We start from the raw sequence: 106,681 nt of genomic DNA, 5'->3' as shown, positions 1-106,681 counted from the left end.
TCAGGTGTCACGAACCACTCAGGTCAAACTCTCACATTGTGAACGGACTTACTTGACGAGTTCCGGTTTGGCGTAGTTCTGTCTCATGGGGGGTTTGCTGTCAAATCGGGCGGGGGCTGCAACAGTGGTGGGAACGTTGTCTGTGCCCGGGGCTTCACGTGTGTCTTTGGAGCACATCTGAAAACAGAAACATGACAGAAATATTCAAATGTTTGAAAATTGCAGTATTGTTTGGACAATTTTTCCAAAATATCAAGCATTTCAGTTTCTAAATCAGACAGCTCTGCAGCTTTTTTGTTGTTTTTTTAAAGACAAATGTTCTAAACTAAAGAAGCAATTTAAAAACGCTGCCTTGGGCTCCCTAGAGTTCTGGAGAACTTTTGTACAACTTTCTTGTATTTCAAAATCTTACAAATTCATCCATAAACCATAAAAATTATCAAATCAATTAAGGACCCAACTTTTCAAGCAAAGCCTTTGAAGCCTTTTAAGAGCACTGGCATGAAGAAGGAGTTTTATGTTACTCACAAATGCAGGCAACATGTCATGATAGACAGCAGTGGAGGTGTGGTGAAGCTGGTACTGCAAGGCAGTGGGGACGGTTGTTCTGCGGACAGGCTGGGCGGGTCGCAGGGAGGGCTCCTTAGGGTCGAGGACCGGAGACTGAGCCGTCACTACGCTGGAGGGGGTTGTGCCGGTGGCAGAGGGCGGGTGAGATGGGACCGGAGGGGTGCCGGTCTCACCCAGGGCAGTGATCTTACCCTCAGGATCTGCTGGCAGGCCGAGGGTCAGGGACGAGGGCTGAAGGTTCCTGCCACCACCTTCCCTCCAGCTCGTCACATCTTGTGGAAGAAGAGAAGAAAGGATAAATGAACTACAGAGCAGATGCTGCTTTGAATTTAAGTTAATCAGTTCTTTGTACCACTGAAACAGTTTCAAATATCCTAAAACTTAAAAATGACAGCTTTTCTCCCCTCTGCCACTGAGGTCAAACCCAGAGGTGGCAGCTGTGAGTCACTGAAAAAGATGACAGCATGTCAGCTGAGTTCTACTTGCCCTAAAAACAAAGTACACAAAAACAAGCACATAGCACTGGGTCATAAAATCTGAATTTACTGCTCTCTTCCTCTGATGTTGTAATTTCTTACTTTTATCGAAGAGTTATAAATATGATGACAGGTACTTAATCAAAGGAGCAACACATTTCATTTTGTTAGTGGCTGTTTCTAACATACGTGTGGCTCAAATGCAGCTTATAATCAAGTAGACTGCATGCCTTTACTAACCGTCATCTAGCAGTAATGTTCAATAGAAAAATCACAAACCCAAGCAGAGAAGACAAGAAGTCAACTTCGAAAACATTTTGTACCGTACACAGTATGTGCCTAGTTATTTTCCGCCACTCCCGAAGTATGCAATATCACTCAGCTTCCAGACAGACAAAACTCTAGCCGCCAATTAAATGATTTATTTCCGGCAGACTTTAACTTGTATTTGTGAGCCTGCCAAGTCTCTTGAACAGGGCTTACTCTGGGGGCGGAGGCTTGGTCCGGGCCCATACGACGGATCGAAGCCGCTTCTTTCCTTGCCAGCCCTGTCCTGTTCTCCAGCTGCCTTCAGCGTGGGAAATTCCTCGTGAGAGAAGGGCTGAAGTCGGTTTGAGACCCTTGAACCTGAAGAGATGCGATGAGGACAGTGGTGTCAGTCTGACTTGTGCATACAAGGACGGGGACGGTGTTGTACAAATTGGCAAAGACAGGTAGGGGTCACAGTTCGGTTAGAGAATTGTTCACCGGGAGCGTGTCATTTGATTTTAAACACATCTCACGCTTAATTATAGAGATAAGATGACTCACCATCTTGCTCTACTGCCTTTCCATTTAGCTGGGCCCATTGCTTTGGTCCACCTGTGTTTGTGTTCTGTGGAAATTAAGAAAACCAAGGTCACAGTCTGATAGCTGGATTAGATCCCTGATCTGCATACTGACTATATTCCTCACCTTATTTCTAATATATAAAAGTATAAGCGATGTATAAGCTTCACATCATAAAGATGCTGCAGTACTCTAAAGCAGACGATGCATTTTCTGCTCAATGATTCTGAATGACATCTACAGCTGTCTATCGAGGGGCTTGTCTAATATGAGACAGAAGTTCAAGCACACTCCTCTTGGCATTTAGAAATACTGCCTGGATGAAAAAATCCAGGGCAACCTCTTCTGCGCATACACACCTCCTGGTTGGCTACCGGTAAGGGCTTCTGAAGATTGGAGACAGATTTCTGTAAAGCCAGCTGCGGCTGCAACTGCGGCAGCTGTGGTATTGATGCAATAGAACTGCAAAAAAGAAGTAAAATCAAAATATGGGTTAAAGTGATTGTGTGCACGGAAGCTTCATACATTTGAGCAGGTGTGAATACGACAACTCTCTGTGATCGTGGTGCAGCAGCTTTACAACAACAGCTGAGTACTACAAAGCTCAGAGCCACGTTTCACTCTCCTGATGCTGCCTTCCAAACAAGAGGAAGAGTGATTGAAACTCTTAAAACTACAAAGGTTGTCTAAGTTCCACTGAAACAGAAAACTGTATCATGTAACAAGCATGCAAGCATCCCTGTAGCACAAAGAATTTACATCAAATCTACAGTAATGATGAGACAACGGGGTATTTTTCTCCCCTCACCTCTTTTGCTCGGGTTGTTCCTGCTTGTTCGCCCATCCTGTACCGTCTTTAGGCACAATAATCACGTTGGGATCGTTTCCTTTGTTTTCAGACTTCAAGCTCGGCAGGTGAGCAGGTGGGGGCATGCGCCGGGCTGTGGCCACTTTTCCAAGACTCTGTAAGCCATGTCGCGGGACTACTGTGTGGGAAAAAACGGAGACAAAGCAAGGGGAGTCTGGTTAGGAACTGGATCCAAAGAGTCATAAACAGTGACATAAACCAAGATGATAAATATGGTAGAGAAACTGAATAAATTCAAACTTACCTGCGTTTTTCTGATTTTCTATTGATTTTCCCTTGTACTTGTCAAATAGGCTGAGTGAGGAATACTTGCTTTTCCCATCCTTGGACTTGGTTATTTGCCCCAAACGATCGGACATTGCGATGTAATGTCATCGAGTATGGAAATTTTTCTTTGCGCCTCTTCCCAGTGCCTTCAGATTCTGGAAAGAGAAGAAAAAATTGAGTTTGAGCTCAGACCTTTAACTGTGGTAACAGAGGGCATTCATCTACTTTGTTTGGTTGAGTGCATAGACTTTATAAAATATGGACGTAGTATCCGTGACGTCGCCCATATGTTTCTGAAGAGCTGTTTTGAGGCCAATCGTCGGTAGGAGCCATATTGCTGCTGTCGAGCGATTGTGATGTAAAGAGGCAGACCTTGAGCCTCCTAGCCAACAGCTACAGTGTTCCCGCCTGTCAATCAAGTCAGCTGTGCCTCTCATTGGAAGACTCGTAATCTAAATATCTTTGAAAATGCAGTTAGAAAAAAAAAATCACCCCCCCCTACAGCGTGTGCCGATAGAGAAATTAGCTATCCAGACTACACTCGTCTTTTGTACCAGGCTGTAACGTTTATTTCTGCTGTAAAGATCGCATTTTTGAATTGGTGTGTATGTGGTTTCTGGTACTTCCAGAGCCAGCCTCAAGCGGATCCTCGATGAACTGCAGATTTTAGCACTTACGCATTGGACTCATATTTTTAGACCGGAGGTTGCCACTTGGCTGATTGTTATACAGAACGAGCCAATGTTGAATTGTTTCATCAGGACTCAAGTGTGATTTTAATATACTATTGGAATACTTGTATTCGTCATTTACTTGAACGGTATTAATAACAGACTTTTATAAGTCATGCAAAAAAAACTTGGGGGAGGGGGGGGGGGGGCTTTAACACCTTTATATTATAGAGGAGAGGACAATGGATAGTAGGGGTGTGGGCACTTCAGTGGCCCTTATGAGCAAATCACAAGGGCGATCAGAAAACATTATGGCAAATCAGAAAACACTACGGCATTAACCAAACCGGAAGAAGTAGGTACCCTTGTAGGACATGACTCGTCGCTGATTGGACTGGTCTATCCTTTGACATGTAGTGTTTTCTGATTTGTCGTTGTGATTGCACTTCAGGGCCACCGTAGAGCACACACAGAGGCTGCAGACTGGATTCGAGCCTCGGCCACCCCTCTACACAGGGGCACAACTTAACCATTAAGCTAAGTCCGCGCCCTTATATATACTTTTTTGATATTGACCCTATAATCTTTCAAAATTAACTCCTGTTCCATAACTGTATAAAGCTGTTTAGAGCTGATGTACAGCTGTAGAGAGGTAAACGTGTGGTAAGGCTTAATACACAAATAGTTTTTGTTTTGTTTCTTTTGTATGACATTTTGGGAACATTTGTGTTTTGTTGTAGTGAAAAGAATGCCGTAAGTAATACATTGTGTATAAAGTGAACATGTAATAAACATGCATAGCCGTTTCCCTTAAGCACACCTTGTGTTTTAGCCACTACTCCCTACCATTGAAATATTACAAGAAAGCTGTCCAGCCAGGAAATTCTTCTAAAGTTGCACACTGCTGATTGATTTTGTCAAAAACGTAATATCCAACTTTTTTGGCAGGACCAACAACAATCTACCTGCCAAAACTGAACTGAGACGGTAGCATCACATTCAGAGGAGATCAAATTAATCTGGCATTATTTGAGCAGCTTGTCACAACAATGAGATTCATTTTGACTTTGGTTTAACAGACAGATTAACATTAGATAGCTACTGCTGGTAAAATATGCCCATGAAGGTTGGTCATGTAATGAGAGAAATTAAAGCTTTATAAAAAAAAATAACCAGTGTTTTACATACATGACAATCCATCAGTTTGTGCTCAGGGTGGAGCACTGATGGAGGAAACATAGTAAGCAGTGAAGAGCAAAGAGCATGCAACAATGAGGAGTACATAATGCTCTCTGTTCATCTTTCCAGCCTTGTTCTAGTTAAGTATTTTCTTCTTTTCATGACAAGGCAAACCACCATCTTTAAGTGTCAATACAATGCCAGCATTGTGCACATATGAAGAGACCATTCAGTAAAATGTACAGTAAGGTAAATATAGAGTTGATGACATTGAGTCAATGATGTTTGTTTAATCAGAAACACAAACTAGAGAGGTATTTTCTCAACCGCGGTTATATGGGTGTAGCATTTAATTCAGTCAATATGTACATAAGCATCCTTATCAAAAGCTGCAAGACAGAGATCAGGTTCTTCTATTTGGGCTGCTCTTTCATTGTGATCCCAATAAGAAAAAATATATATATATATATATATATATATATATATATATAGATATATATATATATATAGATATATATATATATATATATATAGATATATATATATATAGATATATATATATATAGATATATATATATATATATATATATATAGATATATATATATATATATATATATATATATATATATATATATATATATATATATATAGAGAGAGAGAGAGAGAGAGAGAGAGAGAGAGAGAGAGAGAGAGAGAGAGAGAGAGAGAGAGAGAGAGAGAGAGAGGAGAGAGAGAGAGAGAGAGAGAGAGAATAATAATAATAACTGTGATGGAGGGTGGAGCAGAGAGACACACGGCAGGCAAGATGAAGTGCACGTTTGTGTGGAGGTATGGACTTGTTCATAAGTTCCTGAAGTCAGTTTTACATTGACTACATAGTTATGCGTTGGAGTGTCTGCGTCGCTCTGCAATACTCCGCCCAAACACTAGTTAGCAGTGCGACTTCTATGCTAGTCATATCGACGGTTTCCAGCCTTGATATATTCTCTGCTTATTTGTGCACAAGAAACTATAGTGACTGAGCGTATCATCCAAGTGTATTATGTTGGAGTTGTGGAAGAGGTGTAATGTACAGTCGTAATGTATGACAATTCACAGGGCTTGTGGACGATGTCATAATGATGGGTAGTTACATTTTTGAGGAGGTGCACATCAGGTTAAGGGCGTAGGCTTCTGCATAGGTACAGGGCTATGTGAACCTACGGCATAGGCCATGGCCTAGCGTCGATACAGAAGCCAGTTGAAGTGAGTTCCTGCTGTGAAGTGAGTTCCTGCTGTGAAACAAGCAACTTCTAATTTTTCAGTCGTGCCATATCTCTGTACTTTATCTTTATGTCGACCGACAGCTGGTGCTTGAGTGCTCTGTTGTTCGTGTGTGGTTGAAAATATGAGAGTTGATTCTTTATTTTTCATAGACTTTGGAGCTTTTCAACACTACTGAACATAAAAATAACAGACATCGTATTAATTTAAAGCAGGTTGTATCGAGCAGTATCCAAGCATTGAACATTTTGAAAACCTAAGATGAAAAAAGTACAGAAATGCTAAGATAATTGTAGTTGTTACCAGCACGATTCAAAATGAAGAACAAATAGTAATAAAAAGAAACAATGTGTCCCTAATTTTTTACATCTGTAGTGGAATTTTATAGTTTTTGTTTGTTACACATCCTGACCTGAGGGCAGACACACCAACACGTCCAACTTGGGAAAGACTTTTAGACTTTTAAGAGGCAGTTTCTTGATTACGATGTGTTCTGTGAGCAGCTGTGATTCAAACCAAAGCTGCAGATGTGCTACCTTCAAATCTGCACAGAAAACCTTGGTTAATTTGGTCATGATGCTGTGTTCACTGTTGATCTAAAACCAGCACAACCAGACACAGATTTTCCCATTAATGTACAGTATAGTTTGGTGTAAAGTATAAATGGGTATAAAGATTTTACGGGCAACCACAAAACATCTCCCCTGGAGTTATAAAATGTGTTTATTTGATTTTTGAACACCTTAAATTCAATTTCTCACCTCACTGCTGGGCGTCAGCTACAGATATCTCAAAACTTGGACAGAAACTTGTTTTGTTGAATAGCTAGATACCACCACATATTTTCTTGTAATTTTTGACAATGGTGCCAAACAAATTGGTGTATTCAGGACCACTCACACATTCACCAAAACAAAATGATATGTGACAGATAAAGTTCTGATATGCAGGAAGAAAATGCCATGCCAGGAATCCCTTCTCTTTCCAGGTAGACGCTCAATTTCCATTATTCTTCCCTTACTACTTCACTACATTGAGAACCGAGCAGTTAAAGGAAATAATTTTGACTTGATGTGCACACGTTCTACTGAGAACCATAACCAGTTATGTTTGCTGTGTCTGTTCATCACTTATATGTGGACAAAACCCTGAAATGACATACTTTGATAAGATAAACATTTTAGCTCCAACGCTCACCACAAAAAAGGATTTGCTGCACTCAGTGTGGCCCATAGACTGTATCAATAATGGACGTAGTATCCGTGATGTCACCCATCTGTTTCTGAAGCGCTGATTTGAAGCCAATTGTCAGTGGAAACCATATTGGAGATGCTCAACTCAACCTGACTTCTGTCGAGCTACTGTGAGGTAAAGAGGCGGGCTTTGAGCCTCCTCGCCAACAGCTACAGTGTTCCTGCCTGTCGATCAAGTCAGCTGCGCCTCTCATAACGGGAAACTCGTTATCTTAGTATCTCTGAAATTTTCGTGTTACAGAAAAATTCCTCCCTGTGCAGTGTGTGCCGATCAAAAAATGAGCTATCCACACTACACTCCTCTTTTTTACCAGGCTGATAACATGTTTATTTCTGCTGTAAAGATCTGCTTTTTTTAATTGGTGGGTATGTGGTTTCCGGTACTTCCGGAGCCCGCCTCAAGCGGATCCTCGATGAAGTGCAGTTTTTAACACTTCCGCATTGGACTCAACTTTTAGACCGAAGGTTGCCGCTTGGTTGGAACCCTTACATAATGATCAAGACCCTGACACTGATCATAGGGGTCCCGTCTTACCCCAACGAGGTTCTTTACCTGGAACAACCTGCTCCCTTTAAATTACCATGCATTGGTGATGAAGGTAATTGGTACACCAAACAATGATATGGAAATTAATTCAATGTCTTACGATGGTTATATTTAGAATTTTGAAAATACTCGGCCAAATCTACAATTTGAGCCATGTCCCTTCATAGTAACGGTTAACTCCTAGCTTTTTTCTAAAATGACCTCACTTCTGAAATGAGCCGGCTGTTATTACTCACATTAAACTGAACAATTGCACAGATGGTGAAGTACAACAAGGTAAACAGGACAGCATGCACCTGGTTGAGTGTTTTTGCCTCATTACTGCCTGGGCTTGCAACACTTGCTTTTGTATCTATCAGTGTTAAACCACTGCTGGATCCCGCGCCTTATTCTGTTGTGTTTACTTCATACAGAGTCTTCTATTGTTGTAACATACATCTTTATGTCTTAAACCTCTCCCACCTTTCCTCCTGTGACTTTTCAGATGGTCTTTTCATCATTAGTATACTGACCTCAAGTGTATATGACTTCTTTAAGCTTGCTATGTATTGCTATGTAATGACAATTCAGAATCAAGTACTCAACAAAGCAATGTCATGCATATCATCATGTGGACACTGTCTTCTGCCCGTAGTCCACAGCTGGTGTTTTAAATACTATAAGGACTATATAAGGACTATATGGATTACAACAGTAGTCAAATAGGGCCATCTATTGTGTACAAACCCTACCTCTAAACAACACAACTGATGGTCTCAAATACATAAAGAAGGCAAGTCATTCTACAAATTAACTCATGACAAGGCTCATGTTAATTAGAAACCATTCTACTTCATGAAGCAGATTGAGAGTGCAAAGAGTGTGCAAAGCTGTCGTGAAAAAGAGGGCTACTTTTCAGAATCTAAAATATAAAACATATTCTGGTTTGTTTAACACCATTTTGTTAATTAAATAATTCCATATATGTTATTTCACAGTTCATAGTTCTTTCAGCTTGCTGATACAATAACAATCAATCGTCCAAAGACTGTGATTGGAGCAGCATCCCTAGCAATGGTGTGGTCGTTATAACAGATCCAGATATTACAGGCAGTTAAATCATTGCTATGTAATGACAAATCAGAGTCAAGTACTCAACACAGCAATGTAATGAATATCATCATGTGTACACTGTCTTCTGCCCGAGCTGGTGTTTTAAATACTATAAGGACCGACCTTTGCAGATAAATATCGTCCAAAGAGCCTGATACCAGACCATCTACTGCGTATCGGAGGCCGCTCGGTTTCAGATCTGCATAGGCGTTTCACTTGGATTGATGGAGAAGAAACATCCGCCAATAAAGATCAATCAGATCCGAATTAGAGAAGACAATGCCCCGCTTTGTTCTGCTACCTTACATTTTCAACCCTTCCATTGGGACTGCATAACTATTAAGTAGAATATAAAGCCTGGTTAACGCAGATGTGGATGCTAATGCTATGACAGCTAACTATACTTGATTTTCAGCAAGTCAGACATTATGTCCACCCGAAGAAAATAACACAGGCACAAATTATGAGCATACAAGCTCAGTTTTAATTACAAGTATATGTCAAAGAGTAGTATATGGCACCTCTAATGTCAGTTTCAGATGAAACCGCTACCTTCTTTGAGAGCTAATGCTAGCTTCAGCACATGAAACTGACACCGGCCAGCTTACTGTACGAGCACAAAAACAAAGTCTAACCAACCAAAGATTTGAAATAAGGAGTCTTGTTAATTATATCAGTTTGAATACTGCTGAATTATTCTTGAAATGTCACGTTAATACACATTAATCGAGGAGGACCCTCTGTATAGTTGCTGGAACATCAGAAGTGAAATATGCTAGCTTGGTGGCTAAAGGAAAAATTGCTATGTAAACATCAAGTGCAAAGGGGCCAAGGCCTCGTAGGGCTGTGTTTCACCCATTTTGATCACATCTCAGACCGTTAGGATATCTGCAAACTGATGCTTTGTTCCCTCCGTATCCACGCAGAAATAACAAAACATCCATTTGCTGTTACTTAGCATTAGCTAGCTTCAACTGTCGAAAACTAGCGTAACTGCAATCCCGTTCAACTTCCAGTCTGGTGTTCAAAAACAACCTTGACAGGCCCGGAGGTTTCAGTGCTGGGGTGTTTGACAGTATTAAACACTGTGACTTAGAGGGAATCTTATGCATAAGCTCAGGCAAAAGGCCGACATTTTCAACCTTTCTTTGCTTTCAGAGCAGTCAGACGACAGGGATGGGAATGTAGGACAAGGCGATTAAAAATGGCTGCTGCACAGAACAAAGCAACAATAAAACTAGGCAGCGGAGAAGACGAGCAAAAAGTAGAGATTTCAAAGAAACATTCATATCCATAACTCACCGATTCAACGGCTTGGTGTGTCTTCTGATCAGTGGCAGGGATATATTTCCACAAAATGCTGTCTAATCAAAGGATGGATGGCGATTGTAAAGCCCAATCTTCATAGGTTGAACCGATAGCAGTGTTGTTGCTGGGGTCCTACCCGGCCTGAAAATGCACAGGGCTGTGTGTAGGCTGGATCCGCTCGCCAGAGAGCGTCATACGTCACCAAACCACGTCCGCACAGAAAGCGCCCCCTGCCGGCTGTTTTCAGCACTCCAAAGGATTTTTGACTTCTATGAATAGAATTTAATAAACGAGAATAAATGTCATAGTAATTATATATACATACAGTACGGAAGAGGATTAGGGCCACTGGAAAAAAAAATAATAATAGGGTCAATTATTAATATTATTCTGAGAAAAAAGTCAGAATTCTCAGATTAAATTTAATCTCAGAATTCTGACTTTTTCCTCAGAATTCTGACTTTAATCTCGGAATTCTGACTTCTTTCTCAGAATTCTGACTTTAATCTCAGAATTCTAATCTCAGAATTCTGACTTTAATCTTAGAATTCTAATCTCAGAATTCTGACTTTAATCTCAGATTTCTAACCTTTTTCTCAGGATTCTGACTTTAATCTCAGAATTTTGACTTTAATCTTAGAATTCTAATCTCAGAATTCTAATCTCAGAATTCTAATCTCAGAATTCTGACTTTTTTCTCAGAATACTGACTTTGATCTCAGAATTCTGACTTCAATCTCAGATTTCTAACTTTTTTCCCAGGATTCTGACTTTAATCTCAGAATTCTGACTTTAATCTCAGAATTCTGACTTTAATCTCAGAATTCTAACTTTTTTCTCAGGATTCTGACTTTGATCCCAGAATTCTGACTTTAATCTTAGAATTGTAATCTCAGAATTCCGACTTTTTTCTCAGAATACTGATTTTAATCTCAGAATTCTGACCTTTTTCTCAGAATTCTGACTCTAATCTCAGAATTCTGACTTTTCAGAATTCGGAGGGTAAGTTAATTTATTCAATGTTTATAAAAAATAATAAATGTGCAGATAATATTGAAATATGATATTCAACGAGTTGACTACTATCAGATATATCTGTTTTTTGCACTGACAAAGTATACTGTATGTTTGATATATAAAAAAAAAAAGCCTATAGAACAGAATATGCTACCAGTTTAGAGACTTTCCTTTCCCAACATTCTGTAGTCTGGATGAGGATCTTGGAAAATGGACTCCATTCATGTGGCAATTTTTTGTCCAAAGGGCTATTCAAATAATACATCCACAACAATGGCTGCTGAACAGTTGCCATCAGGAGTTTGGATTGGAATTGAGTGTCAAATGATGGCCAGCAAACCACTGTACCCGCAATTTTTGACTAAGCTGTTCTGCCCTCAGAGCAAAAACCTGAGTCGATGTCTGAGTACAGCTAACATATTCCCCAAGTGTTTCTCAAAATCTGAATAATTACCTGACTATAAATCCCATCTGCAATAAAAGCAATGTGTTGACGTCTTTTTACAATCATACATAGTTGTTATTGTATCGTGTAACATATACTGCGTGAATGTTAACAGAACGTGAGTCAACTAAAGAAGACATGTGTCTTGCGTATATAAAACCAGAATATTATTGAAAAATTTGTTTCAGTAACTTTCTCATAAATGTGTTCTGTACACATTGTATATGCTTTGCTTTATGTATTATATTGAAACATTCACCAACCAAAGCAAGGAATGAAGAATGTCAGAATCATAACATAACATTTTTTCATGATGGCACCTTTTTCTTGGTAAATCATGCTTTTTGTTAGTTGTAACCATGTTCCCAACTAATGTGCTCATTGTTTCATGTTCTTGAAAACACAAAGTTTTGTGAATGACACACAAGGCTGTTACCATTAATGTACTGTACATATTCTGCACTTGTCTTTTGAAAACCTTTACATAAGAATTGGGGCATTAAGATTTTGTTGGTTGTGAAACTGACTTGGCCTTTCTTTAGTTTGTTGTGTTTTACACAGTATGTCTGACTCAGCAGTGATCTCTAGTGACAAAATAACTACACCACAATACAGACAAGGGTTTTGAATGCACCCTCATGTAAATGAAACAACATCTCCTGAATACAAATCTTCAAATTTCTTCACTTCCAGTAAACATGAACGCTGTATACATTTTCCCCCTCTTCAACTTGTCATGCTAGTGAGGGTTACATAAAGTTTAATAATGAGTTGATTTGGTGGATTAAATATAAATTCAGGAATGACTCATCAGTTTCTGAAATATATATTTTTTTGCCATTTAAGATGATTTGAGCAATGAGTATTCAATATATCAAATTGATAAGATCCTGCTGTTTTATTCTAACACAGAGTTGAAACTGAAATGAGAAATGTAGAAATACTGTAACTATTATAACAAAAACATGATATAGCATTGGTTTGGGTAGCACTTAAAGCTACAGTAAGCAACATTACTTAATCAGACTTAGTATTGTTGCATGTCACCAATAATATCAAATTGAAATGGTCCTTTCAATAAATATGTGTTTGAGCTGTGTCTGTCAGTGCCTTTGTATTTATTAAAAAAAAGTGGTTCAGTCTGAATCAAACAACCAGTCAGGATTGGTTTGCACGAAGCCAGCCAATCACAGTGACTTTGTACAAACTTGCATCATCCAGCCTGTATCTCCCTGTCCCTTACTCACTCTCTCTCCTCTCTTTGCTGGTGCAGAGAGCACAGCAGCTGTGCAGCAAATATCAGTTGCTGCCTATTAACATTTTCAGATGTATATTGATCTGCTGTCAGGGTTGTCAGGGCTGTTTCCTCTGAGTTTGACATAAAAAGCTGAGTGGAACAGACAGTTCAGATGACATACATGAATGGGGCATCATTTGGTAGGGAGGGTCTTTTTCACTAGACTGAACATGCTGCTTACTGTTACTTTAATGAGTAATGAGAATTCTTAGCTTTTCTCTAAAAAACAATATGACCACAGCATGAGGATACGTTTTTCAGTTAAATGAAAATGTAAAAACGAGCTTTTCTTTCTTCTGGACTTCCATTTCTCAATCGAGCCACCCTGTTCTACCAGTTGTAATGTTGAAACCACACAAAAAAGGGCCACTAAAATGTATTAAGAGCATAAAGATACATCTGCTTTATCTTAATATGGTAAGGGAAAAACAGGGATGCAGAATATTTTTAAAAAATGACATTGAAGCCATGACCACATTTGATTTAAAAGCGAATTATTTTTCCTTCTGCAGCTTCTTTATTCTTCAATGAAATGCTGATTTTCACAGGTTAACGTCTTTCAACTGGAGTAATGCTGCATCATTTTAATTCCTTTTCTTAAAAAAAGCAGTCCAGTAATGATGACTAAGACTATCACCTTACCCGAACTACGCCAGTAAGCTTCCTAATAACACAAGATAGGTCCCAGGAGTAATGACATACAAAGTCCTCTAGAGGGAGCACTTGTTCTTCAACCATTCCATTCAACTAGGTGCAAAATCTCCCCCCCAGGGACCACAAATTTTGTTGCTATTTTTATGTATAGTCTTTGGAGAAAATACTGTCTTGCATGTTGTGTTGTAAAAGGTCATTTTTTAGGTCTGACAATAGAGTACTTCTTGAGATATCTAAGAAGATAACAAAATCCAAATGTAGTTTGAAGTTGTGTTGTCTAAGGTTCCCTCTATCTGTTGTGCATGACACAAACAGAGCATAAAGACTAAACGACAAGCAGTGTGGTGTCTGTTGAGTCAGTGCATGAGGACGCTGCAGAAACAGGCCTGCAGACACTATTAGCTCTTACTCACAGGGATATTTTGGGAACATACTTTGCAGAGTTGTGGTGGCCTTGATTTCAGAGAAACATGCATGGGAAAAAAGCAGCAATTTGGTGAAGTTTCTCACGTTTTAATTGTAAGAAAATTACCCTTATATGACCTCACAGTCATGACATGTAAGCTGCATGGTTTCAACTTTATATCATCTTAAAGGAACCTCAAAATGTGGCAAGATGTCAAATTCTGTAAATGTCTACATATGTTTGCATGCATATTTAAAGTGATTGATGTGCACATTTAGTCCTTAATGGGGCATTGGTATGCATGAAAAAAAATCATAGTCTGAAAAAATGACAAGATATAGTTTGTCTATGTTTGCAGCAGTAGTACTTTAAGACAAAAAATAATAAATAGAAACAGTTTTTAACATTACATCCTATGGAGGACATATACCCCTTCATCGCCACAATTTTTTCAAACTGAGCCATTAAAGATTTGATTCAGTGTAAGTAAAAGAGACTTAAACTCTTAGCTTCACACTCTCCCTGCCACAGAGTATTTTTAAAGGCAGTTTCAGTTCCTGTTATTTGAAAGTTTCAGAGTTGCATAGCTGTCGCTTCCTGTCAGACTTTTCTGCGGTAAGAGGATTGTGACAGGAAACTGGTGTCAAAATGTGTAGACAGTCATCAGAAATATAATAGTTAATGAAAATGAGACTACAATGAACATTTCAAGTGGCTTGTGTAGACTTTTTTTTTTTTAACTTGTGTGGCCCAGCTGCAGGCTCACACAAAGGTGGTATTAAGTATGTGTTCACACATGAGTGAATATCTTTTTTTACCTGTCACAAAAAAACTCTAAGCTAAATTCTTTAAGAGCTTTAAAAGAAGATGTCCGTCCAAAGTCATAATTTTAAGTACTTAAGAAAATTACAAGCGCATTTTGGTGACAAAGTTTGGTACTGAAATGTCGATACTGGATTTTAGGTAGGCAGAGGTTTGATGGGCTGATTCCTCTCCTACACACCTGTTTATGAAACAGACAGGTGTTATATAGTTTTCCACAACTTTAAGTTTGCACAAAATAATATGTGCTTTGTTTAAATGCATGTAAAGCTTCTCACAGCCCAAGTGACTGATTCTAACAAAAGTCCTGCTTCAGACAAGAACAATTACCAATTAAAGTTTAGAATCTTCAGGTGGCTAATCAAATCAAATTTTGAGGTGGGGCCGTGTCACCCCTGACCACCCCTTCTAGACATACCCCTGGAAATAGCACCTGTCAGTAACACACCTGCCAAGCTCAAGCAAAACAAAAACTGTCAAGCCAGAGTTAGCTATAAACTAATTTTCATCTGTGGTCCCTGGGCAGGAAGATGTTAACAAATGTACAATACAAACGAAAAAAAAAACCCAAAAAAACATACTAGCATTTAAAACAATACATAGACTACTCAACACAGTCCATCACTAATAACAACACATTTAAAATTACATTTCATTGTCTCTAATTTGATGCATTCAGATGATCACATGATTGTTTTTCCTTGAACCATAATTTCAGTTTACTTTTAAAAACACTAAAACGTACTAAAACACAAAAGGGCATCTTCACATGTCTTATGTTGTTTGATTTCAGGATATGAATTAGATCAAAGTACAAGAAAAATGTATTCAAATTATTTAAACTTAAATTGGCTAAAAATTCCAAGTAAAGAAATGTCAAAGTGAGAAAAAAAGTTGAATTTTACACAAAAAGCATATCACAAACAGCATTTATTCTCTACAGTGAAAGATTCTAATGACTGTATCTTGGTTGTCTCATAAATTTAGGTTTCCTCACATCACCCCTCTTTATTATTTTGCTGACCCAGTTTTGCACCATGTGATGTCTCCCTGCAAAACCTATCCATGTGATGTTTGATGCAATCAGAAAGAGTTGTGTGGAGCCACAATGTAAATAGGCAGATAAGCTTCCTATGGGTTTCAGCTGATATATTAACACCATTCACAGAGTAATACGTGACTGGGAATTTTCATTTTGGTCTCATTGTCCTTCTAGCCTCAGTTTCTCTTCCCTCTTGAAAATAGGGGATTGTGGGGAAGTAGAGTGTACAGGCTTGTCACCCTTGCTCTGCCTTCACTGTTCTCCTTCTAACATCTCTATTTGTCTTTTCTTTTCCCTTTTTTACACATGGGTGTGATAGGTGAGAGCAGGCATGGCATGCCGAAGTAAACTGTTGAGCCTCTCTGAAGTGTTGTGGGCTTAACTTGATGAAACACTGGTGAAGGGAGGTGCCCACTGGATAACCCTGGGGATGTACTGGCTCCTGCGTCTCATCTATCCCCATCTATCCTCATGTTTGGGTTGTTGGGGACACTAGGTGCCATGTGGCAGGTTATATAACTTATTTTGGGATGAGGTTGCAAATTCGAGCACAGGCACCTTGTGTTTATTTCAAGCCAGTGAGCCAGCAGAGTCATTCCGATTAAAATCAACAGAATCTGCTAAAACCATGTACTGTAGCACTGCACAGATGTATAGCAACATGCAAAAAAACACTATTAATCTAGAAAAGAAATAGAAAACTGAACTTTTGACTAAAATTTGTATTTCAGTTAAAAAAAAGATAATAAAACACAAAGGCTTCCAAGTTTTACTGACAGCCCATCTCAATTTATTAACGAGACAGTAAAAACAAAGTAAAAACATGACATACTGTATAAATAATACAGTCAATTAATGTACACAAACTGTATTTACACACCAAACCAATGCACTGAAATAAACAATAAGAAAGGCAGGTTTCATTCAAAGGTCCTTAGAAACATGGATTAATCAAAACGTTTTGTTCAGATGTTTCATACAAATATTTCACTTTGTGTGCCACACTCACACACACACACACACACACACACTCACAAACACTTCAGTTTAATGGTGTATGGAGTTAATAAAACCATAGGTATCTATGCAGCTAATTCACAGTCCAAAGCAACCCAGAATGGAAAGTATCTGCTCAAAATAAAAAACAAAAATGAAACGTAATAAAATAATGAATGGAACTTTGAAAAAATGACGTTTGACTCCCATAAGAAAAATACCAACCTCTGTGCAAGTGAGACATTTGTTTACACAAGCAGCAAACAGTTCAGCAGCATCAAGAAATAAGTCCATATTTCACAAACAAAATGTAAAAAGAACAAAATCCTGTCTTTAACATACAAGTCATGCCAAATAGAAACAGTATGGACTATCCAAACAACAATCCCTTTAATACGTTAGTGTTACATCCATAATTAAAGTTGTAGGCACCAAACTCTATTCAGTGTTCCATATGGTTTAAGTGTTTTAAATAAAAAAAAAAACACAAAAATTAAAAAGATAAAACACATAAAAGGAAGAAAGAGGAAGAATTAGCAGAGAAGGAAGTGGGTTGGTAAAGAGGAAGAGGCACACACTCAAGAGAGAACTTGGTGCATAGGCAGAGGTTCAGTGAAGGATGAAATAAAATCAAATATCAAAAAATATCTGAGTGTACATTTCATTATATTATTGTCAGTTTTCAGTTAGTTTACCCTTTATTGTCACTATCTACTAAAATTAAGGAGGAGTAGAGGTGTGTGTTAGTAGATTTAGGCAAAGGATTCATGAAGCATTATTTAGGTCTTGTATGGTCATGTGACCAAACTTTCTGCCTTGGGCGTAACATGCAGCATCCTATTCAAAATATCAAGGCTTCTCTGTTCAAACCCTGCAATGACAGATTTCCCCTCTTGCGTAAAAAATGACAAGACCCTAACATAGCATCTTCAGTGTCTCAAATTAGCCTTGTTTGCTAGCATAATAATATCAAAAGCTCAGAAAAAGGGACTCCAGCTAAACGTGCTAATTGAAATAAGAGTCTGACAAGTGCTAGATGAGAGCCACACTGACTCCATCAAGCTAAAGTGGAGCATGCCGAGTGCAAAGCCACACACCATGTCAGTTAGGTGGTGTTTTCCCAGCAGCACCCGGGACATGCCCACAAGGAAGGCCCACAACACCAGCAGGATGCGGAGTGGCACAGCCAGGACCAGGTGGGACAGCAGGAACTTGGACACCATGGCGGCCCGGCTGGCGTGAGCAGCAGGGAAGGAGTAGGTGTCCATGGCCACACAGTCCAAGAAGCCCGCGGTCATCTCCCAGGGTCCTCTGCGCTTAATCAGTCTTTGGACGCCAGCCACGGTCATGACATCAAGAAATAGGGCTGACAGGGAAATAAAAATAACATGGATTAATTGTTACTCAATGCACAGTGAATGGCAAGTGAGAGTTATATATTATCATATGTCACTACATGGATGTTGTACATCAAGGCAGAAACACTTGAGTTTCACGGCTGTAGCTGCAGGTAATTGGTCTTGATCTAACTTGATTTGTATTTGTATCTTCAGATGTATCAAAAAAGTTTCATGTATATGGAAGATGGTTAATAGACAAATACCTTAGCAGCTATGTGTGTTGTGGTTTTATTACCACATGTCAGCATGCTAACATACTAAATTAAGATAGCAGACATGGTTAACCCTCTCAACAAACTAACTTAATATGATGAAGGTGGTTAACGTAATTTCCTTTAAACATTGGCATGTTAGCATGAGGCGAGGACAGCCCAACAGAGCTGCTAGCTTAACTCCAACATCTTTGTTTCACAACACTAGAAAGAATAACTGTGATATGAGTAACATAATTCATATTCACGAGCAACAACCTGCTTCATTGAAAACGTCACCATTGCTATTCACGTAAAGTAAAAGACAACTGTTGTTCCCATGTAAACTGAGATCGAGGTGACCAAGAATAACCAATATGCCACACTGGTAGCTATTGCTTTGAGCCCACATACCAGACATTTGCAGATGCCTTTTATAGCTCCTTGGCTTTCCCAAAAATATCCCCATCAACACCATCTGTAACTTCTGTTATAGTCTGATACCTTTTGCACAAATAAATTAATGTGGCAAAATTAGTCAGTTTTTTGGCACATGAGTTACCGCCGTATTTCTCATTCTAGTCACCTACTGGCTGTCCTAAATGGCGACCAATTTAAATTTGGATTCCAGTTTCTTACTGACAGGCTAGTCAAACAGTGACATTTTCATTTTCACAGGGAGGAAACAATCTAAATGCTTCAGGAAGAAATGACTCAACAAAAAAAGAGGTGGGCAGGAAACTGGTTAGATTTTTGTGGAGACTGTTGTGGTCTCTGGGGCTCTACAGTGACCTTCAGTAGTGTTAGAAGTATTGAAGGGAGGCAGAAGGTGAGCCAAGCGATGACACATCAAATAACCAGCCGTAATGAAGAGCCTGTTTTCTGGTGTCCTTGCAAGATGGGGATACTTCAGCAAAATTCAGATTTTGGGTTTTGGCTCCAAGTTTTGTTCTTTGAAAAAAAAAAGAGGGCTTTTCAGTGTTCTTGGCTGTAAAACACAACCAGGGTAGTCAGCACAGTGTAGTAGCATGCTTAAAGTCAGGTCCTAGTGAGTCAGCACACAGTTATCGATCTCACAAAAAACTGTTCAGAGCAGCAAAACACTCTCCACTAGAGTCACAACCTGAGCACAGAGGTACTGCTCAAGAGTGAACTGTTAAATTGAGAATGGACAGTCCATCTCTGAGATGTGCAACAGGTGTAGGCAGATAAGTGGTGCAGTTGGTTGCCACAGATGAACTTGCATTGTGAAGAAATCCCACAACACCCCTTGTTTCTGATACTACCAGGCTGAGGACGTATTGCTTCTACTCCTAAGCTTCTCCTTTTCAACCCCAGAGTGAGTCACTGATTTTATTAACTGAGTCCAAGAAATTACCATCAAACCTGCCTTTTGATCTTGGATCTTTTACAGAGGGTACTACTGCTAGGCTTCTTATCAACTCTTAATAGTGTTGAGCTCTAAATATATAAAGGAAAGAAAATTGAAATCCCCCTGTTGATACCAAAGAGAGACTTGTTTCCCCAGCTATTATATTGCTAACATGTTATTTCTATGGCAATGCAATTGTTGTTTGTTAAATGTGAAAATACCTTCTGCACCTATTAGTAGTTATTGAAACCCGATATAACCAGCTTGTTTGAATACTTGAGGATATGTGGTGATTTAGGTTGTGTATTCAGCATTCTTTAAGTTTTTTTTTGGTCCCCTGAGAAGAACATGTATCTCTTTAGCTGTCAAATGCTTCCTTATGATGCTAACTTAACTTATTTTGCAGTTTAGTGCTTACCAAGCATAGACTGTATAATACAAGGACGAGGCCTCTGTGACGTCCCCCACTGGTTTCTGAAGAGGTGTTATGAAGCCAAACAATGCCGAGCCACATATTGGAATTGCTGACTCAGCCTAACTTTTGGTCAACATAGACACAGGCAAAGAGGTGGAGCTGAGGCGGGCCTTTCGCTTCATGGTAAACGGCTACTCAGCCACGCCCCTAATTAAACTAATCTATGCATAACTCCAAGCTGTAATATCTGCAAAACAGATAAGTTAAAAATAATTCCCCCCTCTCACACTCACACTGTTTTTTGTAAAAGGGCTGTAAATATTCTTAACTTTGCTGTAAAAATAGAGAGCTAATAGGGATTAATTGGCTTTTTGGAGCCAGTCTCAAGTGGACACTCAAGGTTCTGCAGTTTTTGTTTTGATGAATTGTTGATAAAACATATTGATTAATGTAACTTTAATGATTGTTGTACTGTTGAATTCTTTTATTAATAGAAAATGTTAAGAGCGACAAACAGGTAAGCCCCTTGAAATGTTACACTGAATGCCAAGAGTTCTCTGTATACTCCACCAAGCATCATGAAAAAATAATCAAAGACAACAGCTGTGTGAGCATGGCCCCAAACCATGGAGTTGGGCATTTCACATTCTGCCTCATTTATCATTGTATGTACTATTAATCTAAATACAATACTTTTTCTTTTTTTTTTTTTACTAAAAACACTTTAAAAATAAGATCCACTTATTACACATGCATTCAAAATGCAAACATTATTAACATATTTAAGCTAGGGTTTCACCTATATTGTCCTGTACACATTTAAGTCAAGTTTTCTAACAAAAATCTAATCCTGCTTTCTTTCAATTGTCAAATGTATCACTCATCATGAATATTTGCTGTGTAAAATAAAAAAAACCCTGGTTTAACTCCTACTCTGAATTATGGTCAGACAGGGCATCACTATTCCTTTCAGCCTATTTCATAACCAGTTAAAAATCCTCGAAGGATCTCTGAAATTCAGTGTATAGAGTAGAGTTTCTGAAGTGACCTCTCAAATAGTCTGTGTTTCACCACACACAGAGCTTAAATAGTTGAGTTACTTCAGTTCCAAATCAAAAAGCATTGAAACAGAGAATATATTCATTCTTTGTTTAAACTGCTCTGAAAGGACCTCCTTTATGCAAAGGTTGATTAAAGTGCAAACAGGACCATGTCATTTTAGTACTGTCTGTGCCTTAAGCATCCACCAGTGCTCTATAATTTCATTTCTGAATGAATAAATTGTGCATGATTTGGTATAAACATGAATTCTTTGAGAAGCGCAAAGTTTTGCAGAAAAAGAAACCAGCTAGAACACTGCAATTGATAAGGATGGGAACATTCCCTGCACAGTCAAGGTCTGCTTTTGAGTCTCGGACGTGCTCAGTAGTTGTTTGGACAGCACAAGTCATCGTGGGACTAAAGTGTGTTTTCAAAACATTGTATGGGAAATTTTCTCTTCACTGCCTCACTCAGAAGTTCATCATCTTAGATTGAATTAAACCAGCCCTGACAGGCCATTCTTGGCTGATTACTTTCCTGTTACGTGAAAACAAAACAGAATTTCAGTTCATATTAACTATAAATTCCCTAACCATAGTTCAGTGCTTCCGTAGATTGTTCTCACAGACCTAAATAGACTAGAAATTATCCTGAACTGACAAACAATGAAAAGCTATTAAGGCCTGAACAATGTTACTGAAGCAATGCAGAAGTGTCCCAATGACAGAGATTCAACAAATTCCAATCACAACTAGATTTTTAGCTGCATCTTTGGTCAATAACTATGTTTGGGTCCAGACTGTGTATGTTTGTTTTTTCAGTTGCACCTGCATGTACAGGTACCCCAGTCATTGTAAAAAATGTTGTCTTGTGGCCCTCTTTCTGACTCTCTATCCCACATGTTTAGCCCAATCTGGTTCTGCTTAAGGTCTCTGCCTGTTAGGTCCTGTGTCCACTAACAGTGTTGTTGTGCTGTAAGCGCCCATGACCTCGATTTCAGATAGCTTCTCACTGGCACTTTAAAAAGTTGTTACAAAAATTGTCCTATAGCACTTCTGATTCCCTTTGCAGTGACAATTAGGTCTGTTTAAAAAGACACTCTGTACATAATATTTTAACTTTATCTGATTGGAATTTTACAAATAAACTGTACAAACATTCTATTGAAATCCTGCTGTAGCATTAGAAGTAGCTCTAGAGCTATAAAAAGACCAAATGAGGTTAGATTCTGCCCAATAAAAACTTCTGCCATTGCTGTTGATAAAGTTCACATCAAAAGTCCCACCCTTTCTTGAATTTGATTGGTTGGTGATTGAGATGTGACATGGCAAGTGTGGTAGTGTTCCAAAATTTGAATTATCTTCAGCTTAGAGTGCAGCAACAAAAAACAGCTCACATAAAGGGTATGTTTAGGCTCAGGACACTGAGTGGTGACAAGGCTTAACTGCATTGGTTTTGTTTAGAAAATAGGTGCTGCCAGCATACACAAAAAAAATGCTGCTAGTGGACACAGGCCCTGAAGTTCTTCCTTTCCTCTCCTGCCAAGTAGTTGCTCATTGATGGATTAAGTTGGGTCCCTGTGGTTGATATAGCTAAAGTAACATCTAGACCTTTTCTATTCATTAAGTTGGATTGGATAACTTTGTTATTTAGCAATGTATAAGACACATGTTACACCAGGCCACAATCTGAAAAGGCAGCAACCTCTCATTCAAATACAAAGGCTGTGCAGTTCCTTAGAGGGGCTACGTTTGCTTTGTTTCCTCACTTGGTGTCTTACAGGGTTCCCATACATTTAACTTATATAACTGGGTAGAGAGACACTTTTTATATGATAGTTACAACCATAGCCTTGGTTCTCCAAGTAGTGAGACGATCTCTTCTCGTCATAGTAGATAGTATTAATCAGTGAGTCCTTGCGCATTGGAGCATTAAATACCTGCACATGAGCCTTTGGTGGCTGATTTTGAAGAAATATCCACATCAACTGCCCTGTGGGAGTTAGTCCCTGTGCATATGGAATATGTAACTAGGTGGAGAGACAGTCTCTTCACTCAGAGAACCATGATTACAATTGCAACCACTTAAACATGAGACAGCAATTAAGAATCATAAAGATATTATGGGGTTTTATATGTTTACAGTATTGAATGATGTGTCAGTCAAAACTATGATCAACAAGTAACATTTTGTATCATTACCCATAGGAGTTTGAAAACACAATATGGTTTCTATTTGATGACTCATACCTGATAAAGAATGTAAATGTTTTAGCTGAGGGCTCTATTACAGTAAATGAAGTATTCATCAATGTTTTTTAGATGAGACACCACATTATTTTTAGGTTGTTGTGATGTTGCAAGATGCAGTTTCCCCACATTACAAAGTACTTACCTAAGATGTTTATGATTTCAATAATAATAAATAAAATGTGACCAGTCACTTTAGAATGTATTTTGGGGATGTGACTGCATGGCTAGAGGATCATTCAAAAACATGATGATGTGCTAGTAAAGACATATGTTACATAGAGGAACATCTAGTGTGGTGCATTGTGGGTACTCAATGTGAGGTGTTTTGAGTGACTGATGGGTGTAGTGTGACATTTACCAAGCAGCAGGTTGACCAAGACCTCTTGCCCTGCCAAAGTGTTACTCCTCGTGAGACACACAATGGTGCCAATGATCCACGTGATGCCGTGTCCTGTTAGAGACAGCAGGGCCACCATGGAACGGCAGCCTCCCCACGAGGACGACGTGGAGGCGCACACTCCCAAGCGCTTGGACAGGCAGATGTCAATGGCGAGGAGGGAGTTTATCGCTATCCCCTTGAAAGAAGGGTTCAGCTGCATGCAGTCCTCCTCCGGCATTTTGCTGGACTCTCTTCGGTCCTTGCTGCCGTTGTCGGTTGGTTCTTCCGTTGACTGGCTCGTTTGGTGCTTCATTTGACCCGGTCTCTTACCGCTTCCTCGGCTCTCAGAGGGTCCGGGTCCGCCGCTGTTGCTGGCCCCGCTTGTGCCTGCGCGGGGGGGCTGCTGGTTCAGGGACATGAACTCGGGTCTGCTCAGGACGCTGTTCCTCTCCCGAGCCCTGGATCTCACATTATAACCAGAGGGCATGTTTGGATATGGACAGTTTCTCCTCTGTGGCTCTTCAGCAGGTGATTCAAGTGGTGCTGGATCACCACGACAGTGAATGTCCCAGGATACACTCCCCCCTACTCCAGTCCCCCCCCCTCCTCTGGCCTTAATAGATATATTTAGACCAGCTGGAATGTGCGATGGCCATGCTGTTTATACCCACAGCCGATGTATTGAATGGCAGCAGCCACAGCCAATCCAGTGAAACACGATCTACAGCATGGAGATAAGATTAACAACATCTTGTTATGCAAAGCATGGCATAAGTACACAGCTGGAAGGTGCTTTACTGCGCGTGCTGCTTTGAAAAAAACAAGCTAGTGTATACAAGATTATATAAAACACGGTGCTGTCATCTTACCAAATAAAGGAAGAATATAGGGGCACTCAGTCAATCCAGATCTTCCATAGCACCAGTGATGTCCTGACTGCGAGGAAATAGGGTGTTGGAATACAGCGATGCAGGCAACAGTCGAAACAGTTAACAGTCAGCTATTATCGTCAACAAAGGGTGAAGACAGCGCAGCCTCACCAGTGCTGCATTTGCTTCTTCCGGATTTGACGTAATTTACGCACGATCCTGATTCAAGTTCTGCGGAGCGCTCTGCTGTGGAGCGGAGTTCTCCAAGGTGCTTAAACACACAGAGGCATGACAGGGGAGGGAGAAGTTGTGTGGCAGAGACACATGGTAGATTTTAAATAATGCATGAATAATGAGTTATGGTTGTTCTGTGAAAAATTACCCAGGATAAATTAGTGATCAGTACAAATAAAGGAGTTCCCCGTGACATGGCAACTTGGGACCATAGACGGGACAAGTAACACCAAATATTAGCGTCAGTTCATATTTCATTTTTGCAAACTTCTCATCAGTGTCTAAGGCAAGCCAGCCAGACATGTAATCTCTTCAAAATACTGAAACCCAAAAACCTTTATCAGCATGACACAGATGGACGGATGGATGAAATTTAAAATAAATAAATAAAATTGGGCATTGGATATACCACGAATGCTGATAAATCAATCAATCAATCAATCAATCAAGCTTTATTTATATAGCACCTTTCATACAAATCAAATGCAACCCAAAGTGCTTTACAGCGATTGAAAAACAAGAAAGAAGCAGAAATAAAACAAAGGCAAGACATATTAGGAGGCAATAATAATAATAAGAAAAATAGTAATAATACAAATTAAAAATAGGAACAACATAAAATAAAATAAAATAAAATAAAATAGAGACCAATGCACACCAAAAAAAAAAATATGTGTAATTAAAATAAGTTAAAGTGTTGGATAAAGAGAACATCAGCACTGGGACTTTTCACCATCTGTATCCTTTTGCCTAAACCAGATGTTCTGAAAGTAATTTAACATTACAACAGAAAGTAGGCCTGTCTGTCGACAGACTTTATTGATTAATCAAGATCTTGATTATTAATGTATCCTCAAATGAAGAATATGGAAATGAAACTTTTACCATACCCTAATGGTAGAGCATATCATCAGCATATCATCAATTGTTATAATTATTATTGCCATTATAATAATTTCATAATTATTATTATTTATTATTGTTATTATTATTATTATTATTATTATTATTATTATTATTATTATTATTATTATTATTATAACAAGTGGCTGTGGTAGTGGTAGTGGTAGTAGCAGGCTACTACTATTAGTATACTCTTGAATTCGAAGAGACAGAAAAGTAAGGCTATCATTTCAGCTTTTTGTATACCCTCAAAACAAACACACACACAAACAAACATGGAAACAAACAAGGAAACTAAGCAATCAGGATATCCTCCTTGACGTTTAGGTTATCCTTGTTTGCTCCATATTTAGGCCTACAAATGTTCAACAGAAACAACCATGCCTTCATTTCCCAGCATGCGTGCAGCTCGGAGCGGAAGTGTCGTCTCAATGATACTTATAAAGCTGCTTCCCAGGCAGCTGAGAGAGACCAATGCGTAGCGGGGGTGAACCTGCCGTGGCAGCGATGGGACGAGCACGGAGAAATGACAGCTCGTGCGGCAGGAATTTAAGCTAAAACGCGTCCCAGCGCCAGGCAGGAGGAGCGCGGCTGTCTGTCGAACTATGTGACAGCAGACACTCGTCCCCCTGGAGACGTTACCATGTTTTCATTTATTTTTAAAATCAAAGAATGGATCTGGTGAAATGGGTTCTGAAGTTGACCCGGCGGTGTCCTCTGGATGTTGCAGGGCTGCTCTGTCTGAAACTCGACTAGATTTCAGCGCTCGTGGGCATGCTACCTCTCTCTGTGGGACTGTGAAATACAGTTGCAGCTGTAGTGGAGAAATAACGGGAACCGGTGTGCAGGAGCTAACGGAATTACCTCTCTGACCGAAGAAACTGTGTGAGCCACTGCTCAGTCTGAAATTTCTCCAGGATCTCGCCCTGCTGAGGAGACTTTCCTGTGAATTGTTTTATAGGTAGACTTCATTTTTTTGCATGTTGTTTTTTTGTCGGCTAAAAATAGACCACAATTCATGCACTTGCACTGCATGAGCCTTTAATCCGCACGCTCAGTGTAACGCTCTTAAATCGTCAAATTACACTTTTTATTGTGAGGAATTGGGGCCACGGCGGATTAAACGAACATTAGGCTGCAGCGCACTGTGTGAGCGTCACATCTGAAAGGCCACTTGGCGTTTTGAACTGTCCGCATGCACTGTCCAGCGCTGTTTACTAGGATTTCTGTCACCAGCTGGCTATGGATTTTTAGCCACTGGATAGTGCCGGGGTGTTTTTTCAGTGTCACAAAAGAGAACATAACGCCAGGATGTAACTTTAGCTGTTTGTGTTAATTATTTAGCTCATTACCCTGAAACTTTTACGCGCATCTTTCCAATGGATACATGTTGCCAAAGAGTCAAATATTTTTGTGATGAAGCGCATTTAGGAGACAGTGACTTGTGACCTGACAGCATGGAAACATCATGGCAAGGATAAGGAAAGTTACTGTACCTGCGCTTGTTTAATGAACTTGCTTTTACGCACCGGAAAGCATGCGCTCGAAGCTTCTCTAGGCTTGTCTTCTTCTTCTTCATCTTGAGTCTCATTTTTGATCAAAGGTGCATGATTTTTTTACGAGACTGTCTGCTATAAATAAACACCTTTTAATCTTGTAAGATTTTTCTTTCTTTTTTTTTTGGACACTATGATGTGGTTTCAACTGAGGTAATCTTCTTGCTGTTTCCATGCGTCTTTCTTCTCCCCCAGACCTCTGGACGTTGTTGTGGATTGTGTTGCTATTTAATGCAATGGGCTGTATCCAGAGTATCAGGTGTAAGCCCAAGAGTTTCCGAGACAGTATCATCGTCCTGGAGGTGAACAGTTCCATCGACCCCAACCCCACCAGCATCGACGAGTCATCCAGCGTGGTGCTGCGCTACCGGACACCGCACTTCAGAGCGTGTGCCCGGGTTCTGGTGCCGCCAGTAGCCGTTAAAGAGACATGGACCATCGGCTGGATTCAAGCGTGTAACCACATGGAGTTCTACAATACTTATGGAAACAAAGGGATGTGAGTATCATGGGCATCTTTTCATTGTGATATCAGGCTTTGACAGGTGTTGAGTAACCTCTAAGTTTCTTAAAGGATTTCCTGAGACTATTTCCTCTCTGCATCACATTTACGAAAAAGAAAGCTCACTCTGTCACTGTTGGCTAATTTGAGCACATTTTTTTTTCACACTGGCGTACAAAAACAGAGAAAAAAAATGCCACTCACGACTTCTCAGAACTCGAGGTGACATCTTGACTTGTGTCTTTTAGAGTTTGCAAGGTCCAAAACCAAAAGTTTACCGTCATTGATGACAAACATCAGCAGTGATTCAGGCCTTTTGATGAGGCTGGAACTTTTTTTGCAGATTTAAAGCAATATATTTTTGTTTACAAAAATGACAGAATAGAAGAATTGATGCCCAAAAGAGTTCATAACAATTTCCTAATGATCCAATGATCAATCTATGGATGATGGTTAACACTCTGGTTTGGTTATTTGGTATATTGGGACACTGCTTATGTTGCCTTATCGTACTCTGATTGCCATACACAATCACTTAGGTAACATTTGAAGAAGTGCTTCAACCCACATTCAAAGTTTGAATACCTTATATCAACAAATGTCACAATCAACAGATTTTTATGTGTAAGGTTAATCTAGAAACATCAGAACCAGAGAAACTCTTACATTTAAAAATGAGGAGGGTATTTCAGTGTCTTTTCAAGGGCTGAGTTATGAAACTGTTTGCCTTCCTGTTTTTGTCATGCAAAAAAGCTCATATTATGCTTCAGTTGAAATGTGAAGTGATGAATCTTTATGTCTGGCAGCAGCTGGGTTGCCCAGTTGTGCCGGTATAGCTGTGGAATCATAATATTCACGTCTGTATTGAGCAGAAGTAAAAGATTTCTAGCTAACTAATAAATTGACTTGTCTGTGTGAGTACTTTAAATTTCAATCAGTAGCTCAGTTATCTGCAGCATGTGGGCTCCTGGCTGTGTGCCTGCAAGCTACAAGGTACTTCAGACCCTGACAGATATGAGAAGAGGACATTGTGATGGAAAATAATTGCTCTGACCTTTCTGAACATGCACTTGTCAATATATAGCTGTTTTGAAACTGTTGTTATTAAATACACAAGCATAAGAGAGATCTTCATTAAGTAATTATTGTAACAACAGAGTGATAAGAGCTCTTTGTCTTTTCCCTCAGTGTTAGGGATTGTGTGTGCTTACGTGAGAGAGATACAGGTTGGACGAGCAGCATTTGTACTATATCCTGTAGTGAAAAACCACAAGTTAACAAGAATATTCTTTATCTGTAGACACTGCAGCTGAGGATGTGTGAGTGCTGCATGCCTAAGATTAGAGGTCCCCTCCCGAACACCCCCACCCCAGTATGGTCATACATGTGTGTGTTAGTATGTCAGAGAGACAGTGAGAGAACTCTTAGATCAATGCCCTCACTAAACTGCATTTATAGTAATTGTTGTTATCAACAAGCTACACCTTTATTCTGTGTTATGAAGTATGAAATGATTATCGAGCTGAAGCTTTAGTGCTACGTTTTTTTGCCAAGTGTCTTTTAATAACTGGTGTTTGTTCTATACAGGAAAACAAAAACAATCAGATACGCTACATTTTTGAAACATAAATCAGGCTGTCTACCCATTTTGAAGATTATAAAAAGAAAATGAAATTGTAGAAAGATTCATTTAAAGATTGATCTTGAAATTAAAAATTTGTCTGTGAGGTTAAATGTTACTCAGCAGCGTTTTCGGCTATTTAAAGCTCCCGTGAGGAACTAACAGTTTGTGTCGATTTTTGGTGCACCCTGTGGACAAAGTGGTATCTTTTATCTCTTTGCTTGTCTTGTCCTGTACATGTGGTGTCATCCATAATCTAAAAGTACATCTCATCCTGCTTCTTTAACAGTCAAATGTATAAGTCTGTGTGAACTACTGTTGAGGAAACTGCTAAAAACAAAAGAAGGCTGTTTCTGTAGCATCTCGTGTGACACCTACCCTGTGGCAGTGGTTTCAGGCTTTACAAACAGCTATAAATAAATAATCCATCTGGTTCCTGATGGTCTGGTTTGGTTTTATGGGCCATAAAGAGGCATCAGTGTTAGTTTTAGTCTGTCTCATGATCAGTTTAAGAACTCCTCACAGTAGCTTTAAAATCCCTCACAAGATAAGTGCTTTAAGGCAAATGTGAAAAGGAATAAAGTTCTAAAGAAGGGAACCGATATGTTACCAAATTTGCAGCCAACAAACACAAAATTAAAAAAATTCATTGCCAAAAACTAAATATATATAACAATACTCCCCCCTAACAAAGAACAGCACTAATAGCAAGCTTGATCTAACCAACATGGATGTAACTGATACCTGCACACACATATAGCACTATATATAGGGGTTTCGGAATGCACCCACCCACCTAGCAGCGGTGTTTGCAGAGGCAAATCCCCCTGTTCATGCAGTGTTATCATTAAAATTTCAACCTCTGTAGCTCATGCACTCAAAAAACATACTCTTATACATTCATATATTTAAGTCATAAAACTTGACGATCGCCGCCAAGGCCACAATTCTCATTTTTAAATCCCTCTTAGGATGCGAGAGATGAGTCTGCTCTCACTGCTGAGATTCTCATACTAAGTAGTTTCTTTGATGGCAATAAAGCTTCAGAATGCTGTAATTGGACAGAACAGCTGAGGACAGTAATGAGGATGATTTCTCCGTTGGCTTTAGATGATGTATTTGGGATTCTGGACACATTCAGTGAACTCTCCTCTCGTCTGCTGTCCTTGCCTTTCAGAAGATACAGTGTTTTAGGTTTGGACTGTGTATATATTTATGAACAGACAGGCACAGAAACAAGGATTCATGGGATGCTCAAAAATGTATGAAAAATGGTGAAAAGTTAAGCTAAATATCTTTATTATTCATCCATTGAAAGTTTAAAACCACTTAATACTCACTCAACAGTAGTGTTCCTCTGATGGTAACTCAAGTTGTGAACTCAAATACTATTACATTGGTTAGCAACCAAAAAGACCACAGACCATGAGAATCTGGAGAGACAATGCACAATAATCTAAGCTACAGTCGACATTCAACTACCTCCTAGCTAATAGTCCACTGGCAAAGTCTGATTAAAAACAACTTTATCAACCTTATTTGATTTTTATTTCAATGCAACATCAAATAGGGCACTATTTCCAAATTGAGCATATTCATTCATAAAATAGATTATTTGGAAATCTGCTTGGACCACACGGCCTCCATCTGTTGACGTCAATTGTTCAGCGAGCGATCCCGTACATTTGCATGCAAATAAAAGTGCGTCCAGGAGGATAACAATGGACAGGTGGTTAAAATGCTTCTTGTTTGACAGAAATAAATCGGTGTGCTGCATGGGTCATCAAAGGTACTAGCTGCCTCAATCTTTAATTATTTCTGAAAAATATTGCACTACAAATGCATAGAATTTGTGTCATCTTTCATTTCAATGTTATTATGACACTGTAAAACCACATGCATACATTTATTCATGTTATTTTCCCATATTATTTCCTGAAAAATGTTCTCGGCCATACAAAGGGGTACTTGGCTGAAATTGTTTTGGAAAGGGGGTACACAAGCCAAAAATGTTTGACAACCCCTGCTCTAAATGATCCGGCCTTCGTAGCCTGCTTTGACCCCTCAGGCTGAAACAAAATGAGACGGTCTGGTCTTTAAAGGACATTTGTTCTCACCCTTACGTTATATGTGTCAAATAGTACCATTGCTGTCGCCTAGCAAAAGGTGGCTGACTAGCTATCACAGCTATGTCATGTCACTTAGCTAGCATCACCATAATTTAAAAATAATGTCAAGTTTCTTTTTTATCATTTGCATCGCTCACAATTCAAATGAGTTCAAAGCAAAACCTTATATTAGACATTGTATTACTTGGCAGCATGAGGAGTTTGAATTAGCGTGCAAAGAATTATGGGATATGTTGACCCTGAAAGAAACATGGGATGTTTCCTTTGTGGCCTGGAGAAGTAGGCTGCGTTTGTCAGCCACATTTGAAGGAGCCGTTGGAATGGGATGGTCTTTGGCGTGCCGCTGTGATGCAATCAGTCCTCAAATGCATCCTTTGAAGGATGCAGCCTCTGACTTGGGGCACAGCTGTAGAGTAGGCATACATTTGTTGCTTGCAGTAATGTAAGCTACAGCCATTGGTGAAGTTGGCTAGTGTTTGTTGAATGCTAACAGTAGCTCTATGTATGGTTGACATGAGATTTTAATGATTGAATTTCTTTAGAGTAAGTTCTCAGTTATAAAGTGAAGTCATTGTTTGATTTGTTGGATTGCCTACACTTGGGTAATTTTCCTTGAATACAGCAGTACACTTTTTGAAGCCTTTGAGCTTCCCACACTGAGTGCGATGTCAGAGGTAAATGTCTGCCTTGTGAACACTGTGAATCATGTACCCTAAAATAAAAGTCCAATTGTTGATAGTGTGTTAGTCTATACAAACTCATACATGCACACTTACACCTTTGGGTGAAGACACTTAAGCATGCTGTAATTGCTTGAATAACTACCTTGGCAGCCAATTTCTATCACTTCCACCCCTACAAAGTCGATCTAATCTTCACCATCTGTGAAATTAGGGGTCTTGTGACTGCTTTTATAACGTCTCATCAACAGATGCAAACACATGCAAATGAATGTGGCAGCAAAGTAACACAAACAGGAAATGAGCTGTCTCCACACCACTAAAATATCATCAGTGACGCGGTTTGCAAACTACTGCTGTCAGCTTTCAACTCTTTTATTAGATCACCCATCTAGTGTGGTCAGTTTCAGCCCTTGAAATCAACTTCCATTCAGGGTTTTGTCAAAAACACATTTCTTCACTGCTTCTGCAAAGTTGATGCAATCTTCACAATGTGATGCAAGAAAGCAGATACCTTTTGGAAGGTTTTAGAGCTGCTATGCAAAAGGTTTCCTTTACTCCCAGACATGTGATGGCAGCGTGGTGAATATGACCCAAGAGGTATGGGTTCTATCAAACCTTTGCTAGAGAGTTTTCAGTGTTGCTACTCAAAGCACTGAGCCAATTAAAACTTGAGGTTTAAAGCCAAAGGTGAACAGGAAATGGCAACTATGCAGTACAGTAAAGGTTTTAAACTTTTAAAAGCCCTTTAAATGAACTCATGTATCATTAACACCACCTGTCATGTTCGAAATCTGCCTGTTTGCCTCCTTTTAAACTGCTTGGTATTTAACAGTATCAAATATATTAAAAAGAAAAACACCTTTCTTATAACAGAACTGTCTTATTAAGTTAAATTGTTCCAGTTTGCATTAGTACTGCTTGCTGCAAAGGCTAGGCTTTTGACAATAAGGGCCTGTGTCTTCTCATGGCATTTATTAACCTGGCAGCACCCACGGCCCCAGTTTCAGAGTGCTTCTCACCAGCACTATTGCTAGGTTTTGAAAGTTGTCCTATGGCACTTCAGCTTCCCTGAGTAGTGCATGGGTAGGTTTTTCTCTTTACAGACCTTTGCCAATATTGTTAATGAAGTTGATACCAGAAGTTCTGTCCCTCTATGAGTCTGATTGGTCGACGATGAAGATGTGACACTGATAACCGCGAAGGTGTACCAAAAGCAAACTATCTTCAATGGATAGGGCTTGACAGCCGAAGTCTGGCCCTTCTTGATTTTGATTGGATGGAGATGTGATATCCACAGATGCAGCAGAAAAAAATCTTTTGACACTGAGGGCTTTTCACACTTATGACACTGAGTACTGCAGATACTGAACTGCATTGGTTTTGTTTACAAACTAGGTGCTGCCAGCACAAAAAAACGTTTTAGTGGACACAGGCCCTTACTTTGCCTAACTTAGCTATTTACTTTTACCATTAATGCATTGCACCTTTAACTAACTGTGTATCACTCACTTTTGGTACACTACTTGAACCATTAATCTATTACTTTTAGCCGATACCATATCGATAACCACTAGCTATTTACTTTAACCATGTGTGAGGCTAATTTTCATCATTCAGCACCCACTTCTAAAACACTGTTAGCTAGCTATTGCTGATTAGCTAACTTTCTAAATGTTTTCTATTTACTTCAGCTTTTTTTAACTGTTGTTCCATTGAGTTAGCCATATCCACAGTTTTTCCATTACATTTCCCTTATGTTTTACACTACAGCCAATACTTGAACATAGCTATTTAAAACCCTTTTTAAATATTGGAAACAATTACATGTTTGAGATGAATTAATACCTGTCAATGTTAGCTACTAATTCAAAAATATCTTGCTAACCAGCTCTCATACCAAACGGCAAAAATATGAGTCCAATGCGGAATTGCTAAAAACTGCAGTTCGTCGAGGATCTGCTTGAGGCTGGCTCCAGAAGTACCAGAAACCACATACACACCAATTCAAAAAAGCCGATCTTTACAGCAGAAATAAACATGTTTACAGCCTGGTACAAAAAACGAGTGTAGTCTGGATAGCTCATCTCTCGATCGGCACACACTGTAGGGGGGGTAAATTTTTTTCTAACGCTGCAATTTTGAAGATATTGAGATTACGAGTCTACTAATGAGAGGCACAGGTGACTTGACTGACAGGCGGGAACACTGTAGCTGTTGGCTAGGAGGCTCAAAGCCCGCCTCTTTACGTCATAATCACTCGACAGCAGCACTATGGCTGCCGCCGCCGATTGGCCTCAAAACAGCGCTTTGGAAACAGATGGGTGACGTCACAGATACTAAGTCCATATTTTATACAGTCTATGTCTCATACCCTTTTATTTGTGACCTCTGTTGATCGAGTGTCACATCCTACTGCATAGAAATAAACCTTTTTGTTAATTTGTAATTTCAATAGACATCACTGCATTAGAGCGCATGCAGCGTTTACATACTGACACGCTCAGCACTCACAATGCAAAGTAGTTGAGTTTTTTAAGTGAATCATTTTCGACATTTCTGCAGTTTTGTCACTAACACTCACACCACTTTCAGAGAGCATTTGGCTGTGACAAAGCTGGCATTGATGACACAAACAGAAATTGAGCCACATCTCTGCAATGCTTTCCCGACTCGTCATCAAAGTTCCTCAGTTGCTAGATGACGCCTCATTGTATCTGTGTGCCGTCTAATATGATCGATGTGCTTTCGCTTTTTCCCTACGCTGCTGTAACCTGCTACATTATGCTCTTGCTGACTGTTCATTCATGTGGAGGACGAGGTCTCAGTTTGCCCGTCAAACAAACAAGCACTGAGGCTATTCAGTGTGCTCATAAATAATAAAAAGGAGAAGTTTTCCTGAGAATCTGATGCATATATTCACTTTTGCAATGTTTTGGTATTGGAGCTGTCTGAGGTCATGACAAAATGGAAAATTGCTGCAAATTGTTTTGGACCAGCTGAAAGGATTAAGTGATTTTTTCTTTTTCAAACAGAAATGGACATACACACACACACACACACACACACACACACACAAGAGCCAAGTCGCACACCCAAACACACACAATCTCACACGCACATGGGCTAGCTATTATCATGCCCGACATGCTAATCTCCCCCCCTGGGTGAATACATAAATCACAATGCGAGGCCAGGCCAAGCAGGCAGGAAGTCATGTGGCTGGTGATCACACTGTTATCTCCTCAGTCCTGCTGATCCTCAGTAACGGGGAATGAAAGGTGATCTTGTTCCTGCTGCGGGCGGAAAATCAATAACTTGACACGGCAGAGGTAGCAGGTCACTTAAGTTTTAGTGTTGCCTGCTGTGCATGTCACAATATTTTACCGTTACATTGTGTTTCTGGCCAACAGTTTGAAAATTGGTGGAAAGATCCAACTGTGATCCATCTGTGAAAGGAGGCCTTGCTTCACCATTGAGATGCAAATTCTCTATACAGACAGGATTAGACAGGAAAGCTTTTGAAATGGTGTAGTGTACCAGACATGAACTGAAAGGAAAGTTATGGTTTTTCACAACTTTTGACTGTTTTTATGGTTTTCAGCCAGATTTTTATAAGTAGCCTATTAGAGATTGTTGAAAAATTAAAGGCTTGTGAGTGAAAAGAACATAACAAAGGCAACGGTAGCACCATGATCCATCCTGTTAGTTAGAAACCTTCATCTTAGTTTGCAGAAAGCTTTCTGTTCAACTTAGGTCAACTTGTTCTTGTGCATGCCAGAGTCACATAATGGCACTATCTTTTCCATATGAAACTTTGAGTTGGAAAAAAAGTCAATGGATTGTTTTTTGTTGACTTGTTTTCACTCAAGATATGACAAAGCAAAAGTCTAATTTGTTTTGTAGCTTAATGTCGATGAGCTCCACTGATAGGCGAATCCTCATATGTAACTTCTTTCAATTTCCAGGTCAAGTTGGGAGCTCCCCGACCTTCGTGATGGGAAAATCCAAGCCATCAGCGACTCAGACGGGGTCAACTATCCTTGGTACGGCAACACCACAGAGACCTGCACTGTCGTAGGCCCCACCAAGAAGGACAACAAGTTTACCGTTAGCATGAATGACAATTTCTACCCCAGCGTGACCTGGGGCGTGCCCGTCAGCGACAGCAATGTGCCTCAGCTTAGCAGCATCCGCCGCGACCAGAGCTTTACCACCTGGCTTGTGGCGATCAACCAGGCCACGTCAGAGACGCTCGTCCTACAGACAATCCGCTGGAGGATGCGGCTCCACATCAGAGTGGACCCAGAGAAGCCTCTGGGCAACCGGGCTGTCCTGAACGAGCCCGTGGCCCAGGACCAGCCTCAGATCCTGGGCAAGAACGAGCCCATCCCCACTAACGCCATGGTCAAGCCTAACGCCAACGATGCCCAGGTGCTGATGTGGCGGCCAAAGAATGGTGACCCTGTGGTGGTCATCCCACCCAAATATTGACCTGCTTCACTGACCAGACTGGCCTTGGATACCTTAACAGTATCATCTCTTATTATTTTCTTTTTTTATGTTCCTGCTCATCACCAGCTCTCACTGCTTTAACCTTTTCTCTCCTTTTTGCCTCAAAATTCTCCTCTTTTATGTTTCAAACGGCTGAAAAAAGGAAAAATGGGCCGAGACTAAGACACCAGCTTTGAGAATAGGTAAAGCTGGAGAAAGCTTCGAGCCGAGGGCTTGAACTTAAAACTGGAGTGAACAAACTGCAACCATTCTACCTTCAGACTGGGTCGGGTCGCACTGTGCTAAATGAAATCATTACAAAAATGAAAAACTAGACAATTTCTTTGTTTTTTATCTCAGTTTTATATATTTTGGCCACATGGGTCAATTGTTTTGAGTTTGTGATTGTGGGTGAATTTAAGTATTTACATGTCCATGACCATGTCTGAGCACATGCTACATACGTGGACATGTGCAAACCTTGTGTATGAATACCAGTTGTGTTTTAATTTATAGGCTGGGAGAGAGTGCATTGAATTCTATGTGTTGATTTTGTCCTTTACTACAAGAGACATATTGTATTGGGTGACATACTAGATTTTAGTACTTTTTTTAAAAACATGCAAGACATTCAATCCATGCTGCCTTAAGTTTACATCGCTTTCCACTGCAAACGTATTCGCCTTAAACAAAGTGCAATGCAGTATTTTGTTCATTTGTCCCGGCTCTTCCAGACCATTGGTGCTGGCATGTGTGGGTTTAGGACAGGAACGACACCACAGAGGAAGACCCGGGAGTGGGTACAGTCTAGGCTTTAAGGTTCAGGTGCAGATGTGTCGTCTCAAGAGTACATTTAGCCCCATGTGTTGACACAATTGTGTTTCAAGTGCATTGCTGAATAGAAGAAAACATCAGCAGAGCTAAACCTTTTCAACAGCAACCAACAAGGTAACATGCAATAACAACTAAAGCAAATACGACTTACAAGCACTCCCTCTTTAACCTTGTTTATTTCTTTATACTTGGCCTATAGGCACTTGTAGCATTCAGAATCTGACATAGGTCTTCCTTTGGGTGTAACATTTCATCTCAGGGCCCTATTTTCACTTCCCTCTCTCTCTTTTTTCACTATCCTGTCTGGCCTCCTCTTTTGTGCCATTGTGAATAACTGAGTGTTTGCATTGCTCATCTAACAATCAGTACTTTGATTAATATGCATCTACAGGGTGAATATCTTGTAATAACTGGAGAATAGAAACAGCAGGATATCTGCTGAGCTGTCGGTTACTTTTTTCTCAGTTTGTCTGACAATCTTACACAGATTGTACTTATTTTTGTTGCCTTCCTTAGAATGAATACCACCACCTTATTTTCATAAATACTGAGATCAAGACACGTTTGTAGCTCCTGTTAACAGTCTTTGACTCATATCCTCAAGCATAAGCGTCATTTACACCAGAGTTCTTCCGCTCCCTCCTGCCTCACTCTTTTCTGTCTTTCGTGTTATTTGTATCTGTTGTCGAGGCTGAAAAGCAGAGCAGAGGAAGCATGCAAGTTTGATCCTGACTGCTCGGTTGGCATATAGATGACCCACTTCCCCTGCCTTGCCAGTTGCAGCTCTCGCTGCAGAAATGTAGGGCTTGTCTCCCTTTATTACACCGCCAGCAAATGTAAGACACAAACATGCATAAATAAACAGCTCTGCTCAGCTAAATAACAATGATAAATGAGATGGTGACTAATAAACTGCTAATCTGCGAGAAGGGCTGCAAACTCGAACTTTTAAAAGCAGAAAAAAACACGAAATACACACCAGAGCTTTTTATCTCCTCGTCATGGGAAGAAAATTAGAGTAATAAGTAATTCATGTACACAGGCTTTACTGAGATCGTCTTTTGAGCTCCCTGTGATTATTTTAAGATGTAGAAAGCATCTTGCAAGTTTGGCAAACCGTGTTGTGGATCCAAACAAAGACAAAATCCTCAAGTTTAACCTAAGCTAGTATTTTCAAAGATCATATAGCTGCAGCTGTTTCAGTATATTAGCATCTTTTATACCAACAAAAGCATTTATCCATCTAACTTGTTTCAGGCTACATTGCTTTTCACATTAAAAAACAGAATGATATTGTAATTTAACTCAGCAGTCTTTTGATTTGGCTGTATGCTAAATTTTAGCTTGCACTTGCCAAACCAGAAGAAGGGGTTAAAAGATAGCTTTGCTTAATTGCAACTAAATGCACAAAATTCTAATAATAAACATCTTACATCTTATTTATTGCTTCCATACAAAAACCAAATGGTAGAAATGACTACGATAATCTATATGTCTAACAGGATGTGCCCCCTGTCTTGAAGCTAGGCTAATCTAGCTTAACCATTTTCTGGCTCTAGAGTTTTATAACTTCTAATCTAGTTCTCAGCAAGAAAGCAAATATTTCCAAAACATCCTACTATTTTTAACATGATTGAAACAGCGGTAAAATGACAACAATAAATCAAACTGTGGAGCATTAGCAAGTTTACAGCTCTGCTGTGAAATTGTTGACTTATGGCCTATGTCCATACACACATTTTGTTTTGTGACTGCACCATGACGTCAATTTCAGAGCTCTTCTAATCTGTGTTAACTGTTATAAGTTTATGAAACCTTCCTTCTTTTAGTTGGCTGCTATTAAGTTTTCAGAAAAATTGCTATTTACACCTCATATTTGCTTTTGTTTGATTGAATTTACATTGAAAATGTGAAAACAATTAACTGAAACAGTACCATAGCATTAGCAGCAGCTCTAGACTTGGAAACTTTACCCAAAATAGTTTCTGCTCTGTACAGACATCTGCCATTGCAGTTGACAAAGTTGATATTTGAAATCCTGCACCTACTTGATTTTGATTGGATGATGATTAAAATGAGACATTGAAGGGTGCAGTGGTATTCCAAAAATGTGACTAAACAGCTAATGCTGAGTGCTGAAATGCTTCACTGCATTGATTGTGTTCAGAAACCAAGTAGCACAAAATATGCTATGAGTGGACACAGGTCCTAATATACCAAACTTTGACCAGCTCAAATATCAATTTGTGATGTATATTTGATGCCAGCAGCTAAACAGTTATTTCCCCAAATTATAACTACATTGTACATTACACACATGACTGCATTCGACCCATCCATTTGGCTGTGTAACCGCAATAGCCTGTGCTTGGTTTCAATGTGGCTTTGTGGTGAAGGGAGAGGAAGATGTTGAAAAGCTATTGGGGGACTGCTGTCATAATTAGACCTGCAGTGACACACTTACATGCCCTAGATGGACTCAACTGTTCTGAGGCATGCTATGTAACCTAAGGGCTAGCTGACCCAGACCTTTGCTGTTTAACTTCACTTAAACATCACCCCGAACTCCAAGGTCCTTAACGCACTCAAAGACAGTCCAGTGGCTTGTGGGCGAATGAATATGAAGGTGGCAACAACTTTAATCTATTTAGACGTTAGAGCCAGCTTGAAATAACGTTGATATTTTGCCAAGCACAACTTGGATGTCAACCGCAAAGAAAGCTGTAGTTCATATTTTTGGACTCCATGACCCTTCACCCAACGTAGTGGGGCTATTTTGGCATGGCCAACTGCCTAGTAGTGTCTTGCCATGACCTATGGACACTGATAGTACTCAAGCTGGACTAAAAGTAATGTAATTAAACCTTGACATGCAGAGAGAGCTGCTCACACGATGTGTGTGCATGTGAAATCCCATTTGCAGGGATTTAGGCAGGTCAGGGAGTTTCTCTGATGCATCGCGACTGTTGATTAGTCATGATTCTTCCTCTTTCTGTCTTTCCCTCTCATATACACATGGACAGTGTAGGGAAGGTAGCGTCCTTGTCAGTGAATAGGGACAGACATTGTCCTCCTCAACACACACACACACACACACACACACACACACACACACACAGAAACACACACTCACACATACACACACAAACACCTCCAGGGGAAAGGAGCAGGCCTGGTGTGGTATCTGATTGTCACAGCAGTGTCACATTGGCAGTGTGAACTCGTTTGTCGGCCCTGCACGTGGCCCATCTGATGAACACATGCACATGCTACAAAGCCATATGCACAAACACACACTTGTTTAGTTGTATGTAAACAGGGAGTGATAAATGTACCTGTCTGTGTTGTTAAACGAGAGTATTAATATGAAAGTGAAATGAAAGTATTGGGGCTATTAATTAGGTGCCTGTCATTAATCATCAGCATTTCATGTTACATTTTAGAAAAAGGGCACTAAATTGTTTATTCTCTATGTGTGTGTGTGTGACACAGTTGAAATGTGTCAGTGATGTGTATTTATGTTCACACACAAGAAAAACTTTCAAATAATGTTTGTGCTTCCTGAATTAAGCCACAGAAAAACAAAAATTGCACATTGTTGGTTTGCTGTATGGAAGGCCAAAAGTGCCAAAAATTGGATAGAGCCAAAACCGCTGCAGTAGGCCGATGAGGGCATTGTTATTAGTACAACAAAAAACTCTTGTCACATGATAACAAGCTTGTCTTGGGTTGTTTTGGATAATTTGAGGCTTTTATAAAACATGCATTCACATGAAAAAACATCCAAACATTTAATTGTAGCCATTTGGAAGGGTGTTAGTCGCAGTGTTTTCTGCTTGTCATGCAGTGCCAAGTGAAGGAAAGCCTCCTGTCCTAAACCTACACCTTTACAGTTCTTATGAGGGCTGCTATCGTTTCTCCACACCTTTATGTTGTTATTTAACCCCCCAATGAAACATCCTCCTTTTATTTAAACCAGTAATACATCCCAAAGTTCACACTCAGGACCGCCTGCCTTCATTTCCCGGCTTTTCCTGTTTAGTTTTATCCCGATGCAAAAGAGAAGTTACTTTCACTTTCTCTGTTCTATTTCTTTTAGAAGTAAAATCAACACAATCACATGGTTCAAGAACAACCCTAAATGTAGCACAAAAGATGATATGGGCAGCCATGTGTGTTTCTCATGTTGTTTGGTTTGTTTTCTTAAAATACAGCACTGAAATAGTCAATTTCTGTTCTTTTGTTTAGCTTTGACTTTTCCACCAATACTTGAAAATGGGTCAGTTCTGGCAATTATTTAAAACTGTGAAAATGCACAACACTGGGGAAAAAATAAAATATATAAAAATGTCTTTTTCATGAATGAATAAAATGTGCAAAATATGGTACTATACTTTTTGTTGACTGCTTTTCTTTGTAGCTTGAAAATGTACTTCTGTCTGTCCGTCTCTTATTTGCAGTCTGTTAGTTTCATATTAAAAAAAAAAACCTACCGAGAGTTCCCTACTGCTGTCGGTTAGATTAACACACTGCGCATCGTTTTCCCCAACAACTCTGTTATACTGCATGAATCTTCTAGTTTACAGATAAACATATCTCTTTGTGGTTTCTCCTTTCTACCATGCTGAACATTGTGCTCATTCAGTCCGTACAAATTAAAGAACCAGATACCCACTGAGCCAGGACAAAGATACACAGTCCTAAGTGCCATTTTGAAAAGCCTGCACTCATATGAACAAACCCTGAGGCTGCACATACATGGCTGAGCACATGATGCTCTGTAGGTCTCTGTCAATCAAGAGATTTCCATAGCAGGATGCTGCTTCTCTAAATGCCTCTCTATGCTGATGACAGTGATTAAAATCAGTGAACAGTAAAGCAAAAGAAAGGACAGATGCTGGAAGGAATAACAGAATGAAAGCAGAACAGGGTAGAAACAATGCAGAGTAGGTTGTGTAGAGTAGCACAATCTGGGATTATACTGGATTGACCGTGAGGTGACAAACAAAACAATGTAACAGTCTGAATCTGAAACTTCAAACATGCAGATATGTAGAGTTTGAATCTATAACATTTGGAGAACTTTTTTTTTTTAAAGTTTAATTTTTGTGGCTGTTGCACCTTTATTTGGAGAGAATGGGACAGTGGATAGAGCAGGAAATAAGTAGAGGGAGTGGGGAATTATATGCAGGAAAGGGGCCACAGGCTGGAATCGAAACCTGGGTCGTGACTTAACCACTCTGCTAAATCCACGCCCAAGCTTAAAACATATAGAGATAGAGAGGACCATTCTAACTTGGAGAAAGGAAGGGACAGAAACTTTTAACTTAGTGAGGAGGTGTGTTGACCCTGGTGCTAGGTATGACCATAGACTGTATAAATAATGGACGTAATATCCGTGACGTCACCCATCTTTTCCGGAGCGCTGTTTTGAAGCCAATCGTTGGCAGCAGCCATATTGGAAATGCTGAACTCAACCAGACATCATGTGACGTAAAGAGGCGGGGTTTGAGCCTCCTAGCCAACAGCTATGTGTTCCCGTCTGGGAGTCAAGTCAGTCATGTCCTTATTTGGGCAAAAACTCGTAATCTTAATATCTTCTGAACCGTTGCGTTAGAAAAAAATTCACCCCCTGTACAGTGTGTGCCAACAGAGAAAGTAGCGACGTAGGGCCAAGCTGTTTTTTGAACCAGGCTGTAAACATGTTTATTAATGCTGCTTTTAATGTTGCCTTTTTTTAATTGGTGTCTATGGTACAGTTTCTGGTGTTTCTGCAGCCAGCCTCAAGCGGATTCTCAATGAATTGCAGTTTATAACACTTCTGCATGGGCTTCCTAGTTTGAGACCGGAGGTTGCCACTTGGGTATGACTCATTCTGTCAATAGCTGATTGGTTGATTAGAAAAACTGGAAAAACCCACCCCCCAAAAAGGCTCTCTTAGTGATTGTTGGACATAGGAGGATAGTGAAATTGATTAGTCTCATCACAGAAGCAGGTCAGATATTGTGTAATTATAATCAGTATTGTGTGTAATTCATCTTTAGCCATGTTTTAAATGTTTAAAGCCAACAAAGTGTTTGTAAACACATGCCAATTCATGCTGTAGCCTCTTCACATGCTAAAAGTATAAGCAGTGTTTCCAACATGCTTGGGCAGGCCTCCCAAAAATATTTGCCCACTGTTTTGTGCAGATTTTTCTTCTTCGTTAGCTGTTGCGTCTCTCCTGAAATGCATCGATTACATTTCAGGGCTCCAAAGGCCGTGGTTCTTATCATTTTGTGCAGCTTGTTGCTGCTGATGTTATTCTGCACTCTCCTAGTCTTGCCACATCATTAATAACAAGCCCCCCTACATGGCGATCACCTGTTGTGAGAAAGGAATTGCGATTCCTTTTTATTTCTCCTCTGCTCAAGAAACTCCCAAACCTCCTAAAAAAGACCTCCTCACTACTCCTCACAGTTTTTCACTTTCCGAGCTCTCTCAAAGGGCTGGGATGCTTTGTGAATAACTTTCATCTTTACCAGTATTTAGTCTGAGCTTTAAGGGTAAAGTCTTAGAAAACGCCATGATTCTAAGAATCTTCGAGTTTCATCACTTGGAGCAACTCTTTGTACTAGAAAACTTTATGAATATAACCACAGGAGATTTGAGACCAGCTATAACATCAGTGAAGTGAGAAATGAGGCAGTATCTTCTAAAGATGGTAGTCAGGCCTCCAGTGGAGTCTCAGTGAATTTGATATTCCATGCCAAGGAGCATTGCAGACTTTTCTGGAGGCTTGTGGAGGCAGAACCTCCTAATGTTTTTCAAAAGATAGGAGGATTGTAGAAGTTCTGCAGATGATCCCAGCCTGTGAAAACGTCTTGGTGGAACTCTTGAATTCGCTGGAATAAGTCTGGAAACGGTTTGAAAGACATACCACTACTGTATTTACACAAGTGCCTTTATAGCCAGGATAATCCAATCTAATCCAGCTTTATTTGTATAGCATGTTTCATTTATACAAGCACAATGCCTAAAATATCAATGAAAATACTCATAGTGACTCTATCTACTCTTTTTAACAGCACTGAGTCCTTCTCTGTTTGCTTCTCATTTATACTGTTTTATCTGAATTTCCACAAGCACTTAGCTTTCATATACATTTTCAGCAACATTACTATCTTTGGGCTGTCTTGAAAAAGATATTATTATTTCTTAAAAACAGCTAGGCAATGTTGTTTTCAGCAGACATTGCACAAACAGGAATAAAATGGGGCCTTTGTTTGGGATCAGCAACAGATTAATACACGTTTGGTGTTCTACCGAGTATTTAGAGTGTGTGGAGCTGACCTCAAATCAACTACAGTGTCCCAATTTTTAATAATGAAACGCGTCACCCGGTGCTGTGTCAATGCTGTTTTTACCAGAAGCCATTTGGAAGAGACGGGGGTCCAAATAATAATTCAATTCAACCAAAAACAAGAAAAAAACATACTTCAAGGTACTTTTACTTTGATATAAGCTAAAAAATCTGCCAATAGAACAAGTGAAAATTAGCTTGGTAAGATTTCTTAAAATAAGACGAAATATTTAGAAAACTGTAATCTTAAAATTAGCAGGGAAAACTTAATTTGAGTAATATTTCACCAGTATCTTAAAGCTTGGTGTCTCAGAATAAGCCAGGAATGCTGACAATTAGTATTTTTTCACTCAAAAAAAGATTTTTGCACTTATAAATTTCATGTCAACTTCTTCATTTGAGATATGTTCACCTTCACTTGAGTTGTATTTTAGCAGCACTTCTCTAGATTTAAGACCATCTAGTACTTTAAATAAGATTACAAAGTTTAATTTGAGCATTTTGAGATATGTCTTCTCAAAGTGAGCTTGATATACTAATACTGAGTCATGTTGTTTTTTAAGATAAGCCAGCTATGCTCAAAAGTAGGTGTTTCATTGTGTGCATGTAGTTTGAGGATGTGGATTTTTATCCGATTTAGAAGAAACAGATCCTGAAAACTGTAACCCACCCTTAAAAAAAAAACACTTTTCTTTCTTTCTTTCTTTTATCAATGGAGCTGTTTTCTGACAGATTCTCCAATAAAATGCATTTACTTAAATCAAGTAAAGGGTTTGTCCTAAATCAAGTCCCTCTATCTTGCTCAAATGTTACTTGTTAAGTAAATGTATCAAGTGGGATAAGACATTTTGACTAAAAATTAGACAATTTCACTTTTTGAGTTTTTACAGTGTGCTTTCTGTTTTGTCCTGGGATTTGATGACAGTTGGAAAAATATGAAATACCTCTGGCTTTATCCTTGACTTTATTTCACTGTTGAAGGAACATTTATGTGAACAACCCCTCCCCCCATTCATCACTTCTGTTCATTCACACATGTATTGCAATGCATCTTCACAGAGGATTCAAAGAACATCAAAATAAATATTTGATAAAAACTTCTGAGCTACAAAGCTCTCGGTAGCTCTTTTTATCCCACCAACACAAAACATGTGGTCAAATTACTCCAGTATATGAATCTGAACTGAGTAATTAAAATGCAAGAGGGCCTACGCCCGCTCTGGAAGAGAAATAAAAGCTAATGAGTTTTCTCCATTTCTTCTGCAGTGCACCATCACGATAACTCTTAATGGAGTTCTCAAAGGATTGCAAAGTTCTCCGTTGGGTTCTTTTATTTTCAGTTCATCACTGAGTATACTGTATAATATTACCACATTAAGCAAAGAGGTAACAGCTTGGAATTAATCTCAGGTCCACAGTAGAGGCAGGGAGCTTTTCCCTTTCTATACAGGCACAGATATGGACGACTCTGACTCAGACATTTTAAGACAGTTTGGGGATTTGGCTGCTGGTAGATTCAAGAAAACTGTCTAGAGCAGCTCTCAAGGTAATTTTACTACCCAGCTTTATTACCAGTCAGTGTTGAATAACTGACTCTGATTGGTCAAAACCTCATAACAACAGTGATTAACTCCCAACAAAAGTGAAGCATGAGACAACCTGATCATATATCAAATCAATAATTTTAAAGAAGTCCGGCACATTTGACCTGTTGACACTGTGGCAAAAAATGTTAGTTTCCATCTGAGGCTGGTCTTGAGCCAGGAAGTGATGACAGTTATTGGGTACAGATGTGAGAGCAGGGGGCACTGGTGTAGCTCAGTTGGTAGAGCAGGCGCCTCATGTACAGAGGCTACAGTTCTCATCGCACTGGTTGTAGGATCAATTCCCGGTCCTGGCATGATTTGGTACTGTCTCTCTCAAGATGTCCTGTAAAAACAAAGATCCCAAAAATTAATCAAAAGAAAAAAATATATTTCAAGTGGCCATCTAATTACATACCTTTTTGTTTTTCCATTAAAATTTGATGTTATTAGCTTGTCCTACTCTTTTCCTTGCTTACATTTGTTGAGCACTTGTTTATTACGTTTGAAAATTGAAAATTGTTAGATAAGTAAAACAGAAAATCTGTATTTGTCTAGGACTTCACACAAAAAGCATTCACCCCAGACCTGGAGAAGAGCTCCCACTGTGTCAGATTGAGCTTTATGTCAAGTGAAGAGTTAGTGTGTAAAAAATAGTAGTCCAGCAGCAGTTTGTTTTGCTTGTAGACCTGCAGCCTCCACTGTCTCTGCTATCCTGGTCACATTCCTGAGCTGCACATTCACAGCTATATTTACTTGGCTCAGAGTCTGTGAGTATGCTGCAGTGTCTCCCTGTATACATCCACCTGTCCCTATGTGTAATACCAAATAATCACTGTGCCACTGTATCTCTGGCACCAGACATAACTATTAATATACTCCCAGTGTGCCAATGTTAGAGTCGCTTCCTATCATTCAGTGTGATCTCGCAGACAATACTGGGGCTTATGACAAACTGATCCTCAGAAAACGACCAGCTATTTTGGTTTGAATCTCTCTTCTTCAGCCAGATGGTGTATAAACGTATTATTAAAGAAAATTTGGACTTTGTTATGACTTGTTTTTATACCTTGTTCAAAGTAATGAGAATAATGCTTATGAGAAACCAAGATAAGGGAGTTGGTTGGTAGAGATTTGCGGTAATAAACTATATTTGGGGTAGAGTTGTACAGCTCTGATTGAGGACCCTGAAGTCAGGCCCCTTGTAATATCTTAAAAAAATTATGTAACCCATGAAAAACTCATGCAAGGTATTATACAGGCAGATTACTGCATTTTCTGTTATGTTTCTGGTATTATTTTCTGCATCTTTCTACCTGTGGAGGTCTTAGGCACCTAAAATATAGGCTTACAGATTGAACATTTAAATGACTGATAATGCAAATATGAATTTCATTAGTACACACCCTCTTTCCAGGTTGAAAATCAACTCCAACTTAAAGCTCCTGTGAGGACTTTTTTTGTGTGCTTGTGATGAAACAGACTGCAATAGATACAGATGTCTCTTATGGTGGACAAAACCAATCAACATAAAGATATCTAGTTATTTTTATTGCCCGAAACTGCCGTGGTGTGGTAGATGTCAAAAGAGGAAATTAACAGCAAAAGTCTTGGAATTAATCTCAGGTCCACAGCAAAGGCAGGGAGCTTTTCCTTTTCTATACAGGCACAGATATGGACAACTTTGACTCAGACATTTTAAGACAAGATGGGGATTCTGCTGCTGGTAGATTCAAGAAAACTGTCTGGAGCAGCTCTCAGGGTAATTTTACTACCCGGCTTTCTTACTTATTACCAGCCAGTGTTGAATAACTGACTCTGATTGGTCAAAACCTCATAACAACAGTGGTTAACTCCCAACAAGGTATTAGGCACCTAAAATATAGGCTTACAGATTGAACATGTAAATGACTGATAATGCAAATATGAATTTCATTAGTACACACCCTCTTTCCAGGTTGAAAATCAACTCCAACTTAAAGCTCCTGTGAGGACTTTTTTTGTGTGCTTGTGATGAAACAGACTGCAATAGATATAGAAGTCTTTTATGGTGGACAAAACCAATCAACATAAAGATATCTAGTTATTTTTATTGCTGGAAAACTGCCGTGGTGGGGTCGGTGTCAGAAGAGGAAATGAACAGAAACAGTCTTCCTTTCATTTTTCCACAGCAAAGAATTCAGTGCAAGATTTCTTGACAAACAAGACTACATACACATGCACAGAACAAAAGGAGCAACAAGGTAGAATGGAGATAATTCTTTGTAAACAAGGCGGCGCCAAAACCAACACTGACTTAAAAGGTACTCACTGGAGCTTTAAAGTTAGAGGTTAAATTATACGCAAGTGAAACCACAGTGAGCCATGAGCCAACAGAGTTCTGAAAGCAACTTCGGTCTAGAGAGTCTCCTGCGTCCACAAAGGTCTATAAAGCACTGCTGACAGGTCGTAAATGATTCCAGGCTGTAACATCCTGTTTGGCTTGTTGGGTTCTTGGTCAACACAAATCCATTTTGGTAGTATCAGTCACATGTATCTGTTCCTGGGTGGGTCACTAAGTTATAAACAAGACTTGTTTGGATTATTTTGGCGTAATTTAATACATATTTTATAATCTAACCATAGAATGAAAGTATATAGAAATCAGACGGACCATATGATCAGAACACAATTTAAGTTTAGTATGAATTGATGTAACACAGACAGAATGAGATTTTGAGAATAAAATCCTATATTTCAAGAATTAAGTCGTAATATTACAGAAATAAAGTCATAAGAGAAAAAGTTGCAGATTTACACGTATAAATTCAGCAAAGTTGTAGATATTCAAGGACAAAGTTGTAAATTTCCTTGTAAATTTACAAGATTAGAAATCACAAGATGAGAATTGTAATTTCATGAGAAGGAAGTCGACGCTGCAGGCTTTGGTTAAATATCGAGGCTAAAGAGCAGCCAGCTGCCTGCAGGAAAGTGAGTAATGTGGATCATCTTGTGAAGTTAAACTCAACAGCTGAGGACAAACAGTAGTTTTAGAAGCATGCACAGGCTGCCTGTTAGCCTTAATTCCCTCTTAGACTCAGTTTCTTGCATCAATTCTAAATCCTTATACTTAAGACAATTGTGTGCTCAATTCTGAAACAGAAACTTGCCCATATTGCACAATGAGCTTCCTGCTAATTTAGCTAGCAGTGTTTGCTGTGGGTCTGATGGCGCTGATTGGAACACAATTCAGTTGCAACCACCCAACTTTTAGTTAAAAGGTGTATAACATCTTTATGAAGTCTGCAATCAAACCAAAGAATGTGTATTCTAAGATTAGTGCCAACAGAAGGCAACAGAAAATGTTTAAGAGTTATGTGACTTAAATACAGGAATTTTAAATAACTTCTGAGGCCTTTTCAAAATACTGTTGAAGACCTGCAAAGTGACAGCAGACACATTTATGATACTTTACAATTAAATGTACCACTAAAGAAGTGTTAATATTTGTATTATTATTTTAAGCATTATTATTTGAATGATTGCTTTAACATATATTTATCTTATTTAATTATTTATTTATCTATTTATTTCTTGTATTCATCTGATCTTGTTAACGCTACCTTATTTTTAACTTTTCTTTCAACTATTACTTATTTTATTAATTTTACTGTATTGGTTTCATTTTATTTTTAAGTATTTTATTTGATCATGCCTTTTATAATTTTACCATTGCTGTTAGAATAGAACAGTATAGCCTTTGTTATTGTCAGGTGTACAATGAAATTAGAAGCGCTGCTCCTGAAGGTGCATGCGATAGATAAAACTAAAATTAAAACATATGTATAAAAGACAATATAAATACAGTAATAATTTAAAAACAAATGTAAAATATATACAGTCAGGTGGGGAGAAGAGGTATTTAGGTTTAGGGCTGTTGTTTTCTGCCTCTCTGTTATTCTGTGAAGCACTTTGGGCTGCATGTTTTTATGTATGAAAGGTGCTATATAAATAAAGTTGAGTTGAGTTGAGAAATAGTTGTTACATTTAAGCCAGGCACTCATGTTGTAACCTCTTTGGTTCTGTATGAGATTGGTATTAAAACAACATGCACATCAGTACTTTACCTAGCAGTGAGTCTAAGCCTTCAATGCGGTCAATAGCTGCTTACTGTACAGTGTAATGTGATTTTCCATTAAAATTAATGATAGCCGTTAAACAGTGAACACCCCACAAGCTGCTGCAGGGCTTCTTATAGACAAACTTTTAATTGCCATCAGTGTAATTACAGCATGTGATGTAGCTGCAGCACACTGCTCCCACACTGTGCCAAGGCTTTAGTAATAAAATCAGACATCAGGAGCAGCTCCTGAGGGAGAGTGTCTACATCCTTTACACAGTTATAAACGAAACACCTTGTGTGACCTCGGCCTGCCTTGTCCATAATTAATTTTCACCAACATTAATACCTTAACTGGCATTAATAAATCAGAAGAGTGAGCCCCCTCTTTAATTTCTCTCTTCTGACTGGTGCTGCTTAAAGGGGCTTACAAAAGGTTGGTTAATTCCAGTGGGGTAAGAGCATGTCTAAAATAGCTGAGAGAAAAGCAGCTTTAAAGAATAATTAAAAATCAAGATTCATATTTACTAATGCTATTCTAATTCTTGACACCTCATGTGTAGGCGTGCTATCATAGTGTTGTCCCGGTCAGGTGCGGATTTATTTCCAGACGGTATTCATGTTCAGGTGTCTTGGCTGATTAACCCTCCCTCCCTTCTTGTTGTCCCTTGACCTTCTGAGTTCTGAGAATTGTTAGAAACATCAAATATGTCTGTATGATTGATAGGAGCAGTGACAAAGAGTGAAACATCCTTCACCGCAAGTTTGCTCCAACAAATTGTGTTGTGTCATGTCTCGTAATTCCTCACTGCTGTGCCATGTGTAGCACCTCCATTTATCAAGAACAAGACATGCTGGCCTCTAAAACATGTCGAACACTTTATGACACCTTTAAAGCTCCTGTGAGGAGTCTTCAGCTGGATATGAAACAGCCTGAAATGATCCCTGATGTCTCTTAATGACCTAAAAAAAGCAATCTAGACCATCAGCATGAAGGATTACCATTTCTATATGGTTATTTTTAATGCCTGAAACCACTGGTGGGGGGTAGGTGTCAATCAAAGTGATTGACAGCATGATACAGTTTTAGATTATATTTTCCATGGCAAGTAGGGGACTTTTTATTTCAGATTTTTTGTTACAAAACACAAACCTACACATACATGTTCCGGACAAAATCAGTAGAAAAAAAGAGAGGTATCACTTTGTACATAGGGGGCGCCAAAATCAAGATAAACTGAAAGTTTCTCACAGGAGCTTTAATAAAGTTTAACCAAAGGCTATATTAATTGAATCGAACCATTTGGCCTTCAGAGAAAACACATTGGCCACTGTTACATGATGTTTTTTAATTCGGAATTAATTATTCAGAATTAAATAATTCAGAATTAAAGTATTCTTCTTTGCGTTTACATGGAAATAGTAATTCCGAATTGAGGTTTACATGGAAAACACGTTTAATCGTCTTTATTCATTTCCGCTTAAGGTCTGGGGGTTGGGAAGGGTTCTGATTAGACAGGGGCGGGCGTGACATATTTACGTCTAAAGGAAGAAAACAGACTCCAGTTCCTGCTTCTTTTATTTTTGGTTACTAAATGGAAGACCACACAAGTGACAAGTCCCTCGATTAACTTGGACGCTACAGCTTTAAAAAGTTCCACATTTGTATGCTTCCGTCCATCAACGCTTTTCATTATATCGATTTCTTCTAAGGCTCTTATTAAATAAATAGTCTCGACTCGAGTCCAACGCTTGCTTCAGCGGCCATCCTGAAATATGTGCCCGCCAGCACGGAATATGTGCGTCATTGTGACAGGACAAGGGAACAAACATGCGCAGAACAACTATTCAATTCGGATTTAAAATCAGAATAAACCAGACACTTACTTTGGATTTAAGTTTAATTCGGAATGGTCATTTTCATTCTGAATTAGGTGTTTATATGGTCATTTGTAATCTTTTTAAAGAGGATTAAATTTTTATTCTGAATTAAAGAGGAATTAAAAGTCTCATGTAAACGTAGCCATTCACAGTTTGTTGTGGCCAGATTTCTAGACTTCCTATTGGCTGTTAATTACTTTAATTTCTAATAACTTTTTCAATGTAGATAATGCATCAAAAAGCCAATCTGCTTTTAAACACATGAAGCATGAATGCTTTAAATAAGTAAGACGTTTTGTGATATGCAATAGTTTGAGCTGTTAAAGGAAAAATGTCTATTTTTATTAAAATTGTGTTGTTTAGGAAAATCACAATGAACTGCATAATTAATTCTAACACTAACTACAAACATTACATAATGATTTGATTTTGAAGTAAGACAATTAATTTTGTTGTTAGATCTTGTGATATAACTTAAGCTAAAGGTACTACATTAACTGAACTAAAACAAAGAAGCAATAACACTTTGGATTGGATACACTGACTAACATACTGTGGCATTATCAGCAGTTGGATGACATGTTTGGTTGTAATTAAGGTAAAAGCCGCCTGAGCACATGGCCTGTGATTCCTGTGCTTATCCTCTTTGACTAATCAGAAAAATAAACCATCAGTGACTGGTGGTTTGGCCACATGCCTGTAAAAGATAAAAGGATGCAGACGTGGACCTTGAACTCTCTTATGTTCTTTGTCTGTGAATTAAAAGCTAAAACAATAATTTCCAATTGCATGTTATGCCCTTAGCACTGATGCAAGCAGCAGGTTTGCTTGGTTGTCTGTCATACTGTTTGCGCAGAAACATTTGCACCTTTAGTTTTCATTTTGATACTTTGTCAGATGATTCAGTTATGGTTCATTCTGTATCCCAAATAAGGGAAGTGCACACATATCTGCTTAGTATAGCAATTTTTGAATATCCACTTCAGCGTAAAATTTCTGCTTGGTGAAATCCGGAAATTCTTAGATTTAGCAAATAAGGACATTAAGAACTTTCAGGGTTTACTGAGATTCAAGAACTCAAACTGAAACAATCTCAAAGGACATCTAGAAAAAAATAGCAAATCAAATCCTCTGCAGCAGAAGAGATTTTAGACATTTCACCAAAACAACTGATGTAAAATTAAGCTTAAAGAAGCTGGAAAAGCTAATGACATAGAAAAGATCCCAGAAGTAGCTGACAAAGGTTATAAACCTGGGTGTTGTCCGTGACAGACACTCCGGCTTGAACTTGACTTCAGTGCTATAGAAACAAGGAATCCTCACCTGTGTGGGAAATTTGGAGGTAAAAGAAAAACTGTTTTTGTGGTGAAAGAGAGGGTCCAGTATCAAGACTTCTCACATCAGTGAGGTGGGCAGCCTTTGAAGTATATAAAAAACTCTGACACAATAAAGGCAGCACGGCTCCTTAGTTATCATGAATGGCTTCAGAGTGAAGTTACAAAAAAACATGGAGATATTAAAGGATGCGAGAAAATCTTCACATTTTATTTTATTCATTCCATGATTACAAAATAAATGACTGTCTTTTGTCTGTTCATTTGTGGCGTTATTTCTGAAATAATGTTATAAAGGCTGCATAGTTGCGCTATAGCTCCTGTCATTCACTACGTGAAATGTGTCATTTATGTCATTATGGGTTATCATTGTGCCACTGTTAAAATGTTGATTGCAGTTTAAAATTATTGCTTTGTTAAAATGTTTACTACTGTGGAGGTAAGTAAATGTATGCAGTATTTGAGTCCAAGACAAGTGTCTGTACAGGGTGGATTCAGTGTATCGCATCACTTCGCATCATACAGTGTCATATTATATTGTAACATAAGATATGGCATTGTATCGTATCAAGGTATCTTAAAGTATCAAAAGGTATCGTATTGTATCAAGGTACCGTAGCGTATCAGAGGGTATCGTATCATATCATAAGGTATCGTAACATATCCGATTGCATCATATAATCAGGTATCTTATCCCATCACGTTATCGTATCATATCATAAGGTATTGTATTATATGATACCGTATCATAAGGTATCATATCGCATAATAAGTTTTCGTATCGTAAGGTATCCTATCATAAGATATCTTATTGTACCGCACCATAAGTTATCGTATCGTATTATATGGTATCCTTTCATAAGATATCTTATTGTATCGTATCATAAGGTATCGTATCACATCACAAGTTATCGTATCGTATTATATGGTATCCTATCATTAGATATCTTATTGTACCGCATCATAAGATATTGTATCGTATTACAAGGTATCCTATCATAAGATATCTTATTGTATCATATAACAAGGTACTGCATCGTATCATAAGTTATCGTATCGTATTATATGGTATCCTTTTATAAGATATCTTATTGTATCGTATCATAAGGCATCGTATCCTAACAAGATATTGTATCACATCATCAGGTATCGTATCACACATTTTCAAAATTACAATGACATCGCATTGGATTGCATTGTACCTTATCCTTTTGTATGGTACTGTATCACATAGTGCTATATTGTATTGTATTGTATTTTATTGAATTGCATCATATTTTATAGTTTTTGTATAGTATCATGTCATATAGTAATATATTGTACTGTACTACATCCCCAAAAATGAGTATAATATTGTACTATAAGAAATAATATACAAACTAATTAAAAAATGTAAATACAGGTCTGTCAAATAACTACTGCGGGCACATGGTGTGATTTGTGCAAAATAAAAATTCCCTAATTACACTTGGCAATGTATTCCATGCATATGGTGGGAAACAAATTTAATTTAAAGCGGTTTAATTTTGCACAAATCATACAGTGTGCCTTGGGTTGTTTTTTGATGGAGACTTGCTTTTCACATTTTTGAGTGAGTGTACATTTTACCAATGCAGCAAGTCCTTCACAATCTTGAATAAGCCATTAGGGAGTACTCTCCTCCTAAACCTTAGCAACACTGCAACTCTCCTGATACTGAAATCTTCTCCTCTGACATATGTGACAATGCCTGACATCCACGATCAAGTCTATTAGATAAGACTTTAAGCCCATTCTCCATAATCCATTCACATGCCAAGTCAGTGCTGAAATTGATGTTGCATGCACCTGTTTGTGTTGTGTCACGTGTTAATGAAGAATCTGTCTCCCGCTGTCTTGGCTCTTGTGTATATTTGCAAGACTAAATGGAGTTTGAAATGAAAGCTTCCAGAATAAAGCTCCTTTGAAGTATCAGGAGAAGTAATGACACTGAACTGTATAATCCCTGTGAGTGAGTTCAAGAAAGAGAGTAAAAGAGGAGGAAGTGAGGCAGGTGGATAATTAAAGGCAGAGAGGTTTCGACAGACTTACTGGTACAGTAGCTTCGGGTGTTATCTATCATGTATTATGTTCACGTCAGTGGCCCTGCTTTGCTCAAAGCTGTGCTTAGCATTGGGGCAGAAATTCTAGCATACAAAGTGATAAAGCTCTTACATTCTGCAACATAATACCGCTTGTATCTGCAGGCCTGTGTGAGAGTGCTCAAAGAAGGGACAAACACATAACTAGAGGAGATTAGTTGCACAATTTAAAAGAAAAACTGTGATAACTTCTGACCACTTAAGTGTCAGATAAAAATGTTTTATACCGAAGCTACACTAGGTAATGGACTCATCCAATTACCTTTATTATGTGTGGGCTGGGCCAAAAATAAATGTGCAGATTTATGGAGTTGTTTGACAAGCAGGGAAGTTTTCAGAGAGAGATGTTACAGAAGACTTAGAGCCTCCAGTTAAGAGCTCTGCCTTGAGGTGGTTTTGAGCTTAATGTAAAAATTAGCATGCTATCATGTTCACAATATCAAGGCTTATGCTGATGCTGTTAAAATGTTTATCGGTTTATATTGATTTAACATGAGCATGCTAAATCATGTTGGTGTTAGACAAGAGAAATGTCTGATGATAGTGCTTTGGGAAAGGCATGCTCATCCTAGGGGGAGCATGAACATGGGTACAAAATTTCATAATAATCAAACTAACTTGTTTATTTTTTAACATTTAACCTTGAGTCACAAATCTTTACCTTGTTGGGAAACTAAATCGATCAGGGGTTCCTACAAGTCTATACAGTACATCCTCTGGGAACCATGAATGTAAAAAAAATAATGGGTGACAGTCCACTGAGTGAATGCTGAGATATTTGACAGGGCGTGTTTAACTTTGTTATTTTGTCAGAACAGTAGGTCAGGCAATGGTGTACTTGCTGCACAGTCTGTAGCATTTTGTTGCAGGCCGAGCAAGACCTCGTCAACGAACCACAGAGAAACTTTGCGTGCAGACATTGTACAGTACTGATGTTGTTTTTTTTTAAATGGCAGGTTTGATTCCTATGTTGGGCATCACACTCATGACTCTTCGGTGACGACATTCTCTGACCAATCAGTGGCCGGCAGTCCGTTGACGTCACCTTTTAGTATCGGCTCAGCTCGCTTGGAACCAGAGCAGAGCAGGTACGAAAAACTGGTATCTGACACGAGGTACCGCGTCCGTGGAAACGCAACACAAACCTAGAGTAGGGCTAAGACGGGACGACGGAAAGGGCCATAAACGTCAAAGTATCCTCTTTGTGTTATGTAATGGATGTATTAGCCAAAATGAATGGCAATCAATGCAAGAGGTGAGAATTTTTCAGTCTGAAACAAACTGTTTAAACTACCATCACACCAACATTGACAACTCTTGAAGGATCATGCAATGTGAACAATTGTTATAAACTTGAATTTGACAAATATTTAACCATAGATTTCCCTTGATATCATGTTTTCAATTTAATACGTTAAGTTTGTGTAGGACCTCACAAAATTATCTTTCTGACATTTTTTCTCATAATAAGACTTTTCAGAAATTTTTTCAAGTACATTCTACTTTTCATAATACTGTGTCCACTTGCTATCGGTATGTGTTGTTGTCCAGATAGGGGTTAAGTCTTGGACAGGGTGATCCGCAGTGCACCACAAAGTCAGCACAATGTGTTGAGGGAAGAGAAACTGGGGGGCGAGGTCTCCCTCGTCTGTTAGTGGATTATTGGATTTGGATTATCTGTGCAGGCAAAATTACCTATTAGGGAAAAATGTAGCAAGCTCTGTCAGAGGGGCTGCAGCTGACAAACACTCTGTATAACTCTCACCTCACACAATAATGGGACCCAAACAATGTTACTGGTACATTGTATACAGTATAAGGGATATTTGAGAGACAGGGGTGTTCAGAGAATTGCCTATGGGTCCACAAGATGCCAACTCTGGAAGGGCAGTGACACACGTAGAGATTATTCATATGTCAGCAAAGCAAGCAATGATGTGCTCAGAAGCTGCTAATTATCACTTACTTTGAGGGGGGAGGGGGACAGAAAAAGGGCGAGGGTGGGAGGAAGGGTGAGGGGTGAGTGGTGGTCAGGCTATTTTTAACTAGATGCCAGACGAAAGACAGCTGCCATTTTCTGCAGTGTTTGGAAGACTTTCGTGGAATTTTAATCAACAGGAACAGAGGAGTACTGTCAATTTTTATTATTTGAGTTGTATTTGTGGAATAATAGAAAAACTGTGTTTAATCCTTTCATAAATCCAGTTGTGGAGTGGGTGCTAAAATCTCATAATCTCATCGGCTTTAGCGGAAAGCATTACAGACTTTGAGCTTGGTAGCTGTGCAGCTGTAATCCGCATCTTCACCTGGGACACCAAAATGATATTATATTGGTTGCGATTATGGACATAAAACTGCTTATTTTGTGTCTTCAGATCAAATTATAAAATAATTAATAAGTGCATGGGTGGGTTGTGTGGATTAAAAAATAGAGTATAATATGTACCAGCCTTTGATACGGATATCAGTGCCAATGGCGGTATTGGCCTTGGATACTGACAGCAGCGCCAATAAAAAAAATTTATATCAACTTTGACACTGACACAAGTACCACTTGGTGATTCCTGCCTTTGGTACTGATACCAGTACCAATATGGTATCAGTATTATCCTTTGATACTGATAACAGGACCTCCTGTTGGTACTGGCCATTGGTACAGATACCAGTACCAATAATGGTTTTGATATTGGGTCTTTTTTTACTGATATCTGTGCCAATAATAGTACTGATATCAACCTTGATACCTACTGTTATTGGTCTTGGCCTTTGGTACTGATACTTGTACATATAACAGTATAGATATTGGCCTTTGATACTGACACCAGTACAAAAGTCAGTGGCAGCCTTTGATACTGATAACAGTACCTCCTATTAATACTGGCCTTTGATAATGATACTAGTACCAATAACGGTATCAGTATAAGGCTGTGTTACTGGTATATGTACCTATAAAAGCATAGGTATTGACCTATGATACTGATACCAGTACCAATATCACAAACTGTATTGTCCTTTAGGTTCAGCTCCAACTACATTACCAGTTTGGGTTAGCTGGTCAATGCATTGATCTAACACAATTACCAATTAGACCATGAAAAAATCAACTGGTTTGGGGTAAAAACTAGAGTGGCATAAGCAGTAAAAGTGCTATGTTAGTCAAAGATGGCAAAAAGTCGACAATCAGTGTTTTTCTGATGGTACTTTATTTCTATATACATATTTACTGAATTTCCCTTTGGGATTAATAAAGTACATTCTATTCTATTCTATTCTATTCTATTCTCTCTATTTTTCTAAAGGCACTAATATTGGAAGGGTATTTGGAATAGGTCAACAAATCCTGGTAAATAGAACAGAAATCTTGATGAATAGTGTAAATGGTATTGGAATATCTCAAATTTAAAATCTTTTTTTTTTTTTTTTTCCCAATAGTATCAATAGCTCAACTGTTTTTATCTCCCAAGGACTACTGAGGAATGTGGGTTTGACCATTGGAGCAGGTGGGTGGTTTAGGTCACATTTTATGACCCTGACATTCCCGTGCCACTTCAGAGCGACCCGGACCTCTGCCACCCGTCTGCTGAGAGACGCCAGATAAGAGTGGACAGAGTGACAGTGACATGCTCCAAATCCATAAGCCGGGAAAGTAATTCTGTTGATGGTGGCTGAATGCCACAGCAGCGAGGCTACGAAAGATCCCCATCAGCATTCTCCCACAGCCTGACATGGCTCTGTATGCGAGTCAATGAATTCTTTACTGAACATGGAGGAACGAGCTGCATATCAAGGAGGATTTAGCATTAATTAGTGAGGCATCTAAACATGGCCCGAGGCATGCTGCCATGCTATTCTTTATGTCACATCGAATTAAACTGTGTTCGCTTTAATCTGGTTTATATTCAGATTAGATTTCCTCAGTAAAAAGTAAATACTGAATGTAGTGATGTGCTGTCTTCAACAGGGAATTTAACATTTTTTAGAGCAAGCTTTGGTGTTGAGTCAAATATAAAAAAAAAAAATCAAAGTAAATCTCTGTGCGGACGGCTGTAAATAATAACTTTGCTGTGAAAGATGCATTACATTAGTGAATAAACCACACAATGATCAGGCATTTGCCTTATTCCAGTTTCATTATCCCTTAAAATAAAATAAAAAAAGGAAAAAAAAACTGCACTACTGAATAAAATGTTAAATAGACAAATCATTTCCTTTAAGAAATATCATTTATTTCCACTTTTCATGTAAAAATATACATCAAGCTGGGGTTTACCAAAAAAATATCTGAAAAATAATCTCAGTTTTTAAGGTTCCACCTCAAACCACATTTGTATGACAGTCTCGAACGTCAGGTTTGTTTACGTTTGGTACAGTCTACATTATGAGATCTGTTATCATCACTGTATGGTCAGATATGGCTGGGATTAAATTAATATGCAATGTCACACAGAGAGCACATTATTCATTAAAAGGATGCAGATGTCAAAGAGCTTGAACGTTTTGGGGCATTCAAATGCTTAAAGGTACAGAATCAAAAGACTATAAAATGTTGGACACAAAAATGAACCCAGAAAGCCAAAATCAACCTTTGGTATGTATATGAATGAGGAATATTTTGACAAGAAACAACACTTGAAAGTCATTGCTTGATTCTTGAAAATCTATGGTTTTAAGTGCCAAACGTCCAAAATAAATGTATAAATGTATAACTTAAAACACCTTTACCTTTGCAAGCTGCCAAAAGACTTTAAATGTTTTCAAAATGAGTCAGTTTTAACAAAGAAAATGTGATTAAAACTGTCCTCTAGTTCACTGTATTCACCACTTTAACCCCAATATGACGCACTTCACCCCCTCACTCCAACAACTGTGTGGCACAGAGAGCTTGATTGCAGAAAATAAAACTAACTTCTCCAACTGGAAAATGTTTGCTGAGTTGATCTGGAAGAAAAAAACCAGACAAAGAAGAGAGGGAAAGATGAGTAAAAATATTTCAATTTTTAATTATTATTATTTTATTTTTTTTATCATTATCATTATTGACATTACCAGAGGACAGGTACAAGTTTCCATTTTACTGAGCCTGTGAAGCTATTTTTATCTTGTGAGCACTGCGCACAAGTTACTAATCTGTGCAAATGTAGTGGTGGTAATGATTCCACTTTTCATCATTCCTCATTAGATGCCATTATTTGTCCGTCATTTGCTGTTTTGATGTTGTGAATACTGTTTTTATGTGTTCATTATTTTCCTGTGCACACATGATAATTTTCTTGTTTGACAAGATATTAACTTGTGTGCACAAGACAAGACTTTGTACCATTGAGTGTAATGGTGCTGTACAATACTTGGTATTTGGATCTGGGTTTGTGGTGATCATGAGGTCTATAAGGGACACTTTTAAGAGTTCTAGAATAAAAACAGACAAATCAACACAAAGGAAGTATATTGTTTTTTGTGTCTTGCCTTGTCATATATCAAAATATGATTTAGAATGGGTAAAATTTCAGTGTTTTACACTTAAATCAGTTCAACGGCCTCAGCATGTTGAGTTAGTGTTTTGCATTTATTTTAATGTGTTTGCTTCTTTGTGCTCATGGTTGTTCTGGGCCGTTTAATTGCGTCACAAGGGTTGTTCTGCATATCTGCAGGAAAAATAAGTGACGGCTTTTTCTATGTTAATTCAATCCAGAAAATGTGTAAAGGATAGCAAAGAAACACATTGAGCTGTAGACCCAAAATAAAAAACTAAAGAAGAACAGGAGAGAAGGATTATTAACAGTATGTGAATATGTCCGATGGGCTAAGCCTCGTCTCCCCACACACTCCTGCACACTTCAGAGTGCATTCCTCTGGAACACACCCCAGGGAACGCTGCCATGTGACACGCAGCAGCAAACACAGGGAGCAGGAAGCGTAAGACAGGGAGGGGGAAGAAAGAAGTGGAAATGAGGGGATGGGAGGGAAGCAAAAGAAGAAGAGAGACGCTGGGATGGGAGCAAAAAAACTGATCGCAAGGGGGCGGTTAGTTGAGAAGCACTGCTGGAGCGTTCAATCATGCAGCACCCGGTTCAGGGACAGGGACTCTCCACAGGGGGTCAGAAGGATTTAGCAGTATTAGTATTTCTCAGAATTTATTTCATCTTTTAATGTTTCATCTTAATCTCTAAATTATTTTTCTTTTTGAGATTTTGGTTCAGAGATTTTGGTTTAGGTGATAATACCTTGACAAAGCAATAAAGCTCAGTCTGGCTTCAAATAAACAAAGACAAGAAAGAAGGAGTGGAAAGGAACGGGGGAAGATGAGCTGGTTTGAAATCTGAGAGGTGCTATGGGGAGCTGTTTTATGGAGAAAAAGAAAGATGTGAGCGTTCAGCAGAGTTCAAGCACCACTGGCACAACACACTGCTTCCAGGGGGAAGTGTGGGTCTGTCTACTCATTAATTCACACGTACACACACGCACGCACGCACACACACACACACTAACACAAAGAGACATCAATTCAAACTTTATATGATGAGCACACTTACTGGTTTGTTGACCCAAAGGTGCCTCCAGAGAATCCTACAGTGAGGAGAGAAGAGTGGACTTTTAGTTTGGCAGAAGATGGTTAAATGTTTTCCTGTGCGTCTGTGTGGATGCAGACAGAAGCAGAGAGGGTTCAGAAAGATAAACGGATGATGGTGATGGGGGTTGATTGGACAGTCTGACTGACAGTGAAGCTATAACAGACCCAAGGGAGGCAAAAGTGAAGGGATGTAACGGTACCTCACGACAGTTGAAATTGAAACTTAGAAGGGATGACTCACATAGGTGAGATGAAAAATAAATATTGATACCCTTTTTTTAAAAAAGCAGAGGGCGACATCTGCCTTTGACTTATTCAGTGTCATCACGTCTCTCGTGTCACTACCTACATAGAGGCGTACGGGCATGGCAGCAGTAGATGAAGGATAACCAAATCTGTTTAGCATTTTTCTTTTATCTAAATAAGATGGGCATCCCTCATCGATGTACTAAGATAAGATACTTTTATTGAAACATACAAAATATAACAAATATATATAAACACTGTGTACACTTTCTATTTAAATGCATAGATAAGTTAAGTTATTGCATAAACTAGTACTAGTAAAGGATCACTCTCTCTCTCTCTCTCACTCCTTGCATACATGTCACAGGTAGTGACTCCACACCTATAAAGGCCAAATTCTACGAGATCCGTATCTGGTCCGATTCCGATCCGTCACGGCACCAGATCTGATAGGTTTCTATTCTAGTCAATGTGTTAACTCACTGGATCCGCTCCGTTGCATTCCGGCTGCGTTTCTGATCCAGCAGGTAAGAACGCAACGGATCAGATACGCAAGACTTCTATTTTTGCTGGATGCTGGAGCACGACGCATCAATTAAGCACAGAGCAGATGGAGCGGGACAGGAAGTCAGGGACCAAAACAAAATAAAAACCCGGTTAATTTTCAGAATAAAACACACGTTTTTAACTTAACTAAGACAAAAAAATGTCATTTAGAGCGGAGGCGGGCCTGGAGTCATCAAGTCAGAGGTTTTCAGAGGCTGATAAAGACAACATGGATGAGGAGAGGAGGAGGAGAATCCTTGATTCAGTGATTGCCACAGGAAAACCTCGGTCACATGACTCCAGCTGTCCGGCAGTCCTGCGCCGTGCTGCGTTCCGAAAACTCAACCAGTGGGTGTTGACGGATGAGAGAGCATGGAGCTGGACCGTAGCGTATCGGAGACGGCCCGGACACAGATCTGGTGGAAGTCCCGTGTAAGAGAGACGTAACAGACAATGATGTAACATCGTAAGAGCTTTTGCCTCTCCAGGGTTTTTTCTGTTGATCAACTTTTTTGTGCTTTGTTATCACTGTTGTGATATTGTGATCTAGCAGAAGTACCTTTTGCACCCTTTCAAAATAAAAGCACTTCAAAAAATATTCTAAGTTGTGTTTTTGGGCATAGGACAGCTGAGGAGAGACAGGAAATGCAGGGATCAGAGAGCGGGGGGAAGACAAGCAGCAAATGATCAAGGTCGGGAGTCGAGCCAGCGACCACTGCGTACACAGGCACGACCCAAATGGCCATGCCAAGGGCGCCCAATAAAAGCATACTTTTATCAAAACAGAATATAAAGTCACTTTGGTGTGAGGCTGTGAAACGGCAAAATAAAAACATCACAAGTAACAGTCTTTTTGCTGTATTCTGTATTCTTATTGCTGTATTCTTACCAAAGGACTTAAGGAGACAAAACACACAACAATCACCCAAAAAGAAGTAGGGAGTGTACCAACTCTGATCTGCAAATCCTGCATGCAAACTCCAACACATGATGCCGTGACTTTTCTGCCTTTCTGATTTGTGGTAGTAATAGCAGACCAGTAGACGTAGTCAGACAAAGATTACTGGAACTATGCAACACTAAATCTTTGCCTCTTGCAAGATTTCCTGCTTGCAACACTGAATTAGTGAAGTGGTCATTTGAAGACGATGAGGGAAGAAGAGAAGGGAACAGAGAAAAAATAGAGGGAAACTAGAGTAGTAGTCTCACCTCCCGCCTGTGGCTGTTGTCCAAAGCCTGAGAAGCTGCTGGGCTGACTTCCAAACCCAGGGCCTTGCTGTGCCAGGCCCCCGAACGACGGCGGCGCGCTTTGATTGGCTAGAGCGCCGAAAGACGGGCCGCTGGGAGGTGAAGCGAACCTGAAAACGAAAGAAGAGAGAACAATGATGCATTAAAGGTATGCAGTAACAGAAAGAAACACAGCTATTACAACCAGTGAGTCAATAAAAACATGAAGCTGAGTGGACGAATGAATGAAAACAGAACTATTAAACAGCTCTGCTTTGAACTGTCTGAAAGAAGGAGATATAAGTATATGATGTGTTTCTTGTTCAGCTCCCACCACGTAAACATCCCAGCCAGGCAGGAGGTGTCAGATGGTATGTGTGTGTGTGTGTGTGTGTGTGTGTGTGTGTGTGTGTGTGTGTGTGTGTGTGTGTGTGTGTGTGTGTGTGTGTGTGTGTGCGAGGATTGGGAAATGGGGCTTTAAGCAGTAATCCCCTCTGCACCATTGACTCCCATTGGAGAGAAAGGAGAGACTAAGCAAAACGGAGGGAGAGCAGGCCAGTTTAATCTGCAGGCAGCAGCCAGATTATCTGAGGGGAGTAATCTAGTTGGTGGTTTTAGGCTCATAGCTGTGTTTGCTGTGAGGAAATCTGTACATTGTGGGCATAAAAATGTTAAAAATGCTGGAAAAATCAGAATTACGGATATTAGGAAAGGGTAAATATCTCTGTAGTTAAGAATGAAATTCAAAATCGAGATTAAGATGGTCAGCTGGGGGCTGTGAATAGTCCCATTCAGTGAGTGGACCTTCAGGGAAGTTTTTCAATCAAATATAAATCTAAAATTATAATTTGTTGCTTTTAATTTGCGCTGGCAAAACTTGCTCCATTCGCTTTATTTCCTCTCGTAATCTCTGCAGCGTTAATGGTGTTTTACAATGATTGTGCATGCTTCCCTTCAGTAGCTTTATGTGTTATGCTTGTGTGATTGTGCACTGAGTGAGAGAGCGCACAGATGTTCTGATTGCGAAAAAATAAAATCCTCTTCTACACGCTGCAGGCAAAAATCCTGCTGCTTCACTGCCTCCTGTGTGTGCACGGAAAGGCCTGGTGACACGGACGTTGGCTCGTGTTTACTTGCTGCAACACCCAAAAAATGAACCACTACCCTTTTCTTTTTTTCCCCCCACATTTAAAATGGATCAAACTCAGTTCCTCACCCAAATCCTCCCATGTTGGAAGCGGCTGTTCCCTCTCCAAAGACTTTACCGGCAGACGAGCCCATGTTGCCGCTGAAAGAAGGGTTCCCTCCGAATGCCGCTCCACCTCCAAATGCAGGGGGGCTGCCGAAAGAAGGGGAACTCCCAAACACTGGAGCGCTGCCAAAACCACCTGTGGAGAAGGAAAGAGAGAGGGCTCTTGAAAAGTTTGGAAAGTAGAGGCACTGATACAAGGACTTAAAGGACTTTTTCAACACTGCTTTCACAAAATAAGGAAGAAAACTCAGCAAGGACACTGTTTCTGTTGTGCGACGACTTTTCTTGAACTCTTGCAAAAATAAAGTCACAAATATGTATTCACATGTGGTCTGAACTGGAACTAGATTTTCTTAACGCACAAAAAAGTGGAAACAGTTAATAGTGAGTGTCTTTGTGTCTTGTTGTGTACAAGTGCTTTATTGTTTTTGAACAACACAATGACAGCACAATGAAGGGATGGATACTTCACACCAACTCAAAGGCCCCGGCGGTACCAGAGGCAGGGGAGAAAGGCTGGACTGAAATTACAGCCTGGCTACCAGCATACACCAATAAATAATTGATCCAGCCAATGTAACAAGATTACACTCCCTGTGTGTGGGCCAGTGATAGGGCAATAGGAAGCTGAGGGGTGCTATGTCAGTGGAGCTAAGAATTGGCTTGGAATTCTGCTCATGTAACTATTATAACCACCACTTATGACAAAAGGTTAATAGAGATGAAAAGAATTAGGGCCTGTGTCCACTAGTGGCATTCTTATTGCACAGTTTCAGAGTGCTTATCCCCAGCACTTAATGTTGCAACATCCTACGGTCCAAATTTTGCATAATTAGGGGCACGGAGGGATAGCTTGGATGGCTGCTGATGAAACTGCTATTACCACTCATGACAAAGCTTAATAAAGGTGGAAAGAATTAGGGCCTGTGTCCACTAGTGGCATTCTTTATTGTGCAGAGACAAAGCGCTTTGCACCAGCACTTACAATTGCTATGTTGTACGGTACAAGTTTTGCATAATTAGTGGCATAGAAGGATGGCTTGGATGGCTGCTGCTGTAACTGCTATAACCCCTTATGAAAACGATTAAGGAAGATGAAAAGAATTAGGGCCTGTGTCCACTAGTAGCATTCGTCATTGAGCATATTTGGAGCGCTTTTCACGAGCGCTCACTGTTGCTATGTCTTACGGTAAAGGTGTTGCATAATTATTGGCATGGCAAACTATAGCTAAGTTGGAATCTTTTTTTCACGGCGCCACAATAGAGCCGAAAGAAAAACAGCTGAATCTCCCGAAGCAAACAAGTCAGGGGATGAAGCCTATCCTGATCTTAGATTCACAGTGAATGCGGTGGGAGAGACCAGTGTTTCAGTTCTAATAGTGACTCTGTTGTTTGGTGACCGTTTCATGGATGCATAGTGGTGGTCACAGTTGCAGCAGATGTTAAATACAGAGCGATATTCGGCCCAAGTTCACAGAAACAAGACAACTCTTATAAAGTAATTTCCACACAGCCAAAATATTAACAAAGAGGTATTTGCAAGGACAGCTACGTATCCTCTTTCCTCAACTGGTGCTACCAGCGCTAATTTACACTTTAAGTGGACATAGGCCCAAACTGAATCTATATAACTCAGAAGAAGCTCCATTTAGTTCTTTAAAGCAAATCAAAAATGAAAACTACTAATCTTGCAGCTTAGTAAAATTAACTTTAATTTAGATTTAATTAGATGATTCACTTTAGCTTGTTAATTACATTTTTGTTGGAGGATATAGGGGGATAATAGACAGTGTTCAGTGTCTAATTCATAGCTTTATAACAGACAAAACATGCTGGGATAACAGACACATGTAATCATTTCATGTCAGTCCTCCTCTATTTGGTGCAATCCAGTTTTAAAGCATTAGGACGACAACTCAAACAAATGCCATGACTCCAGACTTGGACCCTTGGAAGTTGTTTACCTGACGAACATTATATCTTGTTCACAAAGCATAGCATAACTAATTTGCAATCTTTAAAAGCTCTGAACAGCTACAAATATCAGATGCAGGTAAATTACAGCGGGAAAAATTGGGCATTTCGCCACTATGCATAACACTGCATGACAAGAAAAAGATAGAGATAAGGGGACAGGAATGATAGATGGTTGGGAACCAAAGAGTTAAGTTTTCAAATCCTGAACACAAGCAGAAAAAAGCTGTGATGCCTCACTATTTAAAATGTAATGTACAAAACATAATAAACAGTACAAAATGAATTATAATCTAGCTCTTTTGCCAATAGCACTGCAGCTCTATTGGTTTGCAATTATCCAAGATATTATACCGTAGGTCTATTTGACACTGTAATAGATACATCAAATCTTTGTCTCATTGCACTGTGACTTAGCGGCTCTAAGAGGGAACATTGCATCAGCAGTGCTGGGCAGGTAATACTGGAGCATGACTACATCACTCTCTGCTCTGCTGGGCCGACGAGATAAGGGCACTCACTGTAGTCGAGATGATAAAGTAGAAAGGAATGTCAAGAGTCGCATGCTGTGCAAAATGGGATTATGTAAAGGTGAGCAGGGTTTCTATCGCAGGGCCTCACATATCACTACACCAAAGCCCTGAAGCCAGACAATATCATACACTACTAATACAAGCGTGGAAAAATGTACTTACCTTATTACAGCTCTATTCACATTTTCTAAGCTCACTTCTAATGAAGAGTATCAGTACCCCGAGGAAGTTTTGACAACAGATGAGAGCAAGTGTGGACTGGAAAATGTCTTCAGCATACATTTTCTTATCGAATTTTAACTACAAAAATTCAAATTGTAAAACATCTTAACAGCAAATTCCCAAAATAGTTTGGATGCTGTTAAAATTGTTAAAAAATACAGAATTTGATGGTAATTTAAACACTATGTCTAATTGTAAATATAGCCAAGACAACTACTTTGATGCTAGCAACACATTTGCAAAATGTTGGGATTAGGGCATGTTGTGTTACATTACATCTTTTTGCAACACTCCCTGTAGATTTGGGAACTGAGGAGACCAGTTTCTGGCGCAAAATGTTGGCATTTTTATGCTGAGCAATGTGAGGTCTTCCCTGTAAAAGGGCATTTACTGAATGGCAGCACGTGTTGCTCTAAAAGCTGTATATACTGGTCAGCATTAATGATGCATTCCAACATGTGTAAGCTACCCATGCAATGGGCACTTATGCATCCCCCTACCATCACAGATGCTGGCGTTTGAACAGTACGCTGATAACAAGCTGAGTTGTCTCTCTCCTCTTTAGAATGGAGGACGCAGCATCCATGATTTCCAAAAAGAATGTTAATTTTGATTCATCAGATCACAGGTCAGTTTTCAACTTCCCCCAAGTCCATCTTTTACAGACTCAGGCTCAGGGAAGTCACCGGTCTTGAGTACATGATAGAAGCAGCAAAGTAAAGACCAACAACTGCTATCTAGGCTGTAGTTCATGTGTGCAGACATAAAGTCAGCGGGTCATTAACATTTTTTTTACATACGCTTGGAAATGAAAAACATCCTAAGTGTTGTCAACAACTCTTTTTTGTTGTGGTTGGGCCAGAAACAGGCAAAGAGGAGTTAACCAATGCAAGAAACGAGAATAACACCTTTCTTAATTTCATGAAAACTACAAGGATGCAACATTTAGCTCTTTCTACTGTAAGGATTAATAATAATTTGAAGCAGGCTGTACCTTGTTTTGCTGGAGTAGAAAAGGAGCCAAATCCCTGTGATGCCACACTCCCTGCGCCTGTAGTGAAGGTCCCGCTGGGTTTCTGCTCGCCAAAGGCAGCTTGTCCAAATCCAAAGGTCTTTGCACCGCTGTTCCCAAACAGGCCCGTGGTACCTAGAGGAGATATCCACAAATCAATCTTGTTCCAGTGGATATTTTTGGTATTTTGGGGGATTTTCAACAAGCAATAAATAATAAATAATAAATAAATTGACATATTACCTGTCTGAGCTGGCTGTCCAAATCCCGCGGGGGCTGCTGGGGTGCCAAATGGGTTCTTGTTGGCAGCTTCTTCACTTGGTTTTCCTCCCAGGCCTCCAAAGAACCCTCCACCACCAGTTGAGCCTGGTGTATTGGCTGAATTTGAACCGAACAAACCTCCGCCGGTAGCTGGTTGCTGCTGGAAAATAAATGTTTCTGTTACTCAAAGCGTCCAGGAAAATTTAATAGACAGTGGTATACATCATTATAGTCAGAGGATCATACCTGTCCAAACACACCACCAGCGTTTTGTTGTGAGCCAAACACAGGTGCGGAGGAAGAGCAGCCGAAGCCTGTGATACGAAAGAAAGACAAATTCAGTCATAACCTGAAACCCTTTGTTTCTTGCCTCAAACAGAATCCGGTTGCTTCTGAAACTCTAGCCTCCTTAGAGACAGTAGACAGGAGCGTAAAGCTGCGTCTAACTGCTGATACATCAACATCAGCTGTCCACTGTGACTCAGACATTCCCAAACAGCTTTGGGAATTTAGGGAATCTTTGGGAATGGGACAACTCCCCTTTCCTCATACCACCCTCCATATTCATGCTGCCACACCCCCACCCCCCTCTGCAAGATGCTGGCTTCCAAATCAAAGTGTCACATTACCTACCTTAACTGCCCACTGCTTTTACAGACATTAACACAGGTTCTGGGGTTTTTCTGAAATAGTTACCCAGGAGGCACATTTCTAAGGTTTACTTTTCATTCCTATTGAATCAATATTATTTTGCCTACAGGCCTAATATGTTATAATTTGTGTTTTGGATCAATTGGGGGGGGGGGGGGGGGGGGGGGGGCAGGCATCTAACAGCTACAGTGTTGCTTTTCAAACAGAATTTTGAAGTTTCAAAAGGGACCCTTCTTTGACAGATACACACAAAGTTAAAAGACTCGGATTTGGCGGCAGGGTGGAGTCTTTCTCACCTGACGGCTGTCCAAAGCTGAATCCTGAAGACGAGGATGTGGTGGTGTTGCTCCCAAAAACAGACGCCTGCCCAAATCCAGAGCTCTGTCCAAAAGCTGGTGCTGTGCTCTGTCCGAACAGCCCTGAGCCTGTGCTGCTGGCTGTGTTGGCGCTGCTCGTTCCAAAGGAGAAAGAGCTGGCGTTGGTGGCTGTGGCGGCACCAAAAAGACCCCCTCCGGTTGTCGCGCTATTAGGAGTCGCTCCAAATGCTGATTGGCTGAAAGAAAAGCCACTGGCTGCCCCTGTGTTGCTAGCAGGCTGGCCGAAGCCACTCACCTGGCCGAATACCGCTTTGCCAAAACCGGTACCAGCTGCTGCGCCAAAACCAGCTGAGCTAAATCCTGTGGCTGCAGGTGCTGCAGGGCTGGAGGAAGCTGGAGGTGCAGCAGGTTGCCCAAAAACAGAGGCAGCAGTGGTAGTTGTTGTGCTGCTCACAACTGTAGGGGTGAGCGTGCTGGCAGCAATGGCGACGGTACTAATAACTGGTACAGCTTCAACAGTACTGCTGTCTGTTGTTGCAGGTGCAGCCTGGGTAAAAATGGAGCCTGGTTTGTCAGAACTGGGTGCCTGGAACACTGCAGGAGCTGACTGAGAGATGGTTGGGGCAGCATCAGAAATGGGCACAGGGGCAGGAGCAGGAGCAGGAGCAGGAGCAGCAGAGGTAGTGTCTGGAGTGGTTTCTACTGTAGGAGCTGCACTAGCCAGTGGTTGTGTTTGAGGTGTTTCTTCGGCTGGTGGGGTGATGGCGGAAGGAGGTTCTGGGGTGGGTGCAGCTGGTGCAGGTGTTGGTGCTGTAACTGTAGCTAATGGGGTTTCTGTGGTGGTTGAATCAGCTGCAGGCTCGGGTAAAACTGGGGGGCTTATACGCTCTACAACTAGTTCAGGTTCGGGCTCTCTATATGGTGGAGGAGGTGTGGGCTCTGAAGGTGGTGGTGTGGCTTTTTGTTGCTCTATGGAGTCTGCAGAAGCAGCAAGAAGACTACTTAAGGATGTCGGGAGAGGGGAGGCTGCTAGGCTAGGCTGAGGAACAGAGAAGGCTGGCTTTGGGGTCGATTCAGGAGGCTTGAACAAACTGCCTGATGCTGCCCCCTTGGATAAATCTACTCCTGCGGTGTCCTCTGCAGACTTTTGGAGACCTGCAGCAAAGCTAAACTGTGCTGCTCCCTTCCCAGCACTAATTCCAGCTTCTCCAAATGCAAATGATGCCACAGGGGTTTTGGTGTATCCATCTTTAGCTTCTTCTCCCGGGCCAACACGCAGTCCAGAAAAACTACCCAGAGTCTCCCCTCCAACTATCTTAGGGGGCTGTGGATCCACCCTGAGGGCAGATGTGGCTTTTTCTCCTTGTGGGTATGGAGGCGGGGTGGGTGAAGCAGTTCCGAGAGCAGGGGATGTGGACTTTGGGGTGAGGGAGAATGGCTCTTCTCCGGGTTGCCCAAACATCATCTTGCCATTTCCACCAAAGGAGAATTTATTTACATCCTTTGCTGTAAAGACATGAGAAAAATTTAAGTTCTGCGTGTTGTTGAATCACCCTCAAACCATCCCAAAAGCAAACTGCAGTATTGTTTTTACCTTGTGACATCCCAATTCCTTGAGTGACTGTAGGAAAACTGAAGCCTGGATTTCTGCAAGATAAAATGTAGCAGGCATGAAACAAAAGAGACAAAATATTTAGCTTCTGTAATTTGACACATTTGGATGTGTGCTTTCATAAGGAATCGGAGAAAGGGGGAATTTTATAAATTGTTTTGGCTACCACTACGCACAAGCATTTAAGTGCAGTTTTACAGAAACAGAATCAGAAATACTTGCTTTATCCCAGGGGAAATTTGGTGCATGATGGGAATGTTACATTGGTTCATATCTTTAAAAGCTTCTTTGACTCACCCTGATGCAAAAGAGAAACCTTTGCTGCTGCTTTGCTCTGCAGAGTTAGCAGGAGCTACAGAAATATCTGTTTTGGACGGCTGGCCTGAAGAACACAAGAGTTATGATGTCAAAATACTATAAAGGTATTAAGTCAAGTAAAATTAATTTATTTTTCAGGTTTAGAAAACATTAGCAGGCTGAAGTGCTTCACTTATAGGCAAATGAAAAAAAAGTTTAAAAACTAATCTAAAAAAAAAAGGCAAAGATCAAGAAAAAACGGTAATGTAAAATGTGCAAAAGCAAATCATTTTTGAACATACAGTATGTGGTTATTGCAATTTAAATGTTATCATAAGCAAAAAAAAGCATCATCAAAGATCAAAAGTCAAGACTTTGCATCAGTCCTTACCAAACACAAAGCCTGACTGTGGAGCGGTCATACCTTCAGAAGAAATCTTCTGAATACCCTGGGCAGAATTCTGCAAAGAGACTTGTTGTTAAAATTAAATCATTCAAAGTCTTTAAAACATAAAAAAAACACTCAAATGTTTACTCCACCTGTATATTACAGTAAAGTGAATGAGTTGAAAAACACAGCACAGGTTCTTTTGAAAAGTCTGCCACAGGTCAGTATGCATGCTTGTGCAAACATCTGCAGATTGGTATGTTTGGGTCATTCCTGTTTAACTGAACTTGGGCCTGAACAGTGACGCAGATTCGTGCGAGGAGTTCCCCTGTTGCCCAACTGTGACTTGTAGCATTAACATGGGAGGAAGCTGGGACATTTCTCACCCATGCGGTTCATGACAGATCTTCTAAAAACTGTCAGCAGTCTGTGAGTTTTGACAGGTGGAATGTTCTTTAAAGTTAGGGATTGCGGCCCCAACCCTTACAGTGCCTGATATTGAGAGGAGGTGGATAAAAAAATATAAACTGAAGACAAGTATTTTTCCCTGAGGAGTGCAGTTCAAATAGTTGATGTGTTATTATTTAGTTTAACCTACTTATATGTTTGTCAGACAATTATTACCTGGCTATGTTCAATAGTTGATTTTGATTGGTCAAAACCCCAAACAATATACTGATCCCAAAGTGTCAAATCATTTAAAATCAATCAGTGGAAATTAGTCTGGATTTTTTTTTCCCTCTGCTTATTGACACTGTGGCAAAAATGTGTTTCTGTTTGCTGTGGGTTCTTAATATGAATAAAAGTTTTAAGTTCAATGTTAATTTGACTCAAGGGTAAGGTAATATGAATCTAGCTGTTGCCTTAGAACCACTGGCAACCGTGAAAACTTGAGGTACGATTTTTTTAGCAGTGTAAGTCATTTCTAAATCAAATCTTCAGATCGAGATTTAGTATTGATGTTAATTTTTGGGGGTGGGTAGCTGGGTAATAAGCAGGACTATGTATAGTGAGCAGGTGGTTTTAGTGGATTGGAAGCCCTTCAGCGTGAGAAGTGGTTCTAATCCACTGCTAACTACAAATGTTGGGTTCAGTCCATACGGACTTGGCTTGGGGACCGGAGGGTTGTTGGTTCAAGTCCCAGTATGAACGAAGTTTGGCAAGTGGACTGGTGGCTGGAGAGGTGCTGGCTCATTTGCCTGGGCACTGCCAAGGTGCCCTTGAGCAAGGCACCCCCCAACTGCTTGGGTGGCGCTGGTTGAAGGCAGCCTCCTCACTCTGAAATCTCTCCATTAGTGCATGCCCATAGCATGTTTGTGCATGATTGTATGTGTATAAACTGGGGATTAATAAAGTGCGTTTACCTTACCCTATCAGGGTTACAATCCCCTATAACAACCCACGAACGAACATTATCACTTTCATAGATCAAGTGTAAGCTAACATCTTAACATCATTCCAGGTTTAATAAAAATGACAATGCTCAGCAAGGATACATTAGCACTTTAAAAATAACAGACTTGTGTTTAAATCTTTTAGAGAATAAAGCGTTGATTAAGTAATAGATTTGGTTTCAAAAACGATATACCTGTTCGGGTGAATGATGCATGAAAAATTAAATATATCAGCTGGACTGGTAGATGTTATACTCACTCGTTTTGCCTGGTTTGAAGAAACTGCTGCGAAGGCTTGACCGCCCGGCTCTGGTATGGGTGAGCTGGGAGAAATAACGAGAGAGGAGAGGGTTTAGTGTTTTATTATTCTTTTAACATAGAATACGTGTGCCACAAGTCTTCTTGTTAAGCAAAATGAGGTGGTCGTTTTCAATAAATAAGGTGATGACAACCACAACCTTGGTAAGAAATACTTCTTTTGTGTAGAGCTGGATGAAAGAGTGTTATACTTGGTGCACTTATATGATCTTGAAAGCAAAATGTTTTATTTCGGCATTCTAAAATGTATGCACTACTTCTTAATATCAAGCTGGGAATCAGTTGTAGAAACGTCTGAACCTTTTTAGTTTGACTGAGATTTTTAGTGCGTCATCAGGCAAAAGCTCACTTTCATAATCATCTTAACTCTCACAATGCTTTTTTTCTTTTGCTTGTTTGTTATTGAAAGAAAGGTTTTGTTTAGGAAAAGCCCTAAGGAGGGACGGCCTTGTCCAAATACCAAGCACAAAAGTGGAGCGCTGCCCAGTGAGGCAGAAAGCGTAAGATGCAAGAGACTGGAGGGGGCAAAAGATGGGAGTGTGTGGAGTAAATAAATGGAGTAAAAAGGGAAATGCCCAAATGAAGGAAATAATGAAAGGCAGGCTGATATGTAAAGAAACTCCAAGACAGAGCTCGTTCAGTGTCATCTAAGTGTTTGTGGGTTTTGTTTTAGTTCTATTCTCCTGGAAATAGGATTACACCTGATGGGTCACCATAGCTGAGATCAATAAAAGGAAATATTAGAACACAATTTAACTCTGACCACTGAAATGGTGAGACTTTGAAAATTGAATAAAAATGATGATGAAATAAGTAAAAGATACCAGCCTTGAGGTGACAGCCTAAGATGTGAAAATAAGACTCTGTTCCTGTGTGCACTGACTAAGATTAGGTGGATTCAGTGACCTGATAAATCTATACCGAGGAGACACCCTCAAAACAAACACCGGAGCCCTGGAGGAGTTGTAGTGACAGACTGTCTACTCTGTGAATCAGAAATAGATCTAAACGGATGCAGTCATGACTTAACACCATAAATATTACATAACCTACAGGATATTGAAGGGATAAGAAAATGCTATATGAAGCCCACTAAAAATATGCGTTTAATTGGGAAACTGCTAAATCCTAAAGAGCTTTATCTGCCGCTTCAATTAAGATGTGACCAAAACACTTCAAAGTGAAATGCAAGAAAACCAATAAAGAGATATTTTGACTTTTACACTATGAAGTTTTTAGGTAGACCAAAAAAATGCAATGAAAACAGTAGTGTCTACCTGTGTTTGAAATCACACTTTTCTGTACTGTAGACATAATAATTCTAAGAATGTAAAAACAAATCTGAGATACCCTCATGATACACGCTGAAGCATTACCTTTTGGTACAAAGATCCCTCAGATCAGTACAGTCTGAAGTGTAACAGCTTCTTTGGTTGTTTGGAAAGATCAATGTGAGAACTGGTTTTGATTTCTCTCACTGCTCTTCCTCAAGAGGTGCGGATCTAGTGGAGTGACCGGTTCCGCAGCTTTAAGATTAACAAAATAAAGATGAGGAAATAAAGAAAGCTCACCTGCTAGGGGCACAGAAGGCTAGTGGTGCCAGCAAACACATTGACATTGTTTACCTACCGAGTCTGCGATCCCATGTTAAGCCATGTTACATAATTTTTGTATCTAAATTTCCATCAAGACGATTAGAGACGATCCTCTACTCTGCTGATCGAGTGTATACAGAGCAGGAAGTGCACTGTCAACGTCGCGCAGAAACTTTGTCGCTCCAAAACAACAACTTTACAGGAAGTGAAGAAAAACCAACTATTTCACATAACTTAACACTTCATGAAGTCAACACACAACTTTTAAAAACATTTTCATCTGTTATAAAAAGCCAACTGTCTGACTTTAAAGGAGATCATAACATTGATTGGAAAAAAATTAAAATCATTAAATATGGAGATACGAGGTTTCTGCATGACAGTGACGCTACGTCAAAAGAGCTGTCAATCACAGCGCTGTACCCCACTTTAAGAATAAAATGATTAATTAAAACTCAACTTCACAGAAAAATATACACTAATATACACCAGCATGACAACTTATCATAATGACAGAAACATCATCAGAAATATATTTACATTTCTTTTATTTTAAATATTTTAAAGTTTGTCCCATGTCTCATCTGTTTACATGGAAGAGATGGGCATTGCCACCTATGCGGCAGCAAGTCAGAAGAGAGTCCTCTAAATCTTTTGGCTTCACTTTTGGGAAGGGGAGGGGGGCTGTCTTGTCATCCATCTAGCTGGCTATAATCATAGCTAGCTGTCATTGATCAACACCTACTACCCTCCTCAACAGAAGGCAGGCAAAAACAGAGACAAATGTTAAATGTTCCCCATGTGTCTCACACAAGTACCAGCCAGAGAGACTTCTGTTTTTATGCACCTAAGCAATGGAACTCTTTGCCTCTGGACATCAAACCGTCGAGCTCTCTGGATGCTTTTAAAAGGAAACTTAAGACATACCTTTTTAATCTAGCTTTTAATTTGGAGTAATTTATTTTTATTCCTGGACTGCATTATTATTATTATTTTAGTCATTGTTTTTACATTTATTTATCTCATTTAATTATTTATTTATCTATTTTATTAACTATATTCATCTGATCTTGTCAACGCTACCTTATTTTTAACTTCTCTTTCAACTTTTACTTATTTTATTAATCTTAATGTGTTGATTTTATTTTATTTTTAAGTATTTTATTTATAATACTGCCTTTTTTTAATTTTACCACTGCTGTTGTTTTCTGACTCTGTTATTTTGTGAAGCACTTTGGGCTGCATGTTTTTATGTATGAAAGGTGCTATATAAATAAAGTTGAGTTGAGACACACACACACACACACACACACACACACACACACACACACACACAAACACAAACACAAACACAAACACACACACACACACACACACACACACACACACACACACACACAAACAACAACAACAACAACAACAACAACAGTGAGAGGGCCCCATATGATAGAAGTTCAAGTCTAACAGGCTTCGAGAACCTTTAGATACTTACCTTCCTGAAGATTTAAGTGACTACTGAAAAACTAAAGGCCAGATTATTACCTGATGTTGGAAACCACAGGAGGCCCCTTGTCCTTCAGCTCCTGGACGTTGACGACCTGAGGTACGGTCTTCAAAGTAGACTCTGTCAAGGAAGCACTGATGACGGCTGGAAAGCATGCAACCACATAAAGTAAAATAAATATAGCTTCACAGACAACAAGAATGTTTACGTTGAAAAAATATATAAAAAGCAGTCAAGTGTGATATAATGAATACAATGTTGTCATGGTGATCCAAGCCTGGTTCGAATCATACACCAGTTAAATAAGTGAGTCTTGAGCTGGGACAGAAAGTTTTACATCAGTCTGGAAGTCTGTGTCTCCCCCTGCTGAATTACAGTTGGAATAGCAGCACCATATTAAACAAAGAGCTGCTTGTACACAGGATGTTGCCCCTAACAACTCACTACATCTTCCCATTTAAAAAGCAACAAAGGTCTATACTCAATGGCAGTGTTCATACCTGGCTTCTGGGTGGCCATCTGCCTGCGTAGAGCAGCTGCAGCAGCCTGGTGGGCGGGGATGTTGACAGGGATGTTCCTCTCGGTTGGTGGGGCTCCATGTTTTACTGTCTTTGTAGCGAGGGCCGTGCTATCAGCCCCGCTGAGGTTGATCTTATTAGATGGAACTGAAATATCAAAGCAGTGTTGGTGGTAAGCAGCTGCAATTTGTGTTGAATTTAAAATTCAAAAAGCACATCAAGGCTTTTAATACCAATCGAACTGTATTAAAGCGTACGATTCCCTCACCAGGGCTTGCAATAGGGCTGAGTCCAAACCCCATACTCTGCACAGAGTGTAGTTTGGCTAAAGGCGTGGACTGGATGGCACCGAAGCCCGGCTGAATAGAGGGGGTCCTCACGACGGTGGGGTGGCGGGGAATGGTCATTGCTGGAGGGAGGACAGGCAGAGGAAACGGTTCCGACTGTAGTTCCTCTTCATCCTCAAGCTCGAGGTGAGCCGGGTGTGGCTCCAGAGACTGGGACAGGGAGGACGTGGAGCTCACATCGTCTAAGTCTTCGTAGTATTTGGGTGACAGGAAGGCCGAACGGGACAAGTTAGCTGGAAGAGAAGACGAAGCAATATGGTGAAAAAGGCATTTAAAGGGCAATTAAAACTACGTCCAAGACTATTATTATAAGATGGTCATTTATAAAAGTATGACTGTGCTCCACGTGTGTTTTTAAGAAGCAGTGTTGTCAACAAAAGACATTTTTGAAATTATTTTAGTTTAAGAATCCAGATATCATACACCATTTTTTGCTGCATTGGTTTTTTACAGAAATCAGGCGGTAACAGCACAACAAACGCTGTCAGTGGACACAGGCCCTAACTATCATTTTTAGTGCTTTAATCAGGATTTGTTTACCTGGAGCTGTTGAGCGGACAGGAGGCATCTGACCCTTTGAGAGGAAGTTACGCAGCTGAGACTGTTTCACCGGTGAAATCTTCGCTGCTGTGGAGAAACATCTTTCATTAGTTTGCAATTCATTTAAAAAACGTGATATTCTTGACTATCATTCTTCAGTTGTCATTTATTTCAAGGGAAAAAACAGATCAATACCTGGTGATTTGGCTTTGGCCTTAGGAGAAGTGGTGTCCAGCTTGGCTTTAACAAGCGCATCCCTTAAACTGTCTAGCTCGCTCTCCATGCTGTCATAGAACACAGAAACATGTTAAAATCAGTGGAGATGGGTCAGCAAATAGAGGCAGATGATGAAAAATAAATGTAGCTATTCCTTAAAGTCCACAACATCTATAATATAAAAATAAATCAAATGATGAAAACAGCTAATAAGAGGGATAAATTCATTCAAAACAGTTTGAGATTTGGCCCATTTAAGGCTAAGTAAATTTACACAAAAAGTCTAGACAACAGCAAAAGAAAAATCCCAGAAAAGAGTGGAGACCCTACAAAAAGTATAAGTAATTTATCACAATAGTCCCAGCTCTTACCTCGCTGTTCGTGCGGTAGAAGTGCTGGGCTCTATAGTTGGAGGGGTGGTCTTATTGTAAAGGCGCAGTGATGTGAGTTCCTTCTCCAGCTGCTCCAGTCTGTTCTTTTGCTGGTTGATAATGTACAGGTTGTTGGCCAGTGTGGTGAACAGCCCCTCTCGGCCCGGCACGACCATATGCCTGTGATAAAAGAGAAATAATTCATTATTAAAAGTGCTTTACTCAAAGTGTTTTCAGTACCAAACCCTTAAATAGTTGTGCTTACTTCTGCTTTTTCTTCTTCTCCAGGTGTTTCTCCCATTCCACATCCAACACATCATTCACGTCTTCCACAGCAAACATAACATACTGGTACAACCTACGAATCTCCTAAAAGAAGGAAAAAAATAATAGGTGAGGAAACTGTGAGTATGTAGGCTTTTCAAAAGTATCTATTCATGCAAATATTGTTTGAGTCATCCGCCTGCTGTTCACCTTCAGCTGTTCCTCGCTGCGTGGGTCCAGAGGTTTTTTGTACAGCAGCTGTCTGTAATTTCTGTCTCTGCTCAGCTCACTCTGAGCTTTGGCTTCTTCTGCCCCAGCAAAGCCCTCCAGTAAGGTGGTCTTCAGAGTGCCAATGTCACCATGGAGAGACTGGAAATCAAAAATAGAAAAAAAGGTAAGAAGATAAAAACGGACTTCATTTAAAAATGAAATAATTATTTAATCACATTAATAAAAGATTAACCACATGTAGTTTGGATTAGCTCACACCCAATTTTTTTAAAGATATACATGTCTAAATATAAGAATATTTTATGAAAGGTTCAAAGAGTCTACAGATTACTGACAGTAAATAAATGCACTTAAAAGGAAAACAAATTATTTGCTGTTTCTGTCTATGATGAAACATGTTTTTTATTAAAAGAGCAAACTAAATTTAAAAACTGTGAATACAGAAACTGTCATTTTGAATAGGGGTAAAATAAAAAAAAGCAAAATCTGAACTGTGCTTTTACCTCAGTTGTTTCCTTGATCTCCAGCGTGAAAATATGGAGATCCTCTGAATCCTTCCTCAACTCCTTCATCTCGTCATTGGTGCCGACTTTGAAGTCAGCTCTTGAGCTTCGTGCTTTAAGGTCGTCCAGCTCCTTCTGGAAATGTGCAATCTGACAGCGAGTTGAAGACATGTTTAGTTCAGGGACATTTTTGCAGACCATGTGACCAGGAGTATGTGACATCATCTGTTGTAAGCACACGTGTGAACCAGTGGCTAGACAACCTCAGTCAGTTTATGCAGTAAGAATGTAGCATCATGTGCTGTAACATAATCTTAAGAGGTAGTATTCATTTCAAATGTAGGAATAGCTTGCTACAAATGTGTTGTGTGTGTTACTAGTGTTTATGTAGTTAAGATAGTTGGGCAATATCCAAGTAATCTAACCTACAATCTAATTCAGTCATTTAGCTTCATTATGTTTGCATGAATCTCTACAAAATCAGGGGGTCTTGGGTGGATATGCAGCATTTTAAGTTCACTCAGATCACCATATCATTAAACAATCTGTCAGTCTTATTAGCTTCTAAATCAGAACAAGTCCTTTTGTAAGCAAGCTAACTTCAGTTATCTAACAGTACTCATCATCAGAGCCTAGCAGTTAAAGCTGCTGTTGGTAGGACTGGTGTAAAAAATGTACTTTTTTTCTGCTGGGTTTGGAGAAAAGGTCATAATACCCATCGGTACTCATCTGTAAGTGAAGTAATTTGTGATAATGGTGAAATCTCTGCTTTTTCCAATGCCTTTGTATCAAGCGATGTTATTATTCCCCTATTTCCCGTTATCACGGACCAATCAGAGCTTCTCCCCGACCCTCTGTCCTGATTGGTCGATGGGCAGCCCCACTATGTCGCCCTGAAGCCACTGCTTTCTCATAGAACTCGCACCATAGACATATAAAGAGGAGACGCAGAGAAAAGGGCGCAAGAAATGCGGCCGCCATCTTGATCCGGTCATCCTACCCATGACCCTCCCTGTAAACGTAAACTGAAGCAGCAGAGACTTCAAAGTGCCAGAGCACTGTGCGGCAAAATAACTATCATACATCACATATATCACATATCAGAATATTCTATTACTGTTAAGCCCACTATGAATATTAAAATACGAACCACGTGTCCTGTATCAAACCTACATGTATGACGTTTGCAGAAAAAAAACCCTGCATGAAAATCAGTTTAGTATTCAGCAAGTTAGGATTGGTTAAATTCGCTGTTTAATTAATTGCGCCTTCCAAACAGATTACACTGAGTGGAGTGGGTGACCAGACCAAGATGGCGGCCCCACTGCTCGTCAGCGCCAATAGGTAGTAGCGGTTGATGTGGCGTCTACTCTTTATATGTCTATGCGCACAACGATCATTTGTGGGCAGGTTTTCGGCAAGTGAGAGGAAATCTGGTGGGGAGGGGTAGTGTTGACATTCCAAATCTCTCTCCGAACTGATGTTTATATCACAACTACCAACAGCAACTTTAAGCCTGAAGTTATTTGGTCAATTTCTACACCTTAACACGTTTGTGCAACTTGTTTCAATTCAATGTCGGTCACATTTTCTCACGCTATACGCTAATGTTAGAACTTTCTTTGGAACTTAAAAGACTGCTGCAACTCAACTGCAACTGCACTTGAACCTGTGACACTAAATGCTAATGCTAACACATAAAATGCTATTTCTACTGAAACAATACCAGTCAAACTTATAACACACATAAAAATGTAATCCTAAATAACAAAAAAAGAAGACTATGATAGGACCTTGAAAATGATTCACAAATAGACACATGCATTAACATGGGGTACATTTTTCTCCAAGAATCTAACTTTTTTTTTTTTTACAAGTCCCCCAATTAAAAGCAGCACATGGTACACCTGAATGAATATATGTCTCACCTCCTCCAGTATGCCAGCCATAATGGGATCAGATTCTTTCTTTTGCTGCAGCTGCTTTTCCAGGGCCTTCATTACAGCTGCCTGCACAGAGAGGAGAGACAGAAGCTCCATGAATGCCTGCTACTGAGGCAGCAAGTGAGACACACCAGTCAACAAACACAACCTATACAATGTAGAGAATAAAAACTTCAATATTACTTTTGTCTTGTTCAAAGGTTTCTCCTACTTTCAGTTAAAAACCACTTCTCTTGATAGGGAAATTACTGTTGCTAGTAGCAACAGCTGCAGGCAGAGTTCTAAAGCAGTTATGTTGTTTTATTCATCCTTTTCTTCAGATCTCCTTCAATGTAAATGTTTCATCTTTTGACTGGCTTGATCAGTCTCCAGAAGTCTTGATTATTTTGTGATAATATTTTATCATTTTTAATGTTTTATTCTAAGAAAGTTCTCCTATGCTAGCTGGCTAAGAAGGGAGGTGTCCAGACTTTTAAAACTATGGTGGCCCAAATGGGGCACTGACTGAAGCAGGGGTGGCACGATGTATTTGTGCTCCCACATTAGAATATCTTATAGATAGGGATGTAACGATATATATAGAAGGCGCTATCTGCATTATACTCCGCTTGTTCACATGCTTGTACATGTTGAAGTCTGAGTCTTCACATATGACCCATGCGTCCGCGGAGATCATTTATAAGTCCGCTCCTCACGTTGATATTCAGTGTGTTTAACATTTTGAACATCTCAATATGATCCTTAGCTGTTTAATGCCGTCAGTTATATACATTGTGCCATGAAGGAAAATTTGATTTAGGGGGAAATTACGCATTTGGCATTCTTTTTGACATGGAAAACTTTTACGTTTTTTTTTTTAATGATGAAACGATAATTGATCGTTAACATTTCCAAAGATCGATCAAAGAGAAAACTTGAAATTTAAATCCCTCATTTAAAAAGATTTTACCTTATTTGTTTTGATATTTAATACTTTCATTTGAGAATTGTTCACTTTCCATTTCTCTAGGATTGTTCTGAAATTTTCCAGCAAGGAATTTTTGTGCGGCCATTTTTAGTTTTTTTGCAAAGTACTGAAAACAAGTGTGCAGTGGTTTTATTTGAGTTACAACACACCTTAAAAATGAAAAGGGACTACTTTGTTTACAAAGAAATATAAAAGAGAAAAATATTTATTGCAACTGTCCATATCTGAGAATTGAAATAAAATAATAGTTATTTAAATTTTGAGTTCAATCCAGTTTCCTTGAAAATCGTTAGAGAATCGTGAGTGAATCGTATTGGGAACCAAATATCAGGATTCCAATTGAATCGTGGGTTGAGTGTATCGTTACATCCCTACTTATAGATGTTATTCACTGGTTATAATGTTTTAACTTAAACAAGAAACACAACCCAGTGGCAACATCTAAATCTTCTAAGCTTAACTCTTTAAGGACTCAAAAGGAGAAAGTCGTTATTTACAATACTTAAAATATGCTAAATAAAAATATAAAGAAAGTTGCCAGTGGCCTGTTGCAATACCAATAGTTTATTTTAACATATGTCCTGCGTCTGACAAGGCAAAAAGCCAATAAACCTAATCATTTTGGGGTGGCGCCAGGGGTAGTCAATCAGATTTTATGGGGGTCCATTCCACATCTTCATACTTGCCCATGCGTCCATATGGCTAATGTGCTGCCATTGCTAATTTATGATTTGAGTGCTGGACAAGTTACTGTAATTATTGCTGCTTCACAATTCATTTATTTGTCTCCCAGCAACCATCCCTCTTGTTGTTTCCTTGTGTTTTTAGCTCCTCCCAACAAAATAATTGAAAGAAAGACGCAAAAAAAAAGACAAGGACAGAGGAGGCATATTTGCCAATCAAGTAATCCCTCCTTCCACGGCTGCAAAAAGGAGTGATGTCAGATATTGATGACAAGCTGCACAGCTGTCTCATACATCAAACATATGAAATCCTCCAGAAACCTCCTCTCTTTTCGATCCTCATCCTCTCAAGACATAGTCAACAAATTGAAAGATCTTCCATCATGGTGAAGGAGTAATGATTTTCGGGTCAGCCAGGGAGAGAGGACCCAAGAATGCGCAAATTAATGAAATGAGAAGCAGCCTATGCGTTCTATTGTTCCTACTTCAACTCTTGTAAACTTGGTTTTAACAAGAACAATAACTGTGTTGGCTCTCTGTGGGGACTGAATGATTGATTTTCAAAGGTGTTTGCTTAGATGTAGTTAAATCATAATTTATACTTTTACTTAACAAATTCAAAAGACCACTTCTATCTTTAACCAGCTTTTGGCAAATATGTCTTTTTAACTATATTTATCTGATTAAATCTGTTACTTACAAGAAGAGGTGATGAAAACAGTAGAGTACAAATACTGATACTGTCTGAATATTTTGAAGTGAGCTAATGAAGGCTTTGTGCTTTTAACATGCCCCTATGCTGAAAGGTGACATTCTTAACTGAAATATTGACAAAAACATTGAAAGAGGTCTATCTACTTTGTGAACAAATAAAAAAATCCTTCATAATTAACAGACGGGACCTGTGAGGTTTGAACACGGCCCTGCGTGGCAGGAGCAGGTTTCTGGACGACTGTGGGTGGTGTGCTGCTCTGAACTGGACGCACTGGAGCTGCAACAACAAATTAAGAAAAAATGATTCTCATTTGATAAAGAAAACAAGAATTACACGACTGTTCTGATTATTGTAGTTACAGAACCGGGCAAGGGCTTTCTTACTCAGACCAGCTGGTGGCTTAGTTGCCGAGGTTGGCGGTGCGGTCAAACTGCTGGGAACGATTGCTTTGGGCAGCGGGGAGTTGAAGGAGAATGGCTGTGAGGCTGATGCTGGGGCCTCCAGGGCTGAAAACCTTAGATAAATAGATGACAAGTATATTCTTTAATTCTGTGTACTGTATGTGTAGGCATTGTCTCAGTTGAAATATCATGAAAATGACCACTGGTTTAACTCAGTTGACAAAGAATCTTTCCATATTTCCAATTCTAAACACGATAGCAAAGACAAAATTATAAACAAGATAAAGAAGGTAAAAAATACTTACCTCCCATTGAGATTTAGTTTCACAGTTGGAGGAGAGGGAGCAGCAATGGTCTGTGGTGTTGGTGTTGGGGTTGGTGTTGGTGTTGGTGTTGGTGTTGACACCGGAGCAGGAGCAGGAGAAAACGCAGGAGCAGGAGCAGAGGTTATAACAGGAGCCGGGGCTGGAGCTGCCACTGCTGATGGTTTGATGGTGGGTGCGAATGAAAATGCTGAAGAAGCTGAGGGAGTTTCAGACGGAGGTTTGGAGGCAAAGGAGAATACTGAGGATGTCGACCCAAATGCTGTTGGTCCCCCCATGGAGAAAGCTGACGGCATAGAACTGGCGATCGTAGTTGGGACTGAGAAAGTGAAGCCTGATGAGGATGATGATGATACGGGAGCTGTGGGACCCATGCCGAACGGGGCAGCAGAGAAGGAGGCGGCGGGAGCAGGAGGAGTTGAAACAGCTGCTGGAGCCAAGCCGAGGTTTGCGAACGTGGCTGGGGCAGATGGGACGGAGGCAGCGACTTTGGGAGCTTGTGTTGCCAAAGACCCTGTGAAGAGAAAATAAATTAGCTTTCCTTTGATCTCCTCACATGATGGGCAAATTTGTCTACAAGCAAAGGTTTCTAATTGTAGAAGCGAGTGGATTATCCTTAAGAGGAGAAAAACTCACAATTTTTTCACAGCAATATTTCTTTTAAACATCAAAGGAGAATGAACAAATGTTATCCAGCCTCTCTGAATGAGTTTGGCAGCGACATAAGACAGTTTAATAGAAAATAAGCACTTCCCAGTCTAGCCGAAGATCCCTACATAATCAAAACAGCTGGTCTCATTGAATGTTTGTGAATAATAAGAGCAGAACCACTGAAAAATAGGAAAACAAAAATGACTCCCAGCTTTTATAAATTTAATTTTGCTTTTTCAATGTGTCATGAATGAAAATATTGTCATTTAGAAAAACTGCTGTTATCACTACCTCAATCAAAAACTGTCAACTTTGAAGGTTCTATTAATTGATGTTAAAACGCAATAAGACCTCCAGACTACAGTTTTTTAATTCAGTTGGAATATTTATGGTTGACTCTAAAGAATATAACTTAAAGCTCCTGTGAGGAGTCTGTGACAAGTGACGAAACAGACTGAAATTACTATGGATGCCTCTTTATGACCTACAAAAGCAAACTAGACCATTAGCGACAAGATTGGCTGTTGCAATTTAGTTTTTTTTTTACTTAATGCTTTACTGCAATCTACAAGACCTGGGCCCGTATGCAAGTCAAGCCATTACACAAACGAGACCATTAGTCTTAACGTATCGTTATGGAACGGCCCATTTGGCCGTAGCGTTAGCCGCATGCACGACTGCAAATAATTGTCCAATTAACTAATTGCTCCATGAAAGTGAGGCTGGTGCCAAACATCATGTCCAGGGAACCTCCTGGAAAACCCCTATCCAACCAATTTGAATTACACATTCCTACTACACATAAACAACAATAAACATGGCGAGCGTTACCGGTGTGAGTGAGAGAAGATCAAGAAAAAACAATTTTTCAGCAGAAGAAATTTACATTTTATTACAAGAATATAGAATGAACAAACAACTATTATCAGCAAGTCAATCATCAAAGATAACAAACAAGGAGAAAGGGAAAGTTTAGCTTAAGATCTTGAACTGGGTAAATGTGTGTGGTGTTTCTGAGCGCACAGCAGAAGACCTAAAAAATAAAATAAGCAACATGCATGCTTTACGCAACGAGCAACACCACCAACGTGGTCCAGGTGGAGGAAAACCTGTCCCCCCATTGAAGAACGAGGACTTGTTAACAGAGTTGTTTGAGAGAGATTCACTTCGCGGTATTGCTGGTAGGTTACCTAAGAATTATTTTCTAATTCATTCATGTGAAATAATCTACAGAAGTACTTTTATTTACAAGGCTATGATTAGGCGTTCACTACAGGGTGGAATTGTATAGGAACAGAAGCCATGTCAGGAATATTCATTTCATCTTTTGCTTTGATCTTTCAGTCTCTTGTACAGTAACCTTCATGTATCCTGGGTTCAGTGCAGACACATACGGTAACGTATAAGCACAATGTCCACCGTCCTTTAAACAGCCTAACGGGTGCGCTAATCCTGCCGTTAGCACCTGTAATGGTGGGGTCTACCGCCATAAAATGTAATGCTTTGTTGGGGCGTTAACCTGACTCATGCATACCGCTGATCGATTATTTTTTCACGATTAGTACAAGGTCTGTTTTCATGGCTAATGGCTGGACAGGCATATGGGCCCTGGAGCTTAACGAGGGGCATACTTAGATGCTGCTTAATCTAACCATGGAGCATGCAACTTGTGTCAGTTACCATAGCTTCCCAGTCAACTTAGAAGAAGGTGATCAACTCCAAACTCCACATTTCAGATATCCTTAAAACCAATTGATGGCAATAAGTTGGTTTTTATTTTATCGACACACTGTGATGACTCAGGATATCATGGTGATGGAGCCATAATGTGACATAATTTCATGAGACACCAGGTAACTCACACTCTTTTGTAATTTGATCTAGTTTTAAGGAGGAGATAACATATAGTGAACTGGTGGTTATACGAATTAGAAAACTAACGTAAAGCGTAGTGGATACTGCTCAATGCTCGTTTATCCCATCACACATGGTTTAGGCCCAGTAACTTCTCATTGCGAGTACACACAAAACATGAGCGAAAATTTTTTGACGCTTTCTCACGCTAATATCATCACGTCTGTCTTTTCGTGAAGCGAATATTCGCTCCACTGAACACCGAAGTGAAATGGGGAGTGGAAGTGGTGTGCCCCTATAAAAGCCGGTAGTTACCGCCTGTTCATTCTGCCGTTTTTGTCACACGTATAATGAAAGATATCAACGTGATCGCTGCATTATACCTGTTGTGGAAGTACTAGAGACGTTGGGGATCCAACCCATAGACATATATACGTAGACACCACATTGACTGTGCTTTCCCGCTGCTGCACAAACATATGAATTTGTCCTAGTCTGTTCGTCTCAAGAGTTTTATATCTGGTTACTGTATACAGTAAATGTGAAATTATCTACTTCTACCACCACCACCACCACCATCAGAATGTAATGCACCATATAGTATTGTCTTTAAACTGTGTCCTGTACTACACTGTAGGTACCTGGCCACAGGTGACTCCTACAGGAGCATCAGTGGAGGATGTATAGATGTGTCATTGAGGTCCGGCCAGAGGTTGCAGAGAAGTGTGTTAAAGCCACCTGTGGAAGACAACTCAGGCAGCTGGGATGAGGAGGAGCATCCCAGTTGCTGAAGCTGAGCTACTGCCAGGTCTGGGACGAGTTGCTGCCAACAACTCAGCGAGGGAGGCCATCAGGGTGAGGGAGACCTTCACCTCCTTCTTCTCCGCAGAAGGAAGTGTCCCATGGCAAGTCAGTGCATAGTGCAGTAGCACACCCACAACGGTTCTTTTAAGAGTCACCCAGTCATAATTTTGAGCAAAGTTCCTGCAATATGATGTTGGTGTCCACCATATATCTATTGTTATTAATAATAGTAATGACAAGCAAAGACTTGTCACAAACATTTTAAGCAGTTTTTGGGAAAATGAAAGCATAATTAAATATTTCATGACATTCAGTGTTGCGTTGGGGTCATCAGTGAAATGCAATATATAATAGCATTTTAGACATACATCATACTGTGCCTGATATAGTGTAACTATTTTGACATAGAACTGTAGTCTGCATAGGTAAACTAAAACAGTTTACTTTTTTACATTATGTACTTCATGCAGTTAGTGTTCAGTGACTGCGAGTATGAACACATGTAGCAACAAACACCAAATGTAACCACAATTTTCAGGTAAGACAAAAAACGGGAAAAGGGTAAGTTTTCACAAAGTACCAGTCAATTTATTTGGCACATAAATAATAATATATAAAATGTGAAAAAATTGATGTGCAATAGCAAGTGGTGTTATTTTTGTGCAGAAAAAGAAAACAAAACTATATACATTCCATAATAAAAATAGAGATTTCCCTATGTAAAAATTGGATACATGCTTTGTTCCCTGAAGAGATTGTCACCCAAGTTACTCTATCTGTAAAAAAAGGCTGCCTGTTGCCTGTCGCTTTAAGACGGTGGAGAGTGGTCAGCCAATTGGTGACCGGCAGAGGGAGCTGCACAGACATATTTCTCGGACCAGCCTGCCTGATGCACTGATGATAGTGTTTACTCAGTAGTTCTCAGTTGCAAAGTTTTAGTAGTTAGATGGTGCTTTATCTCAGATTTGTGAGTCCATTGAACAGTTAGTTGTTTTAATTGTCGTAATTGTCTAAGGTTGTAGTATTGTCTTCGTAAATTTCTGTTTCATGCTTGTAGAGTTAAGTTTGATAGCAGAAGTGTGATTGAGCGCATAGAGTAAGATTAAGCAAGTTTGACATGTATTGTTTGTGTTTTCCAGAAACCACTCACAATTTCAATGATCAAAGGACACTTTTACCACAGCTAGACCTGGTCATTGGATTTACCTCTGAGAAAGCAAAGCCAGAGTTCTTACTGGACTGTTAACATCGATTTGACTTATCCCACCAACCTACACTAGTCACACTATTTTACACTAACCAATTAGTTCCTCATTATAATCAGCATTGCTGGCCTCAAAAATTAATTTGTGCACATGAAATTTAACATACTCCTTCCTTTGGGGCGACAATTTCTGCAGGGAAGGAAGCATGCTCCTAAGGAACATTTCGTCTTCCCACACAGGTGGGACGGGAGGTTGAAGGACCTGCTGCTGCTGCTGCTTTCTCAGGGTTTTGATGAGCAGGTCCTCTATCTCAGCCTCCCGCCCCTTTGATGTCTTCTGTGTCCTCTTCCTTCCTGCATGACAAGAAAACAACTTTGTGAACAATTACACCATCTAATTTAAAGTGATATTATTCATTTAAATTGTCTGATTATGAAGCAATAAAGGACTTTAAAAACAACTTGAAATTGTGTTTTATTTACCATTTATGCAAAAATGAGATTCAATACATGTCAATGAATGCAAATTTAATTGTCATATACTTACCAATGGGTGGCTGCTCAGGTGCAGTTGGGGTAACTGCCTCCTCCACCTCCTCCTCCTCATCACATTCTTCTTCTGTGGCGACATTAAGGACAGGGTCTTGGATGTGTGTTTGACAGTTAAGGCAAAGCATCAATTACAAACATTGAGCTTATGCAGCTCCTAACGGACCACAGCTAAAAACATGTTTGCCTCTGATTGATTCAGCTTTCTGTTTGATAAGAATTATCACATTATTTTACTGTGTACAACATTTATGATTACCACCTCAGTACCTCATGAGATGGAATGAGGTGTGCATGTGTTGAAAATATGAAATCCATGCATTCCATATAAATGCATGTAGAGCTGCTGAGAGAAAGAATGACTTGAACTGGTCTTGATTGAATCTGGAGCTATATCACTACTCCTTCATTTAGATATATCATACAGTGCCAGTGATGAGAGCATCCTGCCTTTGTTTGTCCTCCTAACTTTAAATGCATAAAACCCTCAAGTATAGGCAAAGTCATCCTAGTTGAAATGTTTTCTTTTTCCCATTCATTTATGTTGCTGTTAGCATTGTGGCTAGCATACAGTAGACACATGACCAGATCCTCCGTGGGATTCTAGTGTTTTTTTCTATCAGTACAGTGAAGAATCTGACTTTTTAATTCCACTTTTTCAGTTGTTGTGGTTACAAGCTTAATTCACATGAATCTACAAATTATCTACGTATTTTCTTGGTCAGTTCTGTCTCTCAGAAGACGAAAACAATTGCCTATACATGTGTAAAGACAGAAACTCTGCTATAATATAGGTTATGTGTCATAACTGTCACCCACCTGGGACTGAATATGAGGGTCCTGCTACCTCTGTCCCCTCCGTCGCTGCACCTGCAGTCCTGTCTTCCTCTACCCTTCGCCCCATTTTACCTGAGGTCTCCCTCGGGTTTACTAAGGGGTTGTGGAATGACAGGATCACAGGGTGTTTCCACTTTATTCCCGTGCCCGCTGCCGACCCACTCTTCCTCTCACTGTCCTTCCTCTTTTCTCTCAAATAAGTGTCCCTGAGCCCCTTCCATTTACGCCGAGAGGTTTCCTCTGATTGGAGAAAAACACAGCTCATTACCGCTGGAAGTCAGAATGTATGTTTCAAGCAAGCAGCAGACGTGCTGAATGCCCATGTTGCTAGCTAGTATGGGTCATATATGATTTCTAGATACAAAATAAATATTTTTTTTTACTTACCTGGTATTCCCAGTTCCTTCCCGATCTCCTTACAGGCGGTCATGATATGTATAAAGAGTGGTATCGTACAGCTCCGGTCGAGCACATACAGCAATTATTATTTTCTTCTCCATTTGTGACGTCATCGGTCAACGACAAGTGATTGGCCATTGCGCCGCAGCGTCATGCGAATTTGTCGTTGAAGTTGAATATTTTGAACTTTTGAACTGCGCCGATCTAGTCGCGTGTCGCTTCAATCGCGTTGCCAGGTGAAAAATGCGCATCTACACATTCTTCTACTGTTATTATTTCTTGACTCTCAAGACCAGTCTGAGACGGAAACTACGGTGTCATCAGGCAGAGGTGAAGTGTGCTGGATATGCCTTTGTGATCAGGTTGTCCCTGTCTTCACTTTTGCAGCTGAAAATTAATCACTGTCGTTGTTTGGTTTGGACCAATCAGAGTCAAGTACTTAACACAGCTGGGTAATAAAATGGAACAACGGGTGGAGCTTTGGTTTGATGAGTGCACACAGCCGGTTTTCAGGTACCTGTGATCAGGTGTGTGAATTAAGGCAGATTTTGAGTCTATTGGTCGTAATGCAGGATTACCATGCTTTATAGTTCAAATAGTATTTTCTTTGGACTGATTAATGGGACCTTAATGTTCTTAATTTAACAACAATATCATATGATGAACTTAAATGTTAATAAATGGGCTTTGGACATCAGTTTTCACCAGAACACGTGAGGAATTTGTTCTCCAATTTGCCTTTGAGTGGCTCATGGAAAATTTTCACATCATGACTGTATTCACAACTAATCTTATTTTACAGTTAATAATGAAGTGATAACTCTCCTCACTCCCATCAAGTATTGGAGATTAGACCCTTCTGATCACCAAAACTGATCAATGCAGCAAGTCTAGTGATTCATGTTTATTATTTAGAATTCTCAACAACATCTAAGACTCAGACACCTTTCTAGTCCACAGGCTGACTTACCTGGCTTGGGCGGTCTCTCTCCATCCAAGGCAAGCATGGCAGGGGCTGAGACCAGCTGCTTCACCCCAGGATTGAGATTGAGCAGGGCAAAGGGGCAGAGCAATCCCTCAGTGGAGAGCATCATCATGATGGGAGCAGGAGGCAGGGTCTTCTCCTCGGCTTTGAGAGGGGACAGAGACAAAACATCAGTCAGACAGGAGAGGGTTGAGTCTGCATGATGATGTCCATCAAGTCTTACTGACCGTAGAAACTTTTGCTTTAACTATATTAAATAAGAGCCACATTCATGCATAATCTTCATAACACAGTAACAGACTATTGTGAGGAATTATTTAGCGTTCGGCACAGCTATGTGCTTCCAAATCACACCACAGCACGAGGGAGACAATTAACAGCTCCGTGTTGTCTGCTTGCTATGCTTGCTCTGTTCGTGAAGACAAAATGCTGGTGTATTATCACTCCAATCATGAGAGTGTTGAAGGCATCCAAGCACAAACGCTGTATGTTGCTGCTCCACTTTTTCACAATGACCTTCCCCTTATTCCGCCTCCCGTCCGGTTAAAATAAGCACCCAGTGTTCAAGCCCAAAAAGGCACACTGTAGTCGTGCAGAGAGAGAGAAGTGTTCCGAGATGCCTCATTTGGTAAAACACAGTCCACTTCATTTCTCTTCCTGCCAAACCCCCAAACTCATCCCTGCTCTTCACACCCACTTCCTAAATTCGCGCTGTGGGCTGCAAACAAAAACGGCAAACCCAGTCTGAACCAACATTTAAATGAGTCTTCACACCCCGAATTAAAGATGCATTAGTCAGAGATGATGCTAGTCATTTTGAGATCTGTCCACTTCCTGAACGCTTTGTCCTTTTTTTGTTCCCTCCAGGAGAGTGTGTCATATCTTAAACTTTCCTGGAGTATAACTTTCATTGTCATCAGGGGATGAAAGCAGTAGCAGTGCATGTCAGAGTGTGATTAATTACTGCTGACTCACCACTCTGACTACTACCTTCTACTTAGCATCTACTGTAAATTCATCTCATGCTCCGGCTGTATGCTTCTGACATTACAAAGGTGCTTTATTGTCTGCATGAATTCAAACTGTTACTTATGAGAGGCATAAGCAAATGCTTTTACTTCCTCAATGCACACACACAAAGTACCCGGGAGCAAACACACATTAATGTTAGGTTTCAAGACATGAAATGATCCAAATTCGACTAAAAAATGGGCACAAAATACAGAGAAATACAAAAAAAGCTGCATCTAAAGTTTAGTCTTATCTAACTCATGAAACTAAAGTTTGAGAGATAGTGAGAAGGGACGAGATAGAGACTGAACAGAAGGGAGAGGCACACGGTAAACCTCATCAGCATTCAGCAACAGGATTGTCTGGGCTTTGTTGTTTGTTGTGGTCCTCTAGCTTGTCTGAGCCATTTTAATGAGTGCATTTTTTCTTTTTTTTGTCTCCACAGATAACTCTCTCCCTCCGCTTTCACTATCTAACGTCTCTCTCTGGATAAAAGGTTTTGATCACTCTACAATCATGTCAAAATGTTGCTCAAATTGCAGGTTTTTCTCTCTTGCTGGGGAGGGAGTTCTTGGAGCCAGTGAGCGGGGGAGAGATGTGACTAGACAGCAGCAGCAGCAGCCCTACGTGAATGTCTGGCAGACTCGGCCATTTAAGATAAAACAGTGTACTGAGACGGGAGCTTATCACTATTCTTTACACACGCTGCAATGGAGCACTGCAGTGGATGGCGGATGCTGTATGCACAAAGAAGGCTGTTGGATTTCGGATCATCTGATTAGAGGAGTGTTTAACATGCTATGTAAAGGGACTTGGGAAAGCATAATGGAATGTAGCACAAGAGAAAACACTACTTTGAGATTATCAAAGTTAGACAAAAGATGACTTTTTTCTACATCAGTAAAACATTTATTGGTATGAAATTCTTTTGGCATAAATATTTATTAAAACAAACTTACCACAGTGGGTGGTATTGCTGGTGGCAGATGGTGTACAAACCTGCCTCAACTGGTTTAATTTTCTTTCCATTCTTTACTGTCATTTGAATATTTTTCATAGACTCAATGCTTTCAGCCCTTTTTATGTTTCTAACAGCAATACAAATAGAAGTTAGCGTGCAGTTATAGAAGGTGTGTGCACACTAAGTCCGCTAAAGGATTAAAAAACGTTGTCCTCACGAAGAGACATCCAGAATTACTATTTAGTTTTAGTTCTATTTCCAGTTTTCATTTTGAAGTTGAATCTAATTTAATGTTTAATTCAAATTTTACACATCACATGTAAACTCTTGATATTTACAATGGTTTAGAGGTTTGTATTGGCTGAAAGAAGCTTTCTTGATGTGGTTCTCGTAAGTCATTTATAGATTTCTACCCATAGACTGTATAAATAATAGTCGTAGTATCCCTGACGTCACCTATCTGTTTCTGAAGCACTGTTTTGATTAAGCCAATCGTCGGCGGGAGCCATATTGGAAATGCTGAACTCAACCTAACTTCTGTCGAGGTAAAGAGGCGGGCTTTGCACCTCCTAGCCAACAGCTACAGTGTTCCCGCCTGTCAATCAAGTCAGCTGTGCCTCTCATAATTGAAAACCCGAAATCTTAATATCTATGAAATTGCTTCGTTATGAAAAAATTCACCCCCCATACTGTGTGTGCCAATGGAGAAATTAGCTATCCAGACTACACTCGTTTTTTTGTACGTACATGTAAACATGTTTATTTCTGCTGTTAAGATCAACTTTTCAAAATTTGTGTGTATGTGGTTTCTGCTACTTCCAGAGCCAGCCTCAAACAGACACTTGAGAAACTACAGTTTTTAACACTTCCGCATTTGCTCCAATGGTGGTTGCGGCTTGTTTCTACCACATCCACACACATGCTTTTTATATTCCTAATTGCCTTATAGTTGTATTTTCTTTTGTTGTGTGTGTAAATAATACATAAATAAACATCTGGTTAGACAAGTTATTCAAATTCTATTACTGTAGGACTGAAATGCCGCTCATCTGTTGGGTCTAAGCTGTATTGAGCCACCCACATCTAGCTGAGGCTGAAGCTCAGGTTACCAGCAAATGCCATAATGCTGTTATGCTCTACTACTCAGGTGTATTGATTGTAGCCAGTATTTTTATCTAGAAAAAGGAGAAACAGTTGTGGATTTTAACCTGCAGGGAGAACCGAAGTCTGGTGGTGCTAGCTCTGCTAGTGTTAGCCACACTCAGCAAACCAGACTGTGATCCCATTATTAACCATGGTAAATAAATTAAGCTCCAATTTGACTTTTTATGATTTTTTTCTAAGAATTTAAATTTCTGACTAAACAACCAGGAAATTAGTTACATCCCTAAGTTATAGTAATGAATCTTCAATTATGGCATGGGAGGAAAATTCAATCTCACTTCTTCTGACTTTTAGGCATGTATATCAGCCTGTTTATGGCAGAAAATAAGGTTTGCAATTTTGAGCAATTTGTGCATGTTAATTGAATTAAATTGAGTGAATTGAAAGCCTTTATGTCATTGTACATAGTACAAATGAGATTTGTGTACGCGTTTAGTCAACCAAACAATTAGACTTTATCACCCATAATCCAATCTTCAGCACCAGAAGTACTAGTTGGTTGTAAGAATTACTGATATTTTCATCATTTTGGATGCAAAAAAAAACAAAACGGTTATTGTGTCTAAGCTGCAATGCAGCCACCAACCACTACTGTAGCTCTACCATGATGTCATAATATCGTTTTTTAAGTGCAGCACAGTTTGGCCTTATTTTGATCTAGAAAATGGAGATAAAGTTATATGTAGGCTGTGGCAGGCTGAAGTAGCATCAAACCATTTGACTGGAGCATTGTGTAACCAGCACAGGCATGTTGACATAAACCTGCAAAGAGGACCAAAGGCTGGTGGTGCTAGCTCTGCTAGAGTTAGCCATGTTTGGCAAACCTATACGACATTAGCCATATAAATAAATCCTGCTCAAGTTTTCTAAACGTCGTCTTAACTTTAGACCTGTCGCTCAGTCTGAATTCAAATTTCTGTTTCAATAATAAGGAAACTATTCGCTTCAGAAAATCCCTAAAGTATGCCTTACTTGCATATTCGATTTTAATTATCAAAGATCTGTTGTAAAAAAATGTCTATACAGAACATTTTTGAGAGTAAAGTAAAACAACCACACTGCACCAAAAAGTGCCTTTACACTACATCCGAATAAGATTTCTTCTACTTTAACAGGTTTTATTCAAACAATAACTGCTATGAAATGTATTTGGCATTTTCTCAAGTGTTGAATAAAGAGATTTAAATCCTGTTGAAAATCCTCTAAGTCGTTCATGGGAAAGTATAGCTTCGTTCTTCTTTAACATTGGGGAATTATTGTGACACTGTGTAGTTGTAGAAATGTGGTCCGAGTGGAGAAAAGGGAAAAAAAGCACATAGAGCTTGATCCTCTTACTGATTTGTATCTCCTGCTGGCTGGTGAAGTCTATCGCTAAGCCGAGGGGAAGAGTGTCTTCGTTTGTCTCGGTCACCGGGAGTTCAGCTCGACTCGCATCCTCCAGAATCCAAAGCTCCCAGATCTAAAAGGACAAATAGCTGCTGTCGTCATCAAAGTCTGACATTTGGTATGTGTGCACCATAAAATAAGCACTCAAACAAACTGTAAATCAAAGCTAGACAAAATGATCTGAATAAAATCTACTGTTATATAAAGCATTAGAACCTGGTTGTAGCTTTGATCAAATCAAGCCAAATTCAACACTAAAGACCCAACCAAATAAAAGCTGCACAAAAAAAACACACACTTTTTCTATTTTTATCAAAGTTGTGTGATTTACAGTTATTTACGTACCTTGTCATCTTGTCTAGCTATGACGCTAACTTCAATGGAAGCCGCTGATGCAGCAAACACAAGATCCCTTGATGAAATAAACAAAGAGACAAAGCAGAAAAATTAAACCAATTTATCACATTTACATGAAACAAACGAAAGACATTTAAGGAATCAGTAACACATTGAATTTAAGCAGTGGTCATGATTTTTGGCGATTGTAAATTGTGCTCATTCTTACCAATCCTCTACATGGCTGAGGAAGTAGTGGTGCTGTCGCTCAGTGCAGCTGCCGTACACGGTGTCACTGAAGTTCAGGTACTTTGTATCCACTTTCTCATCCTTCTTCTACAAAAATAAAAATAACAACATAAATGACACTTTGCCCATTCTTTTACTTACAGTGCTTTAATAAGATGGAACAACTGATACAACCTCTACAGATGCTTTGAAAAGAATATCTAAGAGTTGAAAAGCTGTATGAGACTGACAAATAAAGCCTCATTTACAGGTTCGAATCCCACCTGCAGCCTCTCCCTGCAAGTCATTCCCCCACTCTCTCCCTGTTTCCAGATGATGTTTCCAAATAAATGTATTTTGAAAAGCAAAAAATACATTAAAAAATCTAATAATGACATACTGTATGTGGGGTGCCGTAATATTCTGTGTACAAAAAAACAGACATATAGTCTCATAAAGTGATGGCTCAGACTACTAAATTTGTTTTGGCTGCAACAAGAAAACTGAATGGAAAAGTACTTCAGACTCACAGTGTCCAGTTTTCTGCCTACTTGTTCTTATTGAGAAAAATAAGCATGTGCACGTGGTCAGGTGTCAACCCGGTCATAATCAGTTCAGCGGTAGAAAACACGCTCAGACGGCTCTGATGTTGCTGGTCTTAGCGTGCCAGTAACATCCCAATCAGTCTGTTTGCTTTGTATCCAATGGTGGGGAAATGTCCTGTTTAAAAGTGCTCAACCTTAGTGTCTGTGTCATTGTTCGCAGCAGTCCCCTCAAAAAAGGGCTTGTAGAGACCTGTCACTCAGCCGCAGCACCCAGCTGAGCGTCACCGCTGTGCGCAACACCACCAGCTGATTCACCTTGAAACATGCTATAAACTTAAAACACCTCCCTGATAGCTGAATGTAATATGAGAACACATGATGTTTGTTCCACGTTACAGAAAATAGAAATAGGTTTAATTTCTTAACAGTCAATTAATGGATACTTGATTCATTGTTTACATCCCTACCTTACATCTATTATAAATAAACCAGATTGGTGCTGGTTTTATTGAAAAGACTCCACAACTCAAAACAACAGGACAACAGCAGGGGTGGACGGCTGAGCATCTGCAAATTGGTCGCACAAGTAGGTCCATACCTCCGAATTTTCAGTTACCTCATTACAGTAGCAGTATTTAGCAGGGATGCAAACTCCACATGATGAAAACAGATGTTATTAGACGAAGCTACATACTTATACTGTAACTGCTCATTGTGGACTCTCCTCAATGCAATGAAAAATTGTCACACTGGACGAGAGTTTGAATCTTTTTCCCTTTAAGAGATCCCCAAAAACAGACTGCAACCTTTATTCTGAATTTTATGGTAAATGTCAGCTGCAGTTGGAGAGTCCATTATGTTCAGCCATTTTCAAACTTAACATAAGTATGGCCCAATTTGAAAATCTAAAACATTTCAGTGCCCAAAAAAAACAATCATAATCCTACAAGTCTGATCAATCCTTGAGACATAATCATGTATTACTTAACATTTGTTATTTTATTTTAAAGAGAATATATTGTCAGTATTTTTATTCCTATCATAGCTGCTGCAAATCAGTGTGATCAATACCCAATACACATACACAGAGGAAAAACACTGGTGTACTATTTCAAGTATGTTTTTTAAGTCTAGCCAATAATTGAGTTTGATTTAATTATCCATTCGTGTTTATGTATATCAGTTTGTTTTACTTCTAGGTATAAACGCAAGTATGAACCAAGTAAGAATTGATCTGTTCCTAAGCCTGTTTCTCGTCTCTGGATTGATTAATGTAACAAAGAGGTAATGATACAGAACCTGGCAAAGCAGCTGATGCTTCAATTGTTCCAGGCCTTTTTTTGAGGCTGTGTGTAGAAAATATAACTAACCAAACAGGTAACATTCATGTTCATTTTAAAACAAGTCATGGTCAAATGTATGGAGACAATGAGCAAGAGAGGGGCAACCTGACAAGAGATGAAAAAAAAAAAAGTCATTGCTGGGATTCAGCGGATGTTTGTATGTAGGGCGTACTCACAGGGAGGGAGATCAGCACTAGCTCAGGAGGGGTCTCTAGAGAGCCGTCTGCAGCAGCATACACCACTGCAAACACGAAGGTTTTCAGCCACAGCACATCCAGAACTGAGAGAGAAAGAGAGAGAAGAAGAAAGAGAGGCATTAGCCAGGGAAAGGAGGTGTATACAGTAATAAAAAGACTCTGATCTGATTTAATACTTAAAGTTCAGGATTCATCTTACCTTTCACAGGCTCATCAGAGGTGTAGAAGTCAGGACATGGGATGACTTTCTTTTGCTCTAGTGCCTTTGCAATAAAGGAGGAAATCAGTTATTTCTCTGAAATTTGATTGATGTTTTTATTTAGGGATGAATCAATCTGATATTATTTTAAAACAGAGCATGAAACTGATGTGTTGCATCGGTATCTGTATTGCTAATTTCAATGTATGTCCCTTTTTGTGCCTTTACATATATAGTGTTGTTAATATATACAATGTTCAGTATCATAAAGGATATAACACTACAGATATGAAGCCACAACATAGTACATTTACCTGAAGATAGCTCTACAGAAATAGATTGACTTTGTTGTTGCTGTATGTTACGGTTGCCATTCATCACGCCTCTAGTTACTGTGCAGCTGTCTTTCTTGTCAGACATTGAATGTTACACCTACCAGCAAGCAATACCTTTTGAAATGACGATGAGTTAGGTTCACTTACTGGTGTATACTGACTAACAGTGGCATCCATTTTTCCTACAGCGACCTGTTTTCCTTTTGGACTCCAGCCAACTGTGAGACAGAAAAATAAACATTGAAACCATAACAGAAGTGGAGAGATTACAGGTGAGTTCCTCTACTCTGTGTTTAAGTCTCACTCACTGCACGTGATGCCACTTGAGGCAGGCAGCTCGGCGGTAACTTTGGCGCCGTCTGTGACGTCCACGATCATCATACTGCCGTCAGACAGGCAAGCAGCCAGCATGGACGCCTGTAGAGGATTCCACTTCAAGTCCTGGACCACAGAGCCGGGAGGAACCGCTGGCACCAGTGAGGCGAAAGGTAACTTCTGAGGTCTTCCCTGAGAAGTCATAATGAAAAAGTATGAAGGAAGCACGAGTTATGCTACATAACAATGCAAGAGAAGTATTCAAATTAAAGCTGAAATTTAGGGATCTTGAAACATTCAACATTTGTCATTTTATTTAGGCAAAAATGAAAATGTTTGATCATCAATTTGAGACTTTATGATTAATCGTATTACACTACTTAGCTCAGAAATATCTACTTCTGTCTGGGGGACTTATGAGGGGAAATCTGCATTTCAGCTGCAGCTCACAGCTCAAGAACCTTTGAGCATATGTTGCGATGACAAATCAGTGATTTCTTTTTAATCGTTGGAACTCCTCATAGAGCATATCTAATACCCTGACATAATAATTCACTTATCAAACCAGTTACCTTGTTCATGAAGGTGCGGACATCATAGAATGTGAGGGACAAACTCATATTGTCAGATGTTCCACATACTGACAAAGTTAACTCATCACAACTGAGAGCTAGCTGGTGCAGAGACATGTCCACAGTCACCTCTGCCAAAGATGCAATCCCCTCAACTGGAACAAAACAGAAAATGGGAGTTAACTGAGAGGAAGAGACATCAATGGTAAGTCAGATTGATGCATATCTTAGTCATAGTCAATCACATGACAGAGTACTGCACAACTGAACTGATAAGTGTTTTAATTTAGTCCCGTAAAGTCATCTTCGTACCAATTTCATTGGAGTTGCCATCATTTTTATCAGCCGCCAGAATGTCTTGAGTTAGGTAGACTTTGAATGTTTTGTGAAGGCCGACAAAAGTGAGTCCAAATTTGTTTGAGATGGTGAGGAGATTGGTTCTTTCTTTTGGTAGTTCATCAGAGGGGTTGAAAACTCTCGCCTTCTTCATCTGACGGAACTGAAAATCCTGAAAAAGGTAAACAAGCATTTTTTTATTACTTCAGGGTGATCAGACATAAGAGGAAAATACTTCAAGTTTCAAATCAGACACTCCAAACATACCTTCGTAAAGAAAGAAAACTATAACATAATGTAAACTTTATTTAATACCATGAAACATAAAAGGGACATACTTTTCACAGTCCTTTACAAGTCTTTGGTCATTTTCTATTTAAGATTTATGTTTCAATTTGATAAGTTTGTTTACAAAATATGGACGTATCCAGTGGTGGACAAAGTACACAGCTTCATTACTTAAGTCAAAGTATAGATCCTCCAGGTCAAATATTATTCCAATACAAGTGAAAGTTGCTCTGTCAGATTATTACTTGAGTTAAAGTACTGGAGTACTTGCTTTTAAAAATACTTAAGTATTCAAAGTACTTCTTAAAAAATCTCAAAACCTAAAATGAAAAACATAAATGCAGTCAAGACTACATAGAAGTACATTCTGTTACATTATGTTTATTTAAAAACCATTACATGAAATCTCTAAAAACTATACCATGGAATAAAAACAGCAACTAAGTTACTCCAAGCACAGACAACTTAGTTTGAAATGTTCTTCTGGAGTGAAACAAATGTCAAGAAGCTCAACACTTTCTCAGGTTGGACAGTGAATGTTTGATGTTTGGGCAGAGTGGGAAACAAGGTGAACATTTCAAACAATACGTATCATTCTTCATTTCAAAAAACTCTAACACAAGCTGAAGATATGACCACGGGTCCTCAGGTGGAGAATAACAGCCATCATTAATGTGTTTTTTTCTTAACATACTGTTGCTTGCTTGTGTTGTCTATTCGTTGTGCTCACCTGTCGCTCAGTCTATATGTTGCCTCATTTGAATTGCATGCAGCTAGTTTAATGATTGGTAGTCACTGCCAGATGCAAATATGTACAGCACTGTAAACTGTTGTCCTGTTGTGTCTGCATGTGACTTCTTTAACATTTCCTTATTGCTGCTTCCTGATTGTCTTGCTCCATGTATTTTCTGTCCATGGACACTTTCTCAAAGACTGTCATATTATGTCCTCACGTAGCTTTAAGTCATTTTTAATCATATGGTGCTATTTGTATTTTTCTTTTATTCTCTTTTTTGGTTGTTTGTTTGTTTGTTTGTGTTTTGGTTTCTCCTCTACCTTCTTACTTTGATTTTATTTTACTCTATTTTATCTTTGTTTAATCTTGATCTTTTTAGGGAGCCTTTTTAACATCTGGCAAGGGACTACGGATGTAAACTAGCCTTTTGGCTAACTCTGGCATATTTACAGAAATGTTAATAAATATGCATGGTCCTTTTAAATAATAAATAAATAAATAATTACCACCTCTAAATTAACTGCCTGATCTGAGTGAAATCTGCTCTGTGTTTGATATACAGGTACGGCTAAACCACTGAGACATACAGAACTATACAAACACATTATACTGTCTTAGGGATCAGATTTCAGGAAATGAGAAGGAAAGTCATGAGCTGACTTCAGAACAAAAGTAGTGAGTAACTAGAGCACTGATATAAATGTAGTGGAGTATAAGTAATAAGTTTCCCAAAAAATAATACTCAAGTGAAGTACAGATACTAAAAAATGTACTTAGGAACAGTACTCAAGTAAATTTACTTTGTTACTGCACTGTTGTTAATTCAGGTGGGTATGGATGTGATCTGGGGTGACATAAACATGCTATCAACTCACGTCCTGTTAGCTAACCTAAGCTGGCTTGGTAGTGCTGCAGAAAAATGTAATGAACATGACGAGTATTTTATGACTACAGATCATACTATGGGGAAATGGTGACACACCTAACTTGAAGTCAGCTTTTAGGAACCAGCTCTTCAATTCTATATTCAAATAGCTATCGCACTAACAAGCTAACAAGTGTTTAGCTACTGCAAACATAACTATTTTTTGTATCTGGGGAGGAGTAAACTGTACTTCCTTACTGTGTCTAATTTTAGAGAGACTGTGTAAATGTTTTTGGCTTGAAACAAACTATAAAGCAGACTAACTAACTAGCTAAAGATGCAGAGCTAGCCAAATGCATGGGGTATGAACCGCTAGCAAACATTAGCTTACACATGCTAACATGTCAACACAACTTGTGGATAACAGAGCATACCTTCATTTCCCTCTCAGGAGGGGAGTCCGCGTCTTCACTCATTTTGAGGACAGAACAGATCTGTCTGTACCCAAAAATGTTAAACGAATTTATTCCTTCGTTGTCAGTTTTTTTGACTAATGAAGAGCCACATGAGGGTATCCGGCAGCTACATGTAAGCCGCGGGATTTTCCAGGAGAGTAAACGACGTCAGTACGCAGGATGACTAATGGATGCCAGAGTATGAGGCGCCGTTTGTAAAGTTGTGCACACCGAAAATAACAGCAACATTTCTCCACATTTAGATCCAAAACGTCATAAAAATGTTGTGAATTTTTAAGAGTCACTTTTTTTAATCACATTTAGAGGAATATTATTGATCTTCTTCACATTTAATTTTGTTGTGAAAAATATATTAAGTTAAAACAATTGTTAAATCCAAATGCTAAATATAAATATAAATGTTAAATCTGAATGTTAAATCTAAATCTAAACGTTAAATATAAATAAAAATGTCAAATATAAATCTAAATGCTAAATATGAATATAAATGATAAATATAAATATAAATACAAATGTTAAATATAAATCTAAATGTTAAATCTAAATCTAAATGCTAAATATAAATATAAAGGCTAAATATAAATATAAATGTTAAATCTAAATTTAAATATTTAATATAAATCTAAATGTTAAATGTAAATCTAAATCTAAATGCAAAATCTAAATCTAAATCTTAAATCCAAATCTAAATGCTAAATATAAATCTAAATGTTAAATTTAAATCTAAATGCTAAATATAAATCTGAATGTTAAATATGAATCTAAATGCTAAATATAAATCTAAATGCTAAATCTAAATCTAAATGTTAAATGTTGAATCTAAATATATCAGCTAAATATTTAGGATCGCAGAGCAACATTTAACATTTAGATTTAACATTTAACATTTATCTTTAGCATTTAGATTTATATTTAGCATTTATATTTAACAATTATTTTAACTTAATATATTTTTCACAACAAAATTAAACGTGAAGAAGATCATAAATATTCCTCTAAATGTGATTAAAAAAAGTGACTTTTAAAAATTCATTTTCAGGTTTTGGAGCTAAATGTTGAGAAATGTTGCTGTTATTTTTGGTGTGCACAACTTTACAAACGGTGCCCCATACCAGAGAACCTCGCCGGCACACCGCTGATGTATTAAAATCTCCTTTACAAAATGTTTAAAAAGTGTGGCCTATTTTGTAATGAGCTTAATAAGAAAGACAAAGATAAATAACATAGTCAGTTCTGTATACATCAATACATGACGAGGAAACCAAGAATAAAACTGAAACTATAAGGCTAAGGTTAATGGAAGGCCTATTCTGCAAAAAGCAAAGTGAAAGCAGGAACCTCATAACTTGACCAATTTTCTTCTAATCAAATTATGTAACCCTCCTGTTATGTTCATTTCTTAGGGACAGCAATAATGTTCCTGGATCAACTTGACCCGGGGCATATTTAATGATCCAAAAGTGTCCAAACCCCCAAAAAATCTTTTTTAAATCTCATTATTAACTCCATTACTAACCATTTAAATCAATATTCAGTGCAATGGTAATCTTCAATTCTCATAGATCATGGTTCAATGAGGATGTGTTGTTGTTTTTATGAAATTCATGTTAAAACTCTTTTCAATGTACACTGAAAAGCCCTAAACAATAGTTTTACATGACATATATTTTTGTTTCTTTTATTTTACATTTTGATTTATTTATTTTAATGTAGTGATGTTGATAAATTAATAAGAGACACTTCTTCTGTCACATGCAGCACAGATTTTTATGCTGTATTTAGCTGGTTTGGAAGGCATATGTTACCTAAGATGGAAGGAACCTCTGAATACCACTAGCTTTCATCCACTGTGACATTAGAAATGCGAAATAATACTTTTAACAATTTTTTAGATTTTTGAACTTTAAAATGGGTCAGTTTGACCCACAACATA

General features: G+C 39.3%; 4 protein-coding genes across 26 annotated transcripts in view; 1 reads left to right on the top strand and 3 right to left on the bottom strand.

The window, feature by feature from the left end:
* prrc2b (proline-rich coiled-coil 2B) overlaps positions 1 to 10,520 on the bottom strand; it is a 26,242-nt gene extending 15,722 nt beyond the window's left edge. For 10 of the 17 annotated variants that reach the window (XM_034710062.1, XM_034710064.1, XM_034710065.1 and 7 more), the window contains exons 1-8: positions 10,318 to 10,518; positions 2,987 to 3,164; positions 2,683 to 2,860; positions 2,234 to 2,336; positions 1,857 to 1,920; positions 1,530 to 1,673; positions 529 to 842; positions 53 to 177 (exon numbers count right to left, since the gene is read on the bottom strand). In XM_034710062.1, the coding sequence (XP_034565953.1) occupies positions 53 to 177; positions 529 to 842; positions 1,530 to 1,673; positions 1,857 to 1,920; positions 2,234 to 2,336; positions 2,683 to 2,860; positions 2,987 to 3,101 (1,043 nt within the window). In that variant the 5' untranslated portion in view covers positions 3,102 to 3,164; positions 10,318 to 10,518. Of the gene's footprint in view, positions 1 to 52; positions 178 to 528; positions 843 to 1,529; positions 1,674 to 1,856; positions 1,921 to 2,233; positions 2,337 to 2,682; positions 2,861 to 2,986; positions 3,165 to 10,317 lie in introns of all 17 variants that reach the window. The other 7 variants (XM_034710071.1, XM_034710066.1, XM_034710072.1 and 4 more) reach the window with 6 other exon arrangements.
* A 6,249-nt stretch (positions 10,521 to 16,769) lies between these two features.
* Positions 16,770 to 25,592, bottom strand: LOC117830659 (inactive phospholipid phosphatase 7). The gene is made up of 4 exons (XM_034708862.1): positions 25,093 to 25,592; positions 24,922 to 24,988; positions 24,032 to 24,773; positions 16,770 to 18,368 (listed from the first exon to the last, which is right to left on the bottom strand). Exons 3-4 carry the CDS (start codon positions 24,537 to 24,539, stop codon positions 17,980 to 17,982), a joined length of 897 nt encoding a protein of 298 aa, XP_034564753.1. The 5' UTR covers positions 24,540 to 24,773; positions 24,922 to 24,988; positions 25,093 to 25,592; the 3' UTR covers positions 16,770 to 17,979.
* A 933-nt stretch (positions 25,593 to 26,525) lies between these two features.
* fam78ab (family with sequence similarity 78 member Ab) lies at positions 26,526 to 42,267 on the top strand. 2 transcript variants are annotated; one of them, XM_034710305.1, is made up of 3 exons: positions 26,526 to 27,019; positions 27,810 to 28,113; positions 36,515 to 42,267. In XM_034710305.1, exons 2-3 carry the CDS (start codon positions 27,851 to 27,853, stop codon positions 37,038 to 37,040), a joined length of 789 nt encoding a protein of 262 aa, XP_034566196.1. In that variant the 5' UTR covers positions 26,526 to 27,019; positions 27,810 to 27,850; the 3' UTR covers positions 37,041 to 42,267. The 2 variants fall into 2 exon arrangements, with proteins under 2 accessions (XP_034566196.1, XP_034566195.1); XM_034710304.1 differs by lacking the exon at positions 26,526 to 27,019 and having other exon boundaries at positions 27,773 to 28,113.
* Positions 42,268 to 46,163: 3,896 nt separating this feature from the next.
* On the bottom strand, positions 46,164 to 104,911 carry nup214 (nucleoporin 214). 6 transcript variants are annotated; one of them, XM_034710299.1, is made up of 36 exons: positions 104,707 to 104,911; positions 102,360 to 102,555; positions 102,048 to 102,202; positions 101,469 to 101,667; positions 101,308 to 101,378; positions 100,826 to 100,889; positions 100,606 to 100,709; positions 98,543 to 98,649; positions 98,323 to 98,389; positions 97,927 to 98,050; positions 93,441 to 93,599; positions 86,155 to 86,686; positions 85,832 to 85,962; positions 85,636 to 85,724; positions 83,069 to 83,149; positions 81,141 to 81,290; positions 80,617 to 80,775; positions 80,408 to 80,511; positions 80,143 to 80,322; positions 79,751 to 79,839; positions 79,556 to 79,642; positions 78,937 to 79,248; positions 78,651 to 78,815; positions 78,189 to 78,294; positions 74,993 to 75,056; positions 73,343 to 73,412; positions 72,952 to 73,036; positions 72,637 to 72,689; positions 71,022 to 72,548; positions 70,321 to 70,388; positions 70,057 to 70,234; positions 69,796 to 69,948; positions 66,037 to 66,208; positions 64,803 to 64,951; positions 62,764 to 62,797; positions 46,164 to 47,145 (listed from the first exon to the last, which is right to left on the bottom strand). In XM_034710299.1, the coding sequence occupies exons 1-36, from the start codon at positions 104,746 to 104,748 to the stop codon at positions 47,136 to 47,138; spliced, it is 6,036 nt and encodes a 2,011-aa protein (XP_034566190.1). In that variant the 5' UTR covers positions 104,749 to 104,911; the 3' UTR covers positions 46,164 to 47,135. The 6 variants fall into 6 exon arrangements, with proteins under 6 accessions (XP_034566190.1, XP_034566191.1, XP_034566193.1 ...); XM_034710300.1 differs by having other exon boundaries at positions 70,057 to 70,231; XM_034710302.1 differs by having other exon boundaries at positions 73,376 to 73,412.
* Between the last annotated feature and the right edge of the window lie 1,770 nt (positions 104,912 to 106,681).

The sequence above is a fragment of the Notolabrus celidotus genome, chromosome 19 (genome assembly GCF_009762535.1).
Source record: "Notolabrus celidotus isolate fNotCel1 chromosome 19, fNotCel1.pri, whole genome shotgun sequence".
In the NCBI taxonomy this organism is placed as follows: domain Eukaryota; kingdom Metazoa; phylum Chordata; class Actinopteri; order Labriformes; family Labridae; genus Notolabrus; species Notolabrus celidotus.
This window is presented reverse-complemented; position numbering and strand designations above follow the sequence as displayed.

What these genes read in the sequence shown, in the direction of transcription:
- nup214 (XM_034710297.1), bottom strand. Translation starts at nt 104,748, where the DNA reads ATGAGTGAAGACGCGGACTCCCCTCCTGAGAGGGAAATGAAG. An exon ending in TCCGCACCTTCATGAACAAG is followed by an intron (nt 101,668 to 102,047) that starts GTAACTGGTTTG and finishes ATGACTTCTCAG; the next exon opens with GGAAGACCTCAGAAGTTACC. An exon ending in TAGTGCTGATCTCCCTCCCT is followed by an intron (nt 98,650 to 100,605) that starts GTGAGTACGCCC and finishes TTATTTTTGTAG; the next exon opens with AAGAAGGATGAGAAAGTGGA.
- LOC117830659 (XM_034708862.1), bottom strand. Translation starts at nt 24,539, where the DNA reads ATGCCCTCTGGTTATAATGTGAGATCCAGGGCTCGGGAGAGGAACAGC. An exon ending in CTTGGTCAACCTGCTGCTTG is followed by an intron (nt 18,369 to 24,031) that starts GTAAATGTCACA and finishes TTTCCCTGTCAG; the next exon opens with CCCTATTTCTTGATGTCATG.
- fam78ab (XM_034710304.1), top strand. Translation starts at nt 27,788, where the DNA reads ATGCGTCTTTCTTCTCCCCCAGACCTCTGGACGTTGTTGTGGATTGTG. An exon ending in ACTTATGGAAACAAAGGGAT is followed by an intron (nt 28,114 to 36,514) that starts GTGAGTATCATG and finishes TTCAATTTCCAG; the next exon opens with GTCAAGTTGGGAGCTCCCCG.